Source organism: Oryza sativa, chromosome 12 (genome assembly GCF_034140825.1).
Source record: "Oryza sativa Japonica Group chromosome 12, ASM3414082v1".
Taxonomy (NCBI): domain Eukaryota; kingdom Viridiplantae; phylum Streptophyta; class Magnoliopsida; order Poales; family Poaceae; genus Oryza; species Oryza sativa.
In genome coordinates this window covers 1,071,875-1,191,111 of record NC_089046.1, presented here as the reverse complement: position 1 = coordinate 1,191,111, position 119,237 = coordinate 1,071,875, and the positions used below count along the sequence as shown (strand labels likewise).

The window sequence follows — 119,237 nt, the reverse complement described above, 5'->3', positions numbered from 1 at the left end:
TGGAGTGGCACGTGAGATGACGGTACATCTCCATTTCCTGGTTAAATTGTGCATTTCTCGTTGTAGTAATATGAGGGAGGGAGTTGAAGGCATTGAACACCTCACCTCCCTCCAAAGGGAAATTTAACTATTTGTCACTCTTGTGACATGGCAATTAACGATTTGCCACACCATGTCTATAACATGTGGGCCCTCATGTGTCTATGACATGTGAACCTAGTGGCAAATCGTTAAGCACCACTCATAAGAGTGGCAAATAGTTAAAAGCCCCCCCTCCAAAACCCGTGGATACAAGAAAGCCGTGCCCTCGAGATGCTCTCTAAAATACATCGTGCTCCATCATGGGCTCACCTCGCTCCAACACCTCCAACTTTTGTTTCCTACCCGTGTGCTCATCATGCTACTAGAATCACTTGGGCAAACTCTCTACACAACCGCTTTCTAGCCAAAGATACCTTGGCCTTTAGTCCTTGACTCCTCTCCCAACTCCATACAATGCCTTACTTCTTTATATGATTTGCTGATTAGTTACATCCTTGCTTTGAGTAGGTGTTACAAGGTCAGGGGAAGGACTAGCACATCCTCTCCCACATTTGTCAGATGTAGATATTAGGTAATTGGAAATTAGGATATATATTAGAGATAAGACAATGAGGTCACAACATTCCGCTGATCGTGGTCGTATTAAGGTGTCCATACATGTATGTTATTTTATTACATTGTTATCACTAATGTCATCTTTCATTGCATGTATGTCAGGCCCAAACTTCATCTCATTTTCCACCCTCCTGGTGGAACAGAGCACACATGCATATGGTGACCGGTGAAATCAATGAAGCAGCTAATTTGCTGCTACTCATTATTTTGACCGCTGATACATGATAAGTGGACGAGATTGTCACTCACCTGATTTTGAAGTTAGTTACTTCCTCTGTTAAAAAAATATAAGCGCATATGTGACTTAAAATTTGTACTACAATAAAAACACTTAATTGTATACCAATTGAGATTTCCCGCAGTACCACTCATTGACATATGGGCTTGAGGGTCTGTAAGGCCCACATGTCAGTGTGTAATACTATACTGCAGATGATCTGTATCCATTGTATACAAGTTGCGTCATTTTGGGCCTTGCATGAGTTTGATTGACCCTATGGTCTGCGCATGAAGGCTGCACTATAGCAATAAAAAGAGGTCAGGAAAGTTGCACTACAATCACCAAACATGGCAAGCCCGCTCCATTGATAAATAGTCTATTGGTGCAAGCCTATTTATGTTAAAAACCGATTTGAAGAAAGAATATTTACATTTTAACCTCTTTTAAAAAATTTATTTTATAAATAGGTCCTCGATGATAATCTCTTTAGTGGCACTGATCCTCTACATCTTGACTGTTGGGGGGTGGGGGGGATAAGGGTGTCAATACTAATATCGTTGGTGTTGAGACATTGTACGTTGGCGAGGGTCACTAACATCGAGATAATGGTCTAATTCTGAAATAATTTTATATAGGGTTAATTTACAAAGTAAGTTCTCTAAAACTATGCTAGTAGAATGTAAAATAACCCAGATTCCAATGTTAATCGTTCGGCCACCGCTTGCGCGACCGTTGCTGCCGGTTGCCGCCGCCAGGACTCACGGCTTGCTCCCCTCCCTTCGCCTCCGGCTCCTATCCCATCCGCATACTGCCGCGGACGCATGGCCCAACGATGCAGCCGCGCGGTCGTCGTCTTCCATCTCCACGACGAGGTTAGGTATCGCATCCCTGATCCCCCACGCCTACCTTTCTCTCTCTCTCTCCCTGGCCCGCCCAGACTAGATCTATTAGGGGGGAGCTCAACTTGTTCGATACTTCGATCTGCAACTTGCAACTACAGCCCCAAACTAGAAATCGCTGTCCTCATACAGCCCCCATCTGACTACCAACAGCTAAGCAAAACTAGATTATTACTATGATTTTTGTGAGGATCGTCCTTCTTTGACTGGCTTGCCATAGAGTGGTTTCGAAAGTGACATTTCCACACCAGCTTTCTGTATTTAAACTGCAATTGGTGGATATTCGATTTATATTATATGTTGTGGGCATGTGTTTCCAACTCACCCAGCACTACACCAACCCAAATTGGTGGATACTAATCACATTTTAAGGTGACAAGGGAGCTCTAATGAATGGAGCTGCCAGAACCACCACCACTCTGCAACTAAATCCCAAGAAACAGGTGTTATTTGTGTTGCTTGGGACAGTGAGGGGATACTGCAGGATCAAGTCAGACGACCTGAGATCAGGTGTTTAATTACCTCAGCTTTTGTATCCTTCAAAACTAAATTTCTCGCGTTTTTATGTTAAGATAATGTGTTCTCCAAAATCTACTCCACCACTAATCTCTTTTGCAAATGGTTTGTCTTTTGTTCAGCTTTTCTCAGGGGATTGTTCTGCCTCTTCTCAGGGAGCTAGTACTCTACTACAGTACTACTAAGTACGGATATTTACAATTCAATAGAAACACAACTTACTGATGGTTCTTGTGTGCTAGAAGCTTTCATGGGCATCTATCTTCCGTTATTTACTAGTTTGCTTTCTTGTATATACATCAGAACCTGTCCTCAATATATCACATACATGTACCTCTTGGTTCATCATGATGTTATGAACAATTGAACAAAACAAGTGCATCTTCAAAGAGATCGAAGAAGCACAACTTCAACGAAGAGAAGGCAAAGGCTTAACACCTATTTTTCCATATCAGGTACCATTAACCGGGCGTCATCTGTTACGCTTTTATATGTCTATCTTGCTCTGCACGTGTAAAACATGGTTGAACTTAGAAAGAAAATAACAATCAGGCATACAAACATATACTAGCGTTAGTTTTCATTGCATAAAAAATAATTACGAATATTGCACCTGAATCATTTGAAATTCAGTATGTAGCATCTCATTCTGAAATTTAATATGTAGGATTTGGGCCAAAGAGAAGCTTCCAAGTTTCAAACATATGGGCATGGAAGCTGCTGTATGGATTATTTAAGATTGTGGGAGACAAGTTAGCACCACTTGTAATAAGAGAGTATAGTTCTCTTATGGGTGTTACGAAAGATCTCCAGGAGCTTCAAGATTTAGTTGAGGAGATCAAAAGCGGGCTACAGGTAGCAGGTGATAATGCAATTGGTAATAAACCACCATCTAATTGGCTAAAAAAATTGAAAGATTTTGCTTACGATCTTGAAGATTTGGTACATGAATTTCATCTTCAGTCTGAGAAACATGACACAGATAATGATCGTGACAAGTATGCTGTGCTCAAATACATGCGCACAAAACCAAAACTAGCCATGTTTCAACTCAAAATGGCCAACAAGATAAAGACAATCAAAAACAGATTTGCTGCAATTGTCGAGCAAAGAGGCGATGTCAATACTATATTGAATGCTATACCAATCGATCATAATGTTCATAAAAACAAGATTATCAGTGAGCCATCCTTATTGGGCAATGTTGATGACTCAAAAATACATGTGAGATGAGGAGAAGCACAAGATCATATGTAAGTTAATAGATGACCAACAGAAAATCTCAATAGTTTCAATTGTTGGACTTGGTGGAACCGGTAAAACTACTATGGCCACACACATCTGTCATGACAACAAAATAAAAGAGCATTTTGAAGGCTCAATATTTTGGGTTCACGTGTCACAAGAATTTGATAATAACAAACTCGTCGGCAAGCTGTATGAAGCCATTTTAAAGAAAACATCATATCTTCGTACCGACCAACAGATGGTTGAAGCAATTTCAAACGAGTTGAATGGGAATAAGTTTCTACTTGTCTTGGATGATGCTTGGCACAAGAATCAATATGACTGGGAACGATTCATGCTATATCTTAAGAGTGGATCACCTGGAAGCCGGATTTTGCTCACAACTCGTGATCAGGGAGTTGCGGAGGCAGTGGAATCTACATGTACATATAAGTTGGCTTTCTTGTCAGATGAGGACAGCTGGAATTTATTTCAACAAAGTTTAAGGTTAGCTGCAAAAGGTCTGCCCTCTGAATTTGTAGAAATTGGAAGAGAGATTATTAAAAAATGTGGTGGGGTGCCACTGGCAATTAAAATTCTTGCAGGTGTCCTCCGTAACAAGAAAACAGTAGATGCATGGTGTGCCTTACGTGATAGTAACATGTGGAATGTTGATGATATAGAAGATAGAGTGTTTGCGTCATTAAGGCTGAGCTATTTTCATCTGCCTGATCATCTGAAGCAATGTTTTGTATATTGCTCTATATTTCCTAAAGGCTACAAGATCTACAAACACCAGTTGATCGGAGAGTGGATAGCAAATGGCTTCATCAATCCAATGAATGAGATTGAACAAGTAGAGGATGTTGCAAATGACTGCTTTGATTCTCTTCTGAAAGTGCACTTTCTCCAAGATCTAGAGGTAGATGAGTATGATGAAATGGAAATATGCAAGATGCATGACCTGGTTCTTGACCTTACTCGGCAAATTTTACAGGGTGAAATGGTGTCTCATTCTCAGAATGCAACTATTGGTAATTCCCAAAAATGCAGATATTTATCTTTGGCTTCGTGCAATGAGAATATTGAAGTGAAGTTATTTAGCAAGGTCCATGCTATCTATATTTCTGGTGACAACTTCGCACTCAACAAGCCAATCAAGAAAAGGTGCCATGTTCGTTCTATTATTTTGGAGAGTATGGGCGCTACTAATTTGTTGCTTCCATTGATACCAAAGTTCGAATATCTTAGCTATTTTCGTATCTCACACGCTAGCTGTCGAGCCTTTCCAGAAGAAATCTCACATTGCTGGAACTTGCAGGCCCTTCATGTTACATATTGCAGGGCACTTACCACATTACCTGAGTCTATTGGTAAGCTTAAGAAGCTGAGAACCCTAGAGTTGTCATGTCTTTTGGATCTTGAAAGTTTGCCTCAGTCCATTGGTGACTGTCATAATCTTCAAAGCTTTCTCCTGCGTGGCAGTGGTATCAGGGAGATACCAAACTCCATATGTAAAATTAAAAAACTAAGAGTGCTTAACATTATGCATTGTCGCTCTTTGAGGCAACAATGGTCAGAATTCTTTGGGACGCTTTGCAACTTACAGTCCATCAACTTAGCACAGATTGAGGGTATCCACAACTTGTTCAGTTCATTTGCTTGTCATAAACTACGCACTTTGACACTTAGTGGAACCGAAATTACCAGACTACCGCAATGCCTCACATTGGTGAGCACCCTGGAATACATAGACCTTCAAAACTGCTGGGGGCTGCTAGAGTTATCGGAGGGCATAGGGAACCTAGAGAGGCTTGAAGTTTTGAACCTAAAAGGATGCTCGAATTTGGGTGGCCTGCCAGTAGGGATTGGACAGCTAACTCATCTTCAAAGGCTGCATTTGTTTGTTATAGGTGGCAGTAGCGAGCATGCAAGAATATCAGGGCTTCGAAACCTCAACTTGTTAACCGACAATGATCTGGAAATAAAAATTATTAAATATGTAGAGGATCCAGATGATGCAGAAAAGGCCTCCCTGAAGGAAAAGAGTGGTATACTCAATTTGACATTGGATTGGTCTTCAAATGGTGCAGAAGGGTGCTCGGATAGTCTGGAAGAAGAGCCATTATTAGATATGGAAAAGGAGCTGCGTGTGCTCAATGGTCTTGAACCACCATCACAAATTAAGAAGCTGAATATCTATAATTACAAAGGTAAGCATTTCTCACGTTGGATGATGAAGCAAAGAGAATCCTCTTGTTCAGATAGCTTGTTAGAGCAAATTGATCCACCTCATTTCACTCAACTGACTAAACTTGTATTGGAACAATTTCCAAACTTGGAGAATCTGCAAGGACTTGCACGGTTGCCTTCATTGAATACTTTTGTATTGAAAGGAATGCCTAATTTGGTGGAGTTGTGGACAAGCTCACCTGCATTAGTAAGTGGGGAGGAAGGAAAGCCCTGTTGTATTGATCACGAACAAGTTGAGCACTGCTTCCCTTTCCTATCCACTCTAGTCATGAGTGATTGTCCTAAGCTGAAGTAATGCCCATGTTTCCCACCATATTTGGATAGCTTGACACTGGAACGAAGCAACGAGCAGCTGCTGTCTCAAGTTAGCTTCTCTCATCCGCTCCATCCTCTTGACAAGGAATCCTCATCCATCTGCTTTAGTGTGGATTCCCCTCACCTCAAGAAATTAGAACTAGGAGGAATGGCTGGATCATCGTCAGGTTGGGAAGTGCTGCAGAACCTCACCGGGCTCGAATCCTTGTCAATTTATTCCAGTGACCTAAGGCAATTAGGGGAGATCATCCGGAGCCTCACCTCCCTCCAGTATCTTTGTATCTCGGGTTGCCCAGTTCTTGCCATGCTGCCAGAGTGGCTGGGGGGATTCCGCTCTCTGCAAACTCTAGTTCTGAAAGAAATCCCACTATTGGCTAGCCTCCCCAAGTCGATCATGCTCCTTACATCCCTGGAGAAGTTGGCTATTGTTGAATGCGACAATCTAAAGGAGTTGCCTGAGGTGGTAAATCATCTCACCTCCCTCAAGGAATTGGATATTTCTAGTTGCAGAAATCTGAGCCAGTTGCCTGAGGGAATTCAGCATCTTACCAACCTTGAAGACCTAAGTATACAGGACTGTCTTGCCCTCCACAAGCTGCCAGAAGGACTGGGGATGTTAGGTTCTCTAGAGGACCTTATGATCAATATCTTGCCTGTCCTTACGACCCTTCTGGAGTCCATGCAGGGGCTCACCTCACTCCGGCACATCAACTTGATGAGCTGCCCTATGCTCACCGTGCTGCCAGAGTCACTCAGACAACTCTCCGCGCTCCGATCGCTTTATATGCAAAGCTGCACTGGCCTTCGATCCTTGCCCAGCTCCATACAACACCTTACTTCTCTTCAGCATTTGGTGATTAGTTACAACCCTACCTTGAGTAGGCATTACAAAAATAGGGTCGGGAAGGACTGGCACATCATCTCCCATATTCCTGTTGTGGAGATACGAGATTAGGGAGCATGCTGGGCACTAACAACAAATAAACGAGCATGGCAAGGTGGTGACATACTACTTCTGTGGCTCTGTGCGACTATGCCTTATTATTGCACGTCTCTTTTGTATCCTCAATACTTGTTACTAATTTCCCAACCCATCTTTTTTCTATAATTGTTCCAGAACCCCCTGCTGGTGGAGTCGTGGAGCAGAGCATATGTGTTCATGAACCAGCTTTGGAGATGATCACTCTCAAGTTTTGAATCTTGACATGCAAGGAAAGATGGATAAGGTACACACTCTTTTGTTTTAGTTATCTTACAAGTGAGAATCTCAGGGCACAAATTTGCTGTTTGAGAAAAATGCTCATTTGGTACTTCCACTATCTTTTCCAGGACTGCAATCTTTTTTTCTTGCCATTCGAATTTACTGAACAAATTAATTAAGCATGCTTGCGCAAGCAAACACCATTCTATTTTATTCTCATGGATTTCCTTGGGAATATTCCATTGAAAAAAAAACTCTTTTCCTTGGTCCACAAAAAAAAACACACACTGTTTTATAGGTTTCCTTTTCAGACATGTTCATTGTGTTCACAGTTTCACACCATTTTTTTTTGTGAGACGGTACAAAATGCAAATTTTCAGGAAGATGCCTGCAGGCTGGTCAGGTTACAATGTGGCATTGCTGCTTTACGGTCAGCAGGCTAGCATGTTTCCTGTATTGTGTAAGGAGTATTCTGAAAGATGTTCCTGAGACTATGGTGGCTGTAAAATACTGAGAGTGTTCCATCATACTCCCTATATACCAAAAAGAATCCAACCCTAGAGATAAATCTGGACATACACTATATACAGATTTAACCTCAGGATTAGGTTTTTTATGGGACAAAGGAAGTAACTTTAAGTAGTGAAAAAGTTTGGCAATCATTCTTGGTTTGATAAGAATCTTAAGCACATCAGATTTTGCATTTGGGATGCAAAATAATAGATGAGGACTTACTCTAGACATTAATCATTTTCAGGGTCAGGGCATTTGAATTAGCCTGATGATCAACATAAGAAAATCTGCATGAGATGAACAGAATGTACTCGACAAAGAACTGGGCTCTTCCTGGGAATACATCTGTTTTGTTATTTTGATATTAACACTAGCCTGGAGTTTGTACTTGTGAAGAGAAGCCAGGGAGTTGATATACGAACTTATCATTTAAAGATGCACTGTTCATTTGGTCCTTGTTTACCGAACATTCTGCAGTAAGCTTCTTTTACCAGGGACTTGATTGATTTGCTCGAGAAAATCAACCAAGAATTGCTATGCTTATAAGACCATGAATTTGATCGTTCGACAAACTCAAGTGTTTTACGAGTGCCAGGCACATCTTTTGGTCGAAGAATACAACTCGGAAAATTGATTTGCAGTCGGCATATCGTTCAATTCAACATGCAGTCTCGCAGTTGGCATGCTACACTTTTGTACTTGTAATATTGGCATCTTTGGTACTTGATAAATGCATTTTAAGTTGATCACGGGGCTACCATTATGTGCGCTCCCTCTATTAATTAATATCCAGAGTTGTTGCTCTGTGACATTCCTATCACACAACATATGTATGCGCTTATTTGCAAGGGAGACTGTCGATCGTAACATATGCACTTCATGTCGGCCTTTGGGAGCACTGATAAGCTAGTTCTTCTTGAGCTGTCTTGATGCATCAAGCAGCACATGGAGGTCGCTAATTAATTGGTCTGTTGGGCTGCAGCTGATACTTGAGCCGTCTCAGCTGCTTCCTGCTCAGCTCCACTGGCGTCACTGGGCACATCCACGACCATCTTGGAAACACGGAACATGGCCAGGTGGATGTCGCCTGCAATAAAATGCAAAAGAGGAACAAGCACAGACTGATCACAACGAAGAAGAGCAGGCAAGAGATGCTGCGAGTTGTATGCAGTCTGAAGAGAGTGAGGTGAGCTAATTTGTAGCAGTAATAACTAATAAGTAGTAGTACCAAAAATGAGGAGGCTACCGGGGTCGATGGGAGTGGGGAAACCCGGGCTGAGGCGCCTCTCGTTGATGTAGGTGCCATTCGTGCTCTCCAGGTCTGTTACCAACAGGCTCCCCTCTTTCTTCTCCAGCCGTGCGTGCGTCCCAGAAACTGCTTTTTTTCATGCCATTCCATTCCATTTCATTTCATTTGCAGCAACTTAGTAAGCTACATATGTCTGATGGATTATGGAGAGAGCAATGCAAGTGAATGAATGTGCTGCATATATATATGCTACTACCTGTTGCGACAGACAGGACGATGTCAGCCTGTTCAGGAACACGACCCACCGTCACCGCCGCCTCCTGCACACACAAGACAACACATTCATTCATCCAAGAGAACACCCGGCTGCAGCTGAGCTAGCACGGTTACAGCATGGATATCCAGAGAATTTCTGGGAAGGTAGAAACAAAGAGAGACATACGGATGCTATCTGGAAGCCGCCGGGTCGTGCGACGCGGTACCCGATATGACGCCAATCGCCGTCTCCTGCAATTCAACAACAGCAGGTTCTGTTTGTTCAGGTGGACAGCAATAAACTCACGAATATTGCTGCTGTGTTCTGTTTTGCAATTTTTTCTTCAGACCAGCTAGTTAAAGTTGGTAAGATGACGATACTATGATTAAGCCGGTAGGCAGGCACAAGCATGAGCCAGTTCACAAGGGATATCGACATTGCATTACAAGTATCATTTTCACAAGTATTGAAAGCAGACTAACCTGCAGGCTCAAGAACCCATCTTTCTGAAGTGGCGGAAGAAGACGCGCTGTCAGTGCCACTGGAAGAGCACCTCAGCGACAAAATGGAAATGCTTCTTCTGCCACTCCCGTTGCTGTTTCTGCTGGTTAGCTGACTGACGAACTGCAGCCGCGGCTGCTGCAGCTTCGCCCCATTGGAGGCGTAGCTGCTGCTGCAAGGAGGCGGCAGTGACAAGCAGGAGGAAGGCCTCCTGGGTGTTGGGCTAGAGAAGAGCAAGGAAGGAGTAGCCACTGCTGCTTCCATTTGTGTCTGTGATTTGTGCTCACTGCTCAGCAGTGGCAGGGAAATGCAGTGCCTTGCTTTTTTTGTTCGCTTCTTGATTTCTTTGTGGATCAGTGGAGATAGAATTGAGGTTGTTTGTCCTGTGTTCAATGCTATCTCTGGACTCATGGCCAATCAGTTGCTCTTCACCTTCATCTGTTGGTGGTCGAGGTTCACTGCTTGGTCATTGTCGGATTCTCCCGTTGCCCTACGGTCCCACTCTGCTTGTCTGCTTCTGCTGTACTGTACACAAATAAATTTTTTTTCTCAAACACATTTTTAAGAGTAATTTTAGATGAAACAATAACACTCCTCCAAATTTCACAGAAAAAAAAAAGAGTACTCCAGGATTAACATTGCAGTAATCTTTTAGCAGTGCATAAATAGGAAAAATGCATAATGAATAATTTAGCTTGTTTGAGTCTCAAGAGAAGAAAAAAAAAACACACGATGAATATTGTATCTGGTTGAGTCTCTAGAGAAATTTAGCTCCCTTAGTTATTCTCCGAAGAGGGTTTGTTTGGATGACTCACCTGCATAGAGAAAAACTTGAGAATAAAGGTTAGTTAATCAGTGAGAGAAAGCGAAGGTGTATTCGAACTCTTCAAGCAAAATTTACACCCATTGGCTTTGGTGTGATGTAATGTAAGCTTCATCCATAGTATCAGTATATTCTTTTAGCGGTTTTACACATTTTTCTTACAATATTTGTTTGTTTCTCTAGACGTGCAATGCAACACAGTATACAACATAGAAGCGTTAGTATATTTCCATATTATTACTCCAGCAGGAAAATATTCAATACAAGCGACATCTGATTAAGCAGTTCAGCAACCTACAAATTTCAAAAACAAAATTAAACATCCTCGATTCTTTCAATAAATAAATAAATTTCAAAAAGAAAAATTAAACACCCTACATCAGGCCAGGTCAGCTAAAAGCCCAACACGCTTGGGGCCTAATGCTGTCTGTGCTTGGGCCGGCCCACTCAGGTCCACTTCCGGACCCACACGCCAGACTCTCTCGAGGAAAAAAAAAAAGAAGTAATCGTGGTTAGCAACCTGCCCCTTGTTCCACAACGACGAACAACATCTCGCCACGAGGAGGAGGGCGAGAGCTTACACGAGTCCGAAATCCCCAATCCGGGATCCCCTGCTTCTCTTCGCGCCAAGGTAAGATCTCTCACGGATCTCTGTGCTTGGCAGCGCGGATCGAATTTTTGTCATTACTTGTCCTAATTTTTGTTCCGGGGTGTCTAATTTGGGTCCGATCCGATCAGATGGCGGCTGCCTGGGCGGCGGCGGTGGCCGTGATGCTCCTCCTTGCGCAGGTGTCAGCGGCGGCTCCGGTGATGGGGCCTGCCTTCCTCTGGGCGCCCAATAACTACGGGTAACTTGTTGCCACAGCGTTTCTCTTTTTCATCGTTTCAAGCCTGAGATCCCTTTTGCTAGATATGTATGAATGTATTAATAATGTTAACGATTTTTAGTGAACTCTGCTGCTTCACTTAGAAAAGGTTGCAATTTGGTATAGCGAGTATTGACATAACACATAACTCTTCATGAGGTGCATGCGATTTACTGCTCTTCTTTTCTTGAACGAATAGTGCATATGCAGTTCGTTCCTCATGAAACAGGAGGCTTCATGATCGGATAATTAGTTTCCTTTGTATCTAAGGCCACACCCTTGACTCTAGCCCTGTGTGCCATAGATGATAGAATCTTCTTGGGCATTCCCAGGAGTGATCCTCGCGTTGTCTCATGGGGTCCAGATCAACCACATTCCTTTGAAACTGCATCCTCAAGAAACGCCCAGGGGTCTTCCAGCTAGCTCCACAAGGTGGTGGGCTAGATGACCTGGGTTCGAAGCCTCACCCCTTCTAATTATTTGATATTAGGTCCTTCCCTAATATTCGCGTCTTTTTTTTTCGAAACTGCATCCTCATCCATCATTCAGTACAGACAATCAATATGGAGGTTTTAAATCTAGAACAACCATAGATTCCATAGTTGGAGGATTTCGGAGTTCTCAACTTATACTGATCAAGCAGTTACCTTGCACAGTTGCCCATTTCCTGCTACTACTTCACATCAGCGCTCCATTTTGCTGCGGAGAGTAAATGTATAATTTCTTTCGTCAAATTCCAATTTATATGGTGGAGGGTGGAGTAGGGTGGTTGAGAGAAATCTCAGTTGGAAGTGGGATACTGGAAGGTTGATGAGAGGAAAGGATGAAACCCATACCCATTTAGCACCCTTTCATTTTTGGTCATATGATCTGGTATATACATATCAAAACCTTCTAGTTAGAACGAAGAACAGAGATTGTCTTGCTGCTTAGGTTTTGTGTTACAGATTTGTTCAGCTTTTCTAACATGCTCACTCCTATTTGTGTTGATATTAGGAAAGTAAAGTAGGGTATCAGTTAAGACAGGCCTCCATTTTGTATTTGATTTTGCACAGTGCACACTGGAATATCATGGCTTGCTTCAAAAAACATTACCTTCTTAGATTTTTTTAGCTCAGCTAGGGAGCATTTTTATGTTTTTTTTTCCATGGGGTTTGTAGTAATGCTGCACACTTATGTCTTAAGCATGCTTTCCTTAGTAGACAGGTGCATCCGTGCATGTGGCCGTTAGATATGCTGTCTTTCTTGCATGGAAACTTGCAATCCAATTGAAATCCTGCTAAAAATTAGTAATAGAGCTCCATGGGGCTGGCTCTAAAAAAATGATTTTGTGTTTGCTTCAGCTCTTATTTTATATGGACAATCTTTGGCCTCTAATTGAAAAAGATCTTGAAACTATGAGTTCCATTAAATAGGCTATGGCGAGTTCCTGAGCAATATGTTATCCTTATCTGAGATAATAAGAACATTAAAGCAATGGAGTAATGCAACTTCATCACTGATTCTTGCCTAGAGCATATGTTGCACCTGGTCTGTACTGTAGATGGCAATGTCATGCATATGAGGGTCACCCATTTTTGTTGGTGCCTCACATTTTCAGTTACTTGCTGGCTAGATTGAAATTACCAGTTCATATAGAAAATATTTGCTGACCTTCTTGTGGTTATTTTAATCAAAGTTTAGTTGTATAAATTACATTTTATTTACCTTGCTCGCCAGATTCTCTTCTGATGAGACTAAAGAAATGGTCTACTATCAGACAGTATCCCCAAAGAGCTTAGTGAAATCTGTTCTTGAGGAAGGTGGTTGGTCAAACTTGGTGGTGAGTTGAGTTCCCCCCACGTCAATTCACAAACAACTGACCAATTTCAATTGCAGTATCTGCTCTTATTGTGCACAAACTCAAACAATTCATAACATTGTGATTTTATTTTAGTGTTCAAGGGAGGATCATGCAAAGAGTGTTGATGTTGCAGTTCTTTTTCTTGGCTCGAAGGTACTTATTGACTCCCATTCATTTGGTACTGTGAACTAGTGTTTAGGTCTTCACTGGTTGCAATGTTTACATAATTATTGATTCAGTCCACATTGATCAAAAAATTGGAATACATTTTCTTCATAGTGTTTCTGATAGACGATAATAATCAATACTAAGAGGCCATAACATTTCCAAATTCTCTTGTTTGAATCTGTATGTCAAAATTATTGCTAGATCAAGTAATTTATATTATGATGCTGTTTCAATTTTTCAATGCTTCAGTTGAAACTGACTGATAACTTATTGTTCCTGTAGCTACAATCATCAGACATTTCTAAAGAAAAGCAAGCTGATTCAACTTTAGTAGACATGCTGAAGGTATTCATAATCACTCTTCTTTTGTCCATCCCCCTTATTTGTATTTCCCCTAGTTGTTATATAACTGAAAAATTAAAGATTTTTAAATGCTTATAATATCTATGCTCTTTACTAGAACTCCTTTGCAAGCTCCGAGTTTTCCATGGCATTCCCCTATGTTGCCATGTCAGATGATGACAAATTGGAGAAGTCATTGCTATCTGGATTTGCTGAGAATTGCAACAATGGTCTTGGAAATAATCATATCACCTACACAGACACCTGTTCTGTAAGTGAAGATCTGAAGAAACATCACGACATGGATTCCATTCATGTAAGTTTTTATAGTTCTTTTGGTACTTCTTGCAATTTCTCTTTTCCATTTATTGACCACATGTACATTCCAGGGATTGGTGGCATCACAAACTAAAAAGAACCCAAGTGGACAGACTGATCTGGTTGTCTTCTGTGATGGTGGTTTCAAGGATAACACAAAATCAGAAGGTTAGGTCAAAGATGCTAGGTTGGTCCTTTCACCTCAAATATACAACTGTACCTTAATGTTATGCTAATTTTTTCTGTAGGGGAGTTACTTTCTGAGCTGGTTACTCTGCTGAAGAAGTCTGGAGCTAAATATACAATTCTTTATGCTTCTCAGCCCTATGGTTTGCTAGAGAGCCCTTCAAACCTGCCGTTAGGCAGGTACCTCGCAGAGAAGACTAATACTACTAAACCCGGCCGTGGAAAATGTGATGGGGAGTGCTTAGTAAAATCAACTCTGCTAGAAGGAAGCTTTGTTGTAAGTTGTCCCATGGACTGTTTTTTTTATTGGTTACTTTCATTCTGTCATGTAGACTTAAGCCTATAATGTTTTCCAACAAAAACAGTATAATTTTAGAGGTAGTTGACTTCTCTTATTGACTTTACTGCAAAATTTTATTTCTATATCACTATTTGTTATCCTAGAATTATTTTCTCACAATAGTTCGTTTATGATATGCAGGGAATAGTGCTGCTAATCATCTTGATATCAGGACTCAAATGTATGATGGGAATTGATACCCCATCAAAGTTCGATGCTCCCCCGGAATCGTAAGCCCATTTTTAAGCAGATCTGAATGGAAACTCAAGGCAAACACGAGGGGAAAATTGAATAGCTGATGTAGCAGGTCTGTACTGTGAATATAGTTAGTTTGCTACTTATTGCCTTATGTATTTTAATGAGCCAACTGCAATTTGCAGTCAATTTTTGGTGGAATATTACATTTCAAAACGTACACGTGCAAGGCCTGATTTGTACCATATAACACTGCCTCTAGTGTTTGCTGTGTGAATAAGCTGGAATTAAAACCTGTTTTGGAATAAGATGTCACAGTTCATCGAATAAAACCTTGCGATATATTTCATTATTTTCATATATACCGTGTTATTGCAATTGAACAAGTCCCTCAGGAATATCTTTTCTGGAATTGCATTGCATTTGATTCTCTGTAGGTTAAATACAGAGTCTTGTACTCTTTTGCCAGGTGAAGATGTTTGGTTATTAACGGTCGTCGCTTATTCTGTAGGTTATTACTATTCGAGACTTTGTGGTGCTAGCCTAGCACCCTATCATTTATCATTGCTTGTTCATCAATCAACCCCGTAATATTTCAATCATATTTCACGATCCATTACTAGCCTGATTGGGACACTGATTAAGGTACTTTACGCCGGAGGGCTTTTCTTCCTTTAGCTGGTGATGTTACTGTCAGGGAAACCTTATTGCTCAAGTGATCACATTACTGAGATAGATAGCGATTGCTATATTAGGACAAAACAAAAAAAAAAGGACTACACGACTATGCACTCCCTTTCTCCCTCTGGGGTCTTTGTATATATCTTGGCTTAGCACTGAAGTATACCTGGAAATTTATGGCACCTACATAATTTGCAGGAAAGTGATCACGAAATTGCATGGCGATGTCTTCTTCATGTTATCCTGGCCAGTATAGAAGGAAAAGAGTGAATCGCAAGATAAATATTATCCCTATTGTTTTACTTATACTTATTTGTATCACATAGCAAATAAAAAATAATTTAAGGATAAAGCTTTTAATATGTGTGTTCTAACTATGATAAAAAATCACAAAAACAATTTCAAAATTAAGTTTTAAGATTCAATTTTTCGCTTATAAGTATAAGCATAAGTGAAACAATTAATAAGGTCTCTGCTTGCGGAATTGGGAGCTATATAAATAGGCGGAAAATTAACTTCTAAAGCTGTTCCTTTTTAACCAAATCATCTATAAAATCATGCCAATCATTGTCAAATTAACAAGTCAGTAAGATTGCAATATGCTACGGATCGTACGATAGGCATTACGTCAATAGTGGAGTACCACATATGGAGCACTGATGAGAATGAGATGAAGGCATGCAATCCAAAAGCAATTCTCCTTTAGTTTGCGTGCTCTGATGAAACTGTTTCCTGTTCCTTTTCTCTTGACCAACATCTTCAACATATGCTGCCACTTGTTCAGATTTTTTTTTTTAGAAAATGGGTAAAAAAAGCTGGCCTCTTATTCAACCAGATGTACACAGCCAAACCACTTGTTCAGATACATTGTCGAACTACAAAATTCTAGAAACACTCTTCAGTTTGTTAAATATACACACGGCAATGAGATCTCCTTGCTACTACTGTCCATTACAGTCTATTACTACTCTTTAGCTAGCTGAAACCGACCTTTTGCTGAAAGTAATTTGTTTTGGTCAAGCTAGCAACGCTTGAGATTTCCAATTGTCGGCAACGACATCATGTTGGCCCATAGATAGGTTGCCACATATATGAGTGCTTGTTTGGCTCTTGGGGGTCATGGCCTGCAACTCTCAGCTGCAACCTAGAAAGATACTCCTACTTGATCGAGTTGCAAAGTTGCAATCAACGAACTGTTTTAGCTTTAATTTCAAATGGAACTGAAGGTTTGTAGCGAGCACTTGGGAGTAAAGAAACTCCATCTTGTGATGTGATGCTGAAAAGATCATGCATGCATGCATGCATGATATTTAGAATAAGAAAAAAATGATGCATAATTTATATGCATGCATTGTTCTGTGTTGGATGCATGGTTCCTGCAAGTCCAAAAACTGCAATATGGCAAAGGAGAAACCTTGCTTGCACCCGATTCTTCGGCAAGAAAGATGCCCAGATGCAGGTTGAAACGTATATCTTTAAATATAATTTGTATATAGCTTCTAATTTTACTTTCTTTTTGCAATATTTTGCAGTGCATGCAAGCTGGCATTCCAAATCCATGGCTGGCCTGAAAACTTATTAGTTATCAGTTGCTGCTGCTTTATTTTGGTTACATCTCTCAACTGGCAGATGGTAACTGCGTCTCAATCTTCAGGTTTATTTATTCATCGAGGCATTATTACTAAGTTATATATATACATGAGTTCCATAATGTAAACATATTGTGCACAATTTTTTCTTACTGAAGAGGGAACAAAATGTCAGAGCTGAGTAAGCAGCGCTAGCTGTTTTCTAATTCTTCAGAGCTGCCATTACAGATCCAAGAATTAAACATAAGTAACAATAAACTCAGAGCAGATAGATATATACAAATTAAAATATTAATGTTGCGCTATGCTATACATGCTGGCATTTGCTACTAACAGCTGGTTTGCATGTATAATTTTTTTTCTTAGCTAGGTAACGTAGATATATGCTACGCGCATTTTTGTGGTTAATTTCTTTTTTTTCTTGAAACTTTTTATTTAATTTGTGGTTAATTTATCCAACGCCAACTAGCTTATTAGTGTATATCACATGACAATATGACATCACCACATGGCTTGCATGCGCCGTCCAACTAGCTTTGCATATATAAACCGGCCTGGCTGCACGTGATTATCTGACAGTGTCAACACAATTTCTGACAGTAGTTAGCTAGCTTGCAACAAGCTGTAGTGCTGTGCTTGCTAGCTGTGTGTTAACCTCAAGCCCGCTCCTAACTTGTGTAGCAAGCTTACATATACAAGACAAGAATAGAAAATTGATTGTGTGCTTTGCACCTGATAGAGATCTACTATCTCTCATTTGTTTTCCGGCCTGCAGTGCACCATTTCTTATCATTGGCATCAGTCTAATCCAACCAATGTTGCAATTTGCTCCGTGAAATAATTAGTGACAGTACAATATATAATGGTGCAAAGTGCAACATTTGCACAAAAAAATATATGATCACAATATGTATAGAGAACTAACAGGAGAAGTCTCATAAATAAATGGCTCCCAAACATGTATGTGCCACAACATATCAACAATCAGTAGTAGTTAGCACCAACAAATTAATTAACAAAACAAACACGACCTTTGTATATACAAAAGAAACCTATTAAGCAAACGGAATATATATAGACGAATGATCTCGCTAGCTACCTAGGAAGAACTAAATAATGAAGCAGTCAACAAAAATAAATTGCACACACATATATTCCTAAATCTCGATGATGTCCATGTTCAGTACGTAATTCAGTAATGCAGTAGCCGAGCACAAAAATTCTCAGAACGCAGCAGCATGCAATATATATGTATATGTGATCATTACTGTCGTGATATGTAATGATCCCCATAATTCTCTATCTTGTACTGCGGCACGCCAAGGGGATTCTGCTGCGTAAGCCCAGCCATCGCCGACTTCGATAAACCCTTCAGCTTGTTGCTGCTCGGCAGTAGAGTACCAAAATTCGGGACAGCAATGACATTTTCTAGGGCTTTCACCATTGCTGCCTGCTGCTGCTGCAAGTTGTAGTAGCTGCTTCCAATTCCATGGGCTCCTCCAGCTCCAGGCGTAATATTCCAAGAAGAGACGTGCTGCTGCAGAGGAGCACTATAGTTGCTGCTGCTGCTGCTGCTGCTTTTGTTGATCAAGCTGTAGTAGTTTGGCTGCTGCTGGAAGCTAACGGCAGTAGTATTAGTCGTCGTCGTACTTGCAGAAACGGAATAAACCGCGTTGTTGTTGTTGGGCGGCGCCGACAAGATGTTGGAAGAGTTGCTGACGAAGTAGATGCTGGGGTCAATGATGTCGTCTAGCTGAAAGAAGTCATCGCCGCCGTCGATGTCGCCGGCTTGAACGACGGAGCTGCCGCTGTTGGGGGTTTCGGCAGAGTACTGATCCACGGCTGCATACTGTGGTTGCTGCTGCTGGTTGTTGATGGCTTCGTCTCCCTGCTTCTTGTGGAAGACCTTGCACACAACCCATTCGTCCTTGGGATTCAGACGAAGGTTTGGGTGGTGGTTGTGGAGGTTGGCGTGGAGACGGAACTCGTGCATCACCCAGTTGGTCTTGGTGCCCTTGGGAGCCCTCCCCATGTAGAACACCAGCGTCTTCTTCATCCCAACCAGCTGCTTCTTCTTGTTGCTGCTGCCTCCATAGCTGCTTGTATTAACAGCTGCAGGCTGCCTGAAGATCTCCCTGTCCTTGCCGGTGGCCTTCCAGTAGCCCTCCTTGGTGGCCCGGTTGGTTCGCATGCCAGTTGGGTATTTCATGTCCTTGTGGCTGAAGAAGTACCATTCTTTTTCCCCCATCTTCGCCTTGCCTTCATCAAATTAATATGAAAAACAAGCATATTAACATCAAGATCTAATTAACTACTTGTGCATCTAAATATAAGCTTTTGGATCGAAGAAGAAAAGAAAAACAAATTTGACTTACTTGGAAGATCCCATGGCTCGCACTTGTTGAGGTCGACCTCGCCGATGGGCAAGGAGGTGAAGCTAGGGTTGAGCAACTTCTGCAGGAGGTAGCTTAAGATTACCTCAGCGTCCGTCGGGTGAAACCTGAAGCCTGGAGGCAAGAACAAGCCTCCATCTTGCTCTAATTTCACAAGGGATGTAGTAGACTCCACCATGCTAGCTAGCTAGCTTGCTCCCTAGCTTGAATTGAAGCTAGACTGAAGATGGAGGAAGCACTAGCTCTAGCTAGAGGAGAAGGAGAGGAGGAGATAGCTTGGTGGCACAAGCAAGAAAGGTGGAGACGACGCGCGATGAATGGGAAATGGAACAGAAATGAAGGGGACAAAGCCAGCAAGTTTTATAATGCTTTGAGACCTTTTCCATGGTTTTGAGGGGAAGGCCACAAAAATCTTGGTTAGCAAGGAAGACAAGTCCTCACTCGGTTTCATTATGATAAAGAATTAATATATGTACTATATATAAAGTGTGGCTCTTGCCAAACTAAGTATTTTGTGGCCGTCAAATTAATCAGATTTATATATACTACATGTTGTGCTTAATTAGATCCCCATCTATCTATATTATTATTATATTCTTCTTCTATAATCTTATAATCCGTTTTGCCAGATAATGCTGGTGACAGCTACGGCTAGGAACCGACCTAAAAGAAACTAACTGTCCGGCTGGAAGGCTTGTGTGGTACGATTGAGGACTACTTAATTAATTTCCATGTATAGTGCTCAGAAAGATACAAATCACTGTTCTCATCTGCTCATGGTATAATAGCATGCCGAAATTTGTTACAGATGTTCAAATTAAATTTATGGCCTTGTTTAGTTACAAACTTTTTCTTCAAACTTTCAACTTTTTCATCATATCAAAACTTTCCTACATACATAGGCTGTGTTTAATTCACACAAAAATTGGAAGTTTGGTTGAAATTGGAACGATGTGACGAAAAAGTTGGAAATTTATGTGTGAAGGAGAGTTTTGATGTGATGGAAAAGTTGGAAGTTTGAAGAATTATTTTGGACTAAACACGGTCATAAACTTCCAACTTTTCCATCACATCGTTCCAATTTCAACTAAACTTTTAATTTTGACGTGAACTAAACACACCCTATGTAATTTGCCAGTGAACATCGTAAAACTATTACAACCATAGAACTTCCTAAAGCTGGTTATTTGTTTTTATAGGAAATAGTGAGGGAGGTCCACAGTAATTTTTTCTTTATTTAAGATTGAAATTCGCTTACTGGAAAATTCAACCTATATATAGGACCTAGAGAGGTGCTACTTGAGCATTGGAACCGTTAGGACAACCCCTTTCGCAAGCTGGTTATTTTTTGAGCACCTTAACCACTATTTTATTATTTATGATCTAATTGGAAAGAGAAACTACGTTGAAATAACGGTTTTGACTCTCGAACCCGCACATATTACTTGGCTTAAGGCCGAGTTTAGTTCCCAACTTTTTCTTCAAACTTCTAACTTTTCCATCACATCAAAACTTTTCTACACACACAAACTTTCAACTTTTCCGTCACATCGTTTCAATTTTAACCAAACATCCAATTTTCCCGTGAACTAAACACACCCTTAGTTTGCTCGAATGAGGCATCTCTTCTCCCATTCCCTCCAAATGTACTCATGTCCATGAGTACATTTTTGTCTTCCAAAATTTTCATTCTCCCCCGCCCCACAATTTTCAAACTCTTAACATTTCATCAGTCAAGTACATTGATACCATATGTCATATTCTTTTTCACTCCAGCATCGGTTTAGAAACTTGTCTGTCTATCATTCTTTTTTTTAAAAAAAAAGATTCTCTCTAATTGAGCCAAAAATAATATAATAATAGTTATAGACTTGTGGTGTCCTCTCATAAATTATCAGTTTTTAAAGATGTTCTACAGGCTATAGATATGATACATTTTTTTAATGTTCATTAGTAAATACTCCCTCCTTTCAAAAGTCTAAGTCATATTTCTTTTTACACCAAGATGAAGGTGTAGTTAATTCATTCATCATGTGACAAAATCAATGAACATGCAACCCATAAGCACTAAAATGACTTTTTGGGTTCTGATCAAGAATTTAATATAGCACATAGTGACTACAAATAGAACTTAGACTTTTGAAAAAATCAAAGAATGAAATAGGACTTACACTTTTACATTTTTGGAAGGAGGGAGTAGATAAATTTTAAGTGTCTTGTTGCAAAATTTGACTAATATAATTGTTTTTGTCTTTTTCTTTTTTAGAAAGAGTTTGTGCAGGTCTAGCAAGTTGCAAGAAGTTTTTAGATGACTAGCTAGGTCGCAATTGCCATCAGCTCCAATGCACAGGTTAGCTGGCCTTTCCGGACGGGTGGTGTACTGTCTTTCTTCTCGTGTGTGTGTGTGTGTAATTTCCATGCATTTATATCTTGATCTCTTTTTGACATTAATTAATTGCTAGTATTAGAGCGCCGAGTCAGATCCTACTATGTTTTATACGTAGAGTATGTACAGCTAGCGTCGAGGAAGGGTCGTCGTCATGGGGGAGTCAATAATCACATGCATGCATGGTCAAAGAAAGAATCTGCATGCAATCAAATAAATGACGGCTGTTCATACTTGATACCTGCACTGCAGCCTGCAGGCCATATATAAGCTAGCAGCTGTAGTATCCAAGTTGGTCAGCTCTTAGATCATGAGAGAGTTTCACTTCTAGGTTCCTCTAAGTAGAGTAGTTCTTTTTTTTAAAGAATTACACAGTACAACGCAAACACGCGGACCCTACCCCTATGAGTATCTTTGAAAACTGGGCCGATAAATCCTAGAGAGATTAATGAAGTCACCACAGACGCCTCACTGTCGACGGATACGTCACCTACCACTGAAAGCACAACGCCAATTTGGTGCACTTCCAATAACGTCGACAGCTTCTGTTGATATTTTCTTATACTTCCTCCGTTTCACAATGTAAGTCATTCTAACATTTTCCACATTCATATTGATATTAATGAAACTAGATAGATATATGTGTCTAGATTCATTAACAACAATATAAATTTAGAAAATGCTAGAATGACTTATATTGTGAAACGGAGGGAGTAACTTTTATTTCTTCTTAATATATTTTGATGGCCTCGATTTCCAAGGAAAAAAAATAAGTTTCACTTCTCATAAGCTGCAGTCCCTACAGTTAATTATACGGACGGCTAGCGGCCTAGCGCGCACGTGCTAATATATGAAATGCACGTGCAGATGCCCTCGATCATTTTCAGAGCACACAAATGTGCGGTCCATTTTATCTGTTAGGCGCGCAAGTTGCATTTTGGAGGCTGGATGATCAAGTCGAAACCTGACATATATAATTTCTTGACCGCTGACTTATATAATTAGGTAAACAACTCATATGCTCCAACTTAACGTGCGTACGGTTCGTCCAAAAGATAGTACAATTAATACCCCTAGATTATTTGACAAAAATGTTTATTACTAATTGGTTTATCCAAATATTAGTAAGTTTCTTGTTTACTGATATTTCAGTAATGCAACTTAGTTGACCAGTTATTAACCTCTGTCTTAAGGAGCTACTTCCTCTGTTTCATATTATAAGATTTTCTAGCATTGCCCACATTCATATATATGCTAGACATATATACATATATATGAATGTGGGTAATACTAGTAAGTCTTATAATATGAAACAGAGAGAGTACCTATTTTTATTTATACTAAAAATATACTAAAAGTGATTCTTTTCATGATGTATATGTTAATTCTGAAATTCATAATTAATAAATATCGAGTTGTACTTAATTTGTAATCTTAGTTTTGTATCTTTTCCATATACATTTTTTAGTAAGTTTGAAATTTTAGAATCTATAAAAACATAAAGATAGGTTTTTAACATGGCACACGATGTTAATATATAATAGTAATAATGGGGATGTTCAGATTGTAGCCAAAATAAACCTTACCAATGCCAAAATTTAGTAAATTGGTAATATTACCAAAATTTTGGCAGGATTATTTCTTATGCATTTACCAAAATTTGGCAAGAAACTAAATGTATACATATTTTTAGAAACTTAAAAAAAAAACTATGATTTAAAATGGCATCAATCGGAACAACTCCAATATGATCATCTGATCAACAACTAGATCTTCTTATTAATGTGAAGCTATAGAGTGCCCAACAAAATAGATTCTTAATACTCAACGGATAATTGAAACACGGAGTATATACGATGTATTTGACATAGTAATCCGTATGTGAACCGGACAGCTGGCTCATGCGAGATCTAACACGTCATCAGCTGCTAGATGTATGACCTTTGGATAGATGCAAGAAAAGTATTCCATGCCTAGCTAGCTGTACCACACTAGTTAATGAAGAACCCCATGCATGCATTTATCTTCTTTTCTTTAGAATCAGATCTAAACAAAAAGAATCTGCTCGACTAGTCTCAAGAAAGCTAAATACTATAATATATGCTACATGATTCTAGTATCTGCTAATACTAGCAAACAGCTAAACTGCTAAAGAATACTAGAAAGAAGGGGTCTCCGAAATGTGGTTAATTAGTTAATTTCTGGCCCAGCCCAGGAAGCCAGGAGTACGTACAAACTGTCCAGAAGCCAAGAAAATCTGGGACCTTGGGCATTACGGCCCATGTAATTTCTGGCCCAGTTCGCTAAAAAAGGCCAGTACTCTAGATCAGAGTATTGGGAGTTCACAATGGTTATTAACTACACTAGCCACTAGGCAACAAATTATTAATGTCTAGCTAGTGGATTAATTACTGTTAGTTACTTCCAGAAACAGAATCAACCGTACGTCAATGTCACGGATAAACTTGTGACGTGGTGCCACACGAAGATCCTAATAAGCTCAAGCCCCATACATATTTCAATTAACTTTTCGTAAGCATGCATGCTTACAGATAATCTATCATATGCATGCTTAAGGCATCATGACTTTGCCACCCTGATTTTGGACGCACATACCCTTCCTTCTTATCTACTCTCATCTGATCGTCATCACCTTTTAGGCACTACTGCATGAATTGTTATCCTATCCTAATCCTTCACCTAAACTAGTGCACAAGCACCAATTATAAGCAGCCTCTCTAACATGCATGTGTGAGCGTGACTTAATCATCATGCTTTAGCTAGCTGTTTCTTGGTGATTGCTTACTAATTAATCCAATCTATGGGAGAGATTGAAGGTTGTTGCTAGCTAGCTAGAGCCGTAGAGGTAGACCAGGACACACGATGAATTGTTAGGGTCAGAAGAATAAACAAATCGCTGTCTCCAATAGGGAGACGTGGTTAAGCAAGTGGAGAGAATCAACTTAGTTTAATTTGGGCTTATCTAGTGGGAAGATGTCATGCTATTTGCACGCTTGATCAACCACTCCGTTGAGCAACGTGCTCTGCCGCCGTCTTTCCGTTGTCCTTGAACGACATAAACAATGCTGTTTTGATTGTTTAATTAGGTCGCTGATGACGCGTGTTAATTAAGTAGGCGCCATTGCGTTTTCGGATATTGGTCTAGCAATCTGAAGCACAGTTCTTCCTCAGTACTGAATTGTGGACAAGACGACCATTAATTTGTCATTTTGGTTGGAGTCGTAGAGATTAGTTGATGAAGCAGCTGGTTTGTCCTGAAGTATTTGACAAATTGAGCAAGAATTTAGTCAGTATTGTTGTTTGAAAGTACAATTGATCAGCGTACTATATGTACAAGTGGTGTTATGCAAGCTACTCCTAGCTGCAGGGCACTCGTTTGGCGCCGATGATCAGAGCCATCTCAATCTACTCGAAAGGAATCTTGAGCAGGCAAAGGTATATTCCGACCTCAACTGTAAAGTTTATCTAATCCTTTCAAAATGGATAAGGATTGAAACTTTGAAGATGCAAATGCTAGCTAGCCCACCAACTAGTCCTTTGCATAGTACAAGACCAATTATATATCAGCACATTCAGACAAGAACAAATTGTTTAATTTGTAAGGTCCAATGAATCAACGACAAAGTAGCATGTTTCTTTCGTGTGCTTGATACCAGAATAATTAAGAAACATGCATAAAGATTATCATATAAATTGGCTTGAGTACTAGCTTGCACGATATTACCATTTATAATTTACATTCTTGTACATGAAAATGAAAACAAAAAAAAACTCACAAATTAATGCCATAGGAAGAAATCTGAATCTTTCCTTGCATGGGTTACATCAAGAATTCCGTCTGTTTGTCTATCTGTCATGCAACTCCTCAAAATAAATCCAAATGGAACAATCAGTATCTTCCTCTCTGAATCTGTAGTTTCATTCGTTGAAATTAATTCACCTCTCTTCAGATCGATCGGTAAACGGATCTAGACGCCTACTAGCTACTGCATCTGCAGATGATTGTTCAGCAGTAGCTGCTGGTTCAGAGGAAATGGATGGCTCAACATATTGCCGTTCTGAAACTGAAAACCAGTCGCAGTCTCTGAAAGCTGCTGGTTGCAGTAACCTCCTCCAAAACCACTGCCCCTTGAATCACTTGGCAGCAGCAGCGGTTTCTTGGCAACATGCAAAAAGTCACTGCTGCTGCTGCTGCTGCCATCATCAAAAGAAGTTGCACTACACGCCATCATTCTCTTCCTCCTTAGGCCATTAACATTATAATTGTTAACGTAACCATCGTGATGATCTAGGCGTGACTCGAAGGCGTGTGGCATGTTGTTGTTGATGTTATAGTTTAGTGTTTGGTTTGGATATATTAGAGGGCTGGGAGGAGCAGGAAGCTCAGCGATGGCGTCGGATGAGCCGTCGAGGAGAAACTGCGAGAGCGCGGCGCAGTCGAGGTTGTTGAGGAGATCGGTGAGGGAGCATGACTTGCTCATGCTCATCGCCGTCATGGGCTGGAAATCTGACTGTTGGTTGTTCATGTCAGGTGGAGCAGGAGGTTGTTGAGAGGAAGAGTTGTTGTCATGGATGTCTTCAAGCTGTTCATCGACGGTTGATCCCTCGGGTTCTTGGTCGTGTTGGTCAGAGGAATTGAAGTCGTTGCTCTTCTTGTGGATTCTGCACAGCACCCAGTCGTCCAGCTGATGAACAATATCACAAATGCAGTAAACAATAATTAGAAGTGTGCAAACTTGCTTTATTTATTTTTAAAATAAAGAATAAAACACAAGCTCAATCAACATCAACAAATTTGACTTTGTAGAGTGAGTTAACTAAGAGCAACATGCACGTTTGCTTCCTTCAATATGCCAATTCAAACAACGACGTAGCTTTCAAAGAAGACGTACGACGAAGAGAAAAACAAATTAATAATGAACTAAAATTAAGTAATTAAATGAATCTCACCCTCATGGTCATGGATGATGCTCTACGCTGCTTTGTGGTGGTGGTGTTGTTAGCTGATGTGCCTGTGAGGCGATACTCGTGCATGATCCAGTCGGTCTTGACGCCCTTGGGGGGCTTGCCCTTGTAGAAGACTAGGGCCTTCTTGACGCCGATGTTGTCGCTCGTCGGAGTTGACAAGATGGACTTGTCGGTGCCGGTGGCCTTCCAGTACCCCGAGCCGGCGGCGCGGTTGGGGCGTGCGCCGTTGGGGTACTTGCGGTCCCTCGGGCTGAAGAAGTACCATTCGTTCTCGCCGAACAGCGCCTTACCTGCAACATTCCATATCCATTTTCAAAGCCCAAAATTAAATTTGGTCAGTTTGAAGGCATTAATTTGATCGAGTTTAATTGATACATGGATAGTTTATATATGTATGGTGATTAGTTAGTTAGTTACCAGGAAGGTCCCATGGGTTGCACTTGTAGATGTTGACCTCGGCGATGATTGGCACGGGGCACTTGATGGAGGCGGCCTGGTTCATGAGGTAGTGAACGATGAGCTCCTCGTCGGTGGGGTGGAAGCGGAAGCCTGGTGGAAGGGCAGGCATGGCGCCGCCGCTGCTCGGCATGCTCAGCTCCTTCAATCGGCTCGCCTAGCTAGATTTTTTTTCTTTTTTTAAAAAAAAACAAACAAACAGAATAACAGATGGTGTTTGGTCAGCGTGAGCTGAAGGAAGAAGATGACGACCTGGCTAGCTTAGATTACGTAGGAGGAAAACTGGCACTAGTGAAGGAAGGAAGCTAATAAGCTAAGGAAGAGGAAGGATTGAAATTTTTGAGATGGAGGGGGTAGGGCTCTCTTTTATAGACGCCATGGGCTTGGCTCATCTTCTTGCTGTTCGGGAGAAAGAGAGGTGGGTGCATGGATGGATTACTACAAAGCAATTGATTAATGAGAGCTAATTAACTAGGGGCACAATAGACAATTAACTAGTTATTAGTAGGTGGCGTGGATGTGAGTACCAAAGACTGGACCACATTTGACACTTAACCATGCATGTCAGATTAAATAACTTGAAATTTCAGCGTCCAAGCGATTTAGTCGTAAGTTCAGTTTGACATAGGGTTGTACTACTTGCTACCTCCTTTGATCGTTGCATTTTTTGTCACCGGATTACTATTTATTTGCAAAGTTTCACTATTTATCTTTTTTCAAAAAAGAATGACATTGTTCTTAGTACTCTCTATGGCTTCATATGTTATTGAAGTTAGTAGCAAATAATTCAAAAAGTCAAATCTAACTCTTGTAAAATTAATCAGTGGCAAATGAAGGTAATACAATGAAAGAGCCATACAAATATATATTTCAATCGTCTTCTATCTTCATTCCAAAATAAATTTATTTTATAATATGAATATAGATACATTCAAAATAAATTTATTATAAGGCGAAGATAAGATACCATGAGAAGAGAATATCGTCAAACCATTAACCATGGCATGATATACTAAAACAAATATTACTCCGCGTACGTAGTAGTACCACCCAAGGACAATTGGTAATGCAAGAAGCTAATGACCTGTCCTTGGCGCATGCATATATACACAGTAATTATAATTGTACGTACGTGGCTCCACGTCAGCTAGCTACCAGTGGGCAGGGGGGACCACAACGTACGTGTGGTGTGGATAAACTCATGCATATGGAAGCAAAACAAATGGATCGATCGGCTTTAATTTGTTCTTCACATACTGTACTAAAGACGATGACGACACATGCATCCAGTAGTACATGGATTTATGTTGAGCCGTCCAGGTGTCAACTACGCATTGCCGCCAATGATATGTGCACCGATATGATGGTTCCGTCTTGGCAGCTTGTGCGCGTGGCACGCTTTCGACTCTTTCTTCTTTTGTTAGGCCGACCGGTGGGCCCCACCTACCTCGTGGAAACCACCTGCATCGTCACTCCATGGGCTCTACCCTCGCTTACACTAGACGACAATTTGGTTGACGATTAATTAAAGGGTTAATTGGATCCATACTACTTTAATTTTGCCCATTCATTAGATCTATGCTATTATCATCATGTTTGATATTATCATATAGACTAAAATATCTCTAGACGTGAGATCCACATGTTAGTCATATCTTCTTTCTCCATCCTCCCATTTTTTCTCTTATCTGCCGGACGACACAACGCCTCTATCTGCATCTCGTCCTCCTCTCGATCTCCCCACGCCCCGTCCGCTAGAGACCAAGGCCTCGCCCTCTCTCTCCATCTCATGTCCTCCTCCTCCCGATCTCATCGTGCTCCGCTCACTTGCTAGAGACCAAGGCCTCGGCCTCGGCCTCAACCTTCAGGACCTCGGATCTAGAGGATGAAAGGCGGAAGCATGCTGGCCGTCGAAGCTCTGGTGCCCCTTGCAACAAGCATCAGGATGACGACGTTGATCAGGGAGCCGCGAGCAAGGAGAAGGGCGGAGCTCTGGTGCCTCTTCAGACGAGTAGCAGGATGGCCGGCTAGGGAGCGATGAGCAAGGAGAAGTGCACCGGGGAGGGGGGATAGTAGTGGTGGTGGATTGTCATGGCCAAAGCTCCTCCATGCGGTTTGCGGCACCTGGCGCACCAAAGAATTTACTATTTGCCATCTTTTCAAAATGTACATGCCCAACTCTCCCAAATGTTCACTTGATTTGCCATCCGGTCCCATATGTCAGCCTCCTTCCACGTTTGGACAAATGAGATGTGGGATCAGGTGATGAAGGAGGCTGACATGTGAGACCGGGTAGAAAATGTGAATGAAAATTATGGAGAGTGGCATTTGGGCTTGTGCATTTTGGGAGGATGGCAAATAGTAAATTCTCCCCCTGACGCGCCGATGCCAAGCAACAGGACGGCGGTGTTGCCCAGGGAGCACACACGCCTAATCCGAGTGCTAGGAGCACGAATATTTCCATGCGACACATCATCTTGGCCTAAAAGGAACATCGTCTTGGCGACAAGTGTGATGACGGCTTCCGTAACGAATGTTACCGCCGGCTGCATCCATGCCGGCATGCTCGTGTCCTCTACTCACTGTTGCGCTCTCTTGCCGGTTGAGGAATGGGGATGAGACAGTGTGGTAGAGAAGATGAGAGAAATCATGGAGTGACATGGTTCAAATTTTATAAATTTCCAGTGACACTTAACCAATATCTCGAATTGTAATAGCACTTTTTTGAATTAGCAAAATTGTAATGGCATGGATCAAATTAACCATTAATTAAAGCGCATGCATGTATCATATCATGATGTGTAGTACTCCATCCGGCCCAAAATAACTTAATCTAGGATAGAATGTGATATATCCTGGAATAACAAATTTGGACAAGTGTTATCGAGATTCGTTATCCTAAAATATGTCGTATTTTATCCAAGATTGAGTTATTTTTTTTAGATGTAGGGTGTACTCTCTTCATAAGGTACCCTGCACTAAAGCCAAAACAAACAGATGAAGCACGCCTTGACTTTGGTGTGTTCAGTTCACGTTAAAATTGGAAGTTTGGTTGAAATTGGAACGATGTGACGGAAAACTTGAAAGTTTGTATGTGTAGAAAAGTTTTGATGTAATGGAAAAGTTGAAAGTTTAAAGAAAAATTTTGGAGCTAAACTCGGCCTAAGACGACGACGAATGCTCCAAATTGACAAGATCATGATCGATCGACCGATATGGATGATCCTGCTGTGCACATGCATGCAGCAAATTAATGCGGCATGTGCCATGGATATATAGAGTATAGACCAGCCGCCTGAAAAATGCACGTGAGTAACGTTGATAAAGTATCTCCCACGCGGCCGGAGCTAACTAGCTAGATGAGGTACACGTACGCGCGATGGACAACTTCAATACCAATACTGGTACTTTGCAATTTTTTATATATATGAAAATAAATTTATTTTTCATTCATCTAATACATACTCCCTCCTTCCCAGTATAGTGGACGTTTTTAACTTTGTACTTTCAACGTTTGACTATTCGTTTTATTTGAAAAATTAGTGCAAATATAAAAAAGATAAGTCATATGTAAAGTACTTTTGATAATAAAGCAATTGACAAACAAAATAAATAATAATTCCAAAATTTTTTGAATAAGACGAATGATCAAAAATTATAAAAAAAACTCAAAAAGACAAGTAATATGGGACGGAGGTAGTACCAATATATTTTTGAAAAAACTCAAGTTTAAAACATATCGATCAATTAGGAGGAGACAGAAAGTACAGCGTGTGGCTGCTCAAATGGACCGGTCATAAATCTAAATCTAACAGCTAGAAAGGAGTCAAAGAATTCGGCCCACGTGTGAGTGTGTGCATTGCTGGCTGACGGCCCAAGTGACGAAATGTGTGAAAGGGACGTAGTCCTACATACGTACGTCGTAGTACCAAATTAATTAATAACGCATCTAATAATTTTACCGAGTGAATACTACTCCTACGTACCAGTATAATTCTTCCTTATTTCATATTCACCACTGATGGCTATGTTCTACCAGTACAATTGACATTCTACCACTGGTGGCTGCCGATATATATAAAAACAGGCTAGCGAGTTGGGATGAAAAAGGTTCGAAAATTTTTCTACTCTAGATGTTCACATTTGTACTTAGTATTGAGGTGGTTAGTTAAATGAACGTTTTTTTTTTCAGTCAGGTGTTTTAGATCATTTTTCTTTTGCCTAATCGCTATTTTTTGTTTTGGTACTACTTATAGTTACCAATTAAATAATTGTTGATTATTGTAGTTCTATCGGAGAGTGAAGTATACAATTATTTGTATTATTACCAATTGATGACAATCGATGAAAAGGTTCTATATGCAGATTGGAATATTTGGAAGCATCGAAATGGTTATATTAATTTTTGATAATGTTGCACCCTCAGTTTTCTCTTGAATGACATTCTTTAAGAATGACTTATCCCATCTTGTTTTTTTGTTTAAGTTTAGATTAAATATCAGCGTCTATCTCCTGGATAAGTCAGTTGTAGTACCTTTTATTTTAACCTCCTTTTTATAATATATTTACTATGGGGGCTTCCTCATAGTGCTTTCATAAAAAAAAGATGATAGATTTATTATTTTTAAAAACAATAAGCTACATCTCTTTGTTGATTTGAGAAGGCCAGTTAGAATTGTTTTTATATTCCGATAAACATTGTTACCGTATTCGCTCCGATCTATATTCACTCTATTTTAGTATTCAATAATATTCGATTCCGTTTTTATAACCGTGGTTTTCAATTCTGAGAAGAAATGGAAACGAAAATGGTAGAGCTAGTTTTCTAGCTGTTTTCATTCCTACCAGTGATTATATATATATAATCTTAATTAATTTACTTACAAAATAATTACTAGTCGCAGGCACATCTGGGGACGTATGACGTGCAAGGGCTCTAGGCGTCAAAGGGCTGGTACCTTTCTTCCTTGCCCGTGCGGATGGAACGGATTATCTACTACCGGAGTACTTGACTAAAACAAACATCAGATCCATATAGCTTTATAGTTGGCCTTATTACACGTCACGATCTTGACACCCAGTTCAACAATCCTCTACTCATTTCTACCAAGAAATTCTAGCTTGTGATAAGTACCTATACCAATCCAGTTTGCATGCGTCCATATTAGACTCTCCTGTCAAAAGATGTTCGTTCATATAGATCGATAGCTATGTCAACTGTGTATTATATACTAGTATATCATTAGCAAAAGTCGTACACAAAGCAAGTAAAGTCATACTGTAGGGCTTTTTTGTCAGGCGCTATACAAATTAATTGAAATTAATGTTGAAGGGTCTTAAAATGCAACTGTACTGCATTCAGATATGCACGCATATCCGTTCATGCAAATATATCTATGTTGACGTCTTAAAATCGCACGTATAATAAGTTATTTATGATATCCATCCATGTACGGCCCGCCGTGACGCCGCCGCCGCACGCCGCAGCAACGCACGCCGCCGCCCGCGCAACCGGCTGTCTCCAAACAAATTTAGGGTTAGTGTCTTAGGGAATTGGGGATTTTTGGAGGAGGGGATTTTTGTTTGGAAATGGGCTCAGTTGCGGCCCAAGTGGAATGCGGGCCGAGTGGAAAGGGGGAGGGGAGTGGAAAATTTAGGCCCAATACAACAGAAATGGTAAAACAAGGCCCAAATAAGTAGCTTCTTTATCTTTTTGCATACATATATGAACTATAGAGTATATATACCTATTTTTTGTCCAAAAATCTTTGGTATACATCTGAATACCCTTGAATTATAGCTGGGCCTGCCCCTGCACGTACCTATTAATCATGTGACTCATTTTTGCACAAAATTACTACGATTCAAAAGTACTACATGGGTGCAAAGCGGTCGGTTTAACAAGAAACCTCTTTCTCGTTAAAAAAGAAAAACCTCTTTCTCAACCTACTAGACCAACTTAAATTTCTAGGCCTACTAAGCCTACTTAGATTCATTGTGCTATCAACTTATTGGGCCATTCTTTTCAGGATACCTATTTAGTTATTGGGCCTTAACGTTGAGCCAATATCTGCTGTAATCGACCCTGCTCATGCTGTTATGCAGATAAATTAATTAGCTGCTTAATTAATCACTTACATCCGAGGCCATGTAGTAGAAACTGGTCGCAACGTAGAGCTCGTCCTGCCCAGCGCCACCGCCGCCGTTCCACACTCCGTTGAAGCTGCAGTTGTTGGTTTCGCAGGGCGCGTCCAGGTTGAGTGCCTTCACCACCTCATCTCTGCACTTGTGGTAGTCTGCTCCTTGTGGCGCGCCGTTGCATCATACTGCTCCCCGTTATAAATGTACTTACCTTTAATATTCCAAGGATTGGCACAATTAAACCACTTGATTAATTATAATTAGAAATGTAGTAAACAATGGATTAATTACATACTCCCTCTATTTATTATAAGTCACTTTGATTTTTTTAGTCAAATTTTTTAAAAGTTCGACCAAATTTATATACAAATACAATAATATTTATAGCACCAAATCAATTTTATTAAATCTAAAATTGAATATATTTTGATAGTTTACTTATTTTATGTTAAAAATATTATTATATTTTTTTATAAATTTAGTAAAAACTAAAGAAATTTGACTTAGAAAAAAATAAAACGACTTATAATATAAAAGAGATGTATTTCGTAAAACGGAGGTATTATATATGATGCATCTTGAAGAAAAAAGATGTGTAAACAAATCTCAAGGAACAAGCTAGTACCGCAAAATCCGCGCAGCATGCAGTTGCTAAATGTCCCATTCTTCCTTTTTAGGATCTCCACGCGAGAAGCCCGAGCACCATAGTGCAGGTAACTGCAGATTGATGATTATTGATCTTAGCTAGTAACTACAGTGATAAAAAGTATGCATAATTCCTTCCCATAGCTTCAGTTATATATTCACTAGAGAACTGTTCAACAACGTAGCAGACTGAGGATTGATCTTAGTTAACTGAACGTTACACTCTTGAAAACCTTATTATTCAGCTGCTGGTAGTAGAGATTGAGATGTAAAATGAGATCGATCTGATAAAAAAAATAAAAACGAATTAAGTTACTGACCTGTGCACATAAACATTGTAATCTCTTCCTTTAAGATACTCCTTTATAATGTAAGGATCCTGCCCATCGGGCATTTCTGGAGCATTAGCAGCTGTGCCTGATGAGATGGCATAGGCCATTTGCACGGATCCGCCTCCGAGATCAATCACACCCACAGTTTTGGAGTAGTCACCTCCTAATCTATCCAACAAATAGTTAAGTGCAACCCACATGTAAGATCATTCTTGAGATCCACTAAGAACATTAATCCAGTTTGGATTGTATTGGAACTTGGTCTTGGTGTGGACAACATCTCTAACCTGTATTATGAATCAAATTGCTGCTAGTGATATGAAGGTGTTTAATTTGTATGGTACGATTATTCTGAAAGTATACTTACCGCTTCAAGAATCTAGTTTGTCTTGTCATCTCCAATAAGTCTGAGTCCAGCAGTTGCCTACATGTTCGATTGGCAAGTTAAAAGGTTTTTTTGTGAGTAATATTTGTTTCAATTTTTCTATTTTAATTTGTTCAAGGAGGAAACATATTTTTACAACGTTACGGTAGGAAAATGGTTTCAACTCGAGTGATACTCCCTCCGTTCGCTCTTACAAGGCATATTCTAACTCTACAAATGACTTTAAGACTAAATTTGACCATTAATTTCTGATAATATATATTCATGATAAGCATGAAACTAATATTATAGTAGTATATGAAAAGCTCTTTGAAATCCAGATCTAGTCTTATAAAACTGAACGGTGGAAGTATTCTAACTTATGGGTAAAGGATATAAGCAGGTTCATAATCCTAATAAATCAAATCTGCTCACGAGCGACATCATCGGATTTCATGTAATCCGTAAAAAAACTGATAGAAACCAATGAAATCTGGATAAATTTTATCAACAAAATAAAATTCACTTTAAACTTTTTAAAAAATTGATCGAAAAATCAAGTGGTTTGTGTTTACGACCTGGTCAAAAAGTTCGGATTTCGCGAGATCTAAATCAGATTTAATTGAAATTGGGAACCCTGGATACAAGAGACTACTTCGTCACATGGTCCAATATTTTTTTCTTGTCTGTATTGATGTTGTTCTCAAGTAGTTGCACCAATCTCAAAACCAGGGGCCAACTTAAATATTTGATTAAAGTCATAAACGTCTACTATATCTATCGTTTTAGAAAAGCAAATTAGATGAAAAGCAAATTAAATTTTGTTAAGTACGGTACCCCAAGTTCAAGGGGAGTTTTGTTCATAAGCCAGATAGGGATAGCGTGGTTGGCCTTGTCAAGCAGAGGCATTATGGATTTTGCTGCCTCTTGCGGCCGCCCAGCGTACGAGCTCAGCCCAGGATCCACCTGCAACCAACACAAAAATTATGTTTATATATCTTTATTAGTAGTAGTAGTAATTAAGTAGTAGGAGGATAATAATTATCTTTAGCAGTTAATAAGTACTCTCACCAATTGATAATACTTGTTATTTTGAACAAACATGATGTCAAACTTTAAAATCTTTGATTACGAATAATTTTTAAACACTGGTGGAGAAACCATCTTTCGTCGGTCGGCCGAATTCCACAATAGTCCCGGATGCAATAAAAACCGGGGCTAAAGATGATCTTTAGTCCCGGTTAAAAAAGGTAACGGGCATATTTGATCTTTAGTCCCGGTTCAAATGCTGTCAGGGCCTGTCAGGCCCCCCCGGGATCTTTAGTCCCGGTTGGTAACACCAACCGGGACTAAAGATCGTAACTTTAGTCCCGGTTGGTGTTATCAACCGGGACTAAAGATCCCGGGGATCTTTAGCCCCGGTTGGTAACACCAACCGGGACTAAAGTCCCACCCTTATATATATATATATATGTTTTCTTCCTCCTCCAGCTGCCCGAGCAAGCTTCTAAATTTTTTCAAAAAAGAGGGGAGGTCATGCCAAAATTTCTAGTGAATTTATTTTGGTGATTACATACAAATCGGAGGTGCCTAAAAGGTTTGCAACTTCATCCTCCATCCTCCAAGGATCAATTTCAAGGGTATCTACGAACTATACCAGCTGGACACCCTCGACGTCTCTATTATGAGTTGCTGGATTTTGTAAGTATCGTTCAGTTAGATTTCTTATTACGTTTCCTTTAATTAATTAGGTCCTTGTATATAAGTAGACTATATATAATATATACTCCCTTTTATTGTTGTAGAATGGAGATTCAAAGGGCCCGACGGCAGGGGGTTTTCGATACTGGATTCATCGACCCTCGGAAAGTAAACGTCGCAATGCTCGACCAGTATCCGCAAGCCACAGAGGACAATCTCGTCCATCTCCTGAAGGCGCAGCATTACAAGACGTTCATACTGTTGCCGTACAACACAGAGTTAGTTTAATTTTACTGTCTTCCTATACCAAATTTCATTCCCGTACGAACATGCTAAGTGTTTCATATGTAATGCATCCCACGCACATTGCAGATTCCACTGGGTGCTTTTACTCTTCGACCTGGAGACCTGCACCGTCAACGTATATGACTCAATGGATAAAAAAGAGTCTACGTTTGACAAGGTTTTCGAACTTATAGACAGGTACTGTCATAAGTTCCTATGTTAATTAAGAATCTTGTTATAGTTAATTGCTACTACGAATCATAGCTTTAAACTCCATGTAGGGCTTGGTATCGGTTCCGTCATTTGGTCCGCAGCAAATGGAGAAAAAGACTTAGGCGGAAGTTCAATTTTCTTGTGAGTACACATGCTCTACATTTATATTTCTCCGATTCAAATACATACAAGTGTATATTAATTAGATCTCTCGTCGTTTGTCATTTATTTATAGTGCGCAAAGCAAAAGCAGGGAACTAACTTGTGCGGCTACTACGTGTGCGAGTATTGCCACTGCCTTGCAGACCAAATCATCACCACAAGAGAGCTCAATGTACGTACAAATAAATTCAAAATTTCATTACGTATCGATTTGTTGTTTAATTACTAATTAATTTCATATATTCATATAGTTTATTCGCATGAGGGATAACCTGATCACACACAAGGAATTTATCGCGGCGGTTCAAGAACAACTCATGGGATTCATCAACGAACAAATCCTTGATCCCAAGGGTGAATTCTACTACGACGGAAATACAATTCATAGGTCCTTAGCTTCTAAGATATCAACTACTACTACGTCGAAATCGTAGCTAGCTAGGACATATAAAGGATTGTAATTAATACATGTCTATGTTTCTATATGCATGTGTACACATTTCTATAATGTAAATATATATTTTGGTCATATATATATATACATATGCATTTGCATAACATATATATGTATAAATACATATATATTATGCATGTACATATGTATTGAAACATATATAAATATAATATATATATATATATATATATATATATATATATATATATATATATATATATATAGTAAATTTGTTTGGTGCTCCATGGTGCCCGGGCACCATTGTTGAAATTGAGTACATACCCAATTCAAATGAGTATGAAACTTTTTCAATTCAAATGAGTATATATATATATATATATATATATATATATATATATATATATATATATATATATATATATATATATATATATATATATATATATATATATATATATATATATATATATATATATATATATATATATATATATATATATCGTCATATAAATACTTCTTTTTGACGAAAAAAGATAAAGCCAGTCTACGAAAAATACATGGATTGGTTGGGCCAAAATTTTCAAAAGCCATAAAAGATATACAATGAAAGAGAGAAAAGTGAGTTTGTGTATCTTGTGGATCATAGTTAACCTTGAAAACTCTATGGAGCAATCAAATAACATATTGGTAAAGAATCATTCGAAGAACTTACGAAGCACTCTACAATATGCATCGACACACCGTGCAGTATAGCTAAATCCAATGTATAAATTGAACTCTAAGAAGCTAGCATTCATAGAGAATTATCTGTAAGGAGTTTATACAAACTATGATGATGTTCTCTAAATCCACTGAGATGAGAAACCGAATGTATGGACATGAATGAATTTGTGTCAAGAAAAAGAGAAGTCCACTATGCTCACCAGATTCATCAATGCATACACAATCATAATTAGGAAACTATGTACAAACATACCTTATTTCCTTTTGCTAGCTCTAAATCCTCAAATTTATAGCAGCATAAACTGATCTGTAAACCCGTGCACCCTAGAAACTTGATAAATTCTCAGTCAAGCACCTGTAGCAAGCCTCATTTGCCCTGATAACCACTCAATTTATATTAGCCCACTGCTCACTGAAGCACTGAATGTACGTACATTGTTTCATCTTTCTACCAGAAATTAGTGCCGATCAAAATAATTAGTTACTCTCTCCGTTTCTAAATATTTGACACCGTTAACTTTTTAGCACATGTTTGACCGTTCGTCTTATTGAAAAACTTTTGTGAAATATGTAAAACTATATGTATACATATAAGTATATTTAACAATGAATCAAATGATAGGAAAAGAATTAATAATTACTTAAATTTTTTGAATAAGACGAACGGTCAAACATATTTAAAAAAGTCAACGGCATCAAATATTTAGAAACAGAGGGAGTATATTGTTAACGACCAAATTTCATAAATTCTATCATTATTGGCATCGGAGATGAAGATCAGATCGAAGTGGAATCCAAGATGAAGATCGTTGCGGAAACAGAGTAAGAATCGGCTGCAGTCCAAATCGGCTAAGGTCAGGTCGACAGAGTTCGAGTCGGACGGGGCTAGCCGATACAGCCGATTAGCCGATATAGCCGATTCCGATAATATGACTCGGTGTACGTCATCGGGTTCAAGTTGATGTGTTTCAAGATAATTGCCACGCATGGATAGAGTCCTGGGAAGGCAATTGTATCTATTAATTAGGGTATTCTATGTAATTTCTTTAGAGATATGTTTGGGCAAAAGTCTGCCGTAAAGACTTATGGTATCTTAGAGTTTGTTAGAGATAATAGTCGTGTCTATTATGGACGTATCTTGTAATTCTCGGGTATAAATAGACCCGAGCCCTATGTAAAAAAGAACAACACATCCAATACAATCTCGGCGCATCGCCACCCTTTATGCTTTACTTTTATTTCGACGAGTTCGTGCTCTCGGGTTGAGCTGCATCGGTTTCTGTCGGTGACATGGGATCAGGAGTATCATGACTAGAGGTTTGAGGCAGACACAATCGCCCACGTCGCGCCTGCTTCCGGCGGAAGTGGAGGTAGGTATGGGCCGTCCTATCAGAAGGTCATTCGGACGGCAACCATACAAGTCTCCATCTGTTTATGAAAAGGTGGGGTAAGTCCCCACAAAAAAAGAGAGAAATGGTGCATGTGGTATCCCCTTAAGATATAAAAGGAGGACCTTGCCCACTGAGAGGGGGGACTAGACTTTTCCAGATTAGAAACCCAGAACAAGGGAGAGGCTGGCTGATACTTTGTAGCTCCTTCATACACAGATCTCCCAAAACATAGGAGTAGGGTATTACGCTTCTCAGTGGCCCGAACCTGTATACATCGCCTGTGTCTTGTGTGTTTCCTGTCTCGCGAGCCTTCCACATACAGAGAGCTTAGAATCTCTCCCTGAGTCCCCGGCCGAACCGGCAAAGGGGGGCCTGCGCGGTCTCCCGGTGTGGAGCCCCACGCTTCGTCATCTGGCGCGCCAGGTAGGGGGCTCTGCGAGGGATTTTCTGAGCTCTCGCACTCTTTCGTGTGCGCCAAGCTTTTCCTGTTCAGCCCAATGGCCGAGCCAGCAAAGGCGCACGACCTCTCCCCGAGTATGAGCGGTGACGACAGGGAGCCAAACCCACGCCGTCGAGCTCGTACTCCACCGCCCCCTCCACGCCAAAGTCCTAGGCGGGAGAAGGCGCTCGAGAGGGCCGAAGGATCCGCGACTTCGACACCCACAGGAGGTGGAGAAGGGCGGCGAGATGGGGAGCGTCGCCTCCTCGTCTACGGCGACGGCAGCACGCCCCAGGGCGCGCTCCAAGCTGCGGGCGCGCTCCTACATCACCCGCCCGTCGCCCATGACCCGGAGTCTCCAGCCCAACGTTAGCTGGACGATGTGGCCAAATTGGTCATGACTGCACGGCAGCGCCTAGATGCTGGTGGGCGGTCCTCCGCCACCAAGGCCTCTGGTGCTGCTACCACCGGCTCCGCATCGTCAAGACGGAGGGCGCGGCGAGCGGCAGCCGCTGTTCGCCATTCGGCCGCCACTCCTTCGTCAACGCCTCCGACCCGGGAAGATCTGCGTGGGGAACCGGATGCTCGCATCAGTATCGAGCGCCGGCGTAATGGCCGACGTGCTCCCCACGCAACGTAGGGCGCCTCCTCGTCCGGAGTGTCACCTCACCACGGACGCGGGGATCAGCCCTCCGTGCCCCCGGTTGGTGGTGTCGGTAGTAGAGCCTTTGTGGCGAGCCTTCGGAATGTCCGTTGGCCCCCAAGGTTCCGGCCCACCATCGCCGAAAAATATGACGGGAGCGTCAACCCCGCCGAGTTTCTCCAGGTCTACACGACCGGGATCGAGGCCGCCGGGGGTGACGACAGGGTCATGGCGAATTTCTTTCCCATGGCCCTGAAAGGACAAGCGCGGGGTTGGCTAATGAACTTGCCACCCGCGTCTGTCCACTCTTGGGAGGATTTGTGCTAACAGTTCACCATGAACTTCCAAGGCACATATCCGCGCCCAGGTGAGGAAGCGGACTTGCACGCAGTACAGCGAAGGGATGATGAGTCACTTCGCTCGTACATTCAGCGGTTCTGTCAAGTCCGCAACACCATACCATGCATCCCTGCGCACGCGGTGATTTACGCGTTCAGGGGGGGTGTGCGGCACAACCGCATGCTTGAAAAGATCGCCTCCAAGGAGCCCCAGACTACCGCGGAGCTTTTTCAGCTCGCGGACCGAGTGGCTAGTAAGGAGGAGGCATGGACCTGGAACCCCTCCGGTTCCGGTGTGGCAGCTTCGGCCGCCCCCGGATCCGCCGCTCAGATAGGGCGGCGTGACAGGAGGAGGAAGAAGAGGTCAGCCCATACCGACGACGAGGGTCATGTCCTCGCCGTCGAGGGCGCTTCGCGGGCCACCCGAAAGGGGAGGCCTGCGGGAGGCAAAAAGAACGAGGCCGGCGCTCCCAACAGGGAGCGCCCAACCGGCAAGTGGTGCACCGTCCACAACACTTCCCTTCACGACCTCGCGGACCGCCGTGCAGTCAAAAGTTTGGCTGAGCGGACGAGGAAGTGGGAGGAGGAGAGGAGGCAGGAGCGCCGAGAGGGCAAATCCCCGGCGGTTCCTTCCGGTAATCGGCGAAGTGAGGCCAAGCAGAAGGCCCCCGCCGAGGACATCGATGACGGCGATGATGACCTAGGTTTCCAAGAGCTTGGGGCCACCATTGCCACCGTCGATGGGGGAGCGTGTGCTCACGTTTCTCGCCGGAGCTTCAAGGCCATGAAGCGAGAGCTTCTAGCCGCGACCCCTACTCATGAGGCGACGTGTCGGGCGCGGTGGTCGGAGGTTGCCCTCACCTTCGACCAGACCGACCACCCACCGTGCGTTGCCCGGGGAGGGCAGATTGCGATGGTGGTTTCTCCCACCGTTTGCAACGTAAAGTTGGGGCGTGTCCTCATTGATGGGGGAGCGGCCCTCAACATCCTTTCCCCTGCGGCCTTTGACGCCATCAAGGCCCCGGGGATGGTGCTCCGGCCGTCCCAGCCAATTATCGGTGTGACGCCGGGGCACACGTGGCCGTTAGGTCACATCGACCTACCGGTCACCTTCGGTGGATCCGCCAACTTCCGCACGGAGCGGGTGAACTTCGATGTGGCGGACCTCAGTCTGCCCTACAACGCGGTCCTGGGGAGGCCCGCGTTGGTGAAGTTCATGGCGGCGGTCCACTACGCCTACCTACAGATGAAGATGCCTGGCCCCGGTGGCCCCATCTCTGTCCATGGCGACCTCAAAGTCGCGCTCGCTTGTCTGGAGCAGCGCGCGGACCACCTCGCCGCTGCATCCAAGCCCGAGGGTGGCGACGAGAGGCTTGGCGCTTCCGCCCCCGCCACCCCGAGGCAACGGATGATCACAGGCGACGAGGTCCCGGTCAAGGAGGTTGCCCTGGGCGACGGCCCGTCCAAGACCACACGGATCGGTGGTCTTCTGGACGGCAAATAGGAAGACGCGCTCGTCTCCTTCCTGCGGGCAAACGCTGACGTCTTCGCATGGAGACCGGCGGATATGCCCGGGGTCCCCAGGGAGGTGATTGAGCACCGTCTCGCCGTGCGGCCGGGCGTAAGGCCGGTCCGGCAGAAAGTGCGGCGGCAGGCCCCGGAACGTCAAGCCTTCATCCGCGAGGAGGTGGCGCGACTTCTGGAAGCCGGATTCATCCGTGAGGTCATCCATCCGGAGTGGCTGGCGAACCCGGTGGTTGTTCCCAAGGCGAACGGCAAGCTTCGGATGTGCATCGACTACACCGACCTTAACAAGGCATGTCCTAAGGATCCTTACCCCCTGCCTCGCATAGATCAGATTGTCGACTCCACTGCGGGGTGCGACCTTTTGTGTTTTCTAGATGCATACTCTGGTTACCATCAGATTCGCATGGCTAGGGAGGATGAGGAAAAAACTGCGTTCATTACCCCCATAGGAACCTATTGTTATACGACAATGCCCTTCGGGTTAAAGAATGCAGGTCCTACTTTTCAACGTACTACTCGAATTTCTTTGGGTAACCAATTAGGACGTAATGTTGAGGCTTATGTCGATGACTTGGTTGTAAAGACGCGCAACCAGGAAATGTTACTCTCAGATCTAGCGGAAACTTTTGAGAGTCTCCACTCCGCCCGCATAAAACTAAACCCCGATAAGTGTGTGTTCGGTGTACCTGCGGGCAAGCTTCTAGGGTTCTTGGTCTCTGCCCGAGGCATTGAGGCCAACCCTGAGAAGATACGGGCTATAGAGCGGATGCGCCCCCCCAGCAAACTTAGGGATGTGCAATGCGTCACCGGTTGCATGGCCGCCCTAAGTCGGTTCATATCGAGGCTGGGAGAGTAGGCGTTACTCTTATTTAAGCTTCTCAAACGCTCCGGACCGTTTACCTGGACGGAGGAAGCCGAAAATGCCCTCACCCAGTTGAAGGCATATCTAAGCTCTCCCCCAGTTCTGGTCGCCCCGGAGCTAGACGAGCCCTTGTTACTCTACTTAGCGGCGACCCCGCAAGTAGTTAGTGTGGCATTGGTTGTGGAGCGCGATGAGAACAATTCTCATTTCACGCTTCTCCACCCTGTGCCGACTTGGCCCGGGAGAGAGCAGGGAGGAGAGGCTCCCGAGCCGAACGGTGGCCCAAGGCCCCCGACGACCGGAGTTGGCCCTCTGCCCGCTTGTCAGACGGTGCTAGGAGCCCCCGACCCCCAGGAAGGCCCTGAGGCCACTGTGGGAAGGCCGCACCTATCGCCCTTCGACCCCGAGGCTAACCCTGTGCTGACCCGACCCAGGAAAGAGTAGGGAGAAGAGGCCCCCGAGCCGAACGGAGGCCTAAAGCCCCTGACGATCGGAGTTGGCCCTTTGCCCGCTTTTCTGATGACGCCAGGAGCCCCCGACCCCCAGGACGGCCCCGAAGCCACTGTGGGAAGGCCGCCCCTGTTATCCTCCGACCCCGAGGTCATCAGCACAGAAGATAAGTGCGCCCCGCGAGGCTGCTTGGACGAAGAGTGCCCCAGGGATGCGGCCCCTAGCGAAGAGGATCGGCCCCACCGAAAGGTGCAGCGGCCCGTCTACTTTGTTAGTGAGGCCCTCCGGGACGCCAAAACCCGATACCCTCAGGCCCAGAAGATGCTTTACGCTATTCTGATGGCCTCGAGGAAACTGCGCCATTATTTCCAGGCGCATCGGGTCACAGTAGTTACGTCTTACCCCCTCGGTCAAATCTTGCATAATCGAGAGGGTACAGGACGGGTGGTGAAATGGGCAATCGAACTTTCTGAGTTCGATTTGCACTTTGAACCACGCCACGCTATCAAGAGCCAGGCCCTCGCCGATTTTGTGGCAGAGTGGACCCCGGCTCCCGAGCCCGTCTCGATCCCCGAGGCCAGCACGGACCCCTCGCAGCTGCCTCACACCGCCCACTGGGTGATGCAGTTCGACGGCTCCCTGTCTCTTCAGGGCGCCGGTGCGGGGGTCACGTTGACCTCTCCGAGCGGAGACGTCCTCAGATACTTGGTCCGCCTCGACTTTCGAGCGACCAATAATATGGCAGAATACGAGGGACTCCTTGCCGGACTAAGAGTGGCAGCTGGACTGGGGATCCGCTGCCTCCTGGTGTTAGGCGACTCCCAGCTGGTCGTTAACCAAGTCTGTAAGGAGTACCGGTGCTCTGACCCGCAGATGGACGCCTACGTGCGCCAAGTACGGCGTATGGAGCGCCATTTTGACGGGATTGAGCTTCGGCATGTGCCCAGACGGGATAACATGATTGCCGACGAACTCTCACGGCTCGCGTCCTCGCGAGCCCAGACCCCACCGGGCGCCTTTGAAGAAAGGCTTGCCCAGCCGTCGGCGCGACCCGACCCCTTAGGGGAGACGGATGCGCCTGACCGGCCCCCGAGGCCTGTCGGAGTCCAGGCCTCGGGACCCGAGGGGAGTGCTCCCAACTCCCTTAGATTGATTGCTTGGATCGCCGAGATCCAAGCATACCTCACAGATAAGACTCTACCCGAGGACCGCGAAGGGAGTGAACGCGTCCATCGCATCTCCAAACGCTACGTGCTGGTAGAAGGGACCCTCTATCGGCGCGCAGCTAATGGAATCCTCCTGAAGTGCATTCCTCGGGAACAAGGCGTTGTGCTTCTTGCCGATATCCATGAAGGCGAATGCGGAGCCCACTCCGCCTCGCGCACCTTGGTTGGTAAAGCTTTTCGCCAGGGTTTCTATTGGCCGACAGCTCTTAATGATGCGGTCGACCTGGTCCGGCGATGTAGAGCGTGTCGATTCCACGCCAAGCAAATCCATCAGCCGGCCCAGGCCCTGCAGACCATACCACTTTCGTGGCCATTTGCTGTCTGGGGACTCGATATCCTGGGACCGTTTAGGCGGGCCCCGGGCGGGTTTGAGTATCTGTATGTCGCGATCGACAGGTTCACTAAGTGGCCCGAGGCTTATCCGGTCGTCAAGATCGATAAGCACTCCGCACTTAAATTCATTAAGGGCATCAAGGCCCGGTTTGGAGTGCCTAACCGTATTATTACGGATAATGGCACCCAATTCACTAGTGAACTCTTCGGCGACTACTGCGAAGACATGGGCATCAAGCTCTGCTTCGCCTCACCTGCCCACCCCAGAAGCAATGGCCAAGTGGAGCGCGCCAATGCGGAAATCCTCAAAGGCCTTAAAACCAAGACCTTCAACATACTCAAGAAACACGGCGATTCATGGATCGAGGAGTTGCCAGCGGTGCTCTGGGCAAACCGAACTACACCAAGCCGAGCAACCGGGGAAACGCCTTTCTTCCTCGTCTACGGCGCGGAAGCGGTTCTCCCATCCGAGCTCACCCTGAGGTCTCCTCGGGCTACCATGTATTGCGAGGCTGATCAAAATCAGCTTCGCAGAGATGACCTCGACTACTTGGAAGAGCGAAGGCGGCGCGCGGCCCTCCGAGCCGCGCGCTACCAGCAGAGCCTGCGGCGCTACCATCAGCGCCACGTCCGGGCCCGATCACTCTGCGTCGACGACCTCGTCCTACGCCGCGTCCAAACGCGTTCTGGATTGAGCAAGCTTTCACCAATGTGGGAGGGTCCGTATCGAGTGGTCGGCGTCCCCCAGCCGGGCTCCATACGGCTGGCCACGGGCGACGGCACTGAGCTGCCTAACCCGTGGAACATCGAACACCTTCGTCGCTTCTACCCCTGAGGGGGGGGGGGGTCGGGTGTCAGGTTTCGGGCTCGGGCCAACCCCCCTCGGGCGTGCAGGGTTGGCCGGGGGCTACAACATATGCATATTCTTATTTCTCTTATATCTGAATTTCTATAAAAGCAGTTTCAATTTCCTAAAGGCTGTATCTGTGCTGTTTTTTCCTTTTGAAGAATCTTGACTTGAAATAGGTCACTCGTGCTCAATCCTGCCCTCGGGGGCTCGGGTCGGCTAAAATCGCCAAACGGGGCCCAGAACCGAGCCGTGCCCCGAGGCGTGGTGAACTCCGGGGGGGGGGGGGGGGGAAACGGCAAAAACCCACAATCGGGTCACCCATAACCCTCGGTCACCACGTTCCCGGCCTGGCCAGTCTCGACATGTGGATCTCCCCAGGCACTAGCCCGACCCGCGCCTTTTGAGGACCAGAACCTGGGCACAAGCCCTTATTCAAGCTAAGACACAAAAGGACCACGGCACAGATCATCCTCATCTCATACTCACAGCAAGATGAAATTAACACAAAAATTTCTTCATTTTTGATTACAGATTAAGTTGATCTATACAAAAAAGAGGCCCGAAGGCCTTAGAAGAAAGAAAAGAAGAAAAAACTGAAGAATGGCGGGGGTCTGGGGGCTCAATCCGATGCGCCCGGATCGCCGGCCTCGACGTCACTGTCGTCTGCACCACCGGCATTGCCCTCCTCGTCGGAGTTGGGGGCGAACGCAAGCCGAGGGGCCGAGCCCTCGAAGCTGTCGACGATATGGTCGGCGGCATCCCGGACCTGCGCGCGCGCGCGGTCCTCGGTCCCAGGAGGGAACTCATCCAGCGCCATCCATGGAGAGAAATTGGGGTCCCTGGCCTGGTAACTCGCCAGGACGAGCTCCACCGCTCCTTGGGCGAGGTCCCTCGAGGATGACTTAATTGTCTTCTCGAGCTCCTCGGGGAGCCGTTGGAGAGCCCCGGCCATCTTCGAGAGGCGCTGGGCGAGGCCTCCCTGGTTGGCGGCGTACTTTACGGTCCGCCCTCTCCAGAGGCCCACTTGCCGACCGGCGCAATCTAGGCGGGAGACGGCGTCCCAAAGCATGCCGGGCCCTACCTCGCCTGCCAAGCGGAGGGCTTCGACCTCCCCGACGGACGAGTCCAGCGCGCCCTGCAGATCGGCGATGGTGCGTTCGGCAGCTGCGAGGCGGGCGGCTAAGTCGCTTTCGCCCGTGGCCGTCCCGCCGCTGCGCGCCCTCGCGTCCAGCTCCTTCGCCCGCGCCTCGAGCTCAGCGGCCCGTTGGTTCAGTACGGCCCTCTCGGCGCGGGCACCTTCCAGATTGCGGCGCGCCTGCTCCTCCTGCGCTGCCTCGCGGAGGGACAGGTTGACCGCCAGCTGTTGCGCCGCGGCCTCGGCCCCCTCGAGAGCTCGCTCCCGTTCGGTGAGCGCGTCCTCGCGGAGGCGGAGCGTGAACTCTTCTTCGGCGCAGGCAGCCTCGTGCGCCGCCAGCGTTGCTTCCCGGATGGTGACGGCGGCCTCGCGGTCCGCCAGATCCCTCTCCACGACGCTGGCGCGCTCTTCCAGCGCCATGGCGCGAGCCTCAAGGGCCTCTTCGCGCCGCTGGGACGCCGCTTCGGTCTCCGCCGCCCGCTGTTCTCGGGCAGCGGTAGCGTCAAGCACCCCCTGGGCGGCGTCGAGCTTCTTCCCTAGCTCCGCCTCCCAGCTCCCGTATTGAAGGCGGAGGGTGTTCTGCGCCTCGTTCATCACGGTGGTGGCAATGAGGGCAGCCCCCCGTTCCTCCTCCACTTCCTTGGCGATCTCCGCCAGCACCTTCTTACGAGTTTCAAGCTCCGAGACGTGCCGGCGGTGAGCCTTACGGCCCACCTCCACCATGGCCTCCACCGAGCGTCGCCCCTCTTCGACACGCGCCCACGCGGCGTCGAGCTCCGCCCGCTCTGCCTGCAGGACCTCCACCTGGGCACTTAACCCATCCAACACCGTGGTGTTTGCGGCGGCCAAGGCCTGCAGAAGGGGCTCTGCGTTCAGTAGGGCGATAGAAGGCGTGGGGAAGAGTCGCCTTGGAGAGGATGCCACGCGGCTCGGGCCGCCGATGGAAGTGCCGGACTCGGGGATGTCCCCCGGACCCGGTTGGTCCTGAGCGTCGCCCGAGGGAGTGTGCCCAAGCGACGCGCCCGCAGCCTCGTCGCCAGCTGCCCCAGAAGTTGTCGCCTGAGCGTCGCCCGAGGGAGTGGGCCCAAGCGACGCGCCCGCGGCCTCGTCGCGAGCTGCCTCGGAAGTCGCCATCGCCTCGTCCTGGCGAAATCCGACTTCCTCCCGAGCGGCTTCCCCGGCCTGGCGGGCCCGGGCGGCCTCCTCCCGAGCGGTTTCCTCGGCCTGGCGAGCCCGGGCGGCCTCCTGGGCGGCCTCCTCGGCTTCCCGTAGGCGATCCGCGGCCTCTCGCCGGTCAGATTCCCGCCTGAGGGCCTCTGCGGCCGCCGGATCCTCGGCCTCAGACTGGCCGGACTTGGGATGGCGGGAGGGACGCGACGGGATCTCGCTGAAACAAAAGAAAAAACCAGAAGACGAACAAGATGGGTGAGTGAAAACTCGCGTTGAGAAAATGAATACAGCCACGATGGGTGAGAGACAAACCTGCGAGGGGGTCGGTTAAACGACCACTTTGGAGGGGAAATGAGGTTTCCCCGAGATGGTTCTGTCTCCCCAATCTTACGGGGCCGCTTCTTCTTGCGCTCCCCCTCGGGCTGCGATGTTGGCGCGGCCCCCTCCGGGCGCCTGTTACTGGCACGCGCCGCCCCGCCCCCTCGGGGACGAGATGGGGGAGGTGTTCCTCCCTGCTTCCTCTTCCCCCGGGCGTCGGCAGGGCGGCTGCTCCCCGGGCCCCTGTCGCGGGACCCAGAAGCACGACCCCCTCTCGGGGTAGATTGTTCCCCCCTGCGGCTCCCGCCTGCGCCGTCGTGGCCCTTTGGAGCTCGCTCCTCTGAGGCCCCGACCGCCATCATAATGGTCAGGATGGAGGCGCGGTCTGGATCGCTGCAGAGGGGGAGGATTCCTTGGGGAATGAGGGCCGCCTCTACGGAGTTGAGATTCAGCACCCGTTGGACCAATATCTTGAAGTCCTCAGGAGCCCAGTCCCATCTCACTCCCTGGTGGGTCCTCGTGAAGTCTTCGAACCCGGTGTACTCCCAGGCGCCCCGAGCGCGTCGCTGGAGCGGCGCAATCCGACGACGGAGGTAGTCGCCGTACACCATGGCCCCTGTGAGCCCCTGGGATCGCAGGCCCGCCAGGCGGTCGAGGACGGCGTCATAGCCATCCCCCAGATCTACCGGCGCCCGCCAGCTGGAGGCCTGCACCGGGGGCTGGCTCGGAAGTCGGAGGCGCGCTTCGTCGGCGAGGGGAGTGTAGAACCAGTCGCTCTTCCAGTCGTCCCACTTCTTGCGGAGGGCGCAGGGGATGTAGCGGTTCAGCACCGGCCCCCGTGGCTGGAAGTAGCAGCCACCGACTACCGATGGCGGCGACACCGACTGCACGGTGAAGAACCACCGGAACAGCCGAAGAGATGGGCGCACCCCAATGAACATCTCGCACAGATGCGCGAAGATGGCCAATGTCATCACCGCGTTGGGGGTGAGGTGCGCCATCTGGAGATCGTAGAACTCCAGAACATCCATGAAGAAAGAAGAAAATGGTGGAACCAGCCCTGCCATTGCAAAGGGGAGAAAGAAGATGGACCGCCCCGGGTAGTCTGGCGCCGGGCGTCCCTCGCCCAGCGTGACTATCTCCCGGCCGGTGGCAGATTCCGGCATGAAGCGGCGCGACAGCCCAGCCTGCCTCTCGCTCACGATCCGGGAAGGCGGCAGCACGCTACCATCGAGCAGAGCGGAACCCCGTGCCATGGCGCCGGAGGAAGAGAAGATTAAGAGCGAGCGCGTGTGGCGAAGGTAGGGCACAGGAAAGAAGGAGTTAGGGCGCAAGCAGCGAAGGCAAGGGGAATAATGGCGAAAGGAAGGAAACAGATCCCTTCCTCAGTGCCTTTATACTCTTGCCAACGCTGTGCCCGGCTCCTCGCTTCTCGCGCCCACTATTTCGCCCCCTCGTTTCTCGCGCCCACGCTTCCACTAATCCCATTCGCCCGCTTGCGGCGCATGAGGTGGATATGCGGTTGTGGCAGTCGAGATAGATCATATCGTGCGCGCGTTAATTACGCTCGCCGACCGAAGCGACGTTACCATATCTCCAGACGAAACGAATCGCCATGTCCAGATTCGTGTGCTACTCAAGTAATGTGGCAGTCTTGAAGAGACCGCTCATTGTTGACAGCCGAGTTACCATTGCCGATGTGCGTGGTTTGTGACCGTTGGGTTTCTGCCCAATTGTGGAGACCGGTCCCACCTGTCACCAGGTCTTAGGAGTGGCGTCACGCCCGACCGTTTCCCTTAAAGAGGGCGATCGCCCTGGCATAACGCCGGGGGCTACTGTCGGTGACATGGGATCAGGAGTATCATGACTAGAGGTTTGAGGCAGACACAATCGCACACGTGGCCTGGTACCCCCGAGGGACGTCGGGCCCGAGGGTGATGCGTTCGCCCTCCTCTTAGTCCCCCCGAGGGGGTCGGGCCGCACCCCCCTCGGCCCCGAGGGCCGAGGCGCCCCGACCCCTCGTGGGTTTTTGCTCCGCGTGTATGGGTTAGGTGAGCACAGTGGGGCTCACCTAACCACATTTATTGCGGTTTGGCTGAGCATGTCACGCCGCATGTAACGCAGTGCAGTGCACTCGTTTATCCGGTCTGTGACCAGTCACAGACCGGTCAGATCGCGGGTTAGGTGGCGACAGGCGATCTGACACACGCCTCGCCCCTTCCCGTCAGGACGAGGGCTTCTAGGCGCTCGTCCCCAGCTGGAGCTAGCGTGTTACCTCCCAGAGATGGCACGTTAGTCCTGGTCAGATATATGCCAGGCTTCATCCTAACCATTACAGGCAAGATATTGTATGAAGAAGGGCGAACATGCAGATTGATAAACTGACGCGTGGTGGACAAGAATGACCGATTTGTGACCGGTCTGACACTGGTCATGTCGTCAGCAGACAGCCATGTTCCCACGTCGCGCCTGCTTCCGGCGGAAGTGGAGGTAGGTATGGGCCGTCCCATCAGAAGGTCATTCGGACGGCAACCATACAAGTCTCCGTCTGTTTATGAAAAGGTGGGGTAAGTCCCCACAAAAAAAGAGAGAAATGGTGCATGTGGTATCCCCTTAAGATATAAAAGGAGGACCTTGCCCACTGAGAGGGGGGACTGGACTTTTCTAGATTAGAAACCCAGAACAAGGGAGAGGCTGGCTGATACTTTGTAGCTCCTTCATACACAGATCTCCCAAAACACAGGAGTAGGGTATTACGCTTCTCAGCGGCCCGAACCTGTATACATCGCCCGTGTCTTGTGTGTTTCCTGTCTCGCGAGCCTTCCACATACAGAGAGCTTAGAATCTCTCCCTGAGTCCCCGGCCGAACCGGCAAAGGGGGGCCTGCGCGGTCTCCCGGTGAGGAGCCCCACGCTCCGTCAGTTTCGATCTTCAACAAGAGGTAAAACTTGTCATGACGACTTATGTTCTCAAGATTAGTGCTTCCATCTTTATGACACTCTAATCTTGTCTATATAATTCGTCGAGTTATCATATATTTCACATAATCTTTGATAATATCTTCATCTAACCTATAATCGGCTAACATCTGTTAATGGAAGGCAGCCGATTAGGTTAGATAATGATGTTAACTTAGACTATGTGATATATCTACCACTCTATGAAACTTCCAGCGGCTTGATTGTCTAGATATTGTTTTTCTTTTCATACTTAATGCTGCATCAGTTGAGTTTGATCTATTAAGTCGTGCTTAGAATTGCAATCTCTAGCCTGCTTTCTGATTGCTGATTAGGGTAGTATCGGAGTTTCAACCGATCTTATCTGATTTAACTACTTTTATTCTATATGCTTGATTGACATGTTAAATCTGCCCTTTATGTTAAGATATTGTCGCATCTAAGTATATTAAGCTTATGTTTAGTATATTCTACTTGCTTTAAAATCTTAGTATAGAGTAGTATCGGAGTATTAGCCGATACATGCTAGATCTACCTGATCGGCTATGCTATGAATGTATATAATCCTACTATTAATATATATTTCGATCTAAGTGATTTATACTGTCTCAGCAAGGCGACCGATCTATCACAATCATTTGATTTAAGTATATATTGATATAAGGATTATATATCATTAACATCTACAGCCGATCGAGTAGATTTAGTTCTGGTTTGCTTATTGATATTTGTCGGTCGATGTACACATGACAACGGCTTGAAATAAATGATATGTCATCGGCACCTAGCCGATCGGCTATCATTTATAGGATTAATTGTGGTTTCTTTGTTCTATTTCTTGTTGATTGCAGGATCAAATCAACTGGCACGCTCATACATCCGAAGACGAGCTTTGGACCTGCACTGGAGTTAAGCAGATCTCCCAGGCCTCGTGTTTTCTGTCAACATATATTTACTGAGCATAGTGATTGCAGAAGCATTATATTGAAGTAGCTAAATTTTGCACATACTTAACAGTCTTATGCCACACATATATATCATTTGGTTACTGCTAGCTTGCTGCCTGTCATATGGGCAACACTGTGTTTTATTTTTAAGGGAAAATTGCAAAAACCACCCTCACATATCACTCTGGGTTTGAGATGTTCCCTCATAAGAAGATTTGTTGCAAATCCCCACCTCCTAATTCACCTTGATTTGATTTAGGCACCTTTTCTCTATACATGCATGTTTCCTAGAGAATCTCATGGTGAAATCAATCGAGTCCCACTCGGCAGGAACAAGAGGTTATGTTATTTGTTCTGTATAAGACGATCTTTGTGCAGTACCAAGAAATTAACAACACCCTAAAACAAAATTTCCATTGATTACATTGCCAAAACCAAAAAAATAACCACTTGCTACCATGAATTTCTACCCTAACGAGGATGTAATCTGATAGTGCTACATATGAAAAACCAACTCTCTGTAAATTGTAATGCCAACGAAATCTCAAATTTTACCAACACCCAAGAACTTACTGTATGTCCGTTCCGCGATCGTCGAAGTGAAACCCTTTCTAGTCGCTTGGACAAGAGAAAGCATCACAATCGGCGGCGATCTTCGCAGCTGTTCCGCCCGCTACCGCCGCCTCAATCTCCACTCCCGACTCAAACTGACTCGGAGGGAACGGTGTGATTAACTAGGTCTCGGCGTCTCTCGCTCCCGTCAAGCGGGACTTGGCTAATTTCGCCACGAGATGCTCCAGGAAAAACGCATGTGTAGAGAGAAGGTGTCCAAATCAAACCAAGGTGAATTAGGAGGTGGGGATTTGCAACAAATCTTTTTATAGGGGGGCATCTCAAACTTAGAGTGATATTTGGAGTGGTTTTTGCAATTTTCCCTATTTTTAAGGAAGTCAGCTGCAGTGCCCAATTTTTCATTAATATCGCATACGGCCATCGCTCCCATAAGCTAACAAGACCTAATTTTTCAGACCAATCAGTTCAATGAATCAGAGAATGATGAACTACCCAACATGGTCATATCTCTGAATGCAGTGCACCCTCTTTTCAGCATGCTCATATGTGAAACATGCTCATATGTGAAACCACCTAACTGTATTATTAATGGCCCTGTTATATCATACACTAGCAATATGTATGACACCTTCAAAGAGCAAGCTATAAAAATGAGTGCAAAAAATTTTATGGCTGGAGGTACGTAGACAGACTACATAATCATGAAATTAAATTGCATCTAGCAATTGTTAATTGCATCCTCACCAGTAAGAGTGAACAATCGAAATCGTAATATGGTGATTTATGATTTTTTTTAGATGAAATACTGCCTGACATTTGCCGAGCAGTGTTGTATGGTGATTTATGACTGAAGCAGTCTAATTCCACAGTTAGTAAATTTAAATGTACTGATAATGCAATAGAAATGTAAAACCAAATAACCATAAACAACATCCAGTCATTCAGTGTTCATCAGCACTGCTGTGCTTAACATTACGTTAAATTGTCTATGCAGAAACTGTATACATTTCTTTGTGTCAATATGCTTTTTATCGCCTCCAATTTGATGCATAGTACACTTTAGTTTTGACTGTGCTAATCCAGGTCATTGAGTAATTAGTCCCTAATCTATCCATCTCCTACTTGTTCTTCCTGTGATCATTGCCACCCCAAACTCTGAGGTCCTCATCGATGAAAATGAGGAATGAGCACAGGAAGGATAAGGGGAGCCGGGAACGAGATAGATTTAGAGTTGATAAAATGTACAAGGACCATCAATAAATTAGGGAACATAGATAGATTCAGAGTTTGGGGTGATTCATGCAGATGCAGAGATGACAAAAGGTACAACATAGATAGATGCAGAGATGACAAAATGTACAAGGACCATCAATAATTTCACTACTGACATCCCGTCAAGCCAAAAGGTACAACATAGATAGATGCAGAGGTGACAAAATGTACAACGACCATCAATAATTTCACTACTGACATCCCGTCGAGTTGCTTAACAGAAGATAGAGTAGAGGGGATAATATGGTCACCTGGTGGAGTTCATGGTTGGTGACTTTAACGAGGATGTGGCAGCGAAGCAGGAATCCAAGCCCAGTTTTAGTAGGCCAACATGCAGCTGGAGCAAGACTGCAAGAGGCGGCATCCCGGTCGGGTGGCCTGAGATGGATCAGATGGCGTCGCATAGGCACTGTACTGCCGATGATGGCGCCGGCGGGCTAGGGCGCATGGTGGTGGCAACGAATTGCATTCGGCGGAGCGATGGTTGCTAGGAGAAGTCAGGGAGAGGAGAAGCGCTATTTCGGGGAGGGGGGGCGCAGCGTGGGAGGTTGGTAACGATCGCTATTTTTGTTTTTAATCGGTGGTTACGTGTTGCAGAGCAGGAGATTGCTAATTGTAGGGACAGATTTAACTCGCCACATAAGCCATTGGATGAAAATATCTAATGGTTAAAAGAGAATTATGTACAATTTGTGGATAAAACTGTTACATTTTATATCAGTATATCTCTACTATATTATAAGAATTGAAGATGTTTCCGCTGAAATTTTGATACGTCATTCGTGTTAGTTTTTCAGTTTGTTGTACATCGTCTATACACAATTCTATGTAAGTATAGAATAGCTATTATACACTCTCCTCCTATCTCAACCACTCCTCCTCCCAGCCCATCCCAACTGGCCCACACCATCCTATCAGCCCATCCTGCGTGCCTCCACTCGGAGCCGCAGGTGCAACTCCCCATATCAGTGTCTTTTTTCTCTTGATCATCCTGATCCTCTCCCTATCCTTCCAATCTCCTCTCTTTTCTCTCCATGTTCTCTTCTTTCCTCTTAGTTTTCTCTTTCAAATTTCTGTTATCATAAATATTTTTGTTTTGATATTATGAATATTTAAGGTATATGTGGCAAGTTTGTTACTTTAGAAATGTTTTTCATCTATATTAAAAAAAACTTCCACTGATTGAATAATCAAAATTTCAAACTTTGGTCAATGAGGTATAGAGAAATACGCATGCGTCAACTTATGGAATAGCCACCCAACGATTTGTAAGGCTATGGAAATGTGTACAAAAGAGATTCTTTGTGTGATGCATGAAACGAGCGCAACTAGGTTCAATGCTATATATGATTCCTAATTTTGTTTTGTTTGTCTTATTTCGGTTTGTCGTTTAAATTAGTGGAGTTTTTATCAATCATGAAAATTATCTTCACCTGTTGCAGTATTTTTTGCTAGTATACATATAGATATAAAACTGATTCTTTGGTGCAAGGTTTTGTGCCAAGCGTGAAACGCTATGATTCGCTTTGTCTCTTAACTCTGAACGCGCAATACATTTAGCTTGTAGTAATATATGCTTCTTTTATTCTACTTTCTACACTATCTGAACTCTTAGAAAAAAATGATTATGCTACGATTGTGTCAGGTCAAATACTCAAATGTGCACCAGATGTTCAGTCTTTTACATACAAGACATGCGTGCTCATGACACACAAACACAACCGATGATTTCTGTGATAGTACGTAATTATATATAGAAAGCTGCTATATATTCAAACATACACAACTTGGAGTCTAGGACAAAGAGCATGGCCGCCTCGATCTATTGATAGCTCGACCCATTATTAACATACTACTTATATATCATGATACTCAGTTATACTGTAATAACCAGCACACAGACATCGATCATACAACAATCGATATCCTAACTTCCAAAGTAGCTAGTACATCGATCTCAAGATCATTTGTATATTTCTCGAAGCCGTTTTTTGGGTGACACAGCTTCAATAGCTGTACCCAATGGCCAAGCCGCGTCAATGTAGTACTCCCCATGCTTCACCTTGTCTACCAGCGTTATCTCCTTACTTGGATGTAGACCTGACATCCAATTATATATATATTAATTAGTAAACTGCATGTTAGATAAATTGTTCAACAATTTACACACCTATATATGAGTTCTTTTTCTTTAGAGTTAATTTCTTATCCATGGATATATATTGTATCTCCATTATTAGAAGCTAGTGTACGTACCGAAGCCGTCAACGAGCAAGGAGTATTCGTAGATAAGATCCATGCATAAGTAGGCATGATCACGAACGTTGGGGTATTCTACTTTTGCTTCTTTGACACTCAGTTTACAAACCTTTTCTGCAACAGCCTTAAACGTTGCAGGGGTTGACTTCGCACTGGGTGCATCGCTGTTGATGAACCCAACCTTTATCCCGGTCCGATCAAAATGTATGCATTGGAGATAAAATTATCAGGTAAAAGTATTAATTTGTATATGTAACATAATTACACAAACAATTAAATGCACATATTTAGGGGTATATATTTACATAACTAGTTAGCTAGTAGCCAGTCTGAAGCATGCCTGAGAAGTTAAATAATTTAGTTGGCTAATTAATTAAGTAATCACGACGTACATGGGAGGCTATGTAGTAGAAGGCGGACGCAACGTAGAGGTCATCCTGCCCTGCTCCGCCACCACCGTTCCAGACGCCATTGAAGCTGCAGTTCTTGGTTTCGCAGGGCGCATTCACCTTCAGTAACTTCACTACTTCTTCTCTGCACTTGTGGTAGTCTGCACCTTGTGGTGCGGCCGTTGCGTCGTACTGCTTGCCGTTGTAGGTGAAGTTACCTTGTTTTTGCCAAATCAACAAAACAAATTAAATCTCACTTGGTTCATTAAGCACTAAACGTTAATTGATTATATGAATCTTAAAGGATTAAAGGGTCGATGCGTATAGTAAACAGAACAAGTAATAAGCTAGTATCTAGGTACCACTGAATCCGCGCAGCATGCAGTTGCTAAATGGTCCATCCTTTCTCTCTAGGATGTGCGCGCGAGAAGCAAAACCGCCATAGTGCAAATAGCTGCAAATTGTTGATTGATCTTAGTAAACTACGGTTCAAAAGACTATATATGCATTATTTTTCATATTTTCTACAGTAAGTTCAGATATTAACAGGCTAAAGCCTACAGGCTTCAATAGTTCAGTTTATTCAGTATTCACTAGTACAGTGTGTGCAACAAATGAATTAATGTTGCACTTTCTAAGTAGTATATTATTCACCAGCTTGCAGTGGATCCAGATATAAAATTAAACAAAGATCAAATTATACTTAACAAGAGCGTGAACTTATTAATTGACCTGTGCACATAAATGTTATAATCTTTTCCCTTGAGATACTCCTTCACAACATAGGGATCTTTTCCTTCGGGCACCTTTGGAGCGGTAGCAGCGGTGTTTGATGAGATGGCGTATGCCATTTGTACGGATCCACCTCCAAGATCAACCACCCCTACGGTTTTAGAGTAGTCTCCTCCCAATTTATCCAGGAGATAATTCAGAGCAACCCATATGTATGACCCTTCCTGGGATCCCTCAAGAACGTTGATCCAGTTCGGGTTATACTGATATTTGCTCTTGGTGTGGACTACATCCCTAACCTGTATTAAGACCCAGAGTACTAATTAAAGGGATTATTAAGAACAAAAAGTTATTAAGAATCAAAGCAAGAAATGGTTTTGAGTTAAAAATTTTGTATGATATGATGTATATCATTGTGGAATTGCACGTACCGCTTCAAGAATCTGGTTCGCCTTTTCATCTCCAATAAGTCTGAGTCCGGCAGTTGCCTAGTACATGTTTGATTGAATTAACAAAGAACAAAATTTAGAGAGTACAAGAAGTCAGGCCATTTTGTTTCAGAGGAAACATATCATCGTTAACATTTTGTCAGTAGTTTTAAGAAACTATTTCGTCAGATAAACCATCATACGGAAACATCCGTACGTATTAGTAATTTTAAATTAAGTTCCCGATGCAGGTTTCGTTTAATAATTAGATAAAGAGCAAATCAATTTAGTTGTGTACGTACCCCAAGTTTAAGGGGAGTTTTGTTCATAAGTCTGGCAGGAACAACGGTGTTGGCCTTGTCAAGCAGAGGCAATATGGAGTTTGCGGCATCCTGAGGACGTCCAGCGTAGGAGCTCAGCCCAGGATCCACCTACAACAACACACAAATTAATTAGTCAGTCAGTAGTAGGATTAAAATAGCTCAATTAAGTAGGTACTAACGAATCATCATATATTAATAAGTACTTCCTCCGTTTCATATTATAAAACTTTCTAGCATTGCCCGCATTCATATATATGTTAATGAATCTAGACTTATATGTGTGTCTAGATTCATTAGCATATATATGAATATGGACAATGCTAAAAAGTCTTATAACCTGAAACGGAGGTAGTAGATTAGATTAATGTGGTTACCTTAGCGAAGAGCTCGATGTTGTCGCCGACCTTGAGGAGGTCCAGCTTGTTGTCGAACCTGAAGACGTGCACCCGTGTGCCGGTGCTGCCGGCGTCCAATATCACGGCGTACCTCCCCGGCCCCGCCGCCTGCCCTTCCACGACGCCGCCTTTCCGGCCGAGCACCGCCGTGTCGTCAGCAACGGCCGGCGGCGACAAAGCCAGCAGGAGAAGCATGGCCACGACAAGGTGATCAGCCGCCATTGCTAACTAGACAAGGTGAGGCGCAGGTGCTCATCAACAGAATGCAAGGGGCAGGTTTTAAAGGGAGAGGGGAATTAATGGATTACTAACGTAGAGTTTACTCTGCATAATTCAGTCCCTAATCACAGTGTCCACCCATTAGCACAGTACAATACTCAATCCGTATTAATTGTATTTACTGTAATAAACAGCTTTTAGACGGGGCCGTGTTGCAAAGGTTTCACTGTGGATTCACGTGTGTAATCCTAGTGCGCTAGCTTTATTGATTTTGATTGATCAGAAGAACTGATTCTTGGTGCCCAGCGTGAAACACGATGATTCTATCTGTCTCCAACTCTCCTTACATAACAAGTTTAAATCATAAATATTTTCTTGGAAAGAAAATCAGTTGATTGTAAAAGAAAGAAAATCAGTTGATTGTAAAAGAAAGAAAATCAGTTAATTGTAAAATATAGGATTCCATTTCCGTCACCGTCAGATTAGACCCCTAACATCTTAGCTTCCTCTCACACGGTTGGGTCCGTCCGTCCATGACATCAAGGGGGCCCTTTCGATGCAGGCGCTGCACTTGTGGGATCGGCTTGAGGCAATTCAGCTACAGCCGGATTCCAGGGACAGCTTTGTGTGGAAGCTTTCGGCCGACGGAAACTACTACTCCTCCTCAGCTTACTCCATGTTTTTCATGGGGAAAACAAAGGTGGTATGGGTGGAGTTAGTCTGGGGGGCTAAGGTCACTCCTCGCTGTAAAATGTTCATGTACCTGACGGCTCGGGGCAGCTGCTTGACCTCCGACAATTTGGACAAACGCAGGTGGCCTTCCTGCCCTCTCTGTTCGTCTGGGCCAGAAACCGGGAACCACCTGTTTGTCAATTGCCCTTTCTCCAAACAGGTTTGGGCGCAACTGCGACTCCGCCTCCGCCTTCAGCCGCAAACACCAAATATCCCCCGGTATGGTTTCCTGGTGGCTGCATGAACACGAGCTTCATAACAAACAAGGGAAGAAGGTGTTTGACGCTAGACTCTTCCTCTTCTATTGGCTGATTTGGAAAGAAAGAAATGGGAGGGTCTTCGAAGGCGTTTCCAACTTCCAAGACAGCAACCGAGGTGGCAGAAGCCATGACAGAGGAGTGGTGGACTTGGAGAGATGCTGGTTTAGGTGCTAGGATCGAGTCTGTATAGTCCTCCTGTGGTATTAGACTTGGCAGTGGCATGTGTATAGCTATGTTGTGGGTCTTCTTCCCTGTGGTACTTAGCTCAGTCTCCGCTCTGGGCTTGGCGATGGCCCGACTCTCTGCTCCCTAGGGGAGCGTTAGCCTTCTCCGTCAAGAACCGTTATTGTTGTAACTGATAATCTTTTCTCTCATTTTAATACAATTTCGTCGGCTTCCGCTGGCCCAGCGAAAAATCTTGCTTCCTCTCCAGAAGTTCACTTTATCTTAGTAATGGTTGCCCCTTGTTCTCTAATTGATCAGACAAACCAACAAAAAGTTAACTATCCTAACTCTCTTCCTTTCAAATATATTCCATTATACTTGAACGCATGTATTGGCGCTCAAATCTTTTACATGTTCGCTTGGATCAAATATCAATCATAAAGGGTTAGAAATAACTAGTTGTTGTTAGTGCTATCTATATTCAAATTTTAATTGTTTGTCAAATATGTTGATTATTTTCCAAATTATAGCAACATAGATTAAAAGAAGAGTCTATCCACATTAGTATTTCTTGAATTGTTACGACTTGTACCTAACAAAACAGTCCATATCAGTTACAATGTGCTACTCCCTCCATTTCACAATGTAAGTCATTCTAGCATTTCCCACATTCATATAGATGTTAATGAATCTATATATATATATATATATATATATATATATATATATATATATATATATATATATGTCTAAATTCATTAACATCTATATGAATGTGGGAAATGCTAGAATGACTTACATTGTGGAACGGAGGGAGTAATTATTAATTTTCAAGTTTGGAACTAAATGAATACGATATAAAATTGAGGGTCCAGAACACATTCAACTTCGTATTATTAATTTTAAATTTCCAATTTCTGTGAAAACTATAACTAAAAACATCCATGGTATTTTCAATGGCATGTTTTATTTAATATAAATTCTTATTAAGATCTTCAATCATGATAATATGACCCATCTAATTATTAATGGCAAAATCTTTCTAGCATACAGGATCATATATATGAGGAGACAAACATAAATGCATGTTATATCAGCATGAGTTTGTCTATGATGCATGTTCATCCATTTTAGCTTTTATGAGTGCTCCAAGAATATTAGGTCTTTTGACCACTCCAACTAAAAGGAAGCCATAGGCAGGACACCGGCACTCCAATGCAATAGACGTAGACATATAGTGATGACTATATTATTCTGCAAAGGTTTTCACTCTTTCATCAAATTGGATGGATATGAAGAATTAAGAAAAGGAAAAAGTACGAATTACCCCCCCTGAACTATCGTGGTCGAACGAATTACCGCCATAAACTCAAATACCAGATATTTTACACCCTCAATTATTCATACCGGACGAATTTACCCCCTAACACTGTTTTAAGTTGTTTTGACCAGGAGTTTGCACATGTGGCATCAACGTGTCAATCCAGTCCGCAAAAATAATAACAAAAAAAATTGTAGGGCCCACCTGTCATCTATTTCTTCTCTCCCTCAATCTCTCCTCTCCCCGTCTGTTTCCCACTCTATTCAGCTCGGATGGGCGGCGGCCGGACGGAGGAAGCGGGAGAGGTGGGGCTCAGGATGGGGGCGGTGGCCAGTGGCGGAGGCAAAGAGGCGGCACTCGGGATCGGGGCGGCGGTCGGTGGCGGAGGCAGAGCTCGGGATGAGGGTGGCGGCTAGTGGCAGAGGCGGGCGGAGGCAGCTAGAGGTGGGACTCGGGATGGGGGTGGAGGCGGTAGGAGGTGGGATGGGGGCGGGCGGTGGGGCTCGTGTCCCTCTCTTTCCTCTCGGTTCAACCCCCTCTCTTCGGCGGTTGGAAAAGGGGCGACGACCGGTGGTGGAGGCGGGTATCGGGATGAGAGCGGCGGCTGGGGTGAGGCTAGGAACAGGGTGGCTTCGAGCTCGCTATGGAGGCGGCGAGGTCAACGGCGAGCTCCATGACCTAAGCTCCGCCGCCCCTACTGTCCCCGCCTTGCCGAGCCGAGCAACGCGAGGCGCGAGTAAGAAGAGGAGCGAGAGGGAGATTGAAGAAGAAGAGGTGTGAGGACCTCCGCCGCCGGCTACCCAAGCGAGCTCCGTCCGCCTCCGTCTGAGCTTCTCGCGAAAGGCCAAAGGGGAGAAGAAGGCATCAGCGACCGGATTTGAGGGAAGCGGCTCGCTCCGCCTCCGCCTCTACCGCCAGCCACCCAAGCTCCTCTCCCCTGCTCTCTCATCCTTCTCTCCTCGAGGTATGAAGACGCCCTCCCATCATCGACAACAGTGGAGCAGCGCCCTCCCAGCGACTCCACCGCCTCCAGCATCATTCTCGGTGTACTCCTCCGCCAACCGCAGACGCCGCCGCCAGTCGGCCGCCCGAGCTCTTTCCTCCTCCGCTTCCACCGCCGGCCGCCCGAGTTCTCTCCCATCTCCACCGCCAGCTGCCCAAGCAAGCTCTACCTTTGCTGTCGGCCGCTCAAGCGAGAGAGAGAGAGAGAGAGAGAGCAGGGGGATTGGGGAGGGATTTGGTTGAGGGAGAGGGATGGCAGGTGGGTCTAGAGAGTTTTTTTATTTTCTTTGCTGACCGGATTGCCACGTTGGTGCCACGTGTGCAAGCTCAAGTTAAAAACCGCTTAAAACAGTGCTCAGGGGGGTTATTTGTTCGGTTTGCATAATTGGGGGTGAAGGATGTCTGGTTTTATAGTTCAGGGGGGTAATTCGATCGACCACGATAGTTCGGGGGGGGGGAGGGGTAATTCGTACCTTTTCCTTAATGTGTTCATGTGTTTTTTCCTTGATGACAAGATCTATTCATTTAGAAGCCAACAACTACATCGACTCTAGATTGTTACTTTGAATTTCATTGTTTGTTTACTTTCTACGTTGTCTAAACCTAACAAGGATCAGTTCATTATAACATATGCTTGCATAACATTAGATAAGTCAGATGGACCATTGGATCTTTTCATCTTAACCTTGTTGTTCGCTTGCAATGATCAGTCAGGTTTCCTACAATGTTAAAACAAAATAGTTCAACACTTGTTCTTGCTATGTTCAAAATTATGAGGTAGAGGCTACTGATCACAGATATAAACATTACTTTGCGTCAATTTCAGTCTATTACTCAAGATGCACAAGCATGTCTAAACAAACTCTCTTTGTACCATAATTTTCAAAATCAACTGGAACAAAAAGCGAGAGGTGAGAGCATGCATAGCTTAGGAGAGAGGGTGGTAATGGTTGAAGATCTCATCCATGCACGTCCATCCATTTTACCTTTGGTGGCCGCTCCAAGAAACTTCGGGCAGCATGCAACACACCATGCTTACCATCTCTATGCAATAGGTGTAGGTAGTAGTCAACACAACTTAATTTGGCAGATACTATATCTACGATACGGTTCATCTACCTTGTTCTCACCTGAATATGATTGATGACATATTTTGTTTTTTTTTTTGCCAAGCTTTTGAAAGTCTAGTGACACACTACACGCGTGACTTGGTCGATACTAATAATAACTGAGGTACGCAATCATGCATATATATATATTTCTTGGTTTGGAACTAAAAACAAGTGGAGTACTAGAGACAAGCCTTTAGTGGCCTCATCATCTATCGTTTAGTGATTGAAGTGGTCTCTTTATCACTGTACATAATGGCAGCAAGCTTAAGCATATATATACTCTCGTAACCATGGTGCCCATGAAAGAAAATGGCTTAAAGAAAGAATGGAAGAAAAATGGCTCCTAGATGGCTAGCCATTTCAAGCGAACAATTGAACATACACAAAGCCAGCACAACAAACTTTTTAAATTTCAAGTTTTGTATGCATGACTTCCATATTGTGTTGGACTTATGAGTGATCAGTGCAACCTGCTCGTGTGGAAGCATCTTTATTGAATGTTGATCCTTAATGAAGTTTAGGTTCAATTTAGAACGAAAAACACTTACGAGTTGTGTATTCTTAGGTTCATTATGGGACTCTATGCAGATAAGTATTTAGGGAGTAGACACATACTCACATCACAAAATAGTAAGCACGTTACTAGATGCATACACACCATCATACTCTAGTTATGTGAAGCAAGCAATCAAACGTTCATAAACCAAAGTAATCAAGGCTCGAATTTAGATGTCATATGTGCCATTGGGTTGTATTCTTTTCTTAAGGGTTCAAATTTGGAAACACGTACGTTCAATGCATATGCGTTGTTTCGATTTTAGTTCAAATTGCAGGGAAACAAAATGTGTGCCAACTGTCTTCTTGGTTGATTATGTTATGCCACTCTTTTCTTGGTTGTGCATGGACAACTAAGCAATTACTTAAATCAAACTATATGTGTCATACTTTTGTTGTTATGTAATTAATGAGCAAATATATTATTTTAATTATTCAATTCCAAGCATCACACCTATAAATGTCCATTCTTAATTCAAAATCCAGACTCATAAATAATGATGGAAGACACTATTACTTTAACGAGTAGAATGCACTGCTCTATGTGGAAACCTTAGGTGTAATCAATAAATCACTAAACAATACTAACGCATTGTTTTTTTACACACAACTAAACTCCCAATTCATGTTGAATAGTCCACTAACTTTGTGTAGAAAAGTCTAAAAATATAGGGAAATAACAAAAGTCAAATCCCACATGAAAGTAACGCATAGAGCAATAAAACTAAAACTTGGGTCAAGCATTGAAGAGGGAGCCAAAAAAAAGGGGAAACCGCCCACTTTCCCTCTTCCCAAAGCCAAGCGAACCATGCTATTTAATCCACTACACTATTTGTGAGCCTTTTACAACTATGCTCCCACTCCGCTCCACTCCACTGGTTTTTTCCATTCCCTTTGTCCCCTTTTCAGATCTCCCTTTCCCTCTCCAAGAAAAGAAACCATCAAAGAAGACACAACGAGATAGGGGGGAGTGGCTACTATCAATCTCCATGGGCGCCTATGAGGCCACCAAGGTGGTTTTTGCCCGGTTGCAAGCGCTTGAGCCCAATCTTGCTCCAAACATCATTGGCATGCTCCTCACCAAGGATAACAATGAGATGGACATGATTCGTCTCGCATGTGGCCCTGACAACCTCCTCCAATCTATCATTGCCAAGGTGCGCACCGACCTCACAAACAAGCCTTCCCCTCCTATGGCCTCCTGGGGCTTCCCGTCCGATATAGGTGAGGAAGCATCTTTCTCCGTTGACAAGGTGGGGTGTGATGGAGGTGAAGAGTTCTCCTCTAAGGAGTATGATTGGAGGTTACCCATCGGTGGCAATCACCATCGGAGCTTTTTGTCAAGCACCGTCGACACCCTTGGGTGGAAGCCATGTCTATACTCCCAAAGGTTCCATCTTCAACCCTATAATATCACATTTCTTAGATCCACACACTAATCTCTATTGTACCAGCGGAGTGACCACCCATCTTGGTAGCGACGACATGCAAGAGTACTCTTCTCGACCACCTCAGATAGACCAAAGTGACCTAACCAACAACTGCAGTGCACGACAGATCTACTTGACCTTCCCGCCTGATTCCATTTTTAGCAAAGAGGACGTCTGCAACTACTTTAGGTATCACATGTTCCACCATAGTGCCCCTATTGATGTGTCTTGTTTCAATATTGGAGCATTTCATAATTTAATGAATGCAATCTGTTTTGGCTTGTTTGTGTCATGTGGGGACAACCAGCATGTATGGGATGGTGCAAGATGTGCGTATCCCATACCAGGAGAAGTGCATGTTTGGTTTCGTCACCTTCGCCTACCAAAAGACAGTGAAGCTAATTCTTGCCAAGGGCAACCCACATTACATCTGTGATGCACGTGTTCTTGTCAAGCCATACAAGGAGAAGGACAAGGTCCCCAACAAGTTCAGGCATGTTAATCATTGCCTAATTCCACTTCGTATTTTTGCACATATATTACCTTTTGTGAGTACTTCTATTGATTTTCTTAAAAATTGCATAAAGTCTATTGATTTTATTAAAATTGCAGAAAGTTTCAGCAAAGTGACTCTTCTAGCTACATGAATCACAATAGATTGCTTTATTCTAGGGGGCCCTTTGACCTGCGACGACACCAAATAGGTGAACAGTGATATCTATGTGGTGCTTGTGTTTTGATCTCTTTTTTTTAACAATTTACAAGGAGTGTTACATTGTGTTAGGGCCGAGAATTTTGTATAGGGACATTGCTAGTCATGAGGCATCTTTTAGGATGAAGCAAGATGAACAACAACATGCGACCGAGCTGCAACGCTGTTGCTTAATGAGGCTTCCGCTTCTCAATCTTCAGGATTGGGGCCATCATCTCAGCTCTCCCATGGGTTCACATGTGCTTCTAGGACAAGTTGATAACAAATATAATATTAATGAGAATGACAATCCCACTCATTTGGAGGATGTCACATTTCGAGGTCTAGTTCTTGGTCGTTGTAATGTCTTGTCTATTAATTATGTTTTTTCGGAAAGTTTATTAATTATGTTGTACTAAGGTTGTGACTTCTTGTTTTATTTATAGACAATAAGCTGAAGAATGAGTTTGCTATGAGGGAAATTGCCTCTACTGCAATCTCCACAGCAGCCAAGCGCACGGTCATCTCTACGGAAGAGGGGAAGAGAGAATATGGTCCCAAGGCAGCAACACCTAATGATGCTTGTGGATTCCTGGAAAGGTAAGATGATGATAGAAAAAGGTTTGCTAGATGGACACTAAAACGTAGGATATTTATTTTGGAAAAAGGACAGAATATACCATTAAACTTGTTACCTCTTTTATTTGCTATATTTTTCCTTTTTTTTCACATGTATGTTATATAATTCTCTCTGACTTAAACAATTCTTGCTTTAGAAGCAAATACAAAAGAAGATAAGGAGTAGACAATTAATAATGTTGATCAAATGTTTTTCTTGATTAGAAGGAACCAATGGGAAAAGAAATGCAAAGGCGAGGATAGGATAAAGCAGTTAAGAAACTAATTAGCACAATAAATGCCTATTATTAAGTAGTTTTTGTGCAAGTCATGCTAGTTGCCGAAGGACTTTCTGGTATTGATATGTTTGTTGATGTTTGTTTTTCTGGTATTGACATGTTTGTTGATGTTTGTTTTGTAGTGGAATGGAGTACAATTTGCCTCATAGCCCCTTCTCATCTCCCACCAAGGCTTCCAATGTTGCAGCAACAGCTCACACTAGTAACATCAGCAGCAGTAGTAGCCCTCATAAGGTGGCCTCATCTCTATTCCCCCCAACATGCACCCTTGAGCTGCCCCCTACAACTCATGCTTCCTTCAAGCGCCAAGGTAAAATCCCAAACCAAATCTCTTCCCTAAATCACTGTACATTTGCAATTCCATGTTAGCATGTAATTCCATGTTGCATTTGCAATTACTGCAGTTATATAAGATAGACTATTTTGTTGTATGTCTTCAGATTCTCCCCTTGCTGAGGAGTAGTTGGTCTATGAGACTACACATAGTAAAGGAGAGGGGGCTTCATCTTTGCTGAGTAAGTATCAGTAATTCCAACCTTTTTGGAGTGAAACAGGAATCAACTAGTCAATATTATGTACTATATATAATCTGCCTCCTGTCAAGTCTTGATGATCGTGTTATTGGTTTCTTTGTGTTGTGTACAGGGAAAGCATTAACAGATCATACATAACGAGAGGAATGCCGACAAAGAAAGGAAATAAATTTAGCTTGTTTTAGCTCTAGTTCTTGGGTATATGGTATTACTATAGTACCAGTCTTTTAGCTCAGTGTCAAGACAAAGTATCAACTTGTATGCTCTTTTAAAGTATGAGTCAATATAATAAAAATATATCGTAGCTCATGTAGTAGTAACAAATACTAGCAGTCTAGCAGTGTGAAGTGGAACTGCTACATATACAAACATTGAAGAGAGCAGTATATCAGCATCTGCTACTAACCAACTGCTTCTATTTAGATAAAAATGCTTCGCGAATTGCTTGATACCTGGGCCGTAGCTTGTCCAGAGGCAGCAGATGTTCCTTCACGAGTGGCAAGCCCAGAAAACCCTCCATCCATGCAGACAGCCAAGGGAACTTGTCGCTGGTGATCAGCCTGACACCGGTGATGTCCTCATATATCGGAATCACATACGACAGGGAGCCCAGAGACAAGTCGACGAACCCGATCCTCTCTCCACCAAAGAATTTCTTCTCATCGAGCACCTTTTCCAGAACCAGCAGCTGCTCCATGGCAGCTTCGTATGCATCCTCCTGCTCCTTGCCTTGTGTGGTGAACCACTTCCAAATTGGAGGTGACAGCTGCAATTGTGGATAAATGATTACTTAAAAGTTTAGACTTGAGAAAATAAACAAAAAAAATTGCTGACCTTGTCCAGCCCAAATTTGGACCAGAAACGTGCCATGGCACATTCATAGGGATCTTCAGGCAAGATACGGTATCTCAAATCCTTCCAGACATCATCGATGAACTCCAGTATGACGTCTGATTCAGCAATCGGCTTGCCTTGATAGATCAGCACGGGGACCTTCTTATGCACGGGGTTGCACTCCAGAAGCAAGTTGCTCTTGTTCCTCAGATCCTCCTCGATGTAGTCATACTCCACGCCTTTGATCCTTAGTGCCCACATCACTTTGACACCTTAAGGGCTTGACCATATGCCTAACAGCTTCACCTTCTCAGCTCCATCTTCTAGTTCTTGGTGATCCATGGTTGGGACTGCAGAGCAATGTTGTGAGTGAGGGTTTCAGTTTGAACAATTTGGTACTAGATACCTTCACTGGTAGTTTGGTACTAGTGGTTTTCTTGTGGAGGAGATCTGATTAGTTTCAGAGTGTAGCAATCAGTCAACTTTGGTGGCTTGACTTACTCTGTCTGCATCCTGTTTAGTTCCATTCCATCAAAACCTGAATAAGACAATAGGTGTAAATTCCATCACAACCTTCAGATATTTATTTAGAAATCTAGAATGAATAAACTTCAGTTCTTTACAGGGAGCAGTGATATAGTGCACTTCGAAGTGGATGTTCAGTTCAGTTCGTTGCTTTCCCCACATGAATATGATGTCGTCAATCCAACCATCTAGTTGAGATTTCCAACCTTTCAATCGATCAAAGCTCCACTCAATTACTAGTACATCTCAACAAATTGGATTTATGGACCAAGAACATTACATAAAAAGTCATATACATGAATGCTCCAGCGAAATGCTAAATTCCCATGTGCACAGTAATAATGCCTAATAAAATTACACACTACACCGAACAAGAGGTTACTACTCGTGTGCGCTGATGCGAGGCAGATTAGCTGCAAGTAAGCACAGGCACAGCTGCGAAATTAATTTATGCAAGCTAATCGATTGGTTTGGTTTTCTACTAATTACCTCGAGCGAGCTCGAGGTGGAAGATGTCGTCGTCGCGCGGGCGCGTGCTTGCCCACGCTGGCGGCCTAGCTCCCTGGACTCCTTCGGTTGAGCGCAGCGTCGCCTCCCTTCCCCCAGTCGTGCGCCGCCGCCGCCGTCTCCGCAACCACCACCAGGCGCCGGCGCCGATGCCGATGGATATCTTGGGCCAATCAATCCCGACCATCGCCTCCCTCTTTGGGCTTACTTTACATGGGCTTTGTGATGGGCCTGGCCCACAAAATTACCCCCATCACTATCAGTCTCTCCTTCCCCTTCCTCACACGAATCGAATCGGACTCGGGAGCCCTTCCGCCGCCGCCGCCGCCCCGATGTTGGGACACCTCCGGCGATCCTCCCAACGACTGCCCGTAGCCAACCTCGCCGTATACTCGTAAGAGCTATCCTTTGCCCAAACCACTTTCTCTTTTTTATACCCCCTCTTTCTCCTTCCAACTCAAGTCACCCTTGCTACTACTGGACTGCTGCTTGATTGCTTGTGTTCTTGCGCCATTTACCAACCCAGATAATGTCAGGATGCAGCCTTGTTTTGACTGTAGGCACACCCCAAGTCGGCTCAACATTCTATTCGTTTTAGTGTTGTGCACTAGCAGTGAGCAATATTTAGTCTTTTGTTTTTAATTTTGTCTTTCCATGTAATTCTTGAAGCTGTGTGAAGACTTTAAGCAACCAACCTACTGATTGGAGATTGCTAGCACTAGTTTAAAAGTGTATGATAGATAACAAAACTTGTTATTGATCCAACATGCATTCTTAAATCAGGAGCTTTTAGCGTTGTTGTTCTTGTTACTGAGAGTAGTTTTTAACGAGGTTGCTTCTTGCTAGTCAAAAGTGACTAATGTTACTTATGTTACTGTTCTCTACATTGTGCAGGATCCAGAGTTCACATATTGAGGTACTCTCCTTTGTCCTTTCCTTCACCACAACATTTTACACCCCTTTTACAAATTCACCGTTCCATTCATGCCCCTGCTTTTAGTTCATAGCCGGCTGGTGTAGAAACCATTCTACCAGGAATTTCTCTGTAGATACAAGTAATAAAGTTTCCAACGATCGGGGGTATCAATCAAGGGAGTTGAAACCAAGCCTTGTGAAGGTACGTACACAAAGCTTAAACTGTATACTTATCTTTGTGTGTCTTTCATTTTTCAAGCCACAAGGTTTGAACCTTAAAGTTGTTCCCTTAGTATCTTAGACTAGTGTGCCAAATTAGTGTAGTTACCTATTCCAGTCATACTTATAGGAGGATTATCTATTTCTTCACAGTTAATCTATATCCCTGTTACCATGGCACTGTCCCTTGTTTATGTTTCCGGTTACTCCCCGAAGGCTTAAGATTCAACCCATTTCATTTTTCTAATCCAACCAGTTTCACTAAATTTTCTGTTGTAGGATGGTTTTGTTTTTGCCTGTGTTGTGACTCTTATCTTTTGAGACTGCTGGATGTTTACCTTCACAGTCCTAGAGTTATAGAAGATTGGTGATTGATTATTAAAGAAATTGGCTTTGCATTGCAGGATGATGTTGCAATCATCAAACACATACAAAACAGTACAAAGGAATTGAAACAAGGGCCAGTTGGGAAAAATCTATCATCGGCAGAGAAAAGGAAATTTCTTGTCAACACTGTATGCACAGCTAGTTTTCGTATTGTCTAGTTTACTATTTGACAGCATGAAGTCTCTATGATAATTAGGTTTTGTTTATAATCGGCAGAGAAAAGGAAATATCTTGTCAACACTGTATGCACAGCTAGTTTTCGTATTGTCTAGTTTACTATTTGACAGCATGAAGTCTCTATGATAATTAGGTTTTGTTTATAATTGCTTCCTGGTAGAGACCAATCAATAATTTTTATAACTTGTAGCTGCTTGACCTGGAAGATTCAAAAGAAGGTGTTTACAGCACTCTGGATGCTTGGGTTGCCTTTGAACAGGAGTTTCCTGTGGCCTCGTTAAAGCAAGCACTTGTAGCTCTTGAAAAGGAGGAACAGTGGCATAGAATCGTCCAGGTTTTGGATATTATAATTTACTTGATTTTAATTGTGTTTTATCGTTTGTAAACCCAAAATTAAATAATTGGCTAACTACATGGTTAGGTGATAAAATGGATGCTGAGTAAAGGACAAGGGAAGACTATCAGAACATATGAGCAATTAGTGTGTGCGCTTGAGAAGGACAACAGAGCAGATGAAGCTTGCAGAATCTGGGAGTTGAAGATAGCCCATGATCTACAATCAGTTCCATGGCGGTTTTGCCGTCTTATGTTGGGTATTTACTACAGAAATAATAGGCTAGATACGCTTGTCAAGGTATGGATCTTAAGTCTTTGTCCATCAAGTACTGTTTTTCTTATATTTTAAGCTAATGATCCTCAGTAGAAGTTGATGGGTCTTGAGTGATCAATGATGCCGCTTAGTCTCTTACAGATTCTATATTATGATAAAACCCACTTATGTGTATTTCATTTCCCTGTTTTTGCTTATGATTTCAGCTCTTCAAGAATCTTGAAGCATGTGGTCGTAAACCTCCAAGCAAAGATATTGTACGGAAAGTTGAAGACACATATGAAATGCTTGGTCTAGTAGAGGAGAAAAAGGAATTGCTTGAGAAATACAAGGAATTGTTTGACAAGCCATCAAGTAATGATAGAAAGAAAGGGCGGCAGTTCAAAAAGGCTGAGAAGAACACGAAAACCGGCTAGACATGTAGTGATGCCTGCACCTCTAAAATCTACAGCATCGAGCTTCCAGGATGGCATAAGCTTAGAGCTTCACAGTGCAGGTTGGAAACATCTGAATATCTGCCAGTCTCTTGCCCTTGAGTTTCACAATGCAAGTATGTATCCCCCGGAAAAAAAAAATAGAGTATGTACGGTAGTACAGTTGTTGGAATATAAAGCTGTGATCATTGTTTCCTACAACTGTCGCTTCAAGCATTGTTGTCATTCCTTTTGCCTCCGTCCAGATTTGTTTCTGACAGTGTATCCATACTCAGATCAGAGCCTGATGTGATGCAGCAAGCAATGGTATTTGCTATGCCCTCTGAATGTTAATACATCCCGTATTTTTTAACTGATGCTTCCAACAAAACACTGCTCTGAATGTTAATACATCCCGTGTTTTTTAACTGATGCTTCCAACAAAACACTGCTCGTGTTCAATCCTTGGCACATTTGTTATTCCGTCTTCCTCTGTCCAGATGTGTTACTGAGCGAGCATCCAGAATTACATGAGAACCTGATGTGATGAAGCGAGCAAATTGTTGGTATTTGGCGTGCCGTCTGAACATGTTCTCTTGTTATTTGATGCAACCATTGGCACATCGGTTAATGGGCCAACCCAAGAAATATATATACTACTCCCTACTCCCTCCGTTTCAAAATGTTTGACACTGTTGACTTTATAGTACGTGTTTGACCATTCATCTTATTCATATCATTTGATTTATTGTTAAATATACTTTGATGTACACATATAGTTTTACATATTTCACAATTTTTTTAATAAGACGAACAGTCAAATATGTGCTAAAAAGTCAATGGTGTCAAACATTTTGAAACGGAGGGAGTAGCTCGCTGAGCCAGCCGATTGATCTGTCAATCTCTATGACAGGATTAGTTGAGATGGAATCGTATTCGCTGTTGTCTCCTATTTCCTTTGTGTACAAGTTGTGCAATCTACGGTGTATATAATCCGATTCAGGAGGTGTGCGGCTAATATAATCCGATACGATTTCGAATTCACGACCCAAGAGTTTGTATATAATCGGATCGAGGTGTGTACATCTGATTTGTGTTGAAGATCCAAGAGTAGCTAGCAACCTGATCCAGAGGAAGACGAAGAACATGGCGATGACGGAGGAGGAGATGCCGGCGGCGAAGAAGATGAAGATGACAAAGGAGGAGGTGTTGCTGGCGTATCTGTCGCGCGAGGAGGAGGATGGGAAGAAGAGGAAGAAGGTGGTGAGGAGGCTGGGGAAGGAGGAGGTGGAGAGGCTGCTGTCGGTGACGGTGACGGTGACCGTGCCGACCCTCAGCGAGGAGGCGATGGAGGAGGACGATGAGGACGACGAGGAGGATGTGCGGGAGAGGGAGATGCTGCTCCGAGCCGACCGGACGCTGAGGGAGGCCGTCATGAGCATGCGCAAGGACCAGGACCTCATCCGCTCCCTGTTCGAGGCCAAGGGCTACGTCGACGTCCTGGACGAGGTCTCCGACGACGACGACGACATGGAGATGGAGCCGTTGTAACATAACTTCACCTGTAATCTGAAATATACCGGAATAAAACACATACCAGCTATTTCTTTTGATTACGGATTTAATTTTTAAGTAGTTAATATGATATTGATTTACTAGACCGTCATATCAGTGTCACGTAGGACGATGGAGCCATCATGTAAACTGCTAAGGGATTCGATTTACACTAGTTTTAATAGTCGATGGATACTCTTCTGTGGTTGAGGGATGAAAATGAAAGTTAAGTTTTTCCTAACGCAAACAGCGCTGATTTTTTTTATGTAAGCACATGCATACAACCTAGTAATCCTATCTTTCTATAAAGTTAAGGCCCTCTACATCCTAAAGCTCAACATGCAAAGATGCTACGTCATCCGCTAACATTTACTACATCTCAAATCTCATGCAAGCATGCTAATTTATTAAGTTTTAGAGCTTTAAAATGCAAGCATGTTAATTAAATTATCATCCCACATAATTCACATAATATTTCAATATATCTCTCCATCACTTTTTATAATATCCTATATGCCTATATAGTTCATCTCACTTAAATTTTAGAGCTTTAAAAAATTCAAGCATGTTAAATCATCATTCCACATAATTCTCAAAATATTTCAATATCTCTCTCCAAGTCTCCATCATTTTGTATAATATCTATGTACCTATGCATGTTATTTCTCTCTTCTGTCATTAAGCTATATCATCTCAATTGTTTTTAGCCCTCAAATGATTAATCTATGGTTGGAATTATCTCTCTTATTTTCTTCTCTCATAAAACCACATCATATTACTTTTAAAATTAGGTCATTATTCTATATACCATTTAAATTATGATAAACCATATCAACTTATGCAAGTTTCTATCATCTAACTATATTACACATTATTTATATTTCTTAACATCATACCAAACTCCCACAGCAACACGCGGGGTTTCACCTAGTTACAAAAATGAGCATGCAACAACCACATATATAGGCAAGACGCTCAATGAAGCACGGTGCATCCATTGATCCAGTTGATCAACAAACTATTGGCCCGCTGAAAACGTTAGCGCAACGAACCGCGTCCAATTGGTTAATTAGATGCATCATTACGCGAGCAAACATGTTTAAGCATGGTTTGATTGTGTTGTTTTCGTTTTACAACTTATTGTAGCATATGTATTTCTTACATTATTTTCTAAAACAGAAAACATTATTTCTTAATGTAAACGAAAACATTATTTCTTAATGTAATCCGAGTATTGCTATTGGCTGAAAGAGAAAAGGAGAATTAATACTATCAGGCTGCTCGCACTTTAAAAACCACAAAACACCCCGCAAAAAAACCGCAAAACAAATAGCTCATGAACTTTTGTTAGAACCGGATATTGACAGTGGTCACGTGGGTAGGTTGGTTAGAATTAGAATTCCAAACAATACGTGCTGTAATTACTGGGCTGCGCGCATGTGTCAGCGAGACACGGACCGGTTTGCAGGAGGACCCAGGCCGAGTCCGAGTCCGATCCATTCGTGGTGGGCTGGACCGAGTCGGAGGCCGGGATGCGAAAGGCATTAAAGGCGGAGGCGGTGTCGAACTCGAACCCAAGGCCCAAGATACAAAGAAGAAGAAGAGAGCGAGAGGAGAAGTAAACCCAATATGTAGCTCCAAGGATGGCGTGTAGGATCGAATCACAAGAATTAAACCAACTAGATGGGGGTGAATGGTTGGTATACCCAAAAACCAAAAACTTTTAGCGGAAATAAAAGTTACCCTCGAAATCGACGGAAGTCGGTCTGACCGCCCGTATGTCGCCGGTCTGACCGCCGCTTGCCGCCGGTCTAACCGCTGAAACCCGGTAAACACAAATCGAAGAACTTTTAAAGTGGATGACGACTTTATTGATTCTCTCTATGTTTACAACGTGCACCAACAGCACTCCTTACAAAAATTTCGACTAAACTTGAAACCCTAACTCAAAACTCAACTCAATTGCTCTCAAAAGCGATACCGGGAAGCCTCACGCTCCCCCTCTATTTATACATGAGGTAGGCAGCCTAAAGCCACGAACCAAACTCATACTAAGAGGCCTAAACAACTTAGGAAACCCTCTAGTACAAGAAAGAAACTTTACATAACCAATCGTACCAAATTTGAACTCCTTCCAAATTCGACTCCGTATCCCATACGCACATAATAACTCCATCGTATGCCATATGAAATCTCCATCAACCACGTGCATCAACTCTAGCCTAAGTATCCCGCATGATCTCTGATCACCACGGACGTCGTCTTATCTCCAAGCCGACTCCCTATCAATCACCGCAAATACTCTCCCGAGGCATCGAGTCACCTACACATGAAATAAATAAAAAAACCATATTCTGAGACCAAGTTATCTCCAACTTGACTCATTAGTAGCAGACAACAGTATTACATACGTATAGTATTCATCGAGAAGTCATAATCATGAAATAATCACGGATATCCAAACAAACAACCCGAAACCGAAACCGACACAGTGTCGGCCGGTCAGACCGTGGGCTGGCCGGTCCGACCGCTCGATCACCGCCGGTCTGACCGGCATACACAGCCCGGTCTGACCGGTCACATGAAATAATAAAATCCTGCGATTACCTGTGAATCCAATCATCTCCAAAACCACTTCGTGAATAAATTCCAAATAACAAAACCAATAATCTCCAATGTCTAATTGTTCATCACAGAATAATAATCAAAAATACCTTTGATTTTATATGGCGATGATGAGGGGGTGCGCCGATGGGGAGAAGCGGCGGCCCCATTTCGAGCTGGTGTCGGCGGCGAAGAAGAAGAAGACGACGACGACAGAGGATGATCATGAGGAGGTGTTGCTGGCGTATCGGCCGCGCGAGAAGGAGGACGGGAAGAAGAGGAAGAAGGTGGTGAGGAGGCTGGGGAAGGAGGAGGTGGAGAGGCTGCTGTCGTTGAAGCTGGCCGTGCCGACCCTCAGCGAGGAGGTGGTGATGCCTATGCCTGACGACGACGAGGATGATGTGTGGCAGAAGGAGGTGCTGCTCCGAGCCAACCGGTTGCTGAGGGAGAGCGCCATCAGGATGCGCAAGAACCAGGAGCTTATCCGCTCCCTCTTCGAGGCCAAGGGCTATGTCGACGTAGAGGATGAGGTCTCCGACAACGAGATGGACATGGACATGCAGCTTGTCTAACATAACTTCACTTCACCTGTAATAATCTGAAATATATATATACTGCAATCTGGAATACATACGGGAAAGTTCTCTTAATTGTTGTGTTGGGCCCTCTAGTGCAATAAGAATCATGATGTGGTCGACTTTTGTACCCATGAAGGCTCTTGAAGATGCAAGTTTCTGCTTTCGAAACCCCGAAAGATGACGATCAAACACTATATGTACCGTGCATGTCTGCCCGGGACCGGGAGGCTAAAGTGTGTAAACTACTCCTAGCTAGCTAGCTAGACGCGTTTAACTGGAGTTCCTTGAAATATCATCTCTGATTTAATTTGTTCGTACAGAGAATTGCCAAATTCTTAACCAAGTGATCTGCTCATTTCTCACTGCCAATTGATCTGCTTTGCAAGTTTGAGTTTTCTTAGGTGTGATGTGTGAAGAGGATCTGCTTGCTGTATACAGTTTTTTTTCTCTTTTTCACGGAGAGTTAATAGGTCCCTTAAAGGCGGAAGAGGATCCTCTCATTTACTTCCCTATGACTTTTAAGTGGCACAAGTTAGTGGAAAGTAAGTTAGAGAATCTTAATCCCTTAACAGCCATGACCTCGAAAGAGACCATTAATTAATTGAGTTCCACTACGATACTCTCTACTAGTATTACGGTACTCTCTACTGGTATTACGAAGCAATCTAAACCGTTTGTCCCATTTGATTAAAGGGTTCAGATTTATTTATAATATCACCTTAGGTAATGGTAAACCGGTAGTAGAAACGTGAAGGAGCATTATTATAAAAAAAAACGGAGAGATGCAATCGTCATTTTAGCAGTGACTAAATCTTTTTTTTCTTCTTTAGCTTTTTTTATGAATATGGGCAATGCCAATGTAATGGATGGCCATATATCAATCTAGACGGGAAAAAACATATGACAAAGCTATCCCTAATTATTATATTAATAAATTATTGATTTACCCTTAATAATAAGGCAAAATTGGTTATATGCCTAATAATATTGATAGTATTATACCACTAGGAGAGAGTATAGGAGCGCTCTAATTAATTATCATGTTCCATGTAGTACGTCAATACAATTAGCTAGACTGGTAGAGAATTACTACAGTTGTTTCAATTCAGTAACACGTACTTGAGGACAGCACAAATTAATTAATTTCGATCGCTGCAGTTCACTGTTGAAAAGTTAAGAATGTACTGACCATGGCCATGAGCAGAACAAATAATAGTCTCTTTGGCCTAACAATTACTACCAATCTCTAATCTCTCTTTTAGTACTACTAGTAGCACAGTCTACACAGAGGAAGTGAGATTCAGAAGAGCAGGAGTAAATGTACTAAGTATTTACTCCATCCATCCATCCGTCCCAAAATATAAGACTTATAATTAATTTTCTTACATAGTCTTATATAATATACTTTAACCATTAATACATTTCATGTTAGGTTTCTGACAAATATGAAATTAGCCTCGTATGAAAAATCTTCAAAATATAAATATAGTGATATAACGTACATATATAATACTTAACATAAATAAATATAGCCTAATTTTATTTTTTTTAAGAAAAGGGAGCGCTCTGTAATTTGGGAGGAGTATTTATTTAGACAAAGGAGGAAGTAGTACATCACATCAATTAAGCAATAGAGCAGGGAGATAAAATAGTTAGTATGTTTGATTAACAATGGGGAATAAATTCATTTGAGGTCTCTTAATTTTACACTTAATCCGATTTTCATCCTTGAACTTCAAAACCAGATATAACCAGTCCTTGAACTTTCAAAACCGGTGCAAACGAGATCCCTCGGTGGTTTTGGCTTACGTGGCTGGTTTAACTAGGTCTTCGTCCCACGTGGTATTGATGTAGTGCTTACGTGCCAATTCCATCCTAGAAAAGTAATAAAAACCGTGGTCCCACATATCAATTAAACACAAAAATTAATAAAAAAAAATGGTGGAACCCACGTGGATCCTACATGTTATTCTCTCTCCCTCTTCTTCCTCATCCTCACTCCTCTTTTCTTCCCAGCCATGGAACTAGCTCACCTTCCTCCCCATTCTCGCGTGCCCGCGGCGGGCGGCCCGACAACATGAAGGTTGTGGCCGTCCTCGGGTGCTTCTCCTCGCGCTGTGGCACCGCCTCACGGTCGTCGCCGCTGCCGTTGTCGTCGTCCCCCCAGTCCCCGCCGCCACTGAGGACGACGACGACGCCGCCGCTGATAACGACGCGGGGTCATCTGGGATGACGCAGCCACATGGACCAGCACGAAGTTAACGAGGTCTCCATCTCCTCCCTTTGGACGCATGGCAACAAGAGGAGAGGGGAGAGGGGAGAAGGAGGCGTCGTCGTCCTTGGGCTGGCCTCCGATTGCTCAGCGTCGTCCGCGCCGCCAACGTTGTTGTCGTTGTCCTCAGCCGCCTTGCCTCTCGCCTGTGCTCCGCCTGCCGCCCGCCCTAGCCTTTGCCTGCTCTGGCCCTCTTCTTGCAGGAGAGAGAAAGGGGATAGGGAGAGAACACCGCGGCGCGGGCCTGGGCGCTGGAGGTGCACGCGCTGTGGAAAGGACCTGACGTGACGCTGTGGGTGGCGCCGGCCGTTGCGGCCGCCCCGCCTCCTCCCTCCCTTCCCTAACCCCACACACTGTCCTCCTCGCCTCATCCCTCTCCGGCCGCCGCTCGCCCTACCCTGCCCGATCCGCCCCGCCCATAGCCCGCTCCAGCCACCGCTCGCCCATGCTCTGCCAGCCGGCCACAAGCAGGGGGAGAAAGAGGATAGAGAGATACTAAGAGAGAGAGACGAGGGGAGAGGGAAGAAGGGAGGTGTAACACCCTGAAAATTCGACCGACAAAATTAAAACTCTAAAAATGCGGGCTTTCAAAAACTTTTTAAACCAATTGCATCATGCCGACTTTATTCGCCTGTTTCATTGGATTTTGATGTCGGAGTCTATTAATCGCGAATAATGAATAACTAGCTAGGAACAAACCATAAAAGAAAATCTAGTTGACTAAATAAATAATTAAAATATAAATTAAAATAAAGGTTAGGTGGGTTTGGAAATAAATAAAATATTATCGCAACCAGATTAGCAATAATTAAATTTTAGTACGATGGAATAACCCTAATTAAAATAAACTATATAAACAGAATATGAGTGATATTAAATTAAGGAGGATTTTAGTTAGGATAACACAAATGTGGGATGTACTTCATTTATACAAGATTTAGAAATTATGAAATCAAATTTACTTTGAAAATAACCTAAAATCGGGAATAATAGGAAAGTGCACTATTCATTGCCCGCAAGGTGTTCGATGTGGTCCCTAGCCTTTCCCCTTCTCTCCCACCTCTCCCCTAGCCCAGCCCCCTCCTCTGCCCCGCGCGCCGCGCGCCCGGCCGCCCCGAGCCCCGTGCCGTCGCATCGCCGTCGCGTCGCCCGTTGCCACCGCGTCGCCGTCCCATCGCGCCGCGCACCGACTCGTCGCCACTGCCGAGCCGTCGCCGTCGTCGCCTCGCACCCCGTGCCACGCCGCTCCCCCGAGCCCCGTGCCGCCGCTGTTACCGCGCCGCGCCGCCCGTTCCATCGCCGCGCGCCGTCACCATCCGGTCGTCGCGTCGCCTCGCGCCTCGCGCCCGCGCGCCGCTCGCCCGTTCCATCACCGCGACGCGAGCCTGCCGCCTCGCGCCCCGCGCCGCTGCTGTGAGCCGTCACCGCGCGTCGACGTCGCTGCGCGACCGTCCCATCGCTGCGCGCGTCCCATCGTCGCTCCGAGCCGCGCGCCGCCGCTGCCGAGCCGTTCCCATCGCCGTCCCCTCGCCTCTGCCGCGCCGCACCAATGTCGCCGTCGCCACCGCCGCAGGTCGCCGTCGTCTCGCGCCTCGTGCCGCCCGCCGTCGCGTCGCCGCAACCGTCGCGTCGCCTCGCGCCGCGTGCCCCCACCTCGCGCCCCGTATCGCCGTCGCGTCTCTCTTCTCCCTTCCCCCCCCCCCCCTTAGCTCTTCCCCTCCCCTATATAAGCCTCACTATTTCCCCCTCTTCCCCTCCATCTCCACCCCTCTCCTCTACCCACACTACCGCGCCGCCGCCTCCACGCCGCCGCGCCACCGCACCGCCGTTATCGCACCGCCGCCATCGTGCCGCCGCGCCGCCGCCCTCGTGCTGTCGTGCCGCCGCGTTCATGCCCCCGTGCCGCCGCCCCAGTGTGCCGCACCGTGCGCCGTCGTCGCCGCCGCCGCCGTCGCCGTCGCCGCCGTCGGTGAGCCGCTGCCCCCCCCCCCTCTTTCTTTTGTCGCCGAGCCGAGAGAGAAAGAGAGAGGCCGAGGGAGGAAAAGGAGAGGAAGGAAGGAGGAAGCCGGGAGGGAGGAAAGAAAGGAAAAAGAGAAAAAGAGAAAAGAGAAAAGAAAAGAAAAAGGAGGAGGAAAGAAAAGAAAAGGAAAAGAGAGAAAAGAGAAAAAGGAAAAGAAAATTTAAGAGATTTAGAATATTTAACATATTAGAAATTAATTATAGGATTAATAAGAATATCGTTAGATGAACTCCTACTATTTAAAATACCAAAAGTACTAAGATTTGATTATAGAATTAATTATTTACGAATTAAAACAATTAGATGAATCTTAATAGATTATTATAGATTATTTTTAGTAATGTCTATAGGAGATCAATTCGCGGTAATAATTTAGATCAATTCGCGGTAATTATTATAGATTATTTTGGGTAATCCCTATAAGTAATCGATTCATGGTAGAAATTCGGATGTAATCGCTAGGAATTTTAGACGTATATTATATTAATCGTTTAGTCATAGACTAAATTAAATTGTATAATATTTCTAGGATTTCGTCCAATATTTAACTCGTAATAGAAATTTCTAACCTATTATATACAATGCTCGGGGAAAGTAAATTATTGACAACGAAATAATTATACCCGCAAAGTAGTTTAAATCGAAATTGGGTTTGCCGTAGTTTGCAGATAGTAAAGTTAATAAAAAGGAATCGACTTTCGCATTCGACTTTCATTTGGATTTATTTGGATTTTTATTTGAATTCTAACCGAATTCAAATCAATTTTTGCACGTAACTATAGAGCCCGAGGGAGTTGCGGATCCAAGCGAAGGCCAAGACCCGCAAGACTTTGAGCAAGGCAAGTCATCACTATTCCTTGAACATGTTGATCCCAATTGCGAAATTGTTTTGTTTACAAATAGAATTGCATGCAATGATGAACATCCCACTTGTGATTATGCCATGCCTTGATTATTGTTTACCCTTAAATCTTTGTAACCATGTTTACGTATGAGTCCCTAGTCAACTATGACAATTGCTTAGAAATGCTATTCTAGAATTATGCATACTCATATTTATCAAATGCTATATGCTTGGGCAATTACCTTTGGGAAGGTAATTGAGATGCGGCATGTGGAGACATGAGCGCCACATTGCCATGATGTTGATGACATGATTTGTGAAAGGAAAAAATAAAATTAAACAACTGTTTTCGACTGGGGCGGACGGAGGATTTGGGTGGTATCTGGAAAAGGCTAGTACCGTCCCCGGTCAATTAAGGACCGAGCCATGAAGTTAAGCATGAAACGACCCCCGTACAACCGTACTTCTCGAATGGGTATAGACCTAGCGGATTAGATAGCCGAGCGGAGACAGTATCCCTGCATAGATGGTTCACCCCTGAGTGAGGCAGGTGCGCTACGATGGGACAGCCGTTGAGGTAGGGCCAAGAGGCGTGCCCTACATCGGTGTCGCCATTGGTAGGACTGCCATGAGTGTGTGAGAGAGAGAACTTAACTTGAACCATAATTTAATATGTGTGTGAGACTTCCCTTTCCCGGGAGCGCCAGAACTCCTCTCACTGCTAGAAACATGGACGCCTAGAGTGCATGAGGATTTAAGTTCATGGAGCGGGTACTGCCAATGCGAGGTTATCGAAAAGCTTTGCCGTGACGCGTCTCATGTGTTGGGACGAGGCTCATGTGTTGGGCAGTCGCGGAGTACGGGTAAAGTGTACATCCACTGCAGTGTGAGTAAACCAAATCTATTCGAATAGCCGTGCTCGCGGTTATTGAGCACCGGGACATGTATTACACTTGGCTAGACTCTAAATTCTTAACTTGTGTGGGATGGGATATTGCATGGTGATTTTTATGCTGATGGAGCCACTTCCTGAGAGGAGGGAAGGTGGACGTCCTCAGAAAACCATGACGACTCAATGGCGGGAAGCTATCCTTGGGATCACAATGGATGGTGGACAGAACCGTCGTTGTTTAATGTGAACACTGGAACTAAAATTTGATCAGTCTATGATAGGTCTTAGGCTTGTGAAAATATTTGCAAAACGCAGCTTTATGCAAAAGAACCTAAAACCATTCCTTGAATACCCTCTATCATATGCATTGTTGTTGTGGTGGCTTGCTGAGTACGGTTGGTACTCACCCTTGCTATTTATATATCTTTTAGGAGAGTGTTGAAGAGAAGCCCTTGTCGGTACGCTTGCGTATCCCACAAGATGATCGGAGTGCGGTCTTGTTCTAGGTCTCGTTCCCCAGTCGACTGCCTGTGGCATGTTAACCGGGCCCTTATATTATTTTGTCTTCCGCTGTTGTTCTCTGATAGTTGTTGGCCTACCTGGCCCTAATGTAAGTGTTTAACTCTTTTAGCCTAAATTCATTCGTGATATGTTGTGATCCAACTATGTATGTGTGTACCAACTACTGATCCAGGGATTGGTACGGATAAACACAGAAGATTTCCGATTTTCAAAATCGGGGGTCTACAGGAGGATAGAGGCTGACATGTGGGTCCACGGTTTTTATTATTTTTCCAGGATCGAATGCCATGTAAGTGCCACGTCAATGTCACGTGGGACAAAGACCTAGTTAAAGGAGCCACATATGCGCCACGTCAGCCCAAACTGCCTGGGGATCTCGTTTGCACCGGTTTTGACAGTTCAGGGACCTGGTTGTATCTGATTTTTGGGTTGAAGAACGAAAAATCGGATTCGGTGTAAAGTTAAGGGACCTCAAATGAACTTATTTCCAACAAATGGTGAGGGTGTGGGATTGCAGAAGTAGAAGTAGGAAGATCCATCCGGGTATGGTCTAGTGGGCTGGACTTGTCCGAGTCAGATTACATCCGAGTTAGAGGATTCCAAAAATTAAGCCCAGCCCAGAGGTGGTGATAGAGTCGAGTCGAACCAACCAAAAGAAAGAAGAAGAAGCAAAGCCCCAAAATCGCTAGCAATGGAGATGGAGTTAGATGGGGAGAGTACATGCGCTGCTCCATGCGAGAAGAAGCGGCTGATTAATTCCAAGCTATTTCGAGTGGGGTACGGTCTCAGCGACGAAGAAGATGAAGACGGATGAGGTGTTGCTGCCTTGCTGGCCTATACATTGCTCGGCGAAGGGAAGAAGAAGAAGAAGAAGAAGAAGAAGAAGAAGAAGAAGAAGGTGGTGAAGAGGCTGGGGAAGGAGGAGGTGGAGAGGCTGCTTTCGTACACGGTGGTCGTGCCGACCGTGAGCAATAAGGTGCTGGGCAGCGAGACGGTGCCTGCACGACACAAGGAGATCCTGCTCCAAGCTGTCGACTCCATCAAGAACTCTGCTGTCACCATACTAGGGATGGACAAAAAGCTCGGGCTCGTGAGCTCGGCTCGGGCTTGGCTCGAGCTCGTTAAGCTCGGCTCGGCTCGAAGACTAAACGAGCCGAGCCCGAGCTTCCTCCACAGCTCGTTTGCAAATCGAGCCAAGCCTGAGCTAGCTCGCAAGCCGCTCGGTAGGCTCGTCAAGTCTGTGGAAAACATGAGTACATGACCTGACCTGGCCCATTAACAAGTTGTATCAGTCTGGCTCATGAGAAACAGAGAACCCTACCCTACCCTAACCGCTCGCCGACCCTCCCCATTCTCCATCCCACGCAGGCGCAGGCACGCCGCCGCTCGCGCGCACGACTGGCATCTGGTGGCGACTGGCGAGAGGAGTTGCCGGACACCGCCTCCGTCTCCCTCCCCTGCGCCACCGACCCGCTGTCTCCCTCCCCAGTCCCTAGTCGTCCCTCGGTGCCGCCGGCCCGCCGCCTCCCTCCCCTGCGCCACCGGCCCGCCGCATCCCTCCCCTGTGCGGCTGCGCCGGCTCCGGCCTCCCTCCCCAGCGACGCTTGATGATCGACGGCTCGACGCTCTGTGCCGCCGCAGCGCCGCCTCCCTCCCCTGCGCTGCCTCCGGCCTCCCTCCCCGGTGCCGCTCGAGCTCGACGCCCCCTGCGCCGCCGACCCTACTTGCTGCTTACATCACAAGCCGGCTCGAGCTTTTATACGAGCCAAGCCGAGCTACACTTTTTGCTCGTTCCATTTATCAAGCCGAGCCGAGCCAAAGCCTGTTTTTGACCAAGCTTTCTCGCTTGGCTCGTTTCCACCCCTACACCTAGGGGTGGGCAAAAAAAGACCGAACCGAAAAACCGAACCGAACTAACTGAGACCGAAAAATTCGGTCACAAATTCGGTCATCAGTTGTAACTAACCGAATTTTACACGGTCTTTTCGGTCATCTCGTTCAGTTAACCGAAATAACCGAATTGACCGAATCACTATGAAAGCCCAATACAGCCCAATAGCCCATTAGCTACAGAAAACCTTAACATTCCATCCCGTCCCCACCTCCTTCCCACTCTGCCCGGTCCTCCCACAACCCCACTTGCGCGTTGTGCTGCCTCTTCCTCGCGTTTCTCCTCCTCCTCTCCGCCTCTTCGATCTCTGCTTTCTCCTCCTCGCACCACGCCGCTCCGCGTTCCCCACCCACCGCGCCGCCTTCACCGCGCCTCCGCCATCTCCTCGCGCCACGCCTCTCCGCCTTCTCTTCGCGCCGCGCAGCACCGCCGCCTTCTCCCCACGCGTCTGCGCGCCCGCTCCTTCCGCTCTTCCGCCACTTCCTTCGAGGCTGATGGGAGACGCGAGATGGATGGGATCTGGACTTTCTGGTGGAGTGGTTGAGATCGACGGGATCCATGGCTGGATTGATTTGCTTGATTTGATTTTTTTTCCATGAATCATGCTCTACTTGCTACTTGTTGGTGGCATCATCATATTTTACTCATTCATCCCAGTTGCTTTCTCATCGATCTTGTACAGAGGACTCAAAAAATTTTTTGCAATTAATTTTTGTGCTAAGTTTGGTCTATAACTGAGACCGAACCGAACTAGCCGAAGACCGAAATGCTCGGTCTTGAGTTTTCTTGAAGACCGATCGGTCTTGTGATTCTAAAGACCAAATTTTTCAAACACCAAATAACCGAACCGAATTTTTCGGTTAGACTGAATGACCACCCATACCACCATACGCCAGAGGCATGATGTCATCCGCGCCCAATTCGAGGCCAAGGGCTACGTCGACGTCCTGGCGAGGCCTCCGACGACTCTGACACTGACCAGGAGATGCATCCGCTGTAATTACTATAGACGCTGACAAACTCCACTTTACTTGAGCAAGTTTAATAGTATAGCCAACTATTAGCTCTAAATCATATATAGCCAATTTATACAATAGTTGCTTACTATATTATTAATACCTGACCCTGTCTATCATACACACATTATGTTTTAGAGTTCGTGCTGTAGCTGGCTATAGATCTGTAGCCCGTTGCTTTTTTCTCTTTTTCTTTATCTTTTTAAAATATGTTTATAGCTGGCTTATAGTCTGTTATTGTACCTGTTCAAATTCACTAGTATATTACTATAGACGCTCTTGACGATGCTGGTTACATAATGTCTCGTTGATCTGCATGTACATTTGACTGGATTACTGAATTCAACTTGTTAAGTGGAATTAAAAAAGTTACGAGGCCTGGTTTAGGTAGCAATTGAAAGGTGACGAGATAAAGCAGCGGCATACTATTATATGTGCTTTCATGATGCTCTTCTCTTCTTTTCTTCCTTTCTTTCTTTTTTCCCCATCCATGACAAAGTGCGGCCATCTCAAATCCTGGAATAAAACATATCCTGGAAATCATGGAAACAAGGCTTTTAAGTTGTTGTGTTGGGCCCTGCAGGGCAACAAGAACCATATGGATATGTTGGTCGACTAGTTGATTTTGTACCCAGGAAGGCTCTTGAAGCTGCAAATTTCTGCTTTTGAAACCCTGCAGAAAGATGATGATCAGACACTGTTTGCAAAGCCGCAATATAGGAACCTTAATTTAACACCTTTTGCACTGTGGCCGCTCGGGAGGCTAAAGAGTGAGGTCCTAGCTGCCTAAACTAGGAACATTCCATATCTGCATAATTGAAGCTTGGTGATTTTCCTTCCTAGCCAAAAGTGATTCCCTCTCAGCCTGTCGAGTTCGTGGGCATCGCATCGCATCGATCTCCCTCTGGATCTGGGACGTGTTTGTTTCGACTGCCTCCAGATCACATCTCTTGTTTGTTCGTACAGAGAATATATTTTGCCTGATTCTTACACCAACTAGGCACTAGTTTCCCTTTGGTAGTTTAAGCTGAATGTTTTTGCAAATTTGACGCTGCTCAAGTGTGAAAGAGGCCCCTGGTTGCTGTAAGCAGGTCAATTTTTAACTGCTATATATCGCCATGAAAGAGGCGAGGTAGTGCAGCAATAGGTAGCTATCAAATTACGACTAAATCAATAAAGTAGATTAGCACATGATTAATTAAAAATCAGCTGCTTGTTTGCTTCAGACTGAAAAATAGATTTTTTTTAAATATATATATATATAGTTTTCATTAAAAAACCACAGTCTAATGATTTGGAAAGCTTGTAAATGAAAAATGAGAAAGTAACTTTTTCTATAAGCTGAAAAAACGGTGCCCTGAGCCGATATTGGTTTCAGTCCTGTAATATGCAGTGCAAAACAGATTAATTAAGAATTTAAGATCTATCACTGCAGTGCATTTTTTTAAATGCAAGGAATATGTCATGGCCATGATCAAAACAAAGTCTAGTCTCTTTGATCTCTCTATTGGTACCAAAGCGCAATGAGATCCAGAAGAGCAGGAGTAAAGGAGAGGTTAGCTGGTCTGGTCTGGTCCAAATGAGACTGTCCTAGTAGAGACATGATCGCGCATTTCTTTCTTTATGTGATTCCTGTGCGTCCCAAGGGCCAACATTAATTCTGATCGTTCATTTTGCACCCGACAATAATCTAGTACTACCAGCATAGAGTACTTAATTAGTTGTAGCAGCAAAAAAAGTTCACTATATTACTACCTCTAATCCCAAAATAAGTTAACTTAGTATGAAATGTGAGTTAACCTAATACGAGATTCTAGATTCTTAGTAATTTTAAGATGGAAGGAGTACATCATTCACAAGTTCATGGAGGTGCTCCCTCCGGTTCCATATTAATTGACGTTTTAGATAAGGTTGAGATCAAACTTTTATAACTTTGACTATCAATAACTTTAAAAATATTTAGTTTAAAGGAACTAGAACAATATATATATATTTGTCTTTCAAAGCACTATAATAAAAAAAGTAAACATGTATTTATTTATTATATATATTATAATAGAAAAATAAGGTCAAAAATATATTTTGTAGACCGTGTCGTTGTCCAAAATGTCAATTAAAATGAAACTAGAGGGAGTAGTCTTTAGTGAAGAGCAGAGAGAGCACATATAGGGCCATGTTTAGTTCACCCCCAACTACCCCAAACTTCCAACTTTCCATCACATCACATCACATCAAAAACTTTCCTACACACATAAACTTTCAACTTTTTTTTTTCAAACTCCCAACTTTTCCCAAACTTCCAACTTTTTTTTCAAACTCCCAACTCTCCCCAAACTTCTAACTTTTTTCAGGAACTAAACACACCCTAGATTGTTTTTGAGGTTGGAGTTGTATTTTGTTTGAATTAACATGCTGATTATATACATTTGCGATCGTGTGAGTAATCCAACACAGTCCAAGCCAACCCAGCCAGAGGGAGTATTGAAGTATTTTATACATGTGAACACGTGTGTGTAGCGCAGATCTACGGACAGTATATTTGTTGGATTATCTATGTACTGTAGCATGCAATAGAAAAGCGCCTTTGTTATTTAAATGGTGATGAAATCATGGCACGAATCACGCAAAGTGGTTTGATTGACAATTGGAGTAGTAGGTTAAGAGGAAGTTCAGTAGTATAGCCAACTACTGGCTTCAATTCATCTATAGTCAATCTAATAGCTCATTTATATAATAGTTACATACTACACTATTAATATCTCGGATTCCACCTATCATTCACACACTGTATCTTGGAATCAGTGCTACAGCTAGCTACAAATTTGTAGCCTGCTGCCATTCTCTCTCCTTATTTATCTTCTTAAAATATGTTTGCAGCTGACTTATAGCCTGCTATTATATCTGCTCTAATGCCAACAGGTAGCTGCTACCGACCGACTGACTGAGAGCTGACTCAAATTAACCTTGAACCAAGCAAAGTAAATCAACCAGGGGTTAATTTAGTTTAGTTTATTACTATAGATTGCTGACGAATCTATCTGGAATAGTACAAAGTTTTTGGATGTGCGTGCGCAAGCCCATATTTGTTTGGTCGATGATGAGAAGAAGAAAGCATGTGCACATGAGGATCAGCATGTTGATGCTGTGGGCGTGCAACGCATGGCAGCGAGTAAAATGACCGAGATTGAAATTGCAGTGAAATATACTAGGATTTATTGGTTTCACCAGGAGTAGTAGTAGTAGTAGGAAAACCGATAAATCCTTCCTTGGGTTGATGGATGGGCGACGAGCTGGCACATGGAGGGAGGAGGGCCTACGTTCGTACGGTGGGGACTAGTCCTTTGGGCGCCTGCAGTTTCACGAGACGAGTCCCGGGGCTCCCGACTCCATTTTCCCAGCTGATGGTCGAACTGTTAAAGCAAGTTTAATACTCCCACTGGTACAGAATATAATCATTTTTAGTGCTAGACACGGTTATTAAAAAAATAGATAGAATTAAATAGGGGAGGATTATTATTGGATGAGAAGTGAAGGTAGGTGAAAAATTTGAATGGTGAAGGGTTATGATTAGTTAAAAAAAAAGAATATTGGTGTAAAAGTTATTATATTTTGGGACGGAGGGAGTAGTAGTTTAATATTATAACCCACTACTAGCTCCAATACATCTATAGCTAATTTAATAGCCAATTCATATAATAGTTGCTTACTATATTATTAATATATTGTCCCACCTGTCATACACACAATTGCGTCTTGGAATCCGCGCTGCAACTGGCTACATTATCTGTAGCCCGCTGCTCTTTTCTCTCATCTTTTATCTCATTAAAATATGTTTATAGCTGGCTAATAGTCTACTATTGTACCTACTCTTAATCCCTCTATCTGTTAGTAGATACTCCATCCATCCCATAAAAGACCAACCTAATATCACATCCGGTACTAGATTGGTCTTTTATGGGGACGGAGGGAGTAGAGTTAAATAACTTTTACTCCTTATAACCGATCCAGGTATAATGTTGGTTTTGGAGTATTTAAGATGTGCTGCTGCAAATGGTGAATGGTGTGTATTACTAAGGGCACCCACAATAGTTATCTATAGGCTCTATACAAGAGATTCATGTCAGCATATTTTTCTACTTGGAATAAATTAAATGAAGAGAGAGAGAGCAAAGCTATCTACTAACCTGGAGATAGTCTATAGAGAAAAACGAGGCAATGGATTAGAGAGCTATAGATACCCATGTAGATATACTATTGAGTTGGTTTACTATTAATCTAGTTTATTGCTGAGATATACATATTTTATATGGAGAGCACCTTATTTTATTATTGCGAGTGCTCTAATAGCTTGATTAGCTTAGCTTAAGTAGACAAGCCACTTTAGAGGAACAATGAAGATCAGTGAGACAACGAAGGAGAGGGGAGTCAGGGGACACGAGATTTCGATTTCATTGGAGAGAAAGAGACATACAACGTCCAAAGCAAAGCAAAAAGGAGAAACAAACAAAAGCAAAAAAGAAGAAACTAGAGAGAGAGAGAGAGAGAGAGAGAGAGTTGTGGAATCCAACCAACCAATATGCGCCGCTCCTCTTCACTCTCCAAGCAGAGCACAAGAACGCGCTTTGCTCAATAACACACTCCCCTAGCTCCCCGAGGATGCCTGCCCCTGCCTAGCTTAATGTGGAACTAACTAGGAGTATTAATTAATTCCTTCCACTAATCACCCATCAGCGCCAACCGGCGGCCACGGCCACCGTCCGCTCCGACGACGACGACAAGTTGCCACTGCTCACTGCTCACTGCTCTGGAAGGTGGTGAAGCAGGTGTCGCTCGGCTTCACTATGAAGGGCCACCACCACCACCATTCCTTGCCGCCGTCGCCGCCGCCCAAGCGCCGGTGTACCGCCCTGGCCGCGGCCGTCCCTGCGCTCGTCGTCTGCTCCATCCTCCTGCCCCTCGTCTTCCTCCTGGGTCTCCACCGCCCCGGTACGCGCGCCTGCCTCCTCGCCTCGGATCTGTTCTGTACCTTACCTACATGCTGCTCACCTCACCTCCTGCTTGTCTTTTTTTTCTTAACTGTCAGCAGGGCATGGATCGGAGGAGCGCGCCGCGGTTGTCATCAGCACTGTACGATTTCATCAACACATTTTTTCCCCCTCCTTCTGAATTTCATACATGCTACATTTCGAAATTACTTATTTTTTTCTCATTCTTCTGACGCGCGTGTGTCCTTTTAATTAGGAAATGGGGTTTAGCAAGCACAAGCATCTGGATGGGAGGATGAAGCACAAGCTACTCAAGGTAATGCTGCTTGCTGATTCTGCCCATTGGCTGACTCATAACTCTTAGTCGCCCAGCTTTACTGAAAGCATAAGAGTGCATACGAAGTTTGAAAAGAAACAAAAAAAAAACTTGCTGGGGATTCCAGCGAACTGGGAAGAATTTTCCCATTTGATATTCTGTCCTGCCAATTGGAAGATTTGTGTGACTCTGGAGTAAGAACTGACCTTCTGAACATAAATTCCCAAATTTTCAGGCGGGTTTTATGGGTAGGTTTCTGTAGTATAAGGAAAAAAAAAAACAAGACGGCATCGGTTCATGCACTCTGCATGTGTGTGCAGTGTGCTTGCTGACTCTTTACTGCCTTCTGCCTTGCTTTGCAGGGGTATTCACTCTACACTGTAAGCCAGGGCTTTGTTGCTATTCTGGTATTACCACCCCAAAATTGTTCTTTGCCAATGACACTGACAAATGGACTTGGACTGTTGCTGCTGTGAGCAACATTTCTGATGAACTGCACATCTTTCCATTTTAACTGGTCTTATTTCTTTTATGTTTTTCTTTTGGGCCTTACATTGTTGCCTTGCTTTCCTCCTAACTGCTGTTGTCACACCTAATTTTCAATTAACATGCTGTTGTGAAAAATATATCTACTAATTTACCCTGCGGTACTTGCATGTAAATGTATATGTCCTGTGACTCATGTAACTGAAAACTGCTCTACAGCACTGCAGCAGACTCCCAAGTGGGGCTTCGGTCGAATACTATCGCAGTATGCCACTACGGCTATAGTATATTTGCTATTCGTGCCTGGTATCGTCATGTTGGGGGTGTAACATATGGATTAGCAGTTTTGTACTAAATGTATTGTATTACAAATTAATACCAAGTAGATGAATCAGCTCGTATGCGATATGGTTTACACTGCTGCCTAAACTTATTTTGAATGTGCACTGCTATTGAAATGAATCACCCATGCCATTTTGATATTTGCTTGGTTACAATAATCTTTAAGAGCTTGCTCCACTGACCTCTCAAATGATTCCTATTATTTTGGCTAATCTCCTTTTTGTGGAACCAGGATGTTTCTAGAAAGAAAATTCCTGGATCTGATGGGATTTTGGGTGAGAAATCTGGTAGTAGATCAAAGTCCAAGAATGTTTCTACCAAATCAAAAGAAAAGCTCAAGGGTGTTTTCTCTTTAGTTCAGCTAAAAAATGAGACCAGAAAAAACAAAGGTAAGAAATGTCAGATCAGATTTTGCAGTGTGTTACTGCATTTACTTTGTAAAACAAGAACTGCAAGATACCACCAGCATCCATTTTATAGTATCCAATGTTATTTCAGAACTTCATACACAAAGAAGATACCAGTTAAAGGACTTATCCTGGAGATCAAAGGTAAGAAATAGTTTCTATATTTATTTGCAATCTTGAGGATTTTAATATATGTGCATTTCATCGGTTTGGAGTAACCAACGGATTATTCTTGTCTGTGAGCACAGTTAGTTATAATGTTTGTTCTTCTTGCTATGATAAGTTGATTAGTAATGGTATTTTACAGTCAACAGGATCTTCAGGAAGACAGATAGTGAATGTGAAATATTTGAGTAGGAACATTTTTTTGATTTCCAGTGTGGCATCAGTAATAATGTACACATTTGTGTTGATTAAAAGTACAATAATTTTGTACTATACAGTTGACTTGTCCTTTTGGCCATATTTCACACCTTAAAAATTGCTTCTTAGATATCTCACTGTTGCCAGTACTTTCAATCAGTTAAGAATGCACATACTTGACATAGTTTGCAGCACAGTATAGAACTGAATTTTCCTCTGAAACTTAGTTGGTTGCCCCTTTTTTTTCTGCTGTTACTAAGTTTATTATATGGCTCAGAACCACTGAGTAATTTTATATTACTCTGCAAATCTTGTACACATGTGTTTGGTGCGTCTGTTTGTTAATGCTTTCGCAAATCACAACTGCATTATGGACATAATGATACATTAGAAAAGGCTTTTTCAAATTTCATATTTTTTCCTTGATATAAATGAATTTAAAGACAATAGTAGCACAATAACCTGATAGGTGTTTGTGTAGGATGGATGCCCTTTCCTTTTCTGCCACAAGACTCTGAATCTGTTCTGTGACAGGATACTACTATTGATAAGAAAGAGAACCAAGAAGTCGAGCATGAGGAGAACCCCAAATCCTGTGAACTTGAATATGGTATCTACTGTCTCTGGTCTGTTGAATATAAGGAAGTGATGAAAGATTTTATTGTGAAGAGGCTTAAGGATCAACTTTTTATGGCAAGAGCTCACTATCCTAGTATTGCAAAGCTGAAGAACCAGGAAACATTCACACGTGAACTGAAACAAAACATCCAAGAGCATGAACGCATGCTCAGTGACACCATTGCAGATGCTGATCTTCCACCATTGTGAGTCCAATCTTAGTAATCAAATCTATATCTTCTGCTTTGTTTGTAAAAAAAAAAAACTTATACAATTAAACTTCATAACAAATTATATGAGAATTAGCAATGTCAGGACTGCTTCTTTTGTTATAATATTTGACCTTATTTACATTCTTTTTATACTTTTTCAGTTTTGCAAAGAAGCTAGAGAAAATGGAGCACACAATTGAAAGAGCCAAGTCTTGTGAAGTCGGCTGCACAAGTGTTGAACGGAAACTTAGGCAGCTACTTGATATAACTGAAGATGAAGCTTATTTCCATACAAGGCAGAGTGCATTTCTCTATCATCTTGGGGTACAAACTATGCCAAAAACTCACCATTGCTTGAACATGAGATTGACTGTAGAATATTTCAAATCAACGTCTATTCATACGGTCCAGTCAAACAAGCAGAAACTTGAAGACCCCACCTTCCATCACTATGTGATATTCTCCAAGAATGTGCTTGCAGTTTCGACTACAATTAATTCAACAGTTATGAACTCCAAGGTATTTCCAACTGATTGAAAACATTATGACCAATGAGTAATCCATCTCAGTTCTAACTTGCATCCTCTTGACACATTTCAGGATTCGGGTAGCATTGTTTTCCATTTGTTCACCGATTCACAAAATTTTTATGCGATGAAGCATTGGTTTGACAGAAATATGTATTTGGAAGCAACTGTACATGTAACTGACATTGAGGATCACCAGAAGCTCTCTAAGGATGTTGATTTTCATGATATGAAACTGTTACGACCTGCTGAGGAATTCCGTGTCACGTTTCGTAATCATTCTCAATCTTTCCAGAAGCAAATGAAAACTGAGTACATTTCTACTTTTGGCCATTCACATTTCCTCCTGCCTGACCTTCTTCCTAGCTTGAATAGAGTTGTAGTTCTAGATGATGATTTGATTGTCCAGAAAGACTTGTCATCTCTGTGGAACCTCAATATGGGTGGTAAAGTGGTGGGAGCTATTCAGTTCTGTGAAGTTAAATTAGGACAATTGAAGGCTTACACCGAGGAACGTAATTTTGACAACAATTCATGTGTGTGGTTATCTGGTCTGAATGTTGTTGAACTGAAAAAATGGAGGGATCTCCACATTACCAGTCGGTATGAACAATTGCTTCAAAAGGTTAGTACTCCTATCCCTAAGATCTTACATTCGATTGTAACTTTTATCATAGAGAATATCTGAATTCCTTTCTAGTAGCCCTAGTTATCCTTCCATAACTTCATTTATTAATTGTGTCCCAATGAGAGCAGTATTCTCATGCACTGCCTTTGTCTTTGTAGTTGCAAAAGGACAGTGTGACATCATTTCCACTTAAAGTACTTCCCATAAGCTTACTTGTCTTTCAAGATTTGATATATCCTTTGGAAGATTCATGGGTCCAATCAGGTCTTGGACATGATTATGGAGTTAGTCAAACCGATATAAAAAGGTCTGTTACTCTACACTACAATGGTGTCATGAAACCTTGGCTTGATTTGGGCATACATGATTATAAGGGCTACTGGAGGAAGTATATGACCAACGGGGAAAGGTTTATGACAGAATGCAATATACATTAATAACAGTAACATGAGATTCACCACATTCTACATTTCTGGGATTTTGGAGCAACAGAACTTTCGGGAACAAAGAGGGTTAGAGTGAGATAAAATCTGATGCAGCATTATAATGAATTGAGTATAGTAAGGGTGGCATGGTGGCACTACATTAATTCCAAAATGGAGATAGGATGAAATGTTTTTGTGCCAGATTTTAAGCAATACTTCATAGTAGCTAAAGATGGTAGCAGGCCACCAGCATGATACCTTTGAAGTAGATCCCTGGTTAACAATGGTGTATGTTGATTCCTTCACCTTTTACACGATTTGGATGGATCTTCTTCACATTTACCACTTTAGGATTGCAAAAGTGCAGTTCCCTGGTGGTCATTTTTTTCGTATAAATTCTTTCATGTGTATCTTTGCTCGTTGTATAAGAGCTATACTGTATAACTTGGGTGTTGACTGGCATGGCATGTACAGATGTAGAATGCCTTAACCCGAAAGCATTGGGTGATTCTTTCTTTCTTCTTCAAGGCTGAGATGTACCATGTCACACCAATGTCAAGTTTCGAGATCTTTGCATTTTGTACATCGGAAGGATTCTTGTATCATCAGTTTGATAAAAGATACATAGAGCTAAAGCAGACGTCGAAACATTGCAAAACCAGAATAGCGTGATTGCATACTGCAGGTTCATTACCTTTACATTTTGTCTTCAGCCCTGTGTTCATTGCCATGGTTTCCTAACTCATCTCCCTCGTTTTCCACGTGCATGCTTTTCAAACTGATAAACGGTACATGTTTTGTAAAAAATTAATATAGGGAAGTTGCTTAAAAAAATCATATTAGTCCATTTTTCCAGTTTTTATAGATAATATTTAATTAATCATGTGTTAATCTATCGTTCTGTTTTCCGTGCGGAGGGGAGAGGTTACCAACCTCTCCAAAAAGAACACAGCAGGACGTCCTGTAAAGGTCACTCATTCACATTTATCAACTTGATATGTTGGGTCATCATTGATTAGCAAAATATAACATTAGTAAGGTTTTATTCAGTCTGACAACCAAAGCAATAGCATGAAAGAATTTTGGTTTTGATGCCAAAATAATGTGCCCTACCAAATTTTTAGCAATTTGAATTGTACTTTGGCTAGTTTTTGGTTTGCTAAAAAAATACCAATAATAACACACATATAGATTGACAAAAAAAAATTGGCACTACCAAAATTTTTCTAGGTTTTGGTATTTTCCATATTAATTTTGGCATGGTAGCAACGGAAAAAACTGAAAAAAAAAGAAGACCAGGGCACACACTACAAGATTCATCCCGGTCTCCCGCCGTATAGTAGGTGAGGTGAAATATATGTAGTATAATACAGATACATCGATGGTTGAGGGGATCGTCAATAGCTAATGACACTCGATGGTTCAGATCGTTAATAATTAATGACAGTTTGCAGCATCATACTCCCTCTGTCCCAAAATAAGTGTAGTTTTACACTATTCACGTTTAACGTTCGACCGTTCGTCTTATTTGAAATTTTTTTTATGATTAGTATTTTTATTGCTATTAGATGATAAAACATAAATAGTACTTTATGTGTGACTAAATATTTTTAAATTTTCCACAAAATTTTCAAATAAGACGGACGGTCAAACATTGGGCACGAATATCCACGGCTGCACTTATTTTGGGACGGAGGTAGTACTACTAAGGAGTACATCAGTTTCAACTAGAGGTTGTTGGAGTCAACGTAGCCCTTGGTCCGCAGCTGGTCGAGAGTGTTGGCCTGCATCTGGCGGATGAGTTGAGAGCTGGTGTTGAGAGCCTGCACGACGTTGGCGAGGGCTTGGTCGATCTCCTTCAGCTCCGGGGAATCGTCACGGATCACCGGAAGAGGAACCGGTGCCCTCGGCACCATCGACAGCAGGTGCTGCACCCGTTCCATCGGCATCCTCTTCTTCTTCACAGCCTCCTCCTTCTTCATCCTCTTGGCCTCCTTCTCCTCCGACGGCGTGGAGCACCTCTTCAGCTCATTTGTCATCGCCACACGATTTCCGTCGCCACCCATCAATCTTCTTCTCTTTCCTTTAATTCCTCTCGATCGAGCACGCAGATATCAATCGATTTGATTAATTTCCTTACGATTTTCGGGATCGATTTCCTCGTTGCGGCGGCTCTAGGGTATCTTGCTGCCCTTCTCGATCGAGCGGATATAAACCCTACCACCGGGCCACCGGCCTGTTAGCAACCAAATCACCAAACAACAAGAATTTCACCACGAACAACTATTCAGTCAACAGTGCTGTTTTTGGAGGTGGAAAATGGGGAAATACAGGGGGCTAGAAGGTTCTGGAAGCTAGGGAATGGGAGGTGGAGGAGGGAATAGATACTCGACGAGGATCCAGCCTGGACCCAATCCGCCACCGCCGCCGATTGCCAAGCCGCCTAGGTTGGTCGTCGTCCTGCCTTTTCTGTTCGTCCTTGAATGAGCAGCAGTTATTGCTTTATGTATTGCTCTTCCTAGGTTTGCTTGGGCTGGGATTTGCGTAGTGGACCAGCTGTGGTGCAGCCCAACAAGGTGTCTAACAATCCTCTCTCCTTGAATTCGGCTTGTCCCCAAGCTGATGAATTAAAACCTCCCGGATCCCATGGTTGCTCCAAATATTTGGTGTTAGACAATGGAACATCATTGAAGAAGAATAGAGCAGGTAGCTTTAGCCTCAATAACTTCTTACTCCATGCGAAGTCCTCCTGTGTGATGCGTGACAATGGCACTGTTATGAATTGCTTGCCAACAGTGATTCCCAACAATTTGATATGCTGCAAACAATGACAACCTCGTTAGATCAACTGCAGAGTCCACCCATGTTCATGATTATGTCCATTTATTGGCATGCCGATTTCATCAGTCGAGCATATGCATTGCTCAATAGATTCTAATGTATTTACCACCTCTGTAGAAACTAACTCAAAAGTATATTTCTCATCACGAATTGAATTAGCATCTTCTTCCATGTCTTTCACCCTTTTGCAGCCTTTTTCATCAGCAATCAAATATAGCAAATCTCTTTCAGCATTCAAACCAATGTAATTTGATTCCAAACATGACTCAGATTCTGATATCACCATGCAAATTATTCTCATATTCCATTTCTCCACTCTAGTTTGGTAGTAGTTGAGCAACATCCCCCTAAGATCAACAGATGATAACCAAACATATAATGATTTAGGATCACAAATAACTAGATTGCTTTCCTTGCTAGCAAGTGTTGTCAAACTGACCTGGAAAGTTAGATCCCAAAACTTCTGCATTTTCTGCTCAAAGCAAGTGCAAGTTTCAGTAGTCATCATTTTCTTTTGCTCATTCCAAGGAATTATACTTGCAGCAGAATCAGTAGTGCAACATTTCCCTTCTCTAGCTTCTAGCAAACCAACTAATGGCAGCCAAGGTGGCATGCCAAATAGTCTCAGCTTGTCACATGTTTTCCTTTGAAGGAAATGATCATAGAACCAAATTGCCCAGTACTGCTCAGCTCCACAACCATCACTCTTGCAAGAAGTAAGTGACTCCAACTTAAGTAGCAGTTGTCCTTTCTTTCCATTTCAACAAAAGATAGCCCCGAAAGTAAATATTCAAGTTCACCAACAGCATACATACCTTCCTTGCTAGTGGCTGCTATAAGGTTGATCAAAAAGGACAACTCACTTTTCACTCCAACATTGAGTCTCAGCTCATTGCTCCACAAAATATACTTCCAATGAAAATAATGTTGTGGGAACCAATCATCCATCCATATTAATATTTTGTGAAGGTGGACCTTTCCATCACCTGGATCCCACACTAGTGGCCCCAACATGACATGTATAATGTTCAGCGGGTTTACCAATGAAAATTGCTTGCCCACAAAGAGTTGAAACCATTTCGCTTCGGTTGGAGGGGGCCAAGGTGGCAGTATATGTACTTCAGAACAGCTGCAGTTGAATGCCAGCCATGACATTAACTGTGACTCCCATATAATGAACTCTTGATCCCTTGATGTTATGGGTGGCCATGGATCAACTTCAAAGTGTTGCAACAGCAGTTGCCATGGAACTAACAAATGTCCTCCAGCTGATTCCACTAACATTGGGGTGCTTAAGAAGGACAAATAAGACACAACCTGAGAGTTGTTAGACCCAGAACATTTCGCCGAATACCTAGTGGGCATCAATGTGTACCGCTTGATGTCGGTGATCATCCTTGGTGAGAAGGCACTCAATGATGCAATGGATGCTGGAACGGTCTCAAGTACAACCGACTTGGTCAGGAACACGATGTCGCCTTTGTTGGCGTCCCACTTGACATCGAAGCCCAACATCGAACACTTGCCGTGCGTATCCTTGGAATAGTCAGTGGTGGCAATTTTGGTGGTGCTAGTTGCACCATCATCAGCTACCAACTTCATGGAGGCCATGGGAGTGGTGGCACATTTGTCCACCGCAACCACGGTGAGATTGGCTCAATGTCGGGACTAGAGCATTTCGTCGAGCATGTGGTGGGCGTCACCTTTGACTGCTCTTTCTTAACTGACGCTGGCAAGTCTTTTGCCTCCTTCCCAACTTCCGGTGTGCATGCTTCAACCACATCTATGAGAGACCGTATATCAGCTCTAGTTCTCCGATCAGCCTCCTCTCGCCTCAGCTCGTACTCCTCCATCCGCCTCAACAGCAAATCCAATTTGTCTTCTATTGCCATGGCACCCTACTTGAAGAGAACTTTCTCAACTAGACCAAGAGCTAGATGGGGGGAACCAGGCTGGCTCTGATACCAAATTGTTTTTTTTTACTAACTCACCGGGGGGGGGAGAGATTCCCCACCTGAATTGTCATTGCATAATAGATTGAAAGGTTTTGTTACAACAGATTCAGAGTTTGAAGTGCGGAAGAGAAAAGATGTTTCCAGACATCTATTACATGTCGATCTTGCACAGCTAGTGTTTCTGCCCAAAGGGTTGCTTCACTTATCGCTCGGTGTAAACAAGCAGCTAAAGATGGTTGCTGCCCTCTGAAGACCACATCATGCCTATGGTTCCAAAGCGCCCAAAAGCATAAGATGTAGAAGACATGGAGGTGTTTCGACGGCAGTAACGGTGAATTGCTCAGCCGATGAAAGAGTTGCACATCTTGGATAGCTGGCTGAATTCGCACTTTTGACCAGAAGTTTATCGCAAACGGGCAAGTCAGGAATAAGTGGTTTGTTGTTTCGTCCCCGCTACTACAGATTGCACATGAAGCTGATTGAACAATTTTCTTTTTTGATAGATTCATCCTTGTCGACAGTCTGTTTCGGACCAGTAGCCAAGCGAACAATTTTACCTTCAAAGGCGCCCGACAGTTCCAGATTATCTTCCAATTTGGCGATGGCATTTGTACAGGGAATCTTGCATCATAGATTTCTTTGGTTGTGAGAGAGGTCGATCGGTTGTTTTGCCAGACATCGTTGTCATTGGTCAGAGTAAGGTCTGCCACCATTGCCTGAAGGCTGTGAAGTTCCGCATTTGCAGCCTCTGAAAGTCTTGGGACAAACATTATCATTAAGCCTCTTGAAAGAACATCTTTTACAGTAGCATGACAATCTGTTGTGTGAGAATAAAGAGCCGGGAAGAGATTTGCTAACTGAAGAATCCCAAGCCAACAGTCATGCCATAATGAAGTTCTAGAGCCATTTCCAATCTTTACCGTCATCAGCTTTTGAAGCTCCGGCAAGAATTTCTGTAACGAAGTCCAGTGTTGTCCTAAAGGAAGGGATTTCAGTAGAGATTGCCCATCAAATTCTTTCCAAATCCAGTTCGCCCAGGAAGATTCTGAGGAGAAGAGGCTGAATAACCGCTTCAGGAGAAGAGCCTCATTTTGAACTTTTAAGTTTTTTACTCCAATTCCACCCAGTTCCTTTGGAGAGCAAACCACATCCCAGGCAACCAAGCAACGCGCTCTAGAACAAACATCCTCCCCCGTACAGAGGAATGCCCGCCTTCGCTTATCAATTTCCTCAATCACCGAAGGTGGCAGCTTGAAAGCAGACATTGCATAGACAGGAAGGCTATTGAGGACCGCATTGATTGAAACGAGACGCTCTGCCTGAGGAGCGAAGCTTCCCAACCTGCTAAGAACCCATCCACCTTGTTTAGAAGAGGCTGAGATCACCCGTAGACAACTTGTGCACAGTTAGCGGGAGACCTAGGTAAGACATTGGCCAGTTTTCACGCTTGCACTGTAGCAGTTCCGACAAAGTCGCTTCTTTCAGCAGATCAACATGAAGAGAGATCATAGTACTTTTCGCAAAGTTGATATGCAAACCAGTTGCTTTGGAGAAACTGAGGATGGAAGATTTTAGGGCTCGGACATCATCTTCTTCTGCTCTATAAATAATCAGCGTGTCGTCTGCATATTGAATAGTTGCGTAGGGGCGATCATGGTATATTGGATGTCTTAAGCTTGCATTTCTTTCAAGCAGTCGCTGGAGCACATCTGCTACCAAGATAAAAAGGTATGGAGAAAGAGGGTCTCCTTGACGAAGGCCCCTTCGACAATTAATCCAACTCCCTGGGATTCCATTAATTAGAACCAAAGATTTTGAGGAGGTGAGCAACTTGTTAATCCACCCGATCCAATTGTCCGGGAAACCTCTGACCGCTAGTATTTTTAGCAGGCTTTCCCAATTTACTGAATCGAAAGCCTTTGCAAAGTCGAGCTTGATGATTAAAGTTTGGCATCCTCGCTTGTGGCAAGCTTGAATCAGTTCTGTCGCAAAGATTAGATTTTCAAAAATGCACCGACCTTTTAGAAAGCCAGTTTGATCCATGTGAATCATTTTTGTCAAAGCAATTTGTAACCTAAAAGCCAGCACCTTTGATAGAATTTTGACAGAGCAATTCTGTAAAGAGATCGGCCTGTACCCATCCACTGTGTTTTCTTTACCTGGCTTTTGGATAAGAACAATGAAGGCTCTGTTAATTCTTTCCAGTTGAATAGCGCCCTGGGAGAAGCCTGATGCTAGATTTAGGATAGCCTCCCTGATGTCGTTCCAAGCCGCCTGATATATAGAAGCTAGGACCAAAACCGTCTGGTCCAGGGGCACTGTAAGAATTCATGCCCTTGATAGCTAGCAGCACCTCCTCTTGTGTAATCGGCAAACCTTGAGTAGCCAGCATGTTAGAGTCGCATTCCTCCGACAAGTAGAGCGCTGAAAGATCAACATCCCACACCGGCTGAGACTCACCCCCCAAAAGATTTTGGTAGTAGGAGTGCATTAGGCGCGCTTTGCCATTGTGATCCGCCACCTCTGTACCGTTGTGCTTGATTGATTTAATCCTTGATTTCCTGAAATTTTTTGATGCATGAGCCTTAAAGAACGCAGAGTTATCCAGACCCAACTTTATTCTTCTGACTTTCCCCCTCTGCTTCCAATATGAGAGTCTGCTCTGAACCAACTGTGCCAGTTTATTCTGCACTAGATTTCTTAAACATTGCTCACCTTGAGATAAAGGCCTGAATTCTTCGAGAATGTCCAGTAGATCAATTGTGAATTTACAATTTTCATCGAGATAACCGTGTTTCCGGTGATCCTTCATCCATTGTTTGATTTGTGACCTGGTGTGTTTGAGGTTTGATACCAAATTGTTAGTAACCAAATCACCAAACAACAAGAATTTCACCATGAACAACTATTCAGTCAACAGTGCTGTTTTTGGAGGTGGAAGATGGAGAAATACAGGGGGCTAGAAGGTTCTGGAAGCTAGGGAATGGGAGGTGGAGGAGGGAATAGATACTCGACGAGGATCCAGCCTGGACCCAAGCCGCCACTGTCGCCGATCGCCAAGCCGCCTAGGTTGGTCGCCGTCCTGCCTTTTCTGTTCGTCCTTGAATGAGCAGCAGCTATTGCTTTATGTATTGCTCTTCCTGGGTTTGCTTGCGCTGGGATTTGTACAGTGGACCAGCTGTGGTGCAGCCCAACAAGGTGTCTAACACGGCCTTCCAGGTCGAGTCCGACTACGCCGTTGCATCACTATACACGGGCAATACAAGTCCGAGGCAGAGTCTAATTGCATCGACCAATTTCAGGTTCGGAGAATTAAACACCGCCCGATATCCGTATAATCCAGCCGTTCCAGCGAGGTTGGGAAATTCGATTCTGAATCCCTGATATTTTTCATAGGACGTCGGAGAAAGAAATAAACTCCGAACCCCCTTGGCCTTGGGTGAGCTCAAACTCCTCCAGTACAGCGTTAGCGTCGCTTCTCTACAACCACTACACCCCAAGTGGATGCAGCTGCCTGAAAGGGTCCTTCTAATGCCTTACCTCTGCTTCTTTGACAGTCCAAGAGAAATGCAACATGAAAAATCCAAACTTGCGCAGGAAAATATAATGAACAAACACTGTCTAGCTGTAACTGGTCTGATCTGAACTGGCATGCAGCAAATTAATTTGCAATGCATCTCTTGCCACAAAGCACCAGCAACACTCAAAATCACTCAATCAGGGAGGATAAAAAGGACAACTCTTGGCCAAAACTATCAAACTATAGGAACACCAGCAATCAGTTGCCATTGTATTTCAGGGGTTCGGAGAATTCAACTCCAAACCCCCACCTCCCGATTCCAGTATTTGAGGGATTCGGAGAATTAAACCCCGACCACTACGTACCGCTCCAGCATGGTGGGAAAATTCGACTACGAACCGCCTGATAATTTTAAGGGGGTCGGAAAATTGAACTCTGAACCTCCTCGATCGGCATCGCCGTCGCTAGCTCAGCACACCAGATGCTGACGAAAAAAATGCAGTGGTGTAAATTAACTGACACGGATCGGACGAGAAGACGCCGACGCTGCCCCTCGCTCAAATTCAAGCAGGTGTTGCGCAAATGAAACCTTACAGAAGGCAAAGTATACTATAAGCTATGTGTACATGTGCTGTTAATTTAGGTGGTAACGAGAAATTCGATCATATGATTTCCGGATTACATCATTATACTGGTGTGAATATATATTATCGTTTCTCTGTATATTTTGACAGACGTAGGAGGATTTGTAGGCACCAGCAAGAAATCAAACGATCAAACAAGACTCAAGCAATCTAGTATGTTAAATGATGGAAATCATGCTCCAACGACAATTGGAATTTCCAGGAATCTAATCTAATCTAGTGAAACAAGACTCATGCAAAGAATCTAGTAAACAGGCTGCTGCAACTAGTTACGATCACATGATAGTAGGAGAGAAAAAACTAAGGTAAAAAAAATTAAAGCATTCATTAATTTGAAATAAAATAGCCTTGCTTAGATAGTTAGGTTGATACTAGCTAGTTGAAATTGGGGAAATTAATCGGCGACCAAGGCGTGGACGTAGCCCTTTGTCCGGAGGTCCTCGCGGGCGTTGGCCTGCATCTGGCGGATGACTTGAGAATTGGTGTTGACACGGTTAATGGCCCTGATGAGGAGTCGGTCCATCCTGTTGCGCAACGAGTTGGGATTGCCGTCAGAGTCTGCAGAGACCACCGGAAGAGGAATCGGCTCCATGGTCACGAACGATAGCAGATGCTCCACCTGTTCCTCCGGCACCATCGTCTGAGTCTCCTTCATCCTCTTAGCCTCCTTCTCCTCCGACGGCGTCGCCTTGCAGCACCTCTTTAGCTCATGGCTCCCCTTTGAGCAACCCGTCATCATCGTAAAAAAAACGCTGGATATGAAAGAAAGGGCTTTCATATCGATATGCATTAAGAGAGGAGTGAGTGTGTTCGCTGGGAATCGAACTCAGGCCGTAGGGCGCACCACCGCAGACCCTAGCGCAGTTCTCTACCCGTCATCATCATCGGACGATGATTTCCTGTATATATGATTTCGAGCTGGTTGGGTATTGGAATCGATTTGTGAATTGCTGGACACGAGCTGAGCTAGCGATGCTGGTCTGCATTTATATATGCATCACTTTACCTGGGCGAGGCAAAACAAGTAGGATTCGATCGAGTCCAATTGCATCACCCGGCCGGATCGGCGTTCGGTCTCTTAATCGGATCGGACGCACCGCAATATATGGGCTATGGCAAGTGTAATACTAGTACGTATTTTTGGTCGTCGTCGTCGTAATAAAATCTGTTTACAGATATAATACAGATGCTACTAATCAGTAATAAAATCTGTTTCCACACCACCGAATTAAGAAGCAAATATCATCGTAATGTCATGCTCATCTACATTATATTAATACAGTTAGGAGAGATGCTGATGCTTGAATTGAGGCACGCAGAGCAGGGCCTAGCTAGGCTGTTGAGGCCAGCATGTCGTCGTCGGCGGCGGCGTATTTGGTGACCCAGCAGTCGACGGAGCCCTTGGTGCGGAGCTCCTCGCGGGCCCTGGCCTGGTCCTGGAGGATGATTTGGGTGTTGGAGTTGAGGAGCAGCACGGTGTTGGCGAGTATATATGTCCTCGAACTGGTTGATCTCGGGGTCATCGGATCGTGGCTTTCGATCTCGAGGAAACGTCCTCGGCACGAACGACAGCAGCTGCTCCACCTTTTTCGTCGTCATCCTCTCCTTCACCTTCACCATCACCGTCCTCTTCTTCATCTTCTTGGCCGCCTCCTCCTCCGCGTTCAAGCACCTCTTCAGCCCCAGCCTCGCCCCATCAGATCACTAAATTCTCACTAGAACGGATACCATCATCTCAATCGGGCGGCAACCCCTATCTCAATCGGGCACGGTGTCCGTCACAGGCTAAAAGTCACTGATGTGAAAAGTTATCTCAATCGGGCAAACGGCCGTCACGGATGAACCTATCTTAATCGGGCCCTAATTAAAGCCCATTACTGATAGCTTTGACCCAGACAACATGTCAAACTATAGCCCGTCATGGATGACCTATCTCAATCGGGCCTAAACTATAGCCCATCACAGATGACCCTTATCTGTGACGAGCATTAACTATAGCCCTGTCACAGATGAGTCATCTCAATCGGGCCTAAGTTAACAGATGAGTCATCCCAATCGGGCCTAAGTTAATGCCCGTCACTGATGAGTATAAATCTCAATCGGGCCTAAGTTAACAGATGAGTCATCCCAATCGGGCCTAAGTTTAACAGATGAGTCATCCCAATCGGGCCTAAGTTAATGCCCGTCACTGATGAGTATAAATCTCAATCGGGCCTAAGTTAACAGATGAGTCATCCCAATCGGGCCTAAGTTAATGCCCGTCACTGATGAGTATAATCCTAAAAAATATAAATTTTATTTCTAGCTAGCCTTGCCATGCCATCCCGCCCCACTCATGCTAATCCTTTTTTTTTTTTGTCCTTGCTCATGTGCACGAAGTTCACTTCCCGATCGGTCACCCATCCTAAAATTGCTCCAGGCCCAGTACGCTTAATCGGTCACCCATCCTAAGATCGGCTTCCAGAAGAGTAGTTGTAGCTTCTTGGTATCAGTGTTCTATTAATCCTATTAAGCCCTAGGCCGGGATATGTCACACCCCAACATCCCCCATTCATATACATTCATTCACATACACAACCATCAAAAATCATAAACAACAAAATTGTATGACTCATCGAGATCTACAACTGTATCGGTCCTTTGTACAAATAAGTTTATTTGAACAATTCAAATTTTGAATTTTCAAAATTTGACAACTTCGAAGAAAAATTAGGGTTAATAAATGATTTTAAATGGAAAAGTCACCGAAACCAAAGTTGTAGAGCTCATCGAGGTGCAAAATTTTTATTTTGGTCATTTCTCCATCTGACTCTATTTAAACAATTTGAAATTTAAAATTCAAAGTTTGAGAAATTCAAATAGAATTTTTTGTTAGGGAACGACTTCAACTGAAAAAGTTATCAACAACAAAGTTGAATAACTCATCAAGATCTATAACTTTTATTTTGGTCATTTTTCTATATAACATTTTTTGAACCGTTTGAATTTGAATTTAAAAATATGATAACTTCAAACAATATTTTCAAATACTAAATGATTTCAACTGAAAAAGTTATCAACAACAAAGTTTAATAACTCATCAAGATCTATAACTTTTATTTTGGTCATTTCTTCATCTGATAAAATGTTAGGAACATTGTTCATAAATTTTACATATATGTGTATAGTTTATAAATCCAGATAAAAGATATGTCAATTTTGTGAACAATGTTACTATCACTTATACAACTTTATTGTTGATGACTTTTCCATTTGATATTATTTACTACCCGTAAAATTATTTTGACTCGTAAAATGAATTATTATACTGCAAGTTAATTATTTTGCTATAGTTCAACTTACAAATATAAACATTTCATATGAAAAATAGAAAAATACTCATCGGTGACGGGCTTTAATTAATGCCCGATAGAGATTAAGTGATTAATTCATGTCAACCGGGGATTAGTATATAGCCCGTCACTGATGAGTTATCTGTGACGGGCCTTAAGTTGGTGCACGTCACTGATGATGGTCATCTGTGACGGGCCCCAACTTAAGGCCCGTTTGAGATATGGAATGTTATCTCAATCGGGTCTAAAGTTGGTGCCCGTCACGGATGATGGTCATCAGTGACGGGCCCTAACTTCAAGCCCGTTTAAGATATGGAATGTTATCTCAATCGGGTCTAAACTACGGCCCGTCACTGATATGTGTTATCCGTGACGGGCTTAAGTTTTATGTCTATCTAATGTCTGTGCGACCATATCTCAATCAGGCTAAAATGCCCGATTGAGATGACTTTCTTGTGACGGCCCGCTATTTCCAGACATGTTAGAGCCCGTCACAGATAGAAGGGTCTGTAATAGTGTCTCCAGCCATATCGCTCGACACCTCGATCTCAATTTGATTTGCGGAGGGGTGGTTCTAGCTAGGGATTACCGGCGGCTAGGCTTCTCTCTCTATTTTATCTCGTGAGTACGCGTTCCGACTTCCGAATCAGAAACATATTAGAACACACGTTCATAATTATGTTGGGCCGCACAAGGGCCGAGCAAGATAACATTGGTAGCCCATATCAATTAGTATTACTCTCTATTAACTTCTTTTTTTTTATTTTGGTCGGATCAAATTAATCGCCACTTGAATCACCGTAATTTTGACAATTTGATCCTTTTAAAAACTTATTTGAAAATTAGTCCGTGTCAAAAAATTATTGAAAAATAGGTCAAAACCTCAGCGCCATAAATTTTGGCGCTAAAGCCTATCTGAGTTGGACACCACGTCATTGGTGGGGCGCTGAGCTCCCATCCATCTAAAATGTTACATAAGTGAGCACCTTAACAGTATTGTTTGCTTGCTGTAGTGGATGGATTGTTAGGTTTGTACTCAATAGGTGACGGGTTCTAGCCCTTCTACCTGCACCGTTTTTTCCTTCGTAATTTAATTTCCTTTTTATTTTTGAATTGAAATATCGAGAAGAAGTGTATATTAGAAAACTCAAATCATCTCTCTTAAGAAGATATCCTCTTATTTAAAAATAAAAGGATATCTTCTCGAGGGACAAAAATCCATTTCCATATATTAGCATATATGCTTGCAAATGAAGAGATCCCTGTGTGTATAGTGTAAAGTGTTATGTCACGTATCCAAACTCAAATCATCTCTCTTAAGAAGATATCCTCTTATTTAAATTTAAGAGGATATCTTCTCGAAGGATAAAAATCCACTTCCATATATTAGCATGTATGCTTGCAAATGAAGAGGCCTCTGTGTGTATAGTGTAAAGTGTTATGTAACGTATCCAACCATGCAGGTAATTAAGCAAAAGGATTGATTAATTTATCCAAATGTACAAGCGTCCTCGTTCCCTACTACTACCTCTATATTTTAATGTATGACGCCGTTCATTTTTTTCCAACATTTGACCATTCGTCTTATTAAAAAAAATTTATGTAATTATCATTTATTTTATTGTAATTTGATTTATCATCAAATGTTCTTTAAGCATGACATAAATATTTTCATATTTAAAAAAAAATTAAATAAAATAAATAATTAAACATTGGTCGAAAAATTAACTGCGTCATACATTAAAAATACATACGGAGGGAGTACTTAATTTCCTAGCTAGCGGCGGGGAGATCTCGCATCCCCGGCCGGCCCCGTAGAGAGTGTTAATTTCCTACTACGTACGTGTGCCCCTTGTTAATTTACGTACATGAAACACGAGAAATTCGCTCTTAATTTCTGGATTACTACAATATATATACGGGATCCTAATCTCACTGGTGTAAATTAAGAAAGCCTTTTAATTATTTGGAGCGACATATATCAAATCCCTCGTTTACGCATACATGCATGGATACATGCTATATATATTTCCTAAGTTAATTCCTTGATTGCATGCATGTGCATCACTCGATCTGTATCAGTATATATTGAAACGCGCGCTGATTGGCTCCATCATTAGCTCCATTATTCCTATCTAGCTAGTACATTTCTCCTAAGAGTACCCGCAATGGTAAAGTAAGGTGCTATCTATAAAACATGTACATCTCAGCAATAGACTCGATTAATAGTAAACCACCTTAATAGTATGTCTACATTGGTATCTATAGCTCTCTCATGCATTGCCTCGTTTTTCTCTATAGACTATCTCTAAGTTAGTAGATAGTTTTGCTCTCTCTCTTCATTTAATACATTCTAAGTAGGAAAATATGCTGACATGGATCTCTTATAGAGAGCCTATAGATAACCATTGTGGGTGCCCTAAGATACATATCAAGATATGGGCGACAGCTTGTCTTGTCAGAGGAACACCGACGACGACGCCGCTCCGCCGCCGCCGCTGGTGCCCGTCGGCGGCCAGCAGCAGGCGGAGTACATGAGTAATCAGCAGGTGAGGACGAGGAGAGAGAGAGGCCAGCCAAGCAGCAGCAGCAGCAGCAGCAGCAGAAACCGGGGCGTGGGCGTGGCAGATGAATATCAAACACGACGCGGCCGGTGTTGATGATAATGTTGGCTTTCCCATCAGTTCACAGCCCCCTACGCTGCGTCCTCACAATTTTATGAGATTTTGCGCTACCTGCAACCGCACACTTAGTCCACAGATGAACGTCTACATCTTCAGGTACCTAGTAGCTAATTAATTTGTTGATGACAATTGACAAACCTTATATTCTTTTTCTTTCATAAATGATAATAACTTTGTATACATGCACGGGTTAGTTAATTGATTTTCTAATCTCCATACATAATTAACTTGTACACATGCTACTAATTATGATCACTTTTACTTATTTAGGTGAAATCAATTTATATAACTTTTCATCCGCGGTTCTTTTCATCCGTGGTTGGTAGTGCATTTTGTTTTTATAGATAGGGAAGATTTTTATTTGTTTGACATGCACGTGTGAATTCTTTTTTAAAAAAAAACAAGAAAGAAATTATTGTTGAACAATTGTAATATATATTGTACAATGAGCTAGGTGGATTGAAAACTTCACCTCCTTTTATGCCTCTCTTTTTTAATTTTAAGGTGTTGTAACAGGGGAGAGAGCGCTTTCTGCAGCCCGGAATGTCGGCAAGTACAAATGGACGCCTATGCTCGCATACAGGATATAATTAATTCTTGAACTTGTGCAAGGGGTGATCATCATATTCAATAACGAAGACAGAATAATGCAATTTAATTTCCAAGCCATATTTAGAGAAACTGATACCCTTATTTGTAATATGCATGTATCCATCCCTTCTTAAAGTTCTAGAAGGATATCCATGAATGTTCAAGCCTTTACGATCTCATCGTCTAAGCTATATGGTTAGTGAATGCTTCATGCAATCAGTGTACATCTGTCTTACCTATCTACTCCGAAGTGTGCTGTCTATATGCATGTAATGCTACTCTTATTTATATGATATGGTTGTTGTTTAAATGTGTTCTTTCACTATGTTTAAATTTGAGACCTTTTTGACGTACTTGATTACCTCTAGATTCAAATAAAATATCATTGCCCCAATATCAATCGACCTAATTTGCATTCTATAGATGTGTATGAATCGTATAAAAAATCACAAATATAATGTGTAAGAACTTTATCAAAAGAAACTACGATTATATATGCAAGCCACCGGATGAAGTGAAAGAAATTGTTGGGGTATGGTCTTAATTATAATACCAAACTGTAAGCATTTGCGTTAAATTTTTGTATAGAATATGTGAGCTAGTCACCATACGACACCTTTGAAGTAGGCTGCAGTTTACCAGTTACCAGGGTGTTATGTTGATTACTTCACCTGTTCAACTGCACTTTTGGGTTTGCAAAGGTGCAGCTCCTTGCAAGTTGTCATTTTATTCATCCAATTCTTTACCAATTGCAATCCTGGCTATTTTTCGGTGCGTTGACATCTTTATAGGCAGAAAAACGATGTTTGTTTTGCTCTTTGGCATCAAATTAAATGGTATCTTTATGTCCTGCATATTCCAATATGTTTTTGTTTGCAAGGAATTTAAGCACTCAGATGGCAACACTGCTTGTGCCTTGTCCCCTTTCACTATAAGCAGGGCATTGTGGCTTTTGGATTGCTCTAAGAACACATCTTGTGTAAAAATTTCATACGGTAGATAAGAACGCATAAATCTGAAAGCTCACATTTATCTCCAGTAAGGATCAAGCTAAATCTGTAAGTGGTTTCTGATTTCTGTGAATATAAATCGTTTCCATTTATCTACAGTAATTATGCAAGCTTTTGTTAGGTTGATGTTGTTTTTTTTATAAATGCCCCTTCAATGACTGGATCATGTGTATTTTTCTATCGATTCTACAAGTAAAGAGTACATTATCAAGTAACAACAGTAGAGAAAATCCAATCCAGGTGTTACAAGTCATGAAACTTAGGACCATGGGGATAATGACCTTCCAGAGGACACTTGCAATGCTTCTGCAACTCAAGGTACTTTTCCATATCAAAACTATTCTTGGCACAAAGCTTTCTGTGTCTTGACAAATACAGCCTTTCCATGAAGTCCTCATATGTTGGATCCCTTGAGGTAATGAGGAAATATGCGTAACCAACGAGTAGGCCAGATGCAGTTGTGAAGAAGGCAATTGGCTCCATCACATCCCATGAAAATTCCCAGAAAGTAAGGCGGAAGAAGAGCCCAACTTGGCACATGAAGAAACCTAGTCCAGACCACAGGATGCGCCGAACTTGCTTGTGTGCCAGCTTGTCGATCTCTTCCTTCTTCTCCTGGAGCTTCTTCAGCTCTTCTTTTCTTGAATCGTTCTCCGGTGAGAGTGCAAGCGGAACAGCTCTTCTAACAAGCTCAACCACCTAAAAATTGTCAAAAAAGAAAAAAAAAGGCTTCAGTTTAATAGCACAAGTGTCACCGAGTTCTAAAAATTGATCAGGCAACTAGGCAATTTGGGAGAAATGTCACCTTCTCGGGGTGGAGGTAGGCCTTGTCGCGGAACAGCAGCACGACGCCGGCCTCATCCATGGCCCGGGCGAGCGCCTCCGCGTCACGCCGCGTGCGCGCCGCGCCGGCCTCGACGCAGGCGTCCAGGAGCTCCCCGTACCCGACCACCTCCTCCCGCCCGTCCCTCAGCCGCCGCTTGAGCGCCTCCACGCCCACCAGCCGCACCAGCCTCCGCGCCTCCGCCGCCGTCACCTCCGCCTCGGCCTCCGCGGGCCGCGACGACGGCGGATGCGGAGGCGGGGAGAAGAGGCGCACGTGGCGGAGCGCGCAGGCCGCCCCTGTGGCGGTTGCCGGAGAGGGAGGAGGATGCGCGGCGCGGCGGCGGAGGAGGTGGGAGGCGGCCGCGCGCCACATGGTTGGTTGCCGAATGAGGCCGGCCGCCGGCGACGGCGTGGTAGTAGACTTGTATACTAGCAAATGGGCCGGAAGTGGACTGGACTGGACAGAGACCCTTCCTCTCGTTTTCCTTTCCTTTTCAGTTTTTATTTCCTTTTTCTACGTGCTAGTAAAATCTTGACCTTTTCTTTTCTTTTTTTCCTTTTTTTTTTTGGAGGATGTCGCCATCGCCAACGTGCTGTGATCTTTACTTCGGAAAGTGATGACTTGGGATCATGGACAAGAATCAACAAAAGGATGTGCCGTTACTTGTGTGCTGTTGTGATGTTGTCCATTCTTGCGAGGTTGCACAGAGAATTCCAATTTGCAAATACATCACCAACTGAATTTATGGGGATGCAAAAGATTTTTCTTTGATGAAAGCATGCACCTTGTGCTGACAACCAAGTCGGTCATCCTTTTGCATCCTCATGCCTTATGCAGTTGTGCTCTTACTCAGTGTATTTAGGGCATGTTTAGAAGGGCTTTCACTTCTAAATATAACTATTGAAAGTGGAGTTTGGAGTAGAACTATGGAGCATCCACACCGCCTCACTAGTTATTTTTTTACGATCACTCTAGTGGTCTAGCCCCTTTTTCTTTTAGACTTTAGCCTTAGAAAAAAAGTGAAGCTAGAATCTGATCAAAACACAACCTTATCCTTGTCAAACTTAATTCGCGTCTTTAGAAAAAGTAAAGCAGGAGCTTAAGCCCAATCAAATAAATCCTTGTTCTTGTCAAACATTATTTGTTGCAGTTATGCAGTATTGTTAGCGAATTCCACAGACACTGTACGTATTTTTCCTGCTACCGCTGATCAGCTAACAGTTGTATCCAATGTAACTTCCATTTTTACGCTTTCATAGTTAGGCCTTACACCATGTCAAATCGAATGTTTAAACACATGTATGAAATATTAAATATAAGCTAAAAAATAACTAATTGCACAGATTGCGACTAATTTGCGAGACGAATCTTTTAAGCCTAATTACGTCATGATTTGACAATGTAGTGCTATAGGACGGATTAATTAGGCTTAATAAATCCGTCTCGCAGTTTACATACTGAATCTATAATTTATTATGTTATTAGTCTACGTTTAATACTTCAAATGTGTGTCCATATATCTGATGTGACACGCCAAAAATTTATACCCTGGATTAAACACCCCCTTAGGGTGTGTTAGTTCACGCCAAAATTGAAAGTTTGGTTTGAAATTGGAACGATGTGACGGAAAAGTTGTAAATTTATGTGTGTAGAAAAATTTTGATGTGATGAAAAAATTAAAAGTTTGAAGAAAAAGTTTGGAACTAAACTCAGCCTTACCGTGAAATTCTAGCATGAATGAATGTCAGGTTACCAGATCAGCGGATAACAGAGTACGGGAAGGCATGGCAGGAGAGACTGCAGTGTACAGTAAGCAGTACTCCGTACTGGTCTCCGGCGAGTGAGGCAGGGGTAGGCAAGGTTTACTACCAAAATGAATACCTTCACCCAACTCCTCTTAATTCTGCTCATCATTTCCTCCAATTAATATTGCTACCAAGTCACAGACAGACAGACAGAAACAAGAAAGCCGAGTTCCATCCTCCACTCATCCCCGTCTGCTAATAGGATTAAACTTGATCAGGCAATGTAATTGTAACCCCTTCCAGCATTCAGGCCAGCAGTTCAAGGACCAATGTCATTAAAAATCAGACCATGAGCTTTGTTGACTGAAAACTGTAAAAAATGAGGCGAGTTTCAGTCTGCAGTTGGTGCTGTCCCTGCAACTGATTGTAGAGCTCGTTTGTTAAGCCCGTCCGTCAAATAGACAGCTTCAGATCAAAGTATGCAGAGCAATTTCTGAGGCATTTGGTCTTGTCATCGCGGAGTGGTAGCAACAAACAGGTCGTCCGGCGGGGCCATCGTTCACTTCAGTCAGAAATGCTGAATTGATTTTATCTGACGCTGAAGCTTAGGAGACGATCTTTACCAGTGCTAGCACATTAACAGCGATCCGAAAAATCAGGATCACAATCATCATTAATGGCGATCCAAACAAGATAAGCTAGGGGGGCTTTCTGAAAAATGTTGTCGATTGCGGCCTCGTAGCCATTGGATGCTTTCTCTGTGGCCACCGTCTCCTCTACCAATCCAAACCCTCGAGAGAGACCTCGCCGCCGCTGTGGTGGTCGTCGTCCATGGCTGTCGCGAGCCCACCGCCACATCCCATCTTGTGCCACTGCCGCCCAGGCGCCCATCCCATCCGGATGCAATGGCGAATTGGCGATGGCTGAACAGGCGACGCCCGATGGCCATGAGATGCGATGTGTGCGTGTCAGCTTCTTCTTGCTCTTGTGCATGTAAACCCAGCCCAGGAAGGGATCGTCAGCTCAGCAATGGCGAAACTGTAAGTCTGCAGTAGCTGTTCTTGTTTCATTTTTTTTCGGGAGAATAGCTACTTTAGTCCCTAAAGTTTGTCTGTAGGATCAGTTTAGTCCCTAACCTTTTAAATGGTCCAAAGAAATTCTTAACCTTTGTCATAAAGCCTAGAATAGTCATTGGGTCCACCAAAATCATCATATGGATATGCCATGTCATCATTCATACAAAATCTAAGATGAACAGTCCAATTTACCCTTACATATATCATAGAAAAATAAATATAATGGTGAATTAGACATAACCATAGGAAAAAAATAATTCTTTTTTCACCCTTTTGAGGTATATTTTTGCTCTTACATATACTATATATTTTTTTAAAATTTTCCTTTTGTTTTTTATTTTCCTATGCGTAAGGGTAAATTGGATAAATCATATAGATTTTGCATAGGAAGGTGACATGGCATGTCCATGTGGCGATTTTGGTGAGACCAAGGACTATGGGCTGGTTTGGTTTCAGGCCTAAATTAGACTTAACAATATTTGGTAATTTCAATAGTGTTTAGCGTCTATTTGGTTTGAAGACAAATTTTGGCATGCCTAAGAAAAATAGGCCATTTCAATAGTGAACTTAGACTATTTTGGCTTCAATCCAAACACAACTTTACCTTACCAAAATTAGTCATGCCAAAACTTGCTAAAATTTGGCATTGACAAAATTTGGTAAGGCCTATTTAGGTCACAAACCAAACCAACCCTATATTAACCCACATGACAAATTTAAAGGACTTGTTTGAACAATATGAAAGATTAAAGACTAAAATAACCCAGGAGCCAAACTTTAGGACCATATTAGCTATTCTCCCTTTTTTTTTCCCAATTTTCTCTTCTCTTTCCAGCTTCTGCTTGTTGATCGAGTCATCAACTGAACCCAAGACAGAGCAGACTGTTGTAAGCATGGCATTGGCACTGGCACGAGAGAGACGTGCACTGCAGTGCTTGTGCAACACTGGGCATTGCAGGCAGAGAGCACAGCACAGTAGTAACTCCCTACTGTACACTGCAATTTACCAGGGCCAATTTACAAACCAAAATGAATGCATTCACCCACTCCTCTGAGTCCTGCTCATCCTCTCCTTACCGTATTACTAATGCTACCAACAAACAAACAATCAATCAGACGACATGAAGAAGAAGAAGAAAGCCCACACAGTTCCATTCCACAATTTTTTTCACCATCTGATATTATGATATCATATGACAGACACTTCATCAAGGCAATGCAGTCCTCCCAACACCCCAGGTCCACAATGTGATAAGCCAGGAGCAACGTGTTGTAGGTATGTTTGCTTGGCTGTTTGCTCTCTTTCCCAGTCTCACACACATCACAAACAGTGTGCAATTTGATTTGGTTTGGTGCTCCATGATTGGGGAATATTCAGGACCATGGCACTGCATGTTCCTTTGCCCCACTCATGCAATCACCATCCCCCATTTAATTCATTCATTCTAAGTAACTCTATCAGCAACTAGTTTCAGAAGAAATGCTCAACTAATAATCACTGTACTCTCTTCTGGCAAGAGTCCTTGCAAATTACCCTTTATAACTAAAAGCATCAGGGAGTAGAGGGAAGTTAACCATCACATCAGGTGGTGAAGAACACCAAACACAAAGAAAGAGCCCTTCTCTTTCCTGCGATGGATTGAAGATGTTCAACAACCACTTCCTGACTATCATCATCATTCCCCAAACTATAGCTAGCAAACCCCTTTTCTGCAACTCCAAGGCTGCATTGCACTGCACTGCACAAGCCAAAGGGGGTAGAGAGGTCAGTGTCTTTCCAAGCTGACCTCGTGCCAGTAGCTCCCCACACTAGCACAAGAGAACAAGAGACAACAGGTCCCTCTGCTGGTAGAAAAGGACTAGTCCTTCTCCTTGGGGGCAATGGCAATGCTGGGCCCTGGGGACAAGAAAAGATTGGGCCCTTTGCTTGCTCGCTTGGACCCTTGAAGCCTTGGAGGAGAGAGAACATGAGAAAGAGGGAAGCTTTTGTAGTAGTAGCAGTAGAAGAAAGAAGCCAATGCCATGCATCACCCCATCATGGCAAGCAGGCAAAGGTGGTCTAAAGGCATTGTTGGGAAACAAATTTAAAAGCCTGCCTTCTCTCCCCACTCTGCCTGACCCCAATCCCAACCCCTCTCTCACTCCACAACACCATAATGAGTGTAAAGTAGTGTAAGTATAAAGAAGCAAGTGATTCATTTGAGGGTAATTGCATCATCAGGTGGATCTATTTTCCAACCCTTGAATGAAAGTGATGTTCAAGATTGCCACATTGGCACATAACCAACTTTGGAAATGTGACTAGGAAGCTAAATCAGTTACTACTACTTTTAATAGTGAAATATGGCATTGGTTGGTTGGAAATGCAGGTGCCCAGTGCCAAAAACTGCCACTCTTTAGCAAAGTAAACAAAGTATCAATGTGTAGTAATCTGGCAGTGAATAAACAACAATCATTCAGACATACTACTATTTTGCATAAAGCTGGTAGGCCAATAAGATGCAGACAAATGGTAGACAACGCCAGCATTAGAAGGAAGGGAAAAAAAACATGTGAAACTAGGAATGTTACCAACTCAAGGCAAATCCCAACCAAAACATTCGTGATGATATTGTAATGAAGAATATGCAAGACAACGACATCCAGGTAAACAATGCCCAAGAAGCC

General features: G+C 43.6%; 10 protein-coding genes, 1 long non-coding RNA gene and 1 pseudogene across 21 annotated transcripts; 6 read left to right on the top strand and 6 right to left on the bottom strand.

Moving 5' to 3' along the window:
• The first annotated feature begins 1,568 nt into the window (after positions 1-1,568).
• LOC4351373 (disease resistance protein RGA2) lies at positions 1,569-8,558 on the top strand. 4 transcript variants are annotated; one of them, XR_010738497.1, is made up of 6 exons: positions 1,569-2,286; positions 2,415-2,477; positions 2,596-2,747; positions 2,960-7,085; positions 7,205-7,313; positions 8,046-8,558. XR_010738497.1 is itself a non-coding variant. In XM_015764514.3 (6 exons), the coding sequence occupies exons 4-5, from the start codon at positions 3,620-3,622 to the stop codon at positions 7,282-7,284; spliced, it is 2,193 nt and encodes a 730-aa protein (XP_015620000.1). In that variant the 5' UTR covers positions 1,569-2,286; positions 2,415-2,477; positions 2,596-2,747; positions 2,960-3,619; the 3' UTR covers positions 7,285-7,313; positions 8,046-8,558. The 4 variants fall into 4 exon arrangements, 2 of the variants coding, with proteins under 2 accessions (XP_015620000.1, XP_015620001.1); XR_010738498.1 differs by having other exon boundaries at positions 7,669-8,558; XM_015764514.3 differs by having other exon boundaries at positions 2,960-5,732.
• On the bottom strand, positions 8,404-10,237 carry LOC4351372 (uncharacterized). Of its 4 annotated transcripts, none has more exons than XM_015764516.3 (5): positions 9,789-10,237; positions 9,493-9,557; positions 9,307-9,370; positions 9,030-9,179; positions 8,404-8,888 (listed from the first exon to the last, which is right to left on the bottom strand). In XM_015764516.3, the coding sequence occupies exons 1-5, from the start codon at positions 10,216-10,218 to the stop codon at positions 8,761-8,763; spliced, it is 837 nt and encodes a 278-aa protein (XP_015620002.1). In that variant the 5' UTR covers positions 10,219-10,237; the 3' UTR covers positions 8,404-8,760. The 4 variants fall into 4 exon arrangements, with proteins under 4 accessions (XP_015620002.1, XP_015620004.1, XP_015620003.1 ...); XM_015764518.3 differs by having other exon boundaries at positions 9,048-9,179; XM_015764517.3 differs by having other exon boundaries at positions 9,030-9,176.
• A 910-nt stretch (positions 10,238-11,147) lies between these two features.
• On the top strand, positions 11,148-15,281 carry LOC4351371 (uncharacterized). Its single transcript, NM_001404645.1, has 9 exons — positions 11,148-11,261; positions 11,369-11,478; positions 13,216-13,318; positions 13,433-13,492; positions 13,790-13,852; positions 13,968-14,165; positions 14,239-14,335; positions 14,416-14,630; positions 14,835-15,281. Exons 2-9 carry the CDS (start codon positions 11,369-11,371, stop codon positions 14,925-14,927), a joined length of 939 nt encoding a protein of 312 aa, NP_001391574.1. The 5' UTR covers positions 11,148-11,261; the 3' UTR covers positions 14,928-15,281.
• A 105-nt stretch (positions 15,282-15,386) lies between these two features.
• On the top strand, positions 15,387-17,364 carry LOC136354742 (uncharacterized). The gene is made up of 3 exons (XR_010738496.1): positions 15,387-15,533; positions 15,768-17,028; positions 17,102-17,364. It is a non-coding gene; the product is annotated as an uncharacterized lncRNA (long non-coding RNA).
• Positions 17,365-18,134: 770 nt separating this feature from the next.
• On the bottom strand, positions 18,135-19,882 carry NAC077 (NAC domain-containing protein 77-like). Its single transcript, NM_001404636.1, has 2 exons — positions 19,534-19,882; positions 18,135-19,417 (listed from the first exon to the last, which is right to left on the bottom strand). The coding sequence occupies exons 1-2, from the start codon at positions 19,727-19,729 to the stop codon at positions 18,423-18,425; spliced, it is 1,191 nt and encodes a 396-aa protein (NP_001391565.1). The 5' UTR covers positions 19,730-19,882; the 3' UTR covers positions 18,135-18,422.
• A 5,737-nt stretch (positions 19,883-25,619) lies between these two features.
• LOC4351369 (NAC transcription factor 29) lies at positions 25,620-27,851 on the bottom strand. Its single transcript, XM_015765046.3, has 3 exons — positions 27,344-27,851; positions 26,909-27,216; positions 25,620-26,643 (listed from the first exon to the last, which is right to left on the bottom strand). Exons 1-3 carry the CDS (start codon positions 27,513-27,515, stop codon positions 25,942-25,944), a joined length of 1,182 nt encoding a protein of 393 aa, XP_015620532.1. The 5' UTR covers positions 27,516-27,851; the 3' UTR covers positions 25,620-25,941.
• Positions 27,852-33,223: 5,372 nt separating this feature from the next.
• On the bottom strand, positions 33,224-55,333 carry LOC4351368 (probable apyrase 3; annotated as a pseudogene).
• A 1,103-nt stretch (positions 55,334-56,436) lies between these two features.
• Positions 56,437-69,010, bottom strand: LOC4351367 (probable apyrase 3). 2 transcript variants are annotated; one of them, NM_001423308.1, is made up of 9 exons: positions 68,710-69,010; positions 59,300-59,548; positions 58,905-59,033; positions 58,606-58,662; positions 58,175-58,473; positions 57,805-57,896; positions 57,446-57,660; positions 57,051-57,234; positions 56,437-56,894 (listed from the first exon to the last, which is right to left on the bottom strand). In NM_001423308.1, exons 1-9 carry the CDS (start codon positions 68,779-68,781, stop codon positions 56,758-56,760), a joined length of 1,434 nt encoding a protein of 477 aa, NP_001410237.1. In that variant the 5' UTR covers positions 68,782-69,010; the 3' UTR covers positions 56,437-56,757. The 2 variants fall into 2 exon arrangements, with proteins under 2 accessions (NP_001410237.1, NP_001410236.1); NM_001423307.1 differs by lacking the exon at positions 68,710-69,010 and having other exon boundaries at positions 59,300-59,574.
• Positions 65,538-68,911, top strand: LOC107277964 (zinc finger CCCH domain-containing protein 22-like). Its single transcript, XM_066306379.1, has 9 exons — positions 65,538-66,076; positions 66,141-66,305; positions 66,424-66,609; positions 66,729-66,820; positions 66,901-67,149; positions 67,254-67,407; positions 67,847-68,034; positions 68,165-68,239; positions 68,370-68,911. Exons 1-8 carry the CDS (start codon positions 65,538-65,540, stop codon positions 68,185-68,187), a joined length of 1,596 nt encoding a protein of 531 aa, XP_066162476.1. The 3' UTR covers positions 68,188-68,239; positions 68,370-68,911.
• A 1,404-nt stretch (positions 69,011-70,414) lies between the features above and the next one.
• On the top strand, positions 70,415-73,217 carry LOC4351365 (pentatricopeptide repeat-containing protein At4g18975, chloroplastic). Its single transcript, XM_015764571.3, has 7 exons — positions 70,415-70,517; positions 71,018-71,039; positions 71,124-71,240; positions 71,662-71,772; positions 72,012-72,155; positions 72,243-72,455; positions 72,638-73,217. Exons 1-7 carry the CDS (start codon positions 70,456-70,458, stop codon positions 72,845-72,847), a joined length of 879 nt encoding a protein of 292 aa, XP_015620057.2. The 5' UTR covers positions 70,415-70,455; the 3' UTR covers positions 72,848-73,217.
• Positions 73,218-91,641: 18,424 nt separating this feature from the next.
• Positions 91,642-97,004, top strand: LOC4351364 (probable galacturonosyltransferase 7). 4 transcript variants are annotated; one of them, XM_015763266.3, is made up of 9 exons: positions 91,642-92,023; positions 92,124-92,164; positions 92,279-92,338; positions 93,399-93,555; positions 93,665-93,717; positions 94,471-94,760; positions 94,928-95,285; positions 95,367-95,918; positions 96,080-97,004. In XM_015763266.3, the coding sequence occupies exons 1-9, from the start codon at positions 91,879-91,881 to the stop codon at positions 96,356-96,358; spliced, it is 1,935 nt and encodes a 644-aa protein (XP_015618752.1). In that variant the 5' UTR covers positions 91,642-91,878; the 3' UTR covers positions 96,359-97,004. The 4 variants fall into 4 exon arrangements, with proteins under 4 accessions (XP_015618752.1, XP_015618751.1, XP_066162723.1 ...); XM_015763265.3 differs by having other exon boundaries at positions 92,121-92,164; XM_066306626.1 differs by lacking the exon at positions 91,642-92,023 and having other exon boundaries at positions 92,701-93,555.
• Positions 97,005-113,078: 16,074 nt separating this feature from the next.
• On the bottom strand, positions 113,079-114,146 carry LOC4351363 (calcium uniporter protein 6, mitochondrial). The gene is made up of 2 exons (XM_015763559.3): positions 113,729-114,146; positions 113,079-113,622 (listed from the first exon to the last, which is right to left on the bottom strand). The coding sequence occupies exons 1-2, from the start codon at positions 114,119-114,121 to the stop codon at positions 113,167-113,169; spliced, it is 849 nt and encodes a 282-aa protein (XP_015619045.1). The 5' UTR covers positions 114,122-114,146; the 3' UTR covers positions 113,079-113,166.
• Between the last annotated feature and the right edge of the window lie 5,091 nt (positions 114,147-119,237).

Bases quoted from the DNA above. Each gene is read 5' to 3' on its own strand.
- LOC4351373 (XM_015764514.3), top strand. From the start codon at position 3,620: ATGGCCACACACATCTGTCATGACAACAAAATAAAAGAGCATTTTGAA. The intron at 5,733-7,204 runs GTAAGCATTTCT...TAATTGTTCCAG, and splicing joins GAATATCTATAATTACAAAG to AACCCCCTGCTGGTGGAGTC.
- LOC4351372 (XM_015764516.3), bottom strand. From the start codon at position 10,218: ATGAGTCCAGAGATAGCATTGAACACAGGACAAACAACCTCAATTCTA. The intron at 9,558-9,788 runs GTTAGTCTGCTT...GTTGAATTGCAG, and splicing joins ATGGGTTCTTGAGCCTGCAG to GAGACGGCGATTGGCGTCAT. The intron at 9,371-9,492 runs GTATGTCTCTCT...TTGTGTGTGCAG, and splicing joins GCGGCTTCCAGATAGCATCC to GAGGCGGCGGTGACGGTGGG.
- LOC4351371 (NM_001404645.1), top strand. From the start codon at position 11,369: ATGGCGGCTGCCTGGGCGGCGGCGGTGGCCGTGATGCTCCTCCTTGCG. The intron at 11,479-13,215 runs GTAACTTGTTGC...CTTGCTCGCCAG, and splicing joins TGGGCGCCCAATAACTACGG to ATTCTCTTCTGATGAGACTA. The intron at 13,319-13,432 runs GTGAGTTGAGTT...ATTTTATTTTAG, and splicing joins GTGGTTGGTCAAACTTGGTG to TGTTCAAGGGAGGATCATGC.
- NAC077 (NM_001404636.1), bottom strand. From the start codon at position 19,729: ATGGTGGAGTCTACTACATCCCTTGTGAAATTAGAGCAAGATGGAGGC. The intron at 19,418-19,533 runs GTAAGTCAAATT...AATTTGATGAAG, and splicing joins CGAGCCATGGGATCTTCCAA to GCAAGGCGAAGATGGGGGAA.
- LOC4351369 (XM_015765046.3), bottom strand. From the start codon at position 27,515: ATGCCGAGCAGCGGCGGCGCCATGCCTGCCCTTCCACCAGGCTTCCGC. The intron at 27,217-27,343 runs GTAACTAACTAA...GGAATGTTGCAG, and splicing joins CAACCCATGGGACCTTCCTG to GTAAGGCGCTGTTCGGCGAG. The intron at 26,644-26,908 runs GTGAGATTCATT...ATTGTTCATCAG, and splicing joins CATCATCCATGACCATGAGG to CTGGACGACTGGGTGCTGTG.
- LOC107277964 (XM_066306379.1), top strand. From the start codon at position 65,538: ATGCTCCCACTCCGCTCCACTCCACTGGTTTTTTCCATTCCCTTTGTC. The intron at 66,306-66,423 runs GTATCACATGTT...GGGGACAACCAG, and splicing joins GACGTCTGCAACTACTTTAG to CATGTATGGGATGGTGCAAG. The intron at 66,610-66,728 runs GCATGTTAATCA...TTAAAATTGCAG, and splicing joins AAGGTCCCCAACAAGTTCAG to AAAGTTTCAGCAAAGTGACT.
- LOC4351367 (NM_001423308.1), bottom strand. From the start codon at position 68,781: ATGGATGGAGGGTTTTCTGGGCTTGCCACTCGTGAAGGAACATCTGCT. The intron at 59,034-59,299 runs GTAACCACATTA...GTGTTGTTGTAG, and splicing joins ACATCGAGCTCTTCGCTAAG to GTGGATCCTGGGCTGAGCTC. The intron at 57,235-57,445 runs GTACGTCGTGAT...ACCGGGATAAAG, and splicing joins TCTACTACATAGCCTCCCAT to GTTGGGTTCATCAACAGCGA.
- LOC4351365 (XM_015764571.3), top strand. From the start codon at position 70,456: ATGTTGGGACACCTCCGGCGATCCTCCCAACGACTGCCCGTAGCCAAC. The intron at 70,518-71,017 runs GTAAGAGCTATC...TACATTGTGCAG, and splicing joins GCCAACCTCGCCGTATACTC to GATCCAGAGTTCACATATTG. The intron at 71,773-72,011 runs GTATGCACAGCT...TATAACTTGTAG, and splicing joins GGAAATTTCTTGTCAACACT to CTGCTTGACCTGGAAGATTC.
- LOC4351364 (XM_015763265.3), top strand. From the start codon at position 91,879: ATGAAGGGCCACCACCACCACCATTCCTTGCCGCCGTCGCCGCCGCCC. The intron at 92,024-92,120 runs GTACGCGCGCCT...CTTAACTGTCAG, and splicing joins CCTGGGTCTCCACCGCCCCG to CAGGGCATGGATCGGAGGAG. The intron at 95,286-95,366 runs GTATTTCCAACT...GACACATTTCAG, and splicing joins CAACAGTTATGAACTCCAAG to GATTCGGGTAGCATTGTTTT.
- LOC4351363 (XM_015763559.3), bottom strand. From the start codon at position 114,121: ATGTGGCGCGCGGCCGCCTCCCACCTCCTCCGCCGCCGCGCCGCGCAT. The intron at 113,623-113,728 runs GTGACATTTCTC...GACAATTTTTAG, and splicing joins CCTACCTCCACCCCGAGAAG to GTGGTTGAGCTTGTTAGAAG.